The sequence below is a fragment of the Equus caballus genome, chromosome 1 (genome assembly GCF_041296265.1).
Source record: "Equus caballus isolate H_3958 breed thoroughbred chromosome 1, TB-T2T, whole genome shotgun sequence".
NCBI lineage: Eukaryota > Metazoa > Chordata > Mammalia > Perissodactyla > Equidae > Equus > Equus caballus.
This window is the reverse complement of record NC_091684.1, coordinates 140121827-140242008: the sequence shown is the minus strand read 5'-3', so window position 1 is coordinate 140242008 and position 120182 is coordinate 140121827. Positions and strand designations below refer to the sequence as shown.

The 120182-nt window shown below is 46.3% G+C and overlaps 2 protein-coding genes, 2 long non-coding RNA genes and 2 other non-coding genes across 10 annotated transcripts; 4 read left to right on the top strand and 2 right to left on the bottom strand.

Annotated features, from left to right (window-relative positions):
- Positions 1 to 12856: 12856 nt before the first annotated feature.
- On the bottom strand, positions 12857 to 26921 carry CILP (cartilage intermediate layer protein). Of its 2 annotated transcripts, XM_070234651.1 has the most exons (10): positions 26614 to 26809; positions 25884 to 25992; positions 24760 to 24930; positions 22776 to 22868; positions 21878 to 22147; positions 20436 to 20615; positions 19735 to 20049; positions 18837 to 18945; positions 17976 to 18133; positions 12857 to 15934 (listed from the first exon to the last, which is right to left on the bottom strand). In XM_070234651.1, exons 3-10 carry the CDS (start codon positions 24836 to 24838, stop codon positions 13566 to 13568), a joined length of 3573 nt encoding a protein of 1190 aa, XP_070090752.1. In that variant the 5' UTR covers positions 24839 to 24930; positions 25884 to 25992; positions 26614 to 26809; the 3' UTR covers positions 12857 to 13565. The 2 variants fall into 2 exon arrangements, with proteins under 2 accessions (XP_070090752.1, XP_001498218.2); XM_001498168.6 differs by lacking the exon at positions 25884 to 25992 and having other exon boundaries at positions 26614 to 26921.
- LOC111776189 (uncharacterized) lies at positions 26326 to 60994 on the top strand. Its single transcript, XR_002812157.2, has 4 exons — positions 26326 to 26447; positions 46355 to 46600; positions 56284 to 56455; positions 58286 to 60994. It is a non-coding gene; the product is annotated as an uncharacterized lncRNA (long non-coding RNA).
- Positions 60995 to 64172: 3178 nt separating this feature from the next.
- On the bottom strand, positions 64173 to 86504 carry PARP16 (poly(ADP-ribose) polymerase family member 16). 3 transcript variants are annotated; one of them, XM_001498063.7, is made up of 7 exons: positions 86443 to 86504; positions 85668 to 85959; positions 74008 to 74145; positions 71573 to 71779; positions 68315 to 68486; positions 66951 to 67092; positions 64173 to 65618 (listed from the first exon to the last, which is right to left on the bottom strand). In XM_001498063.7, exons 2-7 carry the CDS (start codon positions 85839 to 85841, stop codon positions 65483 to 65485), a joined length of 969 nt encoding a protein of 322 aa, XP_001498113.3. In that variant the 5' UTR covers positions 85842 to 85959; positions 86443 to 86504; the 3' UTR covers positions 64173 to 65482. The 3 variants fall into 3 exon arrangements, with proteins under 3 accessions (XP_001498113.3, XP_070090762.1, XP_070090768.1); XM_070234661.1 differs by having other exon boundaries at positions 74065 to 74145; positions 86443 to 86502; XM_070234667.1 differs by lacking the exon at positions 74008 to 74145 and having other exon boundaries at positions 86443 to 86502.
- Positions 86505 to 87677: 1173 nt separating this feature from the next.
- On the top strand, positions 87678 to 105409 carry LOC111776187 (uncharacterized). Of its 2 annotated transcripts, none has more exons than XR_002812156.2 (5): positions 87678 to 87810; positions 92352 to 92464; positions 93065 to 93121; positions 102889 to 103772; positions 104363 to 105409. It is a non-coding gene; the product is annotated as an uncharacterized lncRNA (long non-coding RNA). The 2 variants fall into 2 exon arrangements; XR_011425727.1 differs by having other exon boundaries at positions 92349 to 92464.
- LOC111769808 (U5 spliceosomal RNA) lies at positions 98742 to 98857 on the top strand. Its single transcript, XR_002802617.1, has one exon. It is a non-coding gene; the product is annotated as a U5 spliceosomal RNA (small nuclear RNA).
- A 1017-nt stretch (positions 105410 to 106426) lies between the features above and the next one.
- On the top strand, positions 106427 to 106542 carry LOC111769809 (U5 spliceosomal RNA). Its single transcript, XR_002802618.1, has one exon. It is a non-coding gene; the product is annotated as a U5 spliceosomal RNA (small nuclear RNA).
- The last annotated feature ends 13640 nt before the right edge of the window (positions 106543 to 120182 follow it).

Below are 120182 nucleotides of genomic sequence, written 5' to 3'. Positions count from 1 at the left end.
TGCCAGGTGAGCTTGGATGCCTTTAGTTCTGAGCTTGGATGGGGGTTTGAAGGGGAGAGGGAGGAGGGGGTCAAGCCACAGTCAAGACCGAGTCACCCAAGTTATTTAGCCCTCATCAATATTGGCTCAGAGAAATGTGTCTTCTGGCTCCCTGGATTTGGCCATGAGAAGAGTCACTGGCCTTGGCCCAGGCCACAGGTGTTTGTTTTTTTTCCCCTCACTCTCTGGACTCCTGGTACTCCCTCAGCTTGAAGTGGCAGAGACCAGAAGGGAGCCCAGGTCTTCCTCAGCTACCTCCATTAATAGAACTTTGAGATTGGAGAGACTCTAAAGTTCCCTCAATCGAGTGTTTTCAAACTGTTCTTAGAATCCCTCAGAAGCCATAGCTCTGTAGAGGGAGTAAGGGCACTGAGAGGTTGGCCCCCTGCATCTCCTCCTCCGGGCCACCCCAAAGTCAATCAGAGCAGCTCTGCTTTTATTTGTTTTACTTATTAGGGTTTTGTGTGAAAATAAAGTTCTGGGCTGGCCCGGTGGCATAGCGGTTAAGTGCGCACGTTCCACTTCGGCAGCCCGGGGTTTGCGGGTTCGATCCCGGGTGCGGACATGGCACCACTTGGCAAAAGCTGTGCGGTGGTAGGCGTTCCACATATAAAGTAGAGGAAGATGGGCACAGATGTTAGCTCAGGGCCAGTCTTCCTCGGCAAAAAGAGGAGGATTGGCAGCAGTTAGCTCAGGGCTAATCTTCCTCAAAAAAGAAAAAAAAGAAAAGAAAGTTCTGCTTTGAAACAATGTTTGAAAACCACTAATTCTAGAACAAACCTCTCGTTTTAACAATGAGCTAAGTGGGTCATATGGACCCTAACAACCAATTTAAATTCCTTTCATCCCACCCTACCTTCTATTTCAATTATATGCACATTTCCTTCTTATTATAGAAATAAAGAAGTTGTTTGCTAAAATCTACAGATTGCTATAAAGCAAGCTGAATAAAGCCGTAGTTAAGTCAAGGTTTATGTGGCGGCACTCCATGAAGCCTTCCTTTTCTCTGTCTATTCTAAGAACTTCTCATTCATTCAGTCAACAAATATTTATTGCGTCTATTACATGCCAGGCGCTGACGAAATAGTATTGAACCAAAAAAATGTTTCTTTCATGGAGCTTCTGTTTTAGTGGGGAAAGATAAGACTGTAAGTAAGTAAAACAAAAATATATGCTACTGGTATGATGACATAGAAATATCCTTATAATGTTGTGTAGTATATCCTTCTTCCCAGGATGATTGAGCATTTAATTTTATTTATGGGCTGATAATTTGTGTGTTTAGCCTGTATTCCCAACTGGATTATGAGCTCTTTGAAGGCAGCTATTTCATTATATACTTGGGCTGAATACACAGTAGAAATTCAGTAAATACTTGAGTAAGTACTTATCTTCCAACAATACTTTTGCTTAGCAGAAACCTGGGATGGTGTCTTCAGAAAATTTGACGTATAATCAGAACAAATTATAATTGACAAAGAGTTGAGTGTTAATAGACAGAAATTCTACAAATTTATACAATGGTTAATCCAACTGACTGAGTGTCCCAGAGGGAACTCTCAGGAGATGCCTGCTTAGTAGAGTGTAGACTTTGCCCTAGAAAGTACAAAACAAAGGGAGCTGTACACAACTCAGTTTAACTTTTGCTCAGCAATGTGAACAAGGGTCATGTGGCTTTGGCCTCAGACTGGTGACAGTTTCATCACAGGCAACGTGACTTTGGTAATTTCAATGCATCACCCCAAAATGAAGCTCTATGGGTCAGGATATACCTGGATTATTAGGATGATCACCCAGCAAGCGTGGATTGGGACACTAACTTTGTGCTAGGCTCTTTGATGGTATAAGTCTTATAGTGGTGTTCAAATTGAGGAACTTGTACCTTGGGGATATACCAAGACTTCCCATTTCATATTTGAGCACAAAGAGGTGTCAAGTTTAAATAAAATAACATCTGTGTTGGAAAAGGTTCAAACGTAAAGGATCATTCTTTAGGAACCACTTGGCTGTTTGACAAAAGAAACATGTTCCGTTTTACAGTGAGGTGTACATTCCCTGACCTGAAATTCACAGCTTGGAATAGCGTCCTTGCTCCAGGGTGTGGCCAGATAGCTGTGAGATAGAGCAGAGCTTGGTGTCTTGGCAAAGAAGGATGGAGTTCCAGAGGGACACTAGGACCCTTCTCTTCCCCTTGGCACTACATGGATAGCCTCTGGTCAGGTTCCTATCAGGCCATCCCCTTAAATTCTGGATTTGGAAGCGCAGAGCCATTTGAGATTATCCCTGTGATAAAATGGATCCTCTGGATCATCTATCAGGAGAGTGATAGCAAATACCTGTGGTCACATCTTATCAGCTCTTTGGAACAAAATACTTCCAGATCACTCCTAGTTTCAGCTCTTTTATGACTAGTTATTGATGCTTAAAAAAGGAAGTCAAGTGCAATTTTCCAGCTCAAATAGTTTCATTTGAGGAGCTGACTTCTTATTTACCTTTCGTGAACTACGTAGCTGAAGGCACATAACTTTTTATGTCTCCATTTTACATAAAACTCTTTTTTTTTCCTTTTATACTTGATTCTGCCTCCCAGGATTTTGAACATTGTGAGTTGATAAGTGAAAAATATTTTTATAGGTTAGAGTCAGTGAGTCATCCAATTTAGCACTGGATTTTTCAGATGAGGAAACAGACCAATAAAGAGGCAGGGACTTGACCAAGGTCACATAATGAGGCAAAAACAGAGAGAGAAATAGAGCCCAAGTTTCCTCATTTTAAAACTGTGGTTCTCAATCTTTTCTTTTTTAACCCAAGCCTCTTTTTGATAAACATAAAAATCTCACCTTCTCCTCCACTAGAGATTCTGGTGCAGCCTCCCAGAGAACCATCATTCTGTTGGGAATCACTGTCTCTTCTGAATAAAGACATTTCTTTTACGTGGCTGAACACTGACCCTTCAGCAGACATTGATCCTGCCAGGCACGTAACAGGAACTCAACATTTATATTTTAAAAGATAAGGACTAAAAAATAAAAAGTAAAAAAATAAGAGCCTGTGTCTGTAGGTGGTATGAGATTCAAAATAATTCTAACAATAGCTAATAGAACTTTACGAAGTACTTTCGCATCCACCTTCCCATCTGATTCTCACAGCAACCCAGTGGAGTATTGTTATCATCTGCATTCCAGTTTTGCAGCTGAGAAAATCAAGACACAGAGGGTTTAAGTGACTTGCCTAAGGTCACAGCAGAGCCAAGACTCACACCCTAATCTCCCCTACTGTTTCCATTACTTCCCTATATACTCCTCCAAAAGCTGGTAAGATTTTAGTAGTCTGCGGAATCTCTACTCCCTACTTAGAAGTCTCACATCAGGGACTAAAAAGCTGCCATTCCAGTAAGGCGCTGACCACCCCTCATCCTTCCTTCTCTTAAGAATGACCTGGGGTGTTTGTTAAAATACACCTAGGACCCTCCCCTAAAGGTTTTCATAAAATAGTAAAGAGTAGGGCTCAGGAATCTGTTTTTACTGCTAGAATACTAGAATCAAGAGATGCTAAGGTTTATTTGCAGAAATGAATAAGGCAAGTTTCCACTGTGGTAGTAAAAGTCTGTGCCTTTATTTCTCAGGCCTCTTCTTTAGGCTCCCTCCCATTGCCACCACTGTCTTCCTCATAACCTTGGTGTTGTAGGGAGACCAAGGGGTCTGTAGGAGGGTGCTCACCATCCTCCTGGGCCTGTCCTTGGGGGTTGGTGATGACTTCAGATAGCCTCTATTGTCCTCAATTAGAGGACAGTCCTTGCCCTTGAGGTTCAGGGAGATGGTCAGCAGATGGCACTAATTCATCACAGCTTTCCTCTTTGAATCTGTCGGGTAGAGAGGGGTGGGAGGGAAGTGTTCTCAAGGCTAACCCACCGGAACTTTTGGTGTACGGAATCTTGAAGACACTGCTAGGAAATGCTTGTTTAGTATTTTCTAAAGGGGACAGATGTCAGGGGTAGAAGGACTGGTGTGTGGATCCCAGCTGAGTCACCTACCAGCTGTGTGACTTCTGGCAAATTACTTCATAAGCCTCATTTTTCATCTGTAAAGTAGGGTGCTCTTGACCTCCTGGGGTTAATGTGAGGAATAAATGGGTTCTTTGACCCATAGCTTAATAAATAATAGGGATTTTTTTTTTACTGTACAATACTGTAATTTATGTCTTTTATGCCTGTAAAAACTTCCTTTTCAGTTCTACTTCCTAGCCAGCTTGTTGATGACCTCACCCTACTCCATTATTCTTTAGCATTGTAAGGAGTTCACTTGATTTCAAATGAAAAACTGAAAAAGAGAGACGAAAGAGAGAGAGTGTAGACCCTTGGTTTATAAGTCCTTTTCAATTTGCAATTAACTTGCATTAACCATAACATTAGATAATAAAAGTGATATTTACTTCAGTAACAATTGTAATAATTTATTACTTGCAAGTAATATTTATTTATTCACAAGCACCCACTGGGCTGTGTGTGTAAAGTAGTGCCCATTGGTAAAGTAGTCAATAACGAGGAAACGAGGAGAAAAGGCTTCTGAGTCACCAAAATAGATGTTGCAAAGTTGGCTCGTCAAAGTTCATGTCGTTTGCTCATACCTAGGCATTCTGAATCTCCGAGTCTATTTATTCATCTTAAGTATTGATTTGATCATATGGATCCCCATCCCACAAGGGAGTAAATTAGAAAGGAAAGAGGTGCTAGAAGCAGGCATATTAACCACAGCCAAAGGATTCTCTAAGAGCCTGACAAAAAGGGAGGAAATAGGAAAATGGATGCAAGAACTCAACAAGAAGTGTATATAGTCTGAAGTTATTTGGAATTGGTCAAATTTTTTTCTTACAGGGATTTTTTTCTGATTTTTGGTTTTTGTGGGGTTTTTTTGCTGAGAAAGATTCACCCTGAGCTAACATCTGTTGCTAATCTTCCTCTTTTTCTTTTTTCCCTCCCCAAAGTACCAGTACATAGTTGTATATCCTAGTTGTAAGTCATTCTAGTTCTTCTATGTGAGCCACCGCCACAGCATGGCAACTGACAGAGAGGGCTGGTGTGGTTCTGTGACCTGGAAGCAAACCTGGGCCACCAAAGCAGTGAGCACCAAACTTTAACCACTAGGCCATCAGGGCTGGCCCTCAAATTTCTTCTATCCTATCAGCCCTGGTTGCCATTTATTATACCACCATGATAATTGGTGTTCATAATTGTGTTCCTAATACATCAAGAAAAGATCTAATTATGTTATTTCTGGTTTTGTTTGTTTGTTTTGAGGAAGATTGGCCTTGAGCTAACATCTGTGCCAATCTTCCTCTATTTTATGTAGGATGCTGCCACAGCATGGCTTGACAAGCAGTGCTTGGTCTGCACCCAGGATCCGAAACTGTGCGCCCCTGGCCACTGAAGCAGAGCACACAAACTTAACCACTGTGCCACCAGTCCGTCCCCATGTTATTTCTGTTTTTAAAAAGGTAGAATATATACTTTATTATAAAGATTTCTACCCAAAACAGATCAAAATAAAAGTTTAAAGGTTTTAGAGCTTAGATAAAGAGAATAAAATTGAATTTTCTGGAGAGCTACCTCTGTAGAACAACTCAGTTTTGTATGATACCACAAAAATGAAGCATCACCTTGTTAAATCTACACAAATTACTTTTCTATTTCCAGCAGTGTGGCACAGAATAATAAGAGCAAACACATATAGTAGTTACTATATGCCACTAAGTAATACATATTGTGTTCCTATGTGTGTTTGACTAATCCTTGTAACAGTCCCATGAGGTACATATTGTTTTCTCAAGTTTATAGTTGAGGAAACTGAAGCACACAGAGGTTGAATAACTTCTCCAAGACTGCACTGCCAATAAGTAAAAGGACCAATATTTGAACCTAGATAGTCTGGTTCTAGAATCACACGTTTAACCACTGTGCTATACCCTGAAGGACTCACTATTAGATCCTCTTGGATGAAACACACTTTTTATTGCATTGTTAGGCTCACAAAAAGTAAGAAAATTCTCCAAGAACATGCATGCAAACTCTTATGTTACTGCATAGAGTAAAAATTTATCATATAAATGTTTTAAAGAATCAAAAATAAACTCAGGAATTGTTTTTAAAATGAGCAAGCAATTGGAGGTTATCAAAAGTGACTAGATACTTTTGAAAAAGAATAACAACAAAAACCTTTTGAAAATGAAAAATATAATTGTTAAGGGGTTGGCCTTGTGGCATAGTGGTTAGGTTCCTGCACTCTGCTTTGGCAGCCTGGCGTTTGCAGGTTCGGATCCTGGGCGTGGACCTAGCACCGCTTGTCAAGCCATGCTGTGGCGGCATCCCACATAAAATAGAGGAAGACTGGCACAGATGTTAGCTCGGGGAAACCTTCCTCACCAAAAAAAAAAATATATATATATATATATATATAATTATTAAAATTATATAAATAAGTTGATTTAGTATTTGTGTAGTGGCAAAGCTATCTTCAAGTGTTAGGAAAAAATAAAGACATTTTCAGATAATAAAAACTGACAGAACAAAGTTAGAAGACTCATGCTACCTGATTTCAAAACTTACTACAAAGCTACAGTGAACAAGACAGAGCGCTAGTCATAAGAATAGACATAAAGAGCAATAGAACAGAATTGAGAGTCCAGAAATAAACTCTCACTTTTACAGTCAATTGATTTTCAACAAGTGTGCCAAGCCCATTCAATGGGAAAGAAGAATCTTTTCACCAGATGGTGCTGGGTCAACTGGCTATCGGCATACAAATGAAGTTGGATCCCTATTTATATATATATACATAAATTAACTCAAGATGAATCAAAAACCTAAATGTAAATGCTAAACTATAAAACCCTCAGAAGAAAATATGGGTGTAAGTTCATGACCTAGGCAACAGTTTCTTAGATATAACACCAGAAGCATAAGCAACCAAAAATAAATTAGACTTCATCAAAATTGAAAACTTTTGTGCTTCAAAGGACACTATCAAGAAAGTGAAAGACAACCCATAGATGGAAAAAAGAATGTTTACAAATCAAGTATTGATAAAGGTCTAGAATTCAGAATATACAAAGAACTCTTACAACTCAACAGTAAAAAGACAAATAACGCAGGTTTTTAAGTGGGCACTACAGACTGAATGTGTCCCCCCAAATTCATATGTTGAAACCTAATCCCCAGTGTGATAGTATTAGGAGGTGGGGCCTTTGGGAGGTTATTAGATCATGAGGGTGGAGCCCTCATGAGTGGGAGTAGTGCCCTTATAAAAGAGGCCTCATAGAGCTCCCTTGCCCTTTCCACCATGTATCTGTGAACCAGGAAGCAGACTTTCACCAGACACCAAATCTCTCCACACCTATCTTGGACTTCCCAGCCTCCAGAACTGCAAGAAATACATTTATGTTGTTTATAAGCCACCCAGTCTTTGGTAATTTTGTTATAGCAGCTGGAATAGACTAAGACAATGGGCAAAGGATCTGCATAGACATTTCTCCAAAGCAGATATACAGATGACCAGTAAGTATATGAAAAGATGTTCAACATTACTAGCCATTAGGGAAATGCAAATCAAAACCACAATAAAATACCACTTCACACTGGCTAGATAGCTATAACTTAAAAAAGTAGAAAACATCAAATGTTGGCAAGGAGAAATTAGAACCCTCATACAGTGCTGGTGGCAATGTAAAACGGGGCAGCTGCTGTGGAAAACTATTTGACAATTCCTTAAAAGTTAAACATAGAGTTACTACATGACCTAGCAATTCTACTCCTGGGTACATACCTAAGAGAACTGAAAAGATATGTGCATACAAAAACTTGCACATGAATGTTCATACCAGGATTTTCAAAATAGGCTAAAAGTGGACACAACTCAAATGTTCATCAACTGATTATTAGACAACATGTGGTATGTCCATACAATGGACTACTATTCAGCCATAAGTAATGGAATATCAATACATGTTACAATATAGATGAACCTTGAAAACATTATGCTAAGTGGAAAAAGTCAGACAAAAAAGACCACACACTGTATGACTGCATTTCTATAAAATGTCCAGAATAAGCTAATCCATAAAGACAAAGTACTTGCCAGGGGCTTGGGGGAGAAGGGCTAGGCAGGGACTGCTAATGGGTATAGGGTTTCTGCCTGGGATGGCAATGTTCTGGAATTACAAAGAGATAGTAGTTTTTACAACTTCGTGAATATACTAAAAGCCATTAAATTGTACACTTTTTTTTTTTTTTTAAGGAAGATTAGCCCTGAGCTAACATCTGCCACCAATCCTCCTCTTTTTGCTTAGGAAGACTGGCCCTGAGCTAACATCCATGCCTATCTTCCTCTACTTTGTACGTGGGATGCCTACCACAGCATGGCTTGCAAAGTGTGCCATGTCCGCACCCAGGATCTAAACTGGCAAACCCCAGGCCGCTGAAGCAGAACGTAGGAATTTAAGCACTGCACCACCAGGCTGGCCCCAAAATGCATTCATACAGCTTTTTTTTTTTTTTTTTTGAGGAAGGTTAGCCCTGAGCTAACATCTGCCACCAATCCTCCTCTTTTTTGCTGAGGAAGACTGGCCCTGAGCTAACATCCATGCCCATCTTCCTCTACTTTATATCTTTATATGTGGGACACCTACCACAGCGTGGCTTGACAAGTGGTACATAAGTCCGAACTTGGCATCCGAACTGGTGCAGCTGGGGCCGCCAAAGCAGAACATGAAAACTTAACCGCTGCGCCACTGGGCTGGCCCCAAATTGTACACTTTAAAATGGTGAATTTTATGGAAGGTGAATTATATTTCAATTTTAAAAACCTGATAGTTCTACCAAAAACAGACCTTCACTAAAATAATTTCTAAAAGGTATTCTTCAGGAAGAAGAAAAATGACCTTAAAAGCAAGGTCTGAGGTGATAAACATGTAAATAAATCTAAACAAACATTGTATAAAATAATAATAAAATGTTTATTTTGAGGGGCAAAAAAAGAATTAAAATATTATTTGAGGGCTGAAGTTACCATTTCACTTTGATTTTGTTAAAATCAGTATGTGTAATAAAAATTCAAGAGAAAGCACTAAAAGAATAGAAAAAATATAAAGCTTCCAAATCACTATAAGAAAAACTAGAATAAGAAAAATATTACTCAACTGAAAGCTGACAATAAAAGAGAAAAAGAGATTTTTCTTACCCCACCAGGTAAGATGGTAAAAATAAGTCTAAATACAACTGTAATCTCCATATGTATTTCCTGGACTTGGTAGTTAAAAGACAGATTGTTACACTGGATAAAATAAACTAAAGTCCAGCTATAATGCTGTTTACAAGAAGCATCTTTAAAAAGACACATAAGGTTAAAAGTAAAAAGATATACTGAGTAAATACTAACCAAAAGAAAGTTGAGAGCTCTATTATTAGACAAAATGGGCTTTAAGATAAAAAACATTATAGGAAAAAAGAACATAACTACATAATGATAAAAGATTCAATGCACAAGAAGGCATGAAAATTTGTAATAGGCATCCATTAAAATAGCTTCAAAATACATAAAGCCAAAATTTAGGACTCACAGGGAGAAATTGACAAGCACATCAGCTCGTGGACGATTTTAACACATTCCCTATTAACTGAACTGAACAATTAACAAGTTTGAGTTAATGGTCCTATATAGAGCCCTGCACCCAATGATTAGAGAATACACTTTTTTTTTTTCAATGGCACATGGAAACTACAAAAACTAGGTACTAGGACATGAAGTAAGACAACAGATTTCAAAGAACAGGTACCACACATCTCATTGGATGTATTTATAATCCTCTGAGGTTTGGAAATGAAAAACTCTAAACTCCCAGTAAACCCGCAATGATCTGCTCACTGTCCTTTTGAAGTATTCACCTTTTGGGATGTCTCTCCAACTCTCCAGGGTTCCCTTTCTCTGAGAATTGCCTCCACCTCCTCAGCAAGCATGACTGTGTAATAGGGCTGCCCTTTATGCCCCATCCCCCACTGCGGCCACTGTTGGTTGGACTAGAGGTAGAGCCCCGATTCAAACTGAGCCAATCGGATTCTCTCTCCAAGGGATCTGGGTTCAGGAGAGGGCCCTTTGACTTGAGATGGCCACCTCTTCTGTGAACCCAGGGGAGCAGAAAAAGCTGATCTGCAAAGAAGAACTAAGGGTTCCTGCAGAGAGAGGAGACCACACAGTAAGAGGGAGAGACTGAGAAATAGACTGATCAGAAAGGACGACCTAGAAGGAGGAGAGAGAAACAGAGTCAGAGAGACAGTTTGAGAAAGAGCATGTAGAGCAAGACGGAGTCAGAGACTGAGAGAGACTAAAAACCACTGAGCATGAGAGAGAATCAAGAGCACAGAGAGTGATGGCCTGGACTCTGATGGCCTTGCCGTTCCCATTTCCAGTCCTTCCTGATGTCTGCTGGCACGCCTCTTACTTGTAACCAAAAGCCTTCCATTGTGCAGTCCTACCTCTACTCCTTGGCTCCAGCCAATCCCTTTGCCTGAAACTCCACCCGTCCCTGCACTGCCTCCAATTTGCCTCGCCTAAGTCCTCTCAATCTTTCAAGACTCTGCTCTTGTCCTGACATCTTGGTGACATTTTTTTTCTATGAACCCAGCTGCTAGAGCTCTCCAAACCATAGAGAGCGTTCTACCTGTAAAACTTCCTTGGTTGCAAGTAGAAGCAACCTGATTGGCCCCTCTACCTTCCTGCCTGTGCCCTTCCTCCCTGCCATCTGGTATCCATCCTCATGTAGTTACTCTCAGTAACCGGGTGATCAGCCCGCGTACAGCAGGCTGAGACTGAAACCCCAGGGCTTTTCTGAAACGAACGTTTTGTCCATCCACTGTGCAGAGGTGCAGAGTCTCCAAAAGGGAAGGGAACACCTGGTGAATTATCAGAGGTTTGGTGAAGCAAAGGCACCCTGGGAACTGTGCTCTTAGCCTCACTGAAAATCATGGAAAGGACTTGAGAGATGGTTTAGATTCTAATCTAGACCAACTTCTTCATTTAAAAAAAACCCCCAAACTTCTATTTATTTATTTCTGAGATATAATTAACATAACACTGTATGCATTTTAGAGTACAATCAACTCCTTCATTTATAGATGAGGAAAATGAGGTCCAGGGGTAACCAACTTGACCAAAGTCGCACAGTTAGCAGGGAGCACATCTGTCTCTGGAAGCAAGGTGCTTGAAAATTAGGTGTCATGAGCTCAATGTGTTTCTTTGTCTGAAAGAGAGGTATCTGCCATCCCCTTCCAGCCTCCACCCCTGGTTTTGCACAAGTTCTTTCTACTTGTACTCCTTGAAGCCACACCTTCAGCAAGCCAGCAACTAGCTATCATTCAGATCTCAAATTAGATGTCACCTCCTCCCAGAAGCCTCCTCTGACTACCACCCCCTCCAAGTCTGGTGCCACTACGTGTAGTATATTTTATATACTAATAAAGGCCTATCTACTTGCACACATGGCTTGGCATAGAGTAGGCACTCAATAAATGTTTGGTGAATGAAGAAAAGTCAGGTACCAGCTGCTGCCTGCTGCAGTCCATTTATTCGGGTCCCCAGTGGAGAACAGAAAGGGAAGGGCATGGGATTAGCCCAGTCACCTCACGTTTCCCAGCATCACTTCTCTGTACATTTGAAGGGACCCGGGTGATCAGGTTAAACCAGCATGCACTTGCTCCTGAAGCAGCGAGGCATGTGTGCTGCAGAAAGCTGAACGTTGATTCCTTGGCAGAGGCAGTCAAATACCCCCAAGCAGTCAGTGCAAGCCGCTTCCTGGGAAGCATAGTCTGGAAGCGGGTCAAGGAGGAATCTCAAGGCGACTCAGCCCCAGCCCTGCATATGCTCACTTTCTCAGAGGTCATGGGGATGGGGTGCTCAGCCGGAGAAATTTCTAATTGATTATGAACCAAACCCCTGGGAGCTGGAGAGATGCTGGTCTGAGAGTACTAATCCAGTTCAGGCCAGAGGTGGCCAAAACAAGATGCACTGGGCCAGCCAGGGGATCAAGGAAAGCTTTTTGTCCTGACTGTAAATGATGCCCTCTCCTCCCCAATCCCTTTGGCCATTTTCCTGACAGATTCTGGAGGGGTTGGGAATGGGGCAGTCAGTGCATCTTACCCAACCCTGCACCCCACCACCCTGACTATTGATGCCTCCAAGATCACTCTGGCACCATCCACTGACCTCTGATTTACTATTTTAAACCAAACACCTTTTCCCCAAAACAAAACTCTGTCCATTTGGACCAATTGTTTCACTTAGGGGACAGGGACTGTTACACACAACAGAGCTCTGGTGTCTGGAAAAGCCGGGCGTCTTTAGAAGAGCTTGGAATAAGAAAGAAAAAGCCCATCATTTCTGAGTGAGGTCAGCCAGCCCAGCTGGAGAAGGCGGCAGGCTGTGGGGGGTCGCTGAAGGACCATTTGGCCAGCTCGCCGGACCCTGGGCCAAGCCATTGTATAAGCTCCCAGTATTGGAAAGAAAGAAAGAAAAAATCGAGACATGTTTTTAGCTTTGCTCAGGAGCCCAGAACATGCTCACAACTTCAAGAATCTCTGCTGTTCTCTGCAAATGGAAAATATGATCCCTGAGAACAAACTTGACCACTAGAGTGTGTGCCTGGTTACCCAGCCCTGAAACTTAATCGAGGGCTGTGCCTCACACCACCTTGTGACCATTTTCCAGAGTACTCTCTGTTCCTCTGAGCAGCTGGCTCACGTTAATGGTTAAAAGATAGGACAGCGGACTCAAAATTAATTACAAAATGTGCATTTATTGACATCTGCTCTAGGCTACACTGGGCTTCCAGCAAGAACAAAGGCAAATGTAAAGGGGAACGTGCTAATATAACTGGCAACCTAGTGCCGCTGTGGGTACGAGGAGACATTCTTTCCAGACTTGGTAGAGAAACTATCATTACCCTATATTCAATAGCTTAACATCAAATGTGCACTAGAGTCCCAGATTCAGCAAAGAAATCAATGTTATTTACATTTCAAGTAAAAATATTGTAGTTTATTCCTTTATTTTACCACCATTTATATGTATGAACTCTGATGGAGGCCTTGCTTATGTCCTGTGGAGCAAGGTCAAGAAATATGCTTTATGTTGGTTATTTGATCTTCAACATCAGATTATCATTATGTAGAGGTGGGCAAAACCATGCAAAAAGAAAAGGAAGGACATTTCCATTGATGGCACTAAATGAAGATGGTCAAAGCCACAGGGTTTGCCAATGGCCAGTTTCTTGTGTTTCTTTTAAAGAACAGGACAAAGAGGCTTTATTTTGCCATTTTGTGGGCTACGTGCCAATCAGTTTCACAAGACAAAGACAGTAAAGGCATAAAGAAACAAACAAGCAAATTGCACCAGAACAGATGTGCTTAAATTAACCAAGTGACAATTTATGCGTCAGTCTCACAATGGCTGTCACGTGATGTGGGGGGAGAAGTATCACAAGACTTAGTTCTTCAGAGGCTGCTGAGCAGCCCCAGGAAACCTCAGAGAGGCCACCCCTCTGCGCTGGCGCTGGACAGCCCTGCTTGACCGCTGCTGCCTCCTTGAGGGCAGCCTTCCTCTGATAGTGCTCACAGTTGGGGGCCGGGTTGGGGTGCTTTGGAGATACTGGAAGGCACTCTGGCGACCCACCTGCCTCTCTATGCAGTTAAAGGTGAGGGCCACTCCCACGTTGCTCTTCATAACTCTGGAGGAGCCATCAGATGTGCCATCAAAGCACCGGCCAAGTGCAATCTCCTTGGCTGTGCGAGGGTCCTGGTCTGTGACAGTGTAGATGCCATAGTTGTGGCCCAGTGGATCCAGGGGTGCCAGCATGGTGTACTCACTGGTGTCGTTGTTGACTGCCAGTGGTAGGTGGTTGACCAGGTACTCGTGCAGCATGGAGTTTACACTAGCTCGATGGCAGCTGCCCTGGGGGATGATCTTCACCAGTGTGCGGTCCACACGGTCCTGATCATAGAGCATCCCACTGCACTTGAACTCCAAACAGGCAGCTGAGACATTGGGCTGGTCTCTGTCCCGTGTGCTCTTCACATCCCGGATTCCATACAGCTTCCCCACTGTCTGTCGGTGGGTGCCCCCCATGTTGCGAGATCGCACATTTACCTCCAATGGCCCTACAATTTTCACCTTGATGTAGCAGGCTCTGAACTCCATTGGCTTGGGCCACCATGCCAGGTAGTCCTCAGTCCAGCTCATGGGGTCATCTTCATTGAAGGGGACTGTGTTGTAGTCATACCGATCCCCCTCAATCTGGTAGAAACGGAAGTGGGCTGCACTGGGTGGTGCCTGCTCACATGCCCGGAGGTTCTCAAAGGCATAGATGGGCCCGTTGCTCTCCTCAGCTGAGTTGGGCCTTGGCTTGGCCATGCTGATCTGGAAAGCAGTCTTCTTAACCCGTGGGTCCTCATGGTCTGTCCGACGGTACTTGAGCTTGTTGAGGTAGGGCTGAGGGACGCCAATTGCATTTGGGTTGAATTTAGGAGAAGACTCCACTGCTTCCAGTTCTTCCCCAGCCAGGCTTGCCAAGACATAGGCAGAGTAGGCATCAGGGGACTGGTCATCACAGAAGGCAGGCACACAGGCCCCATTGGGGCCTGTGATGACACTGTCAAAGCGGCCCCAGGCCCTGGGGTTGGAGGAGAAGCCAGCCCTGGGCTCCAGGTTGATTGCAGACACCACGACCCCCTGGATCTGCTCACTGGGCAAGAACCTCTCACTCCGGTAAGCCCTCACCTTAATAAAGCACCTCCTGCTTTCAGGGACATCCAGGTTAAAGAGCCTCCTCTCACGGATCTCCATGTTGCCCACCAGAAAGGTTCTGTCTTCCCTTCTCTTTCGCCTTTGGCTTTCAAATTTGAAGTCATCTTCCTCCTCCCACAGTCCTGTGTCTGGGTTGAGTGACCAGAGTTTCATCGTGGGCACATGCTCTGGCATCTTGACTTGGGTCGAGTCGAGGTGGACCTTCACCTTGCCAGCATTAAGTGACTCTGAGGTGGCCTCATCTGTGAAGTCCACAGAAAACATGCCATATGTCCGAAGAGGGAAGGTGTCTCCTTCATCATTGATGAAGTTCAGGTCACTCTGAGCAGCTGTGGCTGTGGAAATATTGCGAGGATCCAGGAAGGTCACACTGGCCTTCACTTTTCCTGTGTAGGGCTCCCCATTCTGCCTGTAGAAACTCTTGGATGGGATCTCCAGCTCACCCATAGGGTCTTCACCATCCACCTCCCCCAGGGGGATAATGTTGGTCTCCATGGCGTCCAAGATGATGGGCTCTTTCCGTCGAAGCATCTTGATCTCATGGAACACTGCACTTCCCTTCTTGTTGAAGGGCAGCACTTTAGTGGTGTTGACAAACTTCTGCAGCCTGTCCACAAATGTGAGCACCAGCCTCTCAGTGTCCTGGGGGACGTGGAGGGTGAAAGTGCCCTTGTAGCCAGTCATGCTCACACGGTTGCTCCCCATGTACACATGGCCAAAGCGCATGGGTTCCCCATTGTCGGCGGCGCTGACACGGCCCCGCACGATACTCCGGGTCTCTGTACACCGCTGGCAGCTGCACTCTGTGGCCACCTTGGTGGGCAGTGTGTACCCACTGCACTGGATCTCCCTCTCCTCTGTTTTGGAGATGCCGCAGCAGTTCTCCACAGCATCCCGGCATCTGATCCCATTATCCTGCTGCCCTGCACAGGTCTTGACAGGGCAATGGCCCACATCATAGTAGAAGGAGTTGGTGGCATTCTGGAAGCAATCATGGGGCAGCCGGATAAGGTAGCTCTCAGGGGTTGGGTTGCAAGGAGTCTCATCAGGGCCTGTGGAGGGAAATGGTGTGGATATTAAATGTAAGTTCACATCCTACACCAAGGGCACCTTGACGTCACCTCTCTGCAGTGCTTGATGGTTTTGCATATCCGTGATCCCGATTCTCACAGAATTCCTCTGAGAAACACAACGGCTATTATTAAACCCACTTAATACATGTGGAAACAGAGTTGGTTACTGAGACCACTGGAGTAGTGGTTTTCATTGGAGGAATCTTGAATATTGTGGGCAGGGAGCGGGTATTGCTGCTCTGTGTCTTCAATGCCTGGCGCTGTTCTGCATAAAGAATTTTTCTCCGTCCTCTATGACTTTCACATATCCCACCAGCCATGCACGTAGGTAGAAAACCTGTTTAAAATTATCAGAGCCTAGGATTTTTTACATGGCTTTGAACATACATTGAATTTTTCAACAATGAAACTACCATATAAATCAAGCTAAGATTGTACTTTGTTTAGCTTGGAACAATACCGAGAGTTGTTCCTTATCTTAGAAAAACCACGTACCTACAACAACATTACCCAAGGAATGTAAACCACCAAAATGATACCCCTTATCCACCAGCAGTTGTAGCTGTCACATTCATGGTGACTGGATTTCAGTGCAGATGTCTGACCTCTTGGCTGGCATTCTTGTATTATTATGCCAAAGTGTTTACATATTGAAATACAGACTATTTTGTATTAAAATGATTTTTAAAAATTTCTCCTTTATGTTATAGTTAGGGCCATGAGCATATCTATTTGAAAACTATATAATTGTGTTATTACCTGTAAATTTAACATCAGAATAGTAAAAATATTTTTAAAATTTAAAGTATTAAAAATAACTGTGACAGGGGCTGGCCCAGTGCCATAGTGTCTAGGTTTGCATGCTCTGCTTCAGCAGCCCGAAGTTCACGGGCTCAGATCCTGAGCGCAGACCTACACGTTGTTCATCAAGCCAAGCTGTGGCAGCATCCCACGTACAAAATAGAGGAAGATTGACACAGATGTTAGCTCCGTGACAATCTTCCTCAAGCGAAAGGAGGAAGATTGGCAACAGATGTTAGCTCAGAGCCAATCTTCCTCACCAAAAAATAAAAAATAAAAATAACTGTGACAAACAGGGCGTGTAGGTAATATGGGTTGGGAACCACTGCTGACAGGGCTCCACATCTCCTCCACCAAAGTCCAAGTGTCCTGTGTCCTGTCTGTCCTGAGGTCTGTTGCTCAACTTCTTGGAGTCTGTGAAATATTCAAGAATCCTTCCAATAAATGTTCTCTTCCTCTGCCTTTTGTTTGGTTTTGTTTAGGCCAATTACTAAGATATCCTCCTTCCCCTTCACTTTGCAAGTACAGGTTCCTGATTGGCCTTGGCCGCCAATCTCTCCGCCACCATCCCACTCCTTGGAGCCAGCTCTAATCAGGTCACCCTTTCTTGTAAAGCCCCCTCAGCTTCCCACTTCTATACCTTTGCTCATGCTGGTGCCTTGATGTGGAATGCCCTCACCTCCATATACACAGTCCCTAGCCATTCTTTAAGACCAGGGGTTCGCAATGTTGCTTGCAAATTAGAATCACCTAAGGGAGCTTTCAAACTGTGCATGCCCAGGCCACATCCCAAAACAATGATGTCAAACTCTCTAGGGGTAAGACCATGGTGTAAAACTCAACATGTGACCCCAATGGGCTGCCAAGGCTGAGAACCCCTATTTAAGCCCACTGAAATGCTGCTCCCACAGGCAGCCATCCACAGTCACTAATGCGTGGGGTGTCTCTGTCTCTCCTCTATAGAGTCCACGGCCCCTTATCTCCTGTTTTAGCTGCATTTCTCTACTTTTACTTATTTGTCTCTTATCTGCATTTCTTCACCCCTCTGGAGTGGCAGCTCTGTGAAGGTAGGATTGGGGTCTATGCCATCTTTGTGTCCTGGAGGGCATAGCACTCTGTACGGCACAGAAAAGCCCAAGTTTTTACTACTCACTAATGCCCTCTGGGGTGCTCCCCAGCCCTGTTGGCAGGGGCCCTCTAGGGACCCTGACAGGCCTACCTATGACAGTCAGCTGGGCGACCTTGGACTTCACAGCCCCAGCGTCGCTCTGGGCCTTGCAGAAGTACTCCCCAGCCTGGTCCTGCTTCAGGTTCCTCAGCACCAGCTTGCTCTCGTGCTTGTAGCGAGAGGGATCCAGCAGCGTGCCATTGTGGTACCTGCAAGGGATGGAGAAGCACAGCCTGAGGGGGCAGTGGGAGGGCAGGAATCCTTGGGGACAGTACCAGGAGCAAGCAGCCAGGGAGACAGATAGTGGATGGGTCCCTGTAGATGCCGACACCACCTTTGACTCGGCCCATCCAAGGGCACTGACTGGCCTGGGAGTCAGGGGACTTGATTCTGAGTCTCAGCCCCAACGCTAACTGGCTATGGATCCTGGGACAAACCGTCTCACCTCTCTGAGCTTCAGCTTCCTGGCCTATAAAATGCAAGCAATGATTCCTAGCTGACTTCACAGAATTGTTGGGAGGGGTGAACAAGATAGTGGCTGTAAAATGTTTGTGAAGGGGAAAGGACCCACAGCCACTGGGGACTCTGGCTTTGTTTGCCTTTGTTGGGGGAAGCAGCACTGAAGAACCTTGTTCTGTGTCCCAAAGGATATGCGAGTCAGGACCCCAAGGCCAGAGCTGCTCTGTGGGGACCCCAGCTTCAAGAGGACAACGACAGGGCTTGCTGGTTGTCTAGGCAGCCTCAACCCTGCTGGCCCCCACTTGTAAGTGCCAACTTCCGGGCTCTACACCAGGGCCGTACTTGTAACTTTATTCTGTGGGTTATTGTTATGATTAATAAGTCCAGACCCAATGCAAGAAAGCTCTGGTTTCCAGGAGGAGACCTGGGCAAGGCAGCTCGCAGAATACTCACCAGAAGTACTTGTCTGGGCTGGGCTTCCCCGTGGCTTTACAGCACAGGGACACGCTCTGCCCAGCTCTCCGTGCTTTTGTCTCAGGGTTCATCACGATGTATGGAGTCTCTGGGACAGAAGATGAGAAGTGGTGTTTTAGTTTTTCTTTATGACAGATTCTTCAGAGCCATGTTCCCTGGGGTTGTCTGTTAAAATTCTAAGACTTCACACCTTGCCCCCTATCCCCTCTCCAATAATGAAGCTGGTCCAGAATGGAATCCACCCTCTTCACCCCCTCAGCCTGGAATCTACTCCCATGACCTTTCAAGCAGCATCTGGGTGGGGCAGTGGAGAACAAATGGGACCTTGTGCCAGCCAAGATTCCCAAGAACTGCTATTGGGACAAAGCTGGCTGTTTTGAATAGTGCAATATTTATGATCTGCTGCCTCCAGCAGAATCTCCTGGCCACTCTGTACCATTTCTGAATTCCCCCTGCCTCTCTCTCTATGACCTCCAAGCCTCACACTGTATTGTAATTGACTATTTCAGATAAGGTGGCCAAGGAAGAACTCATACATTTGAGGGAGCGAGCCATGCCAATATCTGGGGGATGAACACTCCAAGCAGAATAGATAGCAAGTACAAAGGCCCTGAGGCAGGAGTGTGCCTGTGTGTTGAGGAACAGTTAGGAGGCCATTGTGGCTGGAGTAGAGTGGCTCAGTGGAGGCAGAAGGGAAGGTAACATGAGAGGAGAGCGGAGAAGTAATGGGGGGCCAGATGATGTTGGGCCTCGTGGGCCATGGTAAGAATTTTGAGTTTTACTCTGGGCAAGCTGGGAAGCCAGCTCTTAGCACTGTAATCTCTTTATTTATAAGTCCAGCCTTCCTCCCCAGCCCTACCCCAGAGAACCGAAGTACCTGCCCTCTTGAACTCCGCATTGATGGTGACTGCCTTCAAGCGAGTCTTGGGCATTGTGAGCCTGATGGGGGCAAACTTGGCCTTTGTGATCTTCAGGATGCTTTTGCCATCAGGGCACAAGCCAGGGACTCGGAACCTCCCACTGCTGTCTGTCCGAGTCAGTGGCTTAGGCGTCTTGGTCAGCAGATAGACAGTGGCCCCTGAGGCTGGGGCACCTCCAGGGAGGGAGACAGCCCCACGCAGCACAAAGTCCTGGCACATGCAGGCATCACAGTCAGCATTCACCTGGCCCATGGAGCAGGTCATGTCACAGGCTGTAGAAGAAGGGGCCACATCAGGAGGGCTTATATGGATTCTGACCCTCCTTCAGCCACATCCCAGCTGGTGGACTCACATATGCTTCCCCTCTTCCTTAGGCCTTTGTTAACCTTCCTTATCAGCCTGCATGACTAATTCGTACTCATCCTTTAAGACTGAGCTCAGGACACCTCCTCTAGGAAGCCTTCCTTGATTCCCCTAAGCTATGATAATTGACCCTGCTCTGTGCTCCCACATTGTCCTCTATATCTCCCATCAGAGCACATAATAGATGCTCAGTTATTACTTGAATAAATGAATGAATCCTTCTCAGTCTAACCTATTCTAGGCTGCTTCAGCCTCAGCCCCATACCCTGCCCAGTACCAAGAGCAAAGGTAGTACCTGAACAGGCCTGGTCCATGCAGTGCCGGCCCTCCTCGGCGGCCTCATTGCACAGTGACACCGTCTCCGCCAAGCAGGTGCGTGTGCGGGTCTGGACCCCAGTGTGACCACAGGCGGCAGAACACTTGCTCCAGGGAGACCACGGGCTCCAAATGCGCTCTGTGTCTCGGCGCAGGGACCCTGCAAAGCAGGAGCAGCAGGTGGCCTGACTTCCCTCCCAAGGGGACTCTGTGGGGAAACTGACCCCTGAGGCTATTTTTTCTCACAGAGACAGGGTTTATGTCACAGATGTCATTGATATTTATAGTTACTGCAATGAGTTTTCCAATTGATGGAAGTCAAGAGTTTTGAGGAAGTGGTGTCTCTAATTTGCACAAAGGTACCATCTGGGCTAGGGATGATCCCGAGAGGGACTTGTTGGCCAATCACTGGGACTCTGGTGTGCTGTCCTGGGATGTGCAGGCATAGCACCATCTTCCCTCTCCTCCAGTGTGGGACCAGCCATGTGCTCCTGCAGAAGGGCTCCCTGAGAAGTCAGAGCCTGGGACCTCAGTGGCTCAGACATCATGCCCTCTTCTGCCAACCCTCCTCACCTCTGGGCTGAGGCCTCTGTGCAAGAATGGGGCCCTCAGACCTGGCCCAGGAGACCTTGCACAGCCTGAGCTCCCACTCCAGATGACACCACTGCCGCCTGGGCCTGCAGGATCAGGCCGTGTCCCTGGCGGAATTCCAAGAGGGGAGGGTGTCCATCCAAGAAGTGGGCAGCCTGCACCTGGCTCTGTCTTATCCAGTGTGGGCAGGAGGACATAAGAGCATGACCTCTTAGACTCTGCAAACACGGACTTGGCTTTAAATCTCAGCTCTCCACTTAGCAGCTGTGTAATCATGAGAAGTGACCTAACCTCTCTGAACCTGGCGTGACTTGTCAAAATAGAGACTCCTCCTGTAAGTTGTAAATGTTGAGTAATGTAGATAACTAGTACAGTGCTTGGCACATAGGAACTATAATGAAACTAACAGTTTCATTCACCTGGGTTAAGCCCTCTACATTTATTACCTCATCTAATCCTCATCAAGCCCCTATGACATTACCCCCATTCTACATGTGAGAAACCCGAGGCTCAGAGAGCTTCAAAAGTTTGCCTAAGGAACACAGTTCAGTTGGTAGGCCAGGGATTTGGACCACACAGCCCAACTCCAGAGCCTGTGGTCTTCACCACCAGGGCACACGCACTCAGCAAAGTCAATGGAATGGAGAGGGCCCATAAACACAGAACACTGTTGGGAAGATTACGGCTTTCATGACACGGTGGCTTATTATTAGCAAGTTGAAGCGTATCTACGTGTGTGATATCCAGAGTTCCTGTGGCCAGAGGCAGGTCCTGGCCTCTCCCTGTGCCGAGATTGGTGGGAAGCAGGGGGTGGGGGCTGTTCAGGCTCACCTGGCGGGCAGAGGAAGCGCACGGTGTAATTGGAGCAGTTCTGGCCGGGCCGCTGCTCCCTGTTGAGGCACCAGAAGCCCTCACGGGGACTGCCACGGACCACTTGGCCAGTCCTGCCCGCAGGCGTCCAGTTAGTAGTCCGAGCCTCCAACCGCAGGGGCCGAGCACACACACGGTCTCCATAGTAGAAGAGAATAGCATCCAGCCGCTCGATGTCACCCTCCCCACCTGGGTGATCGATGTTGAACCACGTCGTCCACTCGCCAGGAACTGAGAGATAGAGTCAGGGTGAGGAGGAGCCAGGCCCTGGAGCCCCAGGTGAGCTCTAGTTCCCCTTTCCTGCTCAGCTCCTGGGAGTCATCTCTCATACCTTTCACTTACCCTCCCATTGGTCTCAGGCCCCATTGCATCTCCCTCTCCAGCATCTCTCCCACCTCTTACCCTTCAGCACCTCGCGCTGCCAAGGGCTCCATCAGAGCTCTGAGCAACCTGGCTGTATCATATCAGTAAATTCCTGCCTGGTCTCTCTACCTCGAGGTTCCCCCTGGGCCCATCCCCACCCATCCCCAACATTGTCGGGGTGAGATTTCTCCATGTGGCTTGACCTCAACACTCCCAGCTTTAACTCCCTTAGCCAGGCATTCAGGGTGCTGGTGAGCTGGCTCCTGCTATCTCTCCATCCTCATCTCCCCTCCTCTCTCCCTACCAGCCTGTGCTCTGGTCCCAACAATTCCTGGGATATATCAGGCAGCTTCGGGATTCTGAGCTGTCCTATATACTAGGACCCTTTGCCTGGACATAGATGTAGGCCAAATGCCTTGAAAAAGTGGGTTTCCATGGAACCCCGACATTGTGCCAAGCTCAGTAAAGACCCCTCCCTGCTCCAGCCACAACTCACTTTCCGGGGAGTCAGCAGGCTTGGCAAAGATGCTGAGGGTCCTCTTCCCAGGCTGGACTCTTCTCACTGACTGGATGAGCATCGTCTGCCTCCCTGAGGGCCAGGAGGAGAAGTGAGAGGCCAGAACTTGTCCTGCTACCAGCCTTTCAAGATGCGAGGAAGCAGTGTGTTGTGGTAGATGGAGCATAAGCACTGGACATAGCTTCAAATCCCGACCCTGCCACTTATTGGCTGTGCAACCTCACAAAAGCTTTATTCCTCTAAATCTATTTCCCCGTAAAATAGGGCTGCATTTAATAATCACTGCACCATAGGGCCCTGGTGCATATTCAGGGTGCGGGGACCTGGCATGTAGTGCATGCTCAACAAATGGTAGTTCTCTTTTTGTTCTAGAAATGTATCATTAGACATTGCTGAGCAGCCAGTGGGCAGGGGCTCCTACGTTAGGGTCTGGACCTGTCCTTCTTGGCAGAATGCAGCCTTATTTTCCTCAGCTACAAAACGGAGATGTTAATTCCCACCTCAGAGTGTGGTCTGGTTGGCATGAGGACTCCATGAGGTAACACAAATAAACATCTCTGAAGTGTGCGGAGATGGAGAGCATGAGCTCTAGAGGCTGTCACTTCCTAACTGTGTGACCTGGGGCCAGATACTTTTCTGACCCCTATTCCCTCATCATAAAATGAGGATGATAGGAGTTCCTGCCATAGAGGATTGTGGGGATAACATAATGTCATTCATAAAATCCACTTAGCACAATCACTAGCACATAGTATTTGCTGCATATGTGGTAGCAACTCCTTTTAGCTCAATGCCTGGACAATAGATATCCATTTCCCTTCCCTTGGGCAAAGTTTGGCTCTGGGAGTCCACCCTCCTCTAAAGGTCTCATATGGCCTAATCGGGGTAGCAGTCCTCAATTTTCTGACCCTAGGGTGGCGGCAACTGCCTGAGGATGAATACAGGGTCCTCAGGCCACAGGCAGCTTCCAGCCCCACCTCTCCTGAGGCTGGGTTGGGGGGTTCCAGAACGGGAAAGAGAAAGGAGAGCAGAGGGCTGCAAAAGCTTTGAAAGGCAATTAACTCTCGCGTGAGGAGCCAAATCAGAATTCTCTATACTGCTTAATTGGGGTGATAGGAGCTCTTTTAATCAAACTAATCTGATTTCCCCTCAGATGGTTGAATGTTAATCATCTTCACAAACAGCAGCTGTCAGGATGGAAAGAGCAAAGCAGGAGGTGGGCACACACTGGGTTTGGCCAGAGGCTGAGACAGCCTTTGTTCCTGCGTCTGTGGTCACAAAGCCTGCAGTGCATGCTGTTTTAAGAGAGGGGTTTGAGAATTTTTTTTTTTAACCTGCGTATGTGGTTAGAAATCAGGAGAGGAAGGGGAGGTTGGGGAGAGTATACAGGGTGGTGCTGGGGCCTCGAATGCTCAGATACCTCAGGGAGCCCACCAGGCAAATTCTCTCTCTCCGTTCCTTTGAGGACTCAGCGTCCCCAGAGGATGGGGTCCAAGGACAAGGAGACCGGAAAAGGTTCTGGTGTCCGTGAAATTTGGCTGCAGGGTCTAAATGAAATTGAACTTTAGGCCAGAAGAATTTTCATGAAACTAAAACCAGACAAAACCCCAAACCTGCTTCTGAGGACTCAGTGACCCCTGTGATCCCCTTTTGCTTTGGTTCCCTTGAAGCTCAGAGCCAGATTTAGCACTCACAGGTAGTAACCCTTTTTTCCTCTCTCTGAATGACAGCTCATCCCTCTCCTTATTTAAAAGATTCTGATCTGTGAGTTTTAATATTGGGAACTATCTCAAATCCTTTGGGGAAAGAAGCAGGGTATAAATTATGAGTAAGTCTATAAACCAGCCTCAGGTCTTAAGGGCATTGCTGTGCTCAAGGCAGATGCGTAGGTGGGTCCCAGACCGGACATGACTTCACTATGGCAAGGTGGGGATTCGGGAGATAGCAAATACTTAGCCTGTACCCAACACAGAGGTGAACTCCAGGACCAGGAAGAAGAACACCCAGGCCTTGGTCCCCACCATCTTTCCCCCAGGCCCCATGGGGAACGTGACAAGAGATGGCTGAGGGTGCTTCAGAGAGTCGAGTCGTCCCTGGAATGTGGTACCCTGGGAAGTCTCTCAGATCCAATGGCCTACAAAGAAACAAAGTTCATCAGGTCCCACATTTCTAAGTCACCTCTTATGGCTTGAGCAGAACTATTTCTTGACCTGTCAAGGGTGGAAGGGTAGGGCCAGCCCCGGTGGCCTAGTGGTTAAATTCGGCATTCTCCACTTCAGCAGCCTAGGTTCTTTCCCAGATGTAGACCTATGCCACTCATCTGTCAGTGGCTATACTGTGGTGGCAGCTCACATACAAAAAGAGGAAGATTGGCAACAGATGTTAGCTCAGTTCAAACCTTCCTTAGCAAAACAAAAGAAAAGGCTGGGGGGAGTAGAAGGAAGAATGAAGTCTTGTGAGAGGTGACACCTGCCCATGTTGAGAATCCAGGCAGCTTGGGAGATGCAGAGGCTCAGAATCTGAGTTCAAATGAGGCAGGCCTGGATTCATACCCTGGGTCCAAGCACTAGAGCCCCACATCGAGATGGGGCACAAAGGAGAATAGGGGTGAGAAGATTCCTTGCCAGTGAGGAGGGGCCTGGGGTCACACCCAGCAGCCTCTGGGTGACTCATTAAACACTTCCCAGACCTGGGCTTGGGGGCATGCTTTGCTACCCCTTGGTGGGGCTCACACTCATGCACAAAAGGGCTACATATTAAGGCTGTGCAGCCCCAGCCATGACTACTGTGGCCCCTCACAGGGCAGGCAAGCTGGAGGATGCAGATGCTTCAGACACATCACCTCCATGAACACATTCCCAGATGTGCACGGGCTGCAGCTGGAACACATTTCTGGCCTGTTTGTTTGAGGCCTGGCCGGCGGTTACACAGCCAGGAGCCTGCTGAAGGAGAGCAGAGGGGACGCAGTGTGAGAGGCCAGGGGTCCCCAGTAACTGCTGACCGGGAGCAGTGAGAGGAAAGCAGGCCTGGCGGTAAGAACAAGGGCCCGTGGAGCCCAGCCCAGGCTCCTGCTCATTTTTCTCTCACCCCAGAGCTCTGGCCAACCCAGAATCTGAACAGTTCCTGGAGATTCAAAAGTGGTTCCCTTCAACCTCCAAAATCCAGGGTGTGGTGGGAAAGGGGAGCTTCTTCCTTTCTGGAAAAAAGATTCAAAATTACTTGGCTGTCCCAGAGGAAGAACAGACCAATCCCACTTTGCAGACCATCTATCTCTCAGCCCACGAACCCTGCCACCACCTGTCTCTCAGCCCAGGGAACAGAGACACAAGGGTTCCCAAGGTCTCCAGCTTCCCCAAGCTCTCGGGCTCTGAGCAGGGAGCTGAGTGCTCTGCAGGCCTGCACAGCATTCAGTCTGAGCCCGCTCCAGGACTGTCTGGGAGGCCGAGGAGGCCTGAGGCACCTTGTGGAAAAACCATTTCCCATCTGGCAGCCCACGGAAGTTTCCTCAGCATATGCTCTGCTGGTTAGTCTCCCCACCCCACGCCTCTCAGAACTCTTGGACAAAGCAGACTGGCTGACCGCAGGGAAGAAGCAGGGCGCCCAGAGGTACAGAGACCCTGACTGGGGCCGTTGGAGGGTCCCTGACATCAGGTGAGGGAGGGAAAAAACATGGGGCCAATGGGAGAAAAGAGAGAACTCCAAAGCAGAAAGGGGAGTCTTCTCTGGGGGAGATAAGGGGTGGTCAGGGGAGAACAGGAAGAGCTGGGTGGGCAGCAGGGTGCAGGGATGGGGTGAGGGGAATAGGAGTAGAGCTCACCCTGTCCTGAGTGGGACTCCTCAGCTGAGGGTCCAAGTCTTCGCCTCTTCTTCGTCTCTTCAGCGGTCCAGCCGCTGGGCCTTATATAGCACAGCTGGTGGCTCAGCCTGTGGCAGTGTGCCACGGGAAGCGGCAGAGAAACCAGATCTGAGCATGAGGAAGCTCAGCCTCCCGCTCCCCTCCCCACATCCCCTACAGCTCCCAGACACTGGGATTTCACTTCCAGATCCTCAGGGGGAGATGCCTCAGGGTCTGGTCATGGGCCAGGTGGGCAGCCGCCTGAGGCTCCACAGAGCAGAGAGATGGGTGGGGAGCTGAGATGGGCACTGGGAGCAGCGAAGGGAAGGGGCCCAGGGGAATTCTGCGTCCATCCGGGCAGCATTTCGTGGCTCAGGAGAGTGTGTGCTCTTGTCTTAAGCTGTGCTTGCCGATCCCCCACATTCCCCGGGCTCTCGCCCACCCATGCAGAGAAAGAACTTTGCTAGTTTTAGCACGTACTCCAAACTCTTAGGCACACGGGTCACCTGGTCTTTCAGCTGAGGGTGCCTGGTCTGAGTTGGACAACTACTCATCTTTTCTGGCCTCTGAGGGAGCACTCAGAACCTCAGAGGGGACAAGGAACAAAAGAATTGTAGGGCACAGGATGTCACCTGGTGAGAACAGTTCTTCCTTGACCCTACCTACTGCCATCTGAGTGCCTGTCTGCGCCCTTTGGACCACAGAACCCCTGCATGTGGACTCTCTGAGACCCTGCCAGTTGCTCATATATGTGCGTGAGTGGGAGTACGTGTCTGAATTCAGGTATGGGTGCCCACCAGCATATGAACAGCAGCCTCACCCATAGGTGGCATAAGCAGCTGCCTGTGCTTCAGAACTTCCCAGCACCGCCCCCCACCCCCAGCATCAGTTTGCCTGTTGTCTAAGGCAGTGGTTCTATAATTTCAGCATGCATTAGAATCCCATGGAGGACTTCTTAGAACACAGATTGCTGGGCCCCATACCCAGAGTTTCTGATTCAGCAGATCTGAGGTGAGGTCTGAGACTTCGCGTTTCTAACAAGCTCCTGGGTGATGTTGATGCTGCTGGTTTATGGACCACACAAGGACAGAGTCCCAGTTGGATGCAGAAGATGGGGAGGGGGTGTACTAGGCGAACCACAGCAGGAGCTGCCAGGGCCTGCGTCACGTCCCAGACTCTTCTGGCCTGGGCTGGGCTTCCTGCCTCATGCCAGGGTCTGGAGATGGAGGCCTGGTCCCTGTGGCACTCCATACTTGCTCACTCTTTCTACATACTCTCATCGAGCTCCTGTATGCGGCAGGCTCTAAGCTGGGCACTGGGAGCCCACAAAAGAAGAGACATGCCCTTGCACTCAGAGGAAAGAGCCTCACGCGGGAATGATCCCACAGTGCAGCAATGCAAACCCTCATCCAGAGAGCTGTGGGTGTGCTTGTGTGCATGTCTCTGCCTTTCTTGGTATGTATGTGTCTATGTATATGCTGTTATGTCTGTGTCTTTCTCTTTGTGTGTGAGTATATGTGCGTGTGTGTGTGTGTGTGTGCGTGTGTGTGTGTGTAAGCAGGGGTTTAGGAGCTCTGTTCCTCTGAGCATCGCTCTGGATAGGCGCTATTGGCAGAGCAGGTTGGGGTGGAGAATGGCTGTTGAGCAGCAACAGCCCCCACGTAGACCTGGGGCACAGCTCTGCTTTGCTTTCTCTCCAGGAGCCTGGTCTCCCTCCCCGCCCTGAGCCCTTGGCCCGTAGAGCCTTAGCCAGCCCCAGTCTGGTCCAGGTTGTTGTCAGAGCCAAGCCATGAAGCAGCTTCAGCCTTGACTTTGAAGGTGAAGTCTGAACTGAGTGAAGCCCATAAGAATTCTGCTGGTCCAAGAACAGATGAACAGACAGACAGAGGCTGAGCCGCGATAGCCAGATCAAAGAACAGGAGAAAAATAGGAACTTGGGAGTCAAAACCTTGGTCCTGGCTCTGCCACTGATTCTGATATGTGACCTTGGACAAGCAATGCCCCAAGTGACCTTGGGCCTCTGTGTCCCCACCAGTGCAACAGAAGTTTGTCTGAGTGAGCTCTGAGGCCCCCACTAGCTCTTGCAAGGTTTGATAAGACGCTGACAACAAACATTGCGGGAAGGAGAGACAGGAAGGAAGGACAGGTCCAAGGAGTCTGGCCAGGGGTCAGGAGGGAGGCCAGAGAAGCAATGGGATCACCAAGGCTGGATTAGGAGAGCAAGGTAAATGGGAGAGGAAGATGGGGAGAGGTAAACCAGAGGTCCAGAGGTAAATGTCAGGGTAATCAGCTGCTCTCCAGTCTATGAACCCCAGGGTGTAAGAGGACTACCCCCGCTTCCAATTGCACCTCTCTCTTCTCTTTATGTGGTGGGAGGCACAGTACCCCATGGGGTGAAGGTTTGGCAAAGTGGAGCCCTTTAAGCCATGATTCCTACCTGTGTCTCCTTGCTTGGCCCAGCAAGCACACAGAGGTCCCCCCACCATTTACCTAGCCCCAAGTGGCCAGCGGGTGTTGTCACGGTGGGCACGGGGTTGAGGGACTGTGAGCTAGAATCCCTGGGTTCCGATTCCAGCCCTGCCATTTGCGTCCCTCTAGCTGACCTCCCCCAACCCCATCAAAGAATCCTTTCCTGTCCCCAAGTGGGACTGAGCTGTCAGCTGCTCAGGGCTAGATTGGGTGAATCTGAGCCTATCCCCATTCCTCCTCCCAGGACTCCTTTGAGGGAGAGGCTGCTGCTCTCATCAGCCAGGACCCCAGAATAGACAGGGCTTGGGAGGCAGCCACAGATTCGGACAGTCCAGGGCCTGGCCTGGAGGGGTCAGCCCCAGCCATGAGTAGCCATTTGGGGCTTCTGCAGGCCAGGCTAGTCTGCAGCAGCTCCAAGCTCCTTCTTGGAACACACTAGAAACCCATAAATCACCCCCATCCCTGTCCAGGGGATTAGGGGTTTGGAGCCCAGTTTAGCCAGGCCATCTGTGACCCAAGCCTGGCCAGGGGTCCCCACCCTGCTGAGGGGAAAGGAGCTTAGGAACACTGGGAGGGGTCTGACCTGGTGCTGGTGGCTCCAGAGGAAGGTGCTTTGTCTCTGACACTCTGCCTGACCACCTCTCTCATGCTCCCATCATCACCCCACTGTGGCCTGAGAGCCTTTGCCAGCCTGGGTAGCGACAGGCAGCTGATGAGCCCCGGAGACTGGAGGACTTGACTGCAGCTCCGAGTGACCATCAGGGGCTGTTGACCCAGTACCTGGGAGCCCAGAGACCCAGAGTCCAGGGTAGTGGAAGGGCTCGCCCCCCACCTTGTTCTCCCTGTCCTGGGTACAGTCTGTCACTGTTCCACCTCTGTGCCTTTACAGTTTTATTCCTCAGCTTCTCATCCTGAAACACAGCCCTTCCTCCCCACCAGTGTGAATGTCCCCCATCTTTAAAAGCTCCATCTCAGTCTCCTCCCTCTTGCCCTCTCTGACCACCCAGGCCCACCTTGATTACCCCTTCTTGAGTCTCAGATAATAACGTTCAGTCACGTGTGGATGGCACTCTTTAATTTACAAAGCACATTCATGGTCATCATCTCATCTGCAGCCTCACAAGCCGAGCTGTGAGGCAGGAATGATCACACTCATTTTACAGAGGAAAAACTGAGGCTCAGAGAGGTGAAGTCACTCAGACGTCAACTCAAAGTTGCCCCTGGGAACCAGGGGGCTAGTGCAGACCTTGTCATAGGGCCCTCAGCTCAGAGGAGCCACCATGGAAGTCACATTTCCACTGTATGCTCCTCAGTAAGAACATGCCTAGAACAGTCTGGCTCTGCTTGACTGGCACACACACCCTGCTTCCTATACATACACTAAATCTAAAGATGCTCCCACCTAACACGATCCAGCTATCTGTCATGCTGTGGTGGATTAAATATGACCACAAATCCTTTGCAACTTTCCCATTATGAGGTAGAGTCTATTTATTCACTCCTTTGACCTGGGCTGGCCTCGTCACTTACTTTGAACAAAGGAATATGACAAAAGTGACACTGTACAAGTTCTGGAGTTTAGGTCTCAAGAGACCTTGCTACCTTAGCTTTGTTGGAACACTGTCCTGAGACCAAAATATAAGGAAGTCAGTCTATCCTACTGGAGGATGAGAGACCACATGGAGGAGACCTGAGGCCTCCAGCCAACAGCCAGACATGTGAATATCTTATCCTTTCTACCCCAGTTGCATGAGTGAGCCCAAGTAAGACCAGCAGAGGAACATCCCAGCGAAACCCACAGAATCATGAGAAATAAGAAATCACTGTTGTAAGTCACTGAGTTTTGGAACGGTTTATTATGTTGCAATAGACAACTGATACACACACTAAGAGTAAAAGCTCTTTCACTTGCAAGTGACAGAAGCATAATTCAGATTGGTTTAAGCAGAAAAGGCATCTGATGCCTCTCATAACTGAAATCTTGGGGAAAATTGGATCTAGATACTCAGAAAACATCATCAGGACTGTTTTCTTTCCATATCTCAACTACTGCCTCTGAGATGGTTTTATTCTCAGAAGGGCATAGCAGTCTGTGTTTTCCAAAGATGGCTGCAACAATAGCTCTCACTGCATGTTCTGGTACAATGTGACCATGCTAGTATACCATCAAGAGATAGAATCTAATTTCCCTCCCCTTGAATCTGAGTTGGCGTATGACTTGCTTGTTTCCAAGAATGAAGTGGACGTCTAAGGCTAGGTCCGAAGAGGTCAAACAGCTTCCACTTGAATCTCTTGGGACAATTGCTCTGGGGAAAGCCAGCTGCCAAGTGAGAAGTCTAACTACCCTGAGACCACCATACTGGAAAGGCCTGGTATAGGTGTTCTGGTCAGCAGTCCTGGCTGAGCCCGCCTGCCAGCCCTCACCACCAAGGCACCAAACAAGCGAGTGTAGCTGTCTTGGACCCTCCAGGCCAGACCAGCCCATCTACCAGATGAGTGCCACTGACTGGCTTCCATTCATGTCACAAAAAGCGGAATTGCCTACTCAAGTACTACATGAAATCCTGACCTATAGAGTCCATGAAATATAATAAAATGATTGTCATTTAAGCCACTAAGACTTGGGGTAGTTTGTAACACAGCAAAAGTAAGTGGACCAGAGGCTGTTCCCATGCAGTATCTTCCAGAAGCTTCAGGCACCCTCCTAGCACATCTCAAATCTCCATGGAAAGAGAGTGTCTCTTCCCCAATTGTTCTAGCAAAAGTCCTGGGGAAGGCTCTCAGGCCCATTCCTGATCCAGTCCTTGTAACCATGGGACGGAAAGCTCTGCTAAGCCCACTACTGGAGCCAGGAGTAGATCAGCCTCACTGGGATTACACGGACTGATTTTTCACAAAGGAAAATTGTGGTGCTGTCATCAGAAGAAGGAAAAATGGATCCCAGAAAGTAAAAAATGACATGTACCCACTAAAAACACAAGCACCCCTTTCCTAGTAGGAGTTGATCTGAAATGTCTTAACTATTGACCTTGACTTCAGGAATTGAGTCTTGATATCAAGAGGCCCCTGTCAACCTCAGAGTTTACCCTCCCTTTGTCCCTTTGTACCCACCCATGTATGATTACTCCCCACCCTGTAACCATATCAACACATCCCAGAACAGTTGTATAAAACTGAACAACTATAATAACAACTCCAGCTTAGAAAATGGAAGAAAAAGAAAGAAACCTTCAGGACCATGCACGCCACACTGGTTGCTGCATATACTGCACCTGCAGGTCAGCACCTGGTCACGTAAGGGTATGCTTATTCCACGCAGGTTGTAGGTAGGAGCAGATTCCCTGTGAATGGCAGATACCCCAAAATATGCCCTGTAGAGCCCTCTACCTTGCATAATATGCTTAGGTGATCATCACAGAATACTCCTCGAGCTTAAAAAAAAAGAGTCACCTCACTGTCCCTATAGTGTATTCAACATAGTCACAGCCTTATGCTCACACGCAGCATCTCTAGTGCTCACCATGCTTACCACAATGTGTTCACACCCACATGTCCCAGTGTTTTTGCCACTCACTATGGGATTCCTGCTGTGTCACCATGATGTTCACCTAGCTTGCCATGCCGTGCTCATAGCCACCAGAGAGTCTTCACCACACTTACAGTTTGCTCACACCCAGTGACATTGTAGTGTTTACTGCATAAACCAGGGAGTTCACATTCTATATGTGGACATCAGAGTGTCCCCACAGTGCCCCCTGTGTTTCTCAGGAATATCCACATTTACGATTTTGCATAGGATTAGGGGGTGCACACTTACCAGGATGTCATCTCAAGAGTGTTCACACTCTCTTCCCCGACTAGTCACACTCAACGTGATGCGTTTGTCCTGATTGGTCATCAAGCTCACCTTGGTGCATCTAACAGACTCTGCCACTTGCTTCCCATGACCCAAGCCCTCTTTTTATGACTCTCCCAGAGCCCCCAGGTGGTTCTGGGTGTGGTACAGCTTCAGTTCTGACCAAGATGCTGGCAGCCCAGAAAAACCCGCGGCACTGATGGGGGCAGCCTTGCTCAGGGATGAGGTGAGGCAGACGCGGGTAGATGTTCTCTCTGGCTGTATGTTCCCTGGACACATGGCTGTTTTATGGGCTAGAGCTGTGGAAATTTGAATGTGAGGAACCTCCCTCTTCCCAGGCAGAATCATTCGCCCACACAGCACCTGGGCTGTAAGGATTTAGAACTCCAGATGACCAGGGTGAGCAGGCAGGGAAGGGGAAATGGAGGTTAGAGAGGCCTTGGTGAGCAGGCTTAGCCAGACGGGGTGGGACAGAGGGAAAGCGTCAGACACGTGGGCCTGCAGAGACAGTTCTTAGTGGATTGGCCTTTTGTTCCCAGAAGCAAAGCAGTGTTCACGGTGGCTGAATCAGGGCATTTTTTTCCCAGGAGAACAAGAGCTTGGAAGACAGGATGTTGGGTAGTGACAGGGAAGGCAAAGAAAGGGAAAAAGGAATTTGAATCCCAACCCCATTTTTAAAAATTGAAGCATAATTTTCATACTATAAAATTCACCCTTTTGAGTGTACAGTTCTATGATTTTTGACAAATGCAAAGAATCATGTAATCACCATCACAATCAAGATATAAAAATATTTCCATCACCTCAGAAGTTCCCTTGGTAGTCAGCCCCTCCCTCCATCCCCAGCTGCTGGCAACCACTGACCTGTTTTCTTTCCCTGTAGTTCTGCCTTTTCAAGAAAGTCATAGAAATGGAATCCTTTGGTATGAGCCTTTTAAGTCTGCTTTCTTTCACTTAGTATAATCATCCACATTGTTGCATGAGTCAAGAGTTCATTCCTTTTTATTGCTGAGTAGTATTTCACGGTACAGCTATACCACAGTTTATTTATCCATTCACCAGTTGGAGGACAGATGGATCGTCTCCAGTTTTTAGCAATTACATTTTAGTTATAAATATTTGTGTACAGATTTTTGTGTAAACATGTTATTCATTTCTTTGGGATAAATACCTAGGAGTGGGATTGCTGGGTTATATGTTAAGTATGTGTTTAACTTTATAAGAAACTGTCAAACTGTTTTCCAGAGGGATTGTACCATTTCTATTCCTACCAGCAATGTATGAGAGTTCCAGTTGCTCAGCATCCTCATCAACACTTGATACTGTCAAAGCTTCATGTTCGATTGCTGGTTGGTTTTTAGCCCTTCTAGTGGAGGTGGCTGTGCTCTCCTTGTGGTTTTAATTTGCATTTCTATAGTGGACAATGATGTTGAACATCTTTTCATACCCTTATTTGCCATGCATATATTTACTTTGGTGAAGTGTCTGTTCAAATATTTTGCCCACTTAGTAATTGGATTGCTTTCTTATTATTGAGTTTTGCCTGTACTTTATATATTCTAGATACAAGTCCTTTATCAGATAAGTGTTTTGAAAATATTTTTCCCACTCTGTAGCTTGTCTTTTCATTTTCTTAAGTGTCTTTTGAAGAGCAGAAGTTCTTAATTTTTTTCTTGAGGAAGACTGGCCCTGAGTTAACATGCATGTCCATCTTCCTCTACTTTATATGTGGGACGCCTGCCATAGCATGGCTTGATAAGTGGTGCATAGGTCCGTGCCCAGGATCCAAAGTGGCAAACCCCAGGCCTCCAAAGTGGAGTGTGCGAACTCAACCACTACACCACAGGGTGGGCCCCCAGAAGTTCTTAATTTTGATGAAATCCAGTTTATCAATTTTTTAATTTTATGGATTGTGCTTTTGGTGTTGGATCTAAGAAATTTTGGCCTAACCCACGGTCATAAAAATTTTCTCCTATGTTTTCTCTAGGAGTTTTTTAGTCTTAGGTTTTGCCTTTAGGTCTATGATTTATTTTTAACTAGTTTTTGCATATGGTACAAAACATGGGTCAAGGTTTTTTTTTTGCATGTGGATGTCCAATTGTTCTGTCACTATTTGTTGACAAGACTATCCTTTCTCTGTTTAACTCCCCCCCACCTTTTTTTTTAAAGACTGTGGCTCTTTGAGGCATTGACTCTAGAGCTTTTGTGATGCACAAAGTCAGTAGCATAGCAGAAATGAATGTCTCTCTTACCTGACCCCAAACAGAACTGCTTATGCCCAAATAAGACACAGACTTTTGGAACAGCTCTTTTAGCTTTTCCTTACGGCCCCTCTGCTGTCCCCAGTACTCAGACAGGAGTCTGCTGAGACCTGCACCAGGAGACTGCCGTGACTGTCAAGTCACAGTCCTGGGTCCAGCACAGCCCCTCCTCTCCACTGACTCCCCTACCTCCCAGGAGGCTCCTCAGCCAGAGAGGCTTGGCATCCTCTACACCCAATCAACCAGCCTCCGTCCGACAGAGGGAGGAGAATGCCCTGGGAAGCATCAGCTGCTTCCACCTTTCTGGCTGCTTTCACCTGTCAAAGTTGCTCTTGATTTTCATTTTAGCCTGATCGTAATCAGCGAAGGAGAAAGGACACTGTGCAAGGTAAACGAGACTTCTGCCAAGACCAGGCACTTGCGGAAGCTTAGGGACTTGATTCAGGCTCGAACCCAGGCCAGGTCTCCTAATTTCCAGTCCTCTGATCTTTCCATTTTCTCACAGTGGCCTCTCATACAAGATAAAGCTGGTTGCTCTCTGGGACGCCAGGGAGATGAGGGGGCTCCTTAACTGGTTATGCATTTCAGAGAACAAAATGATAACTCTCAGGTCATTCTGAGAAAAAAAGAGGCTTGTTGTAAAGATAGACAAAGTCAGGAGCTGGGCTGGGCAACTCTGGGGCAGGCCTCTCTCACACAGGCTGCCTGGTATTTCTCCTATGTGTCTGCTTCTCTCTATGTGGCAATTTCCCTTGCCCCTCGCTCCTGACAGGTCCATCTCCTGCATTTTCTTAGTTCAAATCTCAGCGGGAACGGTTCTGATTGGCTCAGGTAGTTCCCACACCCACCCCTATTGGATGGAGCTTTTCTCATGAAGCCCTTCACAAGTCACCAGCTGGTGTATGGATGGGCTGGGTTTAGGTCAGGTACTCAGCCTGAGCCAATCAGTGGCCACTCCTGGCCAAACACCATGGTGGTACTGCTTCCCCGACTACTGGGCTGTGGGTGGGCAGTTTCAGCTAGAAGAGGCTCCACGGTCTGTGGCACCGTGAGGGTTACCAGCATGATTTGAGGGTTTATTCTCATACCTGAAACATTACACACATGCCCTGAACACTCCAGCCCACACCCCTCTCCTCCCTCTGAGCTGCCCCAGCCCCAGCCTCAGCATTTCCTACTTGGCCCCACTCTGAGTTGAAGAGCTCTTTGCTCCACTTGGGAATGCTGTCTTTCCTCACTTGAACTCATGAAGGGCAAGGACTATGTCTTACTTGTTTCTGTGTCCCCAGCACCTGGCTCAACGTCATAAATCCATAGACCTCAAAGAGGGGAAAGGGCTTACCCAAGGCCGTTCATGGAGGGAGGGGCAGAGCCAGGGAGGAGCCCAGGTCCCCTGTTCCACATCTGGGCTCCTCTCTGCACTCCAGTAGGCTCCCTGGCATCTCACTAAGATGTGAAGCTCGGGAACTTCAGTCCCACTTCTGAGACTGGTGAGGCCTCTGGCTCTGCCCTGAGACATCTTCCCTGGAGGATGTAGGCCCAGCCCTGACCCCTGGTGCTGGGGCAGCTCTGAGTCAGTTCTGGGGTAAACCTCCTGCCCTGCTTGAGGGAGTCTCCAGGGAATGCTTGGAGCAGACCTATAGACAGTATGACCCCAAGTTCCCGAATGCTCTACTTCCCACCATGGTCCTCGTGATCCATAAAGGCTGGAGCGGAGGTGGGAGTGGGCAGGCGGGCACGATCAGCTGCTCCAGCTTAAGGAGGCATCTGAGCAGCCTGAAGTGTAAATGACGGCAGCCCTGGGGCCAGTGCCTGTGTCTGTGGAGTGGAGTGTCTGTGTGCATAACTGTGTAGTGCAAGTGGCTATGTGGGAGCGTACAGGCCCGACTGGGCGTGTCCGGATGTGTAGATGCTCACACTCAGCTCTGATGCCCAGGTGCAGTGTGACTTTAGGCATTTCACTTTCCCTCTCTAGGCCTGTTTCCTCCACAGCAAAATGAGAGCATTAGAGGATTAAAGCTCCCGCCTCCTCTGCTTCCACCGCTGCTCCCTAGGCCTCCTCCAGACTCTTCTCCCTGTTCTCAGCAGGGCAGCTTTCCCAGCCTCTGAAGCCTGGCCCTGCAGATCCTCAGGCACCAGAGGCCTCATCGTCTACCCCATGTTCTTATTAAAACCTTTCTCTTCCAGGAGCAGCTCTCACTGAGAAGAATTCTGGTACATTCTCCACTACCTTGTACGTGTGTATGTGTTTATATGTAATTGTGACTACAAGTGTTTCTGAACCTTAGTGTGTTTGTGATGGGCAATGGGAAAGGGAGAGATGGCAGAGGGCTCCATGGGGAGAATGAGTCCATTTGCTTGTGCATCTGTAACTGTCTTTTTTTCCAAACACACAGAGATAGGTTTCTAAGGGCATCTACCCACACAGCGGCTTTGTGCACATTCTATCTATTCTATCTATTGTATTTATTTGTAATAAGACTCAGCCAGGTACCACCTCCTCCAGGAACCCTTCCTCATAGCCCAGGGCTGAGCTAACTGCCCCTCTTCTGTCTTCTTCAAGCCCTGTGCACTCCTCCAGGAGAGGAGTATCACATTCTGCTGACTTTGTTTTCTTGCCTGCCCATCTCCATGGTGAAACCCCCAGAGAACAGGGACCATGTCTCACTCTCTCCACATCCCAACACCCAGAACATTCAGAACCTGTAGGTGGCCTGGGCTGGCCTAGCCGCACGTGCTCCCAGTAAGGTATTCCACACTCAATGGCCCCACACCCCTGTGCCCACCATCCCATTTGGAGTGAGAAGTAAACCATACCTAATACACTGGTGTGGCTTTCCTCTCAGGGTCACCAGCACAGAACCTTCCTCTGGCCCAAGTGAGGCTTGCTCTAACCCTAAACATGGAAGCAGCCTGGGATACAGGGTGTGGGCAGCCTGGCTGATCCCGCCAGCCCCAGGGCCTCCACCGCAAGGAGCCTTTCTTCTCTTTTCTGGACTTTCTGGCCCTGGCGCGAACCTTGTTGGTGCCCATGGGCTTTTAATATTTTCCATTCCTGGCTATTATACAACACTTCACCTCAAAAAATGCTTCCTCTCCCTCACCAAAGGGCACGCCTTTCCAGCGAGAGGAACACAGGGCTGGGTGAGTGGAGGTGACCCCCCATGTTCTGGGGCTTGGAGGAGCCCCAGCCTAGCACTTTGGAGAAAGAGGTGCCAGAAATGTCTTCCTGACCAAAGGAGACAAGCTCTCAGGACAGCCTCATGATCCCACAGGAAGCCTGGATCCAAGGCAAGCAGGGAGCCACCTGCCTGGTTCCATCTGAGACTCCAGTTCCACCCCTTCCATGTGCCCTCTGACCTCTGCCAAGTGGCTTTACCTCTCTGAGCCCTGCCTGTACAGTGGGGATGGCAACAAGGCCTGTCTTTCAAGGTCCTTGTGAGGCTCGAATGCTGCACATTCGGGTCATCTGGGAGCTTTAGAACATGTCCCTGCCGGGCCTGCCCTCAGCGATGCTGATCTAATTGGTGTGGGTGCGGCCTGGATGTCGGTATTTTTAAAAGCTCTCAGGTGATTCTCACTTGCAGCCACAGCTGAGACCACTTGCTCTGACAGAAAAGCACTTTCTAAGGGGACTCTTTACAGGTGCCAGCTGCTGCTTTGATGAGCGAGGGCACCACACCACCCATTTTCCCGAAAATGTGATCCCACGGATGCCTGACAGGGGTGGAGGGAAAGCACTTTGAAAAGGCGGGTGAGGGGTCCTGCAGGGCGCTCTGTGACTTTCCAAGCCAGGCCCCGGACAGACAGATGCCTCTGAGCCCCCAGCCATTGGACCCAACCAACCTGCCCTGGTGACCCCTCTGCTGGGTGGGCCAGGTCCTCCCCAGAGGGACCCAGCCTTGTGGCTGAGCAACAGCTTCCCCTCCCCAGACACAGGCCCTGAGCCTGGAGAGTGGGACTAGGGGGTTGAGGTCACCCTGCTCCTGTCACCCCCATCTGCACATTGGGGTAAAGGGCAGCAGTCACTGGAGAATTAAACAAGGAGAGAGCCGGTTGCCCTGAGCCGGGGGAGGAGAGGATGTCTGGGGGCCTGGAGGGAGAGTGGCGTCTGCTTTCCTCATCCTGAGGAGAGAGGATCTGCAGAAGGTTCCACAGCCCAGAGGAAGAAAGCAGGAGAGTCAGGTGCCTCGGAAAGAGAGTGGAGAGCAAAGCTGCTTCTCACAGTGAGGAGAATGTCCCCCACCAGGGCCATATCCCAGAGTCGTCAAGGGCTCAGACAAAGGGGGAGAGAACAGTTCTCTCCAGCGGGTGGCGCAGCCCCTGCCTGGGGAGCTTCATCCAAAGTCCAGGTCCACAGCGGAGGCCGGAGCCCTCAGCCTCCCCAGGCCCGAGGTTCTTCACTGGGGCAGTGATGGGCTGCAGGGCTACAGCCCCCAGGGGAGATCTTGGCCAGGAGAAGAAGCGGCTGGTTTCCCTCAGGTGAGCTGTGGTTGAAAAACAGGCGCTGGCTGGAGACCCTGTTCTTCTGAGGTTTACTCACAGCCTGGGTCCCAGGCTCCCAGCCAGAGGTAGGAAAGGAGAGGGAGGGACGTACAGGGAGTGTGGTGTAGGGCCAGCACAGAAGGCAGGAAGGAGGAGGGGACAGCAGGGCTGCCAGACTGGGCCCCACCAGAGGGGAGTCCAGGAAGAGCGGAGGCCACAGCCCCCACCATGGGGAGCGCCATCTTGCCCAGGTTTGTTTTCCAACTGTGGGCACATTAAAAGGAGGGCGCATTAAGTGTGGGCACAGGGAGGCTCTGGGCCCCTTGGCTGGGCTCAGCAGGGCCAGAGGGAACAGGGAACTACTGAGCTGGACAAAACTTCCGTCTCAACAAGTCTGCCTCCACCCCCTGGTATCTAAGATGGAAAATGCATGGGTTTTGAGGCCAGAAAAACTGGATTAAAGCCTGCCTTCACCACAAATTACCCGTACTCAGGAATTCATCCTACAAATGTTTTTAGCTTCTACTATGTACCAAGCCCTGAGCTAGGTGCTGGGGGTACAGAAAAAAATGAAGCTCTATCCCTACGTTTGAGGAACTTACTCCCTAGAGGGGGAGATAGACCCGTAAACAGATCACTGTAAAACAGTGAGCTTGATGCACTGACCATAACATGCCTGGGTTAGTGTGGGCCACCTGTTCTTGGGGCCTCTCTAGGTCATCATCCTGAGGGTGGCTCTCAGGGAAAGCTTCCTGGAGGAGGTGTTGACAGAGCTGAGTTTAAAAATGAATGGCAGTTGGATGAAAAGGAAAAGGAAGGGCACTCTGGATAGAGAAGACAGCATGAGCAAACCCAGCATGGTGTGGAGAGAACAAAGAGGAATCAGGAGGCACCGGAAGATAAAGCACGTGGCAGTGTCTCTGTCTAGATTCTTAGCTGAGAGCAAGAGAAACTAACGCTGACTAGTTTAAACAGAAAAGGAATTTACTAAAAGAAAATTGGATCCCGCTCTCCTGGAAGCCCCAATTCAGGAATTCAAAACTAAACACCTCAAACCCACACAGAGCAGAGAACCTGGCAAAGTTAGCTATGGAGGGACCCTAGAGATCATTTTGTCTAGACTTCTTAATCTTGGTTCCATGGATGGCTTTGGGGGAGCAAAAAGAATTACACAACATTTTGAAAGTGTGTATGTGTGTTTTTCTGGGGACAAGGTCCATAACTTTCTTCAGCTTCTCAAGGGAATCCATGCTGTAGGTCAGGTTCTCTCAGAAGCAAACCCTGAGATAAAGATTCGTGCGTAAGTGATTTAGTGAAGAAACGTTCCCGGAGAATCCGGTGAAGGAGAAGGGGAAGCAGGATAGCAGAGGAAGGGAAGAAGCCGGGAAAGAGCAATTTTGTGTTAAACCCCATACTCAGCCTGATCCTGAGGGGAACTCAGGAGCATTAATTACACCTCTAAGTTTGTCCCTACTCAAGACAAAGTGGCTGGACATTTGCACTCCCACAGCAGTCAGTCCTTGGCCATCGGCCAGGTGACCTGCAGCTGAGCATGAGGCATAAACTGCCAGGCACTTCCAGCTCTAAGGGACAAGAAGCCTCCAGTGCCCCAGGACAGTCCTTGAACAAAGTTCAATGAAGGGATAGGTGCACACAGCTGGTGAAAGGAACCCAAGGGTCTCTGGACAGGACACCAAAGTTGCCAGTATAGTTTATGTTCCAAAAAAGTCAGGAATCACTGATCTAGTCCAATCACCTCATTTCATAGACTAGGAAGCTGGGAACACTTCCGGCGGTAAAGTGGTCCAGCTACTCTAACTAACCCTCCTTCTGAAAACAACACCAAATTCTGTATAAAACAAAAAAAATCTTCTTAAATGCGCTGATGAGCTGGTAATGAAGTAAGGAATACTCAGGCCAGAAAGAAACAAAAGCTAGAATTCAGAGGTCAATGAATTCAGAGCAAGGAAATAAGCCCTACTGGATCAGGCTGTTTGTGAGCCCCTAGGAGTGAGGGCTTGAGGGCTCTCAGAAATACGTGGGTGGGCTTTGCAGAGGCTGGAGGGGCTTCTCATCCACCTCAGCAGGTGGATGAAAAGAATAGGTGGAACTGGGGTGCTTATTGTTTCATTTTTATTCATGTAGCTCTATTTATCTTAAGGCTATTGAGGCCTGGGGAGACCAGGTTATAAAAAGACTGAAAAATCTCTCTTGGACTTGGTAATCAGTAGGTTCTTGGTGGTTTTAGAAATAGAAGTCTCAGTGGGGTGATGGGGTCTGAAGCCAGCCTGCAGAGGATGAGGAAGGAAGGATGGGAGATGAGGAAGTAGAGACAGTGTTACTTACTCTTCGGAGAAATCTGCATGGGGAGGGGACTGAAGTGGTTATGCGGTGGCCGGAAAGGGGAGAGAGGATCCTTTTTAGAATGGAAGAGACTTGAGTATGTTGTTGGGTGAGTAGGAGCCAAGAAAGTGAGGGTTTATAGATATGGGGGTGAGCAGGACTGATGGAGCAAGATCCCAGAATTAGTGGGGGGAATGGGATCCAGGAACCAGGAGAATTTGTGGAGATGGGCAGCTTTCTCCAGTAGGTCTCAGCAGGCCAACCAGTCTCAGGAACAGAAAAGGCAGACTTTGGGCGTCATGCAGGGATAAGCTGAGCCCAGGAGGATAGGGTGCAAGGGAATGACGGGTGTTAGGGAGGGAGGGATTCAAATGACCCTCCAGGGGTCCAGGATGGGGAAGAAGGAAGCGTGATGGGAGTGGGCAAAAAGACTGGGACTAGAAGTCTCCCGGAAGTTAAAGGAGTCAAGGAGGAGGTGTAGGTGGATTAAGGTTTTCCATGAGTAAGAAGGTTGAAGGCTGTGTTAGGGAATGAGATTTGACATGTAAGATTTCTTCTTCTTCTTTTTGCTGAGGAGGATTCTCCCTGAGCTAACGTCTATGCCAGTCTTCCTCCATTTTGTAAGTGGAAAGCTGCCACAGCATGGCTGCCGATGAGTCGTATAGGTCCGTGCCTGAGAACCAAACTTGGGCTGCTGAAGCAGAGTGTGCCAAACTCAACCACTAGGCCACGAGGCTGGCCCTGACATGTAAGATTTCTGAGGAAGAGCGTCTTATCCAAGTTATTTAACCTCTCCAAGCCTCAGCCTCCTAATTTGTAAATGGGACTAACATTCCTACCTATAAAAGTCAGAGCACTTTTTTCTCTCTAAAGATTAAATGACGACACATATAAGTGTGGTATCTGGGACATGGCAGGCACTCAACGTTTGTGAAAGGATGAAGGAAGGTGTGTCACTTCCCCTCTGTGGACCTCATTTTCCTAATCCTTACTGACTGTTGACTTGATCTGTCACTTACTGAGAGAGGTGTGTTTACACCTCCCACTGTATTGTGAATTTGTCTATTTTTATTTTGCTTTCTTTGCTTTATCTATTTTGAAGTTATATTATTAGGTGTATATAAATTTAAGATTATTCTATCTTTCCGATGAATTGGACCTTTTATCATTATGAAATGACTGTTTTGTCTCTCATAATGCTTTTTGTCTTAAAGTCTATTTTGATTAAAATTAATATAGTTATATCAGCTTCCTTTGGTTAGTATTTGACAGATTTTTCTATCCTTTTACTTTCAACCTTTCTGTGTTACGTTTTAGATATGTCTCTTATGAACGGCTTATACCTAGATTCATTTGCTTCATCTAGTCTGGCAATCTTTTTCTCTTAACAGAAGCATTTGGTCCATTTACATTTATTAAAATACTGATACATACATACACATTTATGTATCTATTTATTTATGAGTGTATGTATATATGGATGCATTTCTACTACCCTGTTATTTTGTATTTCCCCCCACCTTTTCTAGGTTTCTTTTTCTATTCTTTCTTGTTTTCTTGATTATTTTTTCTTATTTCATTTTTCTCTTTTACTAGTTTGCAAATTATACCTTTTTTGCTATTTTTAGTGGTTACACTAGAAATTTTAATATGCATATTTTATTTGTCTAAGTTAATATCTTTAATTTTTCTTAAATAAAACAAGAACCTTAGAACTAACTCTAATCTCCCCTCTCCTAGCTTATATATTATTGTTTTTATGTATCTGAATTTTAGCTTGTTTTTTTAAGCCTACAAGACATTGTTATTATGGTTTATACAATATTTGTTTAGATTTACTCATATATGTACCACTTTCTTTGGTCTACAGTCCTTGTCTTTCATTCCTTCCATCTGGGATCACTTTCTTTCTGCCTACTGGTGGCAAATATAGTTTTTGTTCGTCTCATCATGTCATTATTTTTTCTTATTCTTAAAATATCTTTTCACTGATATTAGAATTTTTGATCAACAGTCATTTTCTCCTAGCACGTTTAAGGTATACTTCCACTTCTTCCAGCTATTGAGAAATCAGTCATTTTAGTCTAATTGTCATTACTTTGAAAACAATCAGTCCTTAATACTTTCTTTGGTATTTGCTATTCTGCATTTTCACTATGATGTGTCTATTTGTGGATTTCTTTTAATTTATTCCTTTTGGGATTTCCTGAGATTCTTGAATGTATGGATCGATGGATTTCTGGATAAATCTCAGACACTAGCTATTCAAATATTGCTTATGACCCCTAATCTCTCTCCTCTCCTTCTGGAACCTCTGATTACATGTATCTTGGACTTTCTTGCTCTACCCTCTGTGTCATTTAACCATTTTTTCGTATTTTCCATCTTTTTTATTTCTGCAGCATTTTAGAGAATTTCTTCAGGTCTATCCTCCAGTTCTAATTTTGTTGTGTCTGATATATTCAATTGTGTGTAATCTTCTATTAAATACAATCATTGAATTTATAGATTTGGTTATGATATTTTAAATTTCGAGAGAGACGTTCTATTTATTTCTTGTTCAAATATACTTGGTCCTTCTTCAGAGTCTCTTGTTCCCTGCTCAAATTTTCAAGCTTCTCTTTTACACTTTCAGCACTTTGAACATAGTTATTTTACATTATTTGTCAGATAATTCCAACATCTGAAGTCTATGCAGATTTGTTTCCACAGTCTGTCATTTCCCTGAATGTTTTGTGATTTTCACCTAGTAGCTAATTCTTTTTTTGGAACTTTGTCGGCGGGAATTCTTGGGGCTTGGGATGAAGGTGGGTTTTCCCAGGAGGGTTTGCATTTGATTTGCCAGATGCTTATGGTATTACCAGACTGGGCCCACTTTGCTTATTTATTTATTTTTCTTTTAAGATTTTATTTTTCCTTTTTCTCCCCAAAGCCCCCTGGTACATAGTTGTGTATTTTTAGTTGTGGGTCCTTCTAGTTGTGGCATGTGGGATGCCGCCTCAGCATGGCTTGATGAGCGGTGCCATGTCCATGCCCAGGATTCGAACTGGTGAAACTCTGGGCCGCTGAAGCAGAGCGCATGAACTTAACCACTCAGCCATGGGTCTGGCCCCAGGGCCCACTTTAAATTAAATGCTTGACTTAAACTTTTCACACCACCTACATAGTGCGAATTTGGGCTTCAAATCCACGTAGGTATGGCTCATGGTTATAAATTTGCAGGGGATATTTTCTTTTCTTCTGAGAACAGGGAAATTAAGAAAAGTATTCTTCTTTCTAGTCTGTTGGGAGGTGATAGTGCTTATATCTAGTTCATTCATTCACTGAAGTCCCAATCTTGGGTGGGGTAGGTTTTTGTTAGACTTCCCACCTTAGAAGGGCCTTGAATTTCTCTCAGTAATGTGCTGAAATTGGCTCCTACCAGCTCAGAAGAACCAAATATCCATGAATTTTTCATGCCAGTTCTTAGTACCTTGATAGCTTGAAATTGGCCATAGTGGGAGTATTTACACCATGGAAATCAGCAAACAGGAAAAGCAGGATGCTTTGTTTTGTTGGAGAACAAGTTACTAGCACACCACTGGTTTCTCTCAATTCACTCCACCCCTACAAGACCATGAAAATTCAAGTACAAGTTTACTGAGTTAAAAAATAAAAATGATAAAGTTCCCGTTGTGCAAGATGAAAGAGTTCTAGAGATCTGCTGTATAACGTTGTGCTTATAGTTGCCAATACTGTACTGCACACTTAAAAACCTGTTAAGCGGGTAGATCTCATGTTATATGTTTTTTACAAGTGAATAAATAAATAAGATTGGAATGTCCTCACAGCAAAATTCAGTCTCATTGCTCAGCTTACTTCTCTGGATTCTTGAATTTTTTGGCCTGAGTATTCCTCACTTTCTTGCCATGGGTGCGTTAAAAAAATATTGTTTTTTCTTTTAACCAGAATTGTTTTCAAAAGGAAGCTTATTTGGGGGTACCTAGCCTACCTTATTGCCAGAAAATGAAGGGTCCTCAGTTTCTTAACCTAGAAATCGAGCTAGTTGGACTAGACCAATAGTTCTTAACACTTTTGGGACATAGACCTTTTAAGAATCTTATAAAAATTAGAGCCTAGAGATCCTTTCCCCAGGAAAATACACATACACAGAGAAAATGTATGCTTTTGCTCCCCTGAGACCATGCCCAAGATTAAGAACCCCGAATGATGTGAATGCTCTCTGAGCTTCCTGCCAGAGCTCACTTTTTTTTTTTTAATGTTTTTTTTTTTTTTAAAGATTTTACTTTTCTCCTCTCTCTCCCCAAAGCCCCCCGGTACACAGCTGTATATTTCGTTGTGGGTCCTTCCAGCTGTGGCATGTGGGACGCCGCCCCAGCATGGTCCGACGAGCAGTGCCATGTCCGCGCCCAGGATTCGAACCAACGAAACACTGGGCTGCCCGCAGCGGAGCGCGCGAACCCAACCACTCGGCCATGGGGCCAGCCCCCAGAGCTCACTTTTGATGGCCACGTCGTGTTTGCCTTGAGCAGAGAGTTTCCACCAGTCTCCTTGGGTGAGTATGAGAAGTACAGACCTTTGAGTTTCTGAATTGGGGCTTCCAGGATTTCTGGGACCTCTTAGAAAAGGAGAAACTGAGAGTTGTCAACCACAGCTTGTATAGAGCTAAAGCACAGACAGTATTCCTTCAACCAGACCTCTCTCCATTTATTCCTTCAATAAGTGTTTATTGGACTCTGTTCCAGCTATCTACCACTAGAACCATCTCCACGCTTAGTGTTTTATATAGTAATAACAATCATTTATTTTTCTCTCTCATGGTTCTAGGAGTAACTGGGCTCAGCTAGGCAATTCTCACTCAGGGTCTGTCATGTGGTTGTAGTCAGAAGGCAGCTGAGGCTGGAATTATCTAAAGCCTTGCTCAGTTCCTGTCTGATAGTTGATGCTGGTTGTAAGCAAGGTTTTTAGTGGGGCTTTTGGCTGAAACACACACATGTGGCCTCTCTATGTGACCTGGGCCTCCTCACAGCATATCAGCTGGGTTCTGAAAGGGAGTATCCAAAAAGAGAGCAGGCCAGGAGGAAGCCATATTGTCTTTTATGGCCTAGCCTTAGATGACACACAGCATCACTTCTGCCACCTTCTGTGAATTAGACACAAGTTATTAGACCAGCACATATTTAAAGGGAGTTCAATTGATACTAACCCTGATATCAGTTTCCCTACATTAAACCCAGCATATATGGGGTTAAAACCACAGCACTCATTCCCTTCTTACTCTCTGGCTTCCTGGCTCTAGAATCCACTATCCTCCATGGAGATAGACACCGCCAAGGACAAGCACCTGGATTCATTATCTCCTCCCCACAAAGAGATACAGGCTGGTGGGAAAGCTGCTGGCCAGCAAGGTCACGGGCTCCCCCATCTCTGCAAGTAGTCTCAAGGCCAAAGACAGGCTGGTAGGAAAGCTCCGACCAGCAAGGCCATATGCTCCCCCTCCCCTACCTAAAACCCCAAATAAAAATCCTTCCTTTTAGCTTTTGGGGGAGTTTGGGATTTCAGCGTTATCTGCCCTCTCTCCTTGCCCAGCACTGTGCAATGATCAAATTCCTACTTTCTTTCACTACACCCAGTGTCAGAGATTGGCTTGCTGTGCAATTGGTGAACAAACTCACTTCAGGTTCAATATCACAATTAGACTCTATCTCTTTATGAGAAGAATGTTAAAAAATTTGCAGACGTGTTTTAAATTGCTGCATACCCCTTCTGTGTGCCTAGCACTGGACAAGGCTCTTGGGACAGAGTGGTGAGTCATACAAACCCTGCCCTCATCGCAGTTACAGTCTAGTGGTGGAGATAAAGACTAAAATAATATTACAGATAGCTACACAATTGTAAAGTTTGATAGTGCTATGAAAGGTGAGTACAGGGAGCCATGAGAAATTGTATCACATATTTGTGTGACCTGGACCAGGGACCCAAGGAGAATTCCCTGAAGAAGAGACATCTGGGTTGAGCTGAAGCATTAGTGGATGCTACCTCTGTGAAAGATTGAAGAAGAGCCTTCCAGGCAGAGTGAACAATGGCCATGGCCCTACGGCAGGAGGAAGGTGGCCTGAGAAGCCTCCAGTGTGTCTGGAGGCAGATACCAGGGGAGGGCTGTGGGAGACGAGCCTGCAGAGGTGGGTTGGGGCCAGGCCCCCAGGCTCTGTAGGCCAGGAGAGGATATTGGTACCTGGCTTAAAAGCTGTGGGAAGCTACTGAAGCATCACTCACTGGAGAGTGACATGAACAGATCTGCATTCTGAAGATCACTTTGGCTGCTGTGTGGATGGCCCCCACCAGCTGCTGAATCAGGACTGGGAGGGCTGGGAGACTCCTGTCTGCAGTACTTCCCCCTTCATGAGACTCTCCCACACACACGCTCAAACCTGCAGCAGCCTGGATCCTATACCTCCTCAGTTCTCCTCCCAAGCACAGGAAGTCCTGCCATCTTGCATTACTCAAGTAGTCACTACTTTAGTCTGTCAGTCAGTTAGTGCAGTGGGTTGAATAGAGGCCCCCAAAAAGATATGTCCACATCCTAATCTCCAGAACCTGTGAATGTTACCTTATTTGAAAAAAAGATACTTGTGAGTGTAATTAAGCTAAAGATCTCAAGACCAGCAGATCATCCCAGATTATCCGGGGGGACCCTAAATCCTATGACAAATGTCCTTATAAGAGTAAGGCAAAAGGAGATATGACTTGAACAGAAGAGGAGGAAGTAATGTGACCATGGAGTTGGAGATTGGAATGATGTGGCCACAAGTCAAGGAATGCCAACAGCTGGAAGAGTCAGGGAACAGAATGTCCCCTAGAGCCTCCAGAAGGAGTGCGGCCCTGTTGACACCTTGAGTTCAGCCCAGTGATCTGATTTTGAACTTCTGACCTCCGGTGAAAGAATAAACTTCTGGTTGTTTTAAGCCACTCCATTTGTGGTAATTGGTTACAGCAGCCCTAGGAAATTACTACAGTTGGGTACTTCTCCAGTTCCTTCCTGATGAGCTTCACCGGCTCCTTCAGGGCCTCCAAGTGTTGGAATGCCCCAGGCTCAATTCTCAGACTTCTTCGTCTAGTCTCTCTATGTGATCTCATCCATTCATTTGGCTTTAAAATGCCATTTCTTTGCCAATACCTCCCAAATTTTATCTCCACCCAGACCCTTCTCATGAAACTCAGCCATCTTCACAGGTGGATGAAAACAGAACTCTTGTTCCACTCCGACCATCACCCACAAATCTTCCAGGCCAGGCATCCCCAGCCAGCCAGCACTCAAGTGGGAAACAGCCATCCTTCCCTCATGCCTTATATACAACTGCTAGCAAGCCTTGTGGTTCAATTCTCAAAATATTTCTTGAATCTGTCCACTGCCCTCCATTCCCACCGTCTCCACAGCCAGCGGCATCTCTCACTCAGATACTGTACCAGCCTCCTGATGACTCCCAGCTTCTCCTGGTGCCCCGCCCCCAGGCACTTCTCACAGCAACCTGAGTAAATTTTTTTAAAAAGCAAATTAGATCAGGTTACAGATTTTTGAACGATTTTATTGAGCTATAATTGACATACAATTAACTGCACACTTAAAGTGTACAATTAGATAAGTTTTAGAATATGTATACACCCATGAAATCATCAATACAATAAAGATAAGGAACATATCTATGACCCCAAAACGTTTCCTTGTGCTGCATTGAAATCCAGCCCTCCCTCTCCCACCTCCCATCCTCAGGCAACCACTGATCTGCTTTCCATCCCTATAGACTAGTTTGCATTTTCAGAATTTTATATAAATGGAATAATATAGTATATACTCTTTTTTTATATGGCTTAATGATTTTGAGATTCATCCATGTTATTCACTGTATCAATAATTCATTTCTTTTTATTGTTGAGTAGTATTCCATTGTATGGGTGTACCACAATTTGTTTAACCGTTCACCTGACGATGCACATTTGGGTTGTTTCCAGTTTTTAGGTACTGTCTATAAAGCTGCTATAAACATTCATGTGTAGGTCTTTGTGTGGACTTATGCTGTCATTTCTCTTGGATAAATACCTAGGATAGGAATGACTGGGTCATATGGTAGGTATGTGTTTAACTTTTTGAGAAATTGCCAAACTGTTTTCCAAAGTGTTTAAGCTATTTTACATTCCCACCAGCAGTGTAGAAGAGTTATAGTTGTTCCACGTGCTTGCCGACACTTGGTATGGTCAGTCTTTTAATTTTAGTTTTTCTAGTCGGTGTGTAGTGGTGTCTCATTATGCTTTAATTTACATTTCTCTGATAACAAAGGAGCATCTTTTTATGTGCTTATTCGCCATTTGTATCTTCTTTGGAGAAGTTCAAACTTTTGGCTCATTCAAAAAATTTTTCATTTTTTGTCTTCTTATTGAGCTGAAGATACTTTTTAAACATATCCTAAATACAAATCCTTTGTTCTTTATATATTCTAGGTATATAAAGAGGTTTTTAAAAAATTTATTCTAGATACAAGTCCTTTGTTGGATATAGGTTTTGCAAATATTTTCTCCCACTGATGACCAACTTTTCATTTTCCTAGTGGTATCTTTCGGACAACAAAAGTTTTAAATTTAATGAGGTCTAGTTTACCAACTTTTTCTCTTATTGATAGCACTTTTTGTGTCATATCTAAGAACTCTGCCCAACCCAAGGTTATGAAGAGTTCCTCCCAGATGTTTTACGTTTTTGCTCTCACATTTAGGTTTGTGATCCATTTTGAATTAATTTTTGTGTATAGCATGAGATAAGGGCAATGGTTCACTTTTTTTCCACACAGATTTCCAGTTGTTCCAGCACCATTTGTTGAAAAGATTATCTTTTCCTCAAAGATGATTTAGCACTCTTATCAAAAATCAATTGGCAATATGTGTGGAGCTTTATTTCTGGACTGTCTTTTTTGTTCCATTCATCTATATGCATATCTTTTTTTAAAATTTTTTTATTTTAGAGACAGTCTGAGTCTGTGTTAAACTGTCCCTCACTCTTTTTGTTTTTTTGAGGAAGATTAGCCCTGAGCTAACATCTGCTGCCAATGCTTCTCTTTTTGCTGAGGAAGACTGGCCCTGAGCTAACATCTGTGCCCATCTTCCTCTACTTTATATGTGGGACGCCTACCACAGCATGGCTTGCCAAGCTGTGCCATGTCTGCACCCGGGATCCGAACTGGCGAACCCCAGGCCACCAAAGCGGAACGTGTGCGCTTAACCGCTGTGCCACCGGGCCAGCCCTATATGCATATCTTTACATCAATACCATACTGTCTTGATTATTGTAGCTTTATAATAAGTCCTGAAATCAAGTAGGGACACTTCTCCAACTTTATAATTCTTTTAGAAGTTGTTTTGGCTATCCAAGGTCCTTTGCATTTCCATATACATTTTAGAGTCAGTTGATTGATTTCTACAAAAAACCCTGTTGAGCATTTTTTTTTTTTTGAGGAAGATTAGACCTGAGCTAACTACTGCCAGTCCTCCTCTTTTTGCTGAGGAAGACTGGCCCTGAGCTAACATCCATGCCCATCTTCCTCTACTTTATACGTGGGACACCTACCACAGAATGGCTTGCCAAGCAGTGCTGTGTCCGCACCCGGGATCCGAACTGGCAAACTCCGGGTGACCAAGAAGCAGAACATGCGAACTTAACCGCTGCACCACCGGGCCGGCCCCCTTGTTGAGCTTTTGATGGGTATTATTTTGAATCTAAATGTATCAATTTGGGGAGAATTGCCATCTTAAAAATATTGAGTCTTCTGAACCATAAACACAGTACCTCTTTCCATTTATTTAGGTCTTCTTTCATTTCTCCCAGCACTGTTTTGTAGTTTTCAGTGTACAAATCTTCACAGCTTTTGTCAGATCTATCTCTAAGTATTTCATATTATTGACAGTATTATAAATGGTATTGTTTTTACAATGCAATTTCCAAGCATTCATTGCTCATATACAATTGATTTTCATGTATTGATCTGGTTCCTGCAACTTTGCTAAACTCGCTTGTTAACTTTGGTCACTTTTCCTAAGTAGATCACTTAGGATGTTCTGTGTATATGATCGTGTCATTTGTAAGTGAAGACAGTTTTACTTCTTCCTTTCCAACCCGCATGCTTCTTGTTTCTTTTTCTTGCTGTATTGTACTGGCTAGGACCTCTAGTACAATGTTGAGTAGAAGTGGTAACAGACATTTTTGCCTCATTCCCAATCTTAGACGGAAAGATTCAATGTTGAACCACTAATTATGATGTTAGCCTTAGGTTTTTCACAGATGCCAGGTTGAAGGACTGCCCTTCTTTTCCTACTTAGCTGAGGGTGTTTATCAAGAATGAAGGTTGGATTTTGTGGAATCAATTTCCTGAATCTATTGAGGTGATTGCATGTTTTTTTTTCTTTTTTAGTTTGTTAATATGGTGAATTACATTAATTGATTTTCGAACATTTCAAACCTGGCATTTCTCAGTAAACCCACTTGGTCATGATGAGTTATCCTTTTATGTATGTTGGATTTACTTTGCTAGAATTTTGATTAATTTTTTTGTATTTAAGTTCATAAAGGATATTAGTCTGTCATTTTCTTTCCTTGGAATGTTTTTGTCTGGTTTTGGTATCAAGTAATGCTAGCCTCATAGAATGAGTTGGGAAGTATTCCTTCCTTTTCGAATTTCTGAAAATTTTGTATAAAATTGGTATTTTTTTTCTCCCTTAAACGTTTGGTATAATTCACCAGTAGAGGCATGTATGTCTGGAATTTTCTTTATGGGAAGATTTTTTAACTATAAATTAAATTTCTTTAGTGGATATAGGGCTATTCAGGTTATCTATTTCTTCTTGAAGGTGTCATACTTTTGCTTAAAGCCCACAGGGTCTTGCCCTCACATCCACCTAAGTCCTTACTGTGCTTTACAAGGCCCCATATGGTCTGCTCCTGCCCTCCTCTCCAACCTCATCTACATGCCAGCTTCCCCTTGCTCACCATGTTTTAGTCACATCGGTCTTCTGGATATTCCAAGATTTTGCCAAGCTCTGTCCCAACTCAAGGCCTTGACATTGCTTTTCCCTCTATCTGGAACGCTTTTCCACATGCTCTTTGCATGGGTTTTTTTCTCGTTCTCATCGCCTAGGTCTCAGATAATGTGTCAGGGAGGTCTTCCCTGACCATTATATCCATGTAGGGCCTGCTAGGTACTCTCTCCCACAGAATCCTGTTTACTTCCTTCATAATCTATATATCACACTCTGTCATTGTTTTATTTGCTTACTGTCAGCTCCCTGAGATCAGGGATCTTGTCTGTCTCATTCACTGCTATATTCCCTGCACTCAGAAAAGGAACTGGCACAAATGAGGTGTTCAAACATTTTTTTTTAATAAAGAGACTAAATTAGTGGGTTGGCCTATTGGTCAGGCTGTACATGAGGCAGGCAGCGAGTCTTCTGTGAGCCTGCCGGTCAGTCTGAGGTTTTCAGTCAGCCTGGAATAGGTCAGATGGGCATTGAGTGGGCTGGTTGCAATGTGGGATGGGTGTGTGTGACTGATGAGCCCCCTGTGAAATCAGTCCAGGATTCTGGGGGATACAAAGAAGTGACAGGCCAAGGCCCAGTTCCAAGAAGCTTCTGGGCCGCTTGTCAACTTGGAGGCTCACTGCTCCCCTTTGCCCGGCCAAGAGGTGAAGTGGGCATGGCACAGGGTGAATAGGCGAAGGCTGCACAGCCTGGCCCTAAGTCTGGCAGCTGCTCTTCAAAAACTCTACTGCAGGGCTTTCAAACCCCATAAAAGCCTCACCTGGCGACTGCTGTGCTCAAGACGAGCCTGTGCAGGAGACACAGAGAAGGCTTTGTGGCTTCTTCCCCACCCCACCTGCCAACCTCCCCTGACCTGGGCTCTCTGTTCATGGAAACTCCCCCACTGGACCTGGCTGCCTGGCCCCAGGAGACAGGTTATGGTGCACGTTGCCACTGCCTGCTCTCCGCAGGGGCAGGACATGGGCCTGGTGTACCTCCAGGGGCCACTCCTTACAACTGAACCCATCCTAGGTGCCCCTCTCCACAGACCAGAAAAAGCCTAGCTCTTTGGTTGAGGAAGAGGCCTTGCGTGAAAGCTGGGAACTTCACGGTTAATCTCATTTTCCCAGGAATGCCCTGGCTGTGGGGTCATGGATGTGGCTGGAGTCCCATCATAGATGAGTATGTGTAAGAGGGTGTCAGAGCTGCCTGTGTGGGAGCAGCTGTTTGCAATAACTGGCCAGCAGCACCCAGGCTGCCTGCGTCCTGCTCACTGACAAACTCCATGACCAGGAGGTCCTGCTCTGGTGACATCATCCCCTCTCACACTGCTGAGGGAAATGAGCTCAGGGCCGCCATCGGAGGCGGTGTGTTTACTTCCAGAGACCCTGGCCGTCAGCAGCTCTTTGCCCAGACATTCCCTGTCCCAGCCAACATGAAGCAGAAATTTCCTTAAACACTTTGCTTTGGCCTCAACCCACTGCTTGCTCCCTTGCTTTCAATTTTTTTTCAAGAGGAAAATTCCCAGTTCTGGCCCCAAATATAGCAGCCCAGAGAAGGTGGAGGGAAATCACAATGACCCCCAGAGAGCCTTTCGCAGGTTAAGTTGTTCCCACCTCCCCGGTAACCCCTGGAGCTGGGAGATCATCAAACCACATCCCAGTCACCCACGGGGAGGGGGGCAGTGGCCAGAGGGATGGCCAGCCTGGCTTCAAGGGCAGACCCTCTCCTTGAGGGCCTCCCTCAGCCCCTTGGCCACCCTGAGGTCATATTCAGAGCATTTCCCAACTCAGCAACCCTGGCTAGGCCCTAGACCCCTCCCTCATTCCCCTTGGGTCAGGGATATTTCAGGAGAGCCCAAGAGACGCCAGTTTTCACAGGCTCCAGGGGATTCCCGACATGATCATCCCCCACCAGCTCTGGCCATGAGGCGCTGTCACCTGCCCTTCCCCAACTCTCTTCGTGTTGCTCCTGCTGGAACTCAGCCATTCTAGAGGCCTTGAGGGGACAGGGGTCATGGAGGTCTCATCCGTCTCCCCAGTGCTCCAGGATCCTAAGGCCACCTCTGCCAGGAGCAGAGCAATGCCCTCCCAGGAGTATCAATCATAGGAGACAGGTGCCGTCCGCCTGGCTGGATGGGCCCAGTAGTGGGGCTGGTCAGGCAGGCCCAGACATGTTGAGGAGCCTGAGGCCTTACCTGACCCAGCTCTGCCCTGTGGCCTGATCCTGCTTAGCTCAGCAAACTGCGAGGGGCAGGATCAGGTCAGAAGAGGGAGTCAAACCTGTGTTTCACGGTGCTTTACGCAAGACAGAAAATTTAAGGGTCCACATCCAAGATGAGATGCAGGGAGCGGCTCACACACAGATCTGAACTGGCAGCTTTTTAAAAGGCATTGAAGAAAGGGCCAGATTTTCTCACCCAATTGTCCGCACCCCCCAAACAACAGAGGGCCAGAACTCCCTACACATGTGGTTCCAGTGATTTCAATTAGTCAGTGTGTCTACCGAACCCAGAATTTGTAAGGTATGAAAGTTGGAAAGATCCTAGATAAGGACAGAAGCTAATATTTATTGAACTTCTGAGAGCTTGGCAGGGTACTCACATTATCTTATTTAATCCTCACAGCTCTGAAGGAGATTAAGTAACTCTAAAGGAAACACAGTTTGTATATAGCAGAGATGGGATTCGAATCCAGTTCTGTCTGAACCCAGAGCTTCTACAATTAGGCATCCCTCAATTTGACTTCCAGAAAGTAACTAAGTCAGGAAATCAATCATACTCCTTCTGTAAAAAAAGCAAGGCCTGTGAGTTAAAGACATGACAAGCCAGCCCCTCCATCCTAGAGATGAGGAAACCGAGGCCAGATCACAGAGTGAGTCTAAACTGCTCATAGGACAGTGGTTCAGATTCAGATCAGTGTCCCTACCACCACCCCAGCCCGTCTCATAGTCCTAAGCCAACCCAGGGGAGGGAAGGCTGGGAGAAAAACTGTAAGCTTTGCCTTCTAGGAAACAAGGCAGACAAAGATGAACAAACAGAGAAACCCACACATAGACACATATAGATATCCACATGGGCAGACAGGCAGAGACATGGATACACAGGCAGAGAGACACACACAGGCACTTACACCCATGTGTTATATTGCTCTCATCTCTCTACCTGCTGTGCTTCCTTTCCAGATGGCAAGTTCCATGAGGAAACAGGCAAAAAGGGCCCTTACCCCAGGCCCAGCCTTTAGATGGCCACACTCTGGCTCTACTCTGACCACACTCCACCCTACACAGTGAGAAGTCCCTGGGACTGAGAATGGGTCCACTGGGAGCCCAAGACCCCTCCTGGACTACAACTCAGGTACATGGGTCCCCATTATTTCCCACTCAGAGCCATTATTCACAGTTACCAATGGTGGCCAAGGGGCAGCTGTTTGTGAGGTGCAGTCATGGAGTTTGGACACATATGAGGAGGAACACATGCTGCCTGTGAGGGCCTTCAGGTACAGGACAGAGCCAGGATGGGGAAAGAGGCTGGGGCCGCTCGCTCCGTGTGGCTGAGTTCCAGCACAGAACTCAGAGGAGCTGGAAATTCAAAATCAAACCCAGCCTTCCAGGTTATGAGGATTGAGTATTTTATTTAGAAGTTTGTTGTTTTGACTTATGACATTTACATATTTAGACATACGAATATAAGCCTTCATTTGGACTCTTGCCCTGGGTCTTATGAATGTTAGGAGCTGCCCTGGACACCTCTCTAACCTCCAGTGCCCAGTGTGGGGCCAGTCACAGAGCAAGTGCTTTAAAGATGTCTCTTAGTAAATGAGCAAATCACTGTATGAATGAATCCATGAATGAGTGAATGAAAGCTCCTCACAAATGTAAATAGACAGGCATACGTGCTCTCAGAGACTCACCAACATCTTATTGACAAATATGTGCCCATGTTCCCAGAGACACAACATGTCTAAACTTACAGCTAGAAAAACAGGTACATGTTTACACCAAAACAACCTACACGCTCACATGCCCAAGGACCCACGTAGGCAGGCGTATTCCCACTCATCTATGCAAAGACCTAGAGGCCCACACTATGCCTTGAAGTTACCCACATACTCAGCTTACACAGAGATGTGGACACACATACGCAGGCAGACACCTAAGTACACCCTTTCCAACTGAGGAATCCAGCTCCAACCAGAAATGCAGCCGCCTACACATGCAAACACGAAGCAGTTACACAAATCCACACTGACACACGCAGCTGGACAAAGACGAAGCTGTAGGCCGAGACAGACTGGGACAGACAAACTTGAGACACCTGTCCACAGAGACCCCAGGGCCACCCTGGGCTCCCACACTGTCTGCCTCCCTCCCGCTCCTGTCTGCAGCCAGAGGGGGCTCCTAGAGGAATTCCTTCTGCAGGCTGGCTGAGAAAGGCTGCGCTCTCCTCCCCCGCAGTCCCAGGCTAGAGTGTTAGTACAGAGAAGCACATGGTGTGTGCTGGGCGGGCTCCCCCTTCCCAAGCATTCTGCCCTCTGTCCTCTGCCGCCTCCCATAACCTGGCCAAGCCCAGGCTGGGCACTGGACCCTGGATGGTGGCAGAGCCACACTCAGGTCCCGCTGCCCCAGCTCTAATCCCGACAGGATGATTTAGGAGGGGGTGGTGAACAGTGCTTTTCCAGAAGCCTTGCTTCCTCAGGAAATGGCTTGGCTGCAAGCCTGATCTCCAAAACAGGCGTAGGATGAAAACACCTCTGCTCCTCTCCAAAAGCATGGGCCACCCCTCTCAGCCCCTCCCATCATTCTAGCCACAGCATCCCCAGTGTCCCAAGGCAGTGGATCACAAGGAAAGGCCCAGCGGCTAGTCTTGCTTCTGCCGCTGACTTGCTGCGTCCACCTCTGTAAAATGAGCCATTTGGGTGTGATGACTTCAGATCTAGCTAGAATGATGTAGGAGTCTCAAATTCCCCCAGCAGCCCCTGGGCAAGGGTGAAGGGACTCCGATTCCAGGGACAGTGGCCTGGTGTGGGCCTCCCCCGACGTCACAGAGTCATTATTACAAACACAGAGCTTGGTCCAGGAGTGGCTTGAGTGGCGTGGGGGTGAAGTGGGGTCTCAGGCGAGGGAATGTCCTGTGCAGTCTGGAGACAGCAGGCGACCTCTCCTCTCCCTTCCACCCACTCGCCAGGTCCCCCAGGCCTCTGCTGGAGGTGGACAAAGGACAGCAGCCCCACCCAGCCGGGCGGGGCTGAGAGACAGGAATGCTGCTTGGCACAGCTGGCCGAACAGGGGAGACTGTTTATCCTCTGACGTCGGGAACATCTCAGACCATCAGGGGGATTTGGCTGCAGGCAGCCCCTGGATGCAAGGTCTCGAAGAAGGCATTTTCTTTTTTTTTTTTTTTTTTGAGGAAGATTAGCCCTGAGCTAACTACTGCCAATCCTCCTCTTTTTGCTGAGGAAGACTGGCCCTGAGCTAATATCCATGCCCATCTTCCTCTACTTTATATGTGGGATGCCTACCACAGCATGGCTTTTTGCCAAGCGGTGCTATGTCCGCACCTGGGATCCAAACCAGCGAACCCCAGGCCGCAGAGAAGAGGAACGTGTGCGCTTAACCGCTGCACCACCGGGCCGGCCCCTCGAAGAAGGCAATTTAATCAGAGCAGGCTCCCCGAGCTCTGAGCAGGCAGCGGGGATGGAAGGGAGGGGTTGCCCTCCCTGCCCCACATTCAGTGCCATATGTGCCTCTGAGTCCACCTCCTGGGTCTCCAGTGATGATGACAGTGCTGGAGAGGTGAATGGAGCTGAGCCCAGAGCTCTCGTTAATAGCGTGGGCATCAGGGGAGCCTTCCTGTGGTCCCACTGCCAGCATCCCAGGTGCCCAGCGCTTATGAGACATAGCAGAGCTAACAAACGATCTTTGCCTGGGAAGAGAGCTCATTTTGCTTCCCCTGGGCCTGGTGTTGCCCACTCCAGCCTCCCTATACCACCAGCCCAGATCCTTTTTGTGAGGATTAAATAAGATAATTCTTTCAATGCAAGAAAGAATTATTCTTTCAATAAGTCTTTTCAATACAAGTGCAGGATGGACTTGATAAATGATAGTGCCTTTCTCTCTCATTTCTTCTATTGGTGCAGACCCAATCTCTGGTCTTCCTGAGGGCCAGGCCCCTCCAATGTAGCTTATAACCCCACCCTGGTCACATCTACCCATTGCTGCTTGCAGACCTCAGCATGCCCTGGGGTTTCCTAGGCTAGAAGCCTTTCTGGAGAAGAGTCCAAGTTGACCCAAGGAGGCAACTTGATGCTCAGGCTACAGAAGGTCCCAGAACATAATGTCTTTTGTGTGTGTGTTTTGCCCATCTCTCATTTTGCACAGGTTTGAGTGCTCTGTGGGGATAGTCCAAGGGTCACGGCAAACTTCATCAGGCCTGACTCACTCATTTGGAATTCACATCTCTATATTTAATAAAGGGTTTACACAAAAAACAATGAAATTCCAGGATGGCAGATCCCTCCCCACTTTATTCCCGACAAGATCCGATTCAAACTCTGTTAAGTAAAAAGGAATTTATTGGTCACATAAGTGAAAAGTCTGGCGTTAGGCACAACTGGACTCAGTACTCGAATAACATCATCAGGACTCAGTTTCTCTTCCTTTCTTGGCTGTTTCCACTCTGTTGGTGTCAGTCTGAGGCTTCGCATGGCAGCGAGACGGCAGTAGAGCCAGCCTCTCATATTGAGTTCCAGTGGGAATGCAAGCTCTCTTTCCCCAGCCGCCCGTCAGCAAAAATCTCCTTGTAGACTCTGATCAGGTCACATGCCCATATCTGAACCAATCACTGAGGCCAGGGAAATGCAACTTGCTGATTGGCTGGGGCCTGAGCCACTGCTCCGCCCCGAGAGTGCGTGGGTAGAAGGGGCAATGAGCTTTACCAAGATGCAGTGCGAGTGGAAAAGGGGTTGGTTCTCCAGAGTGAATCTGGGGTAGGGTACCAGGAGGGTGAAAGAACCGTGGGTGACGAGAACAACAGATGTCATCCAAAGGAAATTAATGGTCAAAGAACTAAGAAGACAAATACTCTTCAAGCACTCTCAAGCCCTCTAAAAATATAACTGATGTGCTAGTTTTAAATCCCTACAGACTCCTCATAGACAACGTCATAGGCCTGTTCAGGATAGCCGGTACTTGTTTAAGAACACTAAAACAACATCTGCAAGCCAGTCTGCCACCCATACTTCCCAGGAATTCCAACTGGCCTTGTCTCCTTCCTACCCAACTCGTGGCCAGTTTGACTGAACTGACCAAGGGTATCAGGGCTGGAAGGGCCTGCAGGCACCACATACTGTCTTCACTGGAGTCTTCCCTTGGCCAAATGGCCACTGAGAGAAGTTTGACTCCAGTAGCCCAGCATTCCCTTTCTCCCCACACCCCTTCACACAAAGCTCCTCTTGCCCTTGAATCTCCAGTGATTTCTTTCTGTAGCACTGCCACTCCCACCAACTCATTACTAAAACCCATTCTTAGTAAAGGCTTTGTCGTCAGTCATTTACACATGTGTATGAATAAGCATCAAATCAATAGTTTACCTTTTCTCGCATTTTAACTCTGAGCTTTTTCGGTGAAACAAAAGGCTCTGTCCTGCCTCCTCCCCACTATGCCCAAAAGGTACTTCTGGTGACAGAGAGCAAATGGCATTCTCTGAAATGCAACAAATGTCCACAATCTTATCTGAAACCCTCACCCAGCCAGCCACACTGCTTTGCCAGTGCATTTTTTCTCAAGTCTAACTTCAGTGACCTTGGCTGACATTCAATCATTACCCTCTCCACTGGCAGGGAAGTTTCTTGCATTCTTTCATCCATTTATTCACTCAATAAACTTTTCTTGAGTATCTGCCATATCTTAGACACTTGGGTATGCCAAAACAACCTGGGCCCTGCCCTCAAGCAGCTTGCAGTTGGATTTTAATGCTGGAAACATCAACTTCACCACCAGATTTTTAACACAAGCAAAGCCTAGCCCAATGGCTGGTATACAGTAGGTATTTAATAAACGCTGCTTCCCCTTCTCAGGGCTGCACTATATGAACACTATGGTGGAACACTGGAAATTTCCTAAAAACCCTTTCCAGGTGGACAAGAGTGCCAGCAGGAATGGGTGGAGATGATGGTTTCTATCTTGCTTCAGAATATCGTGAATTGTTTTGGATGTTCCAAATGTCAGGTTGGAGATGCATGCAAAGGAGAGGGGCTTATTCTAACCAGATCAGGGCTAGAGGCAGCCCAGGACACTGTCTCCATGGTGCACAGCCCCAGACAGTTTGGAAACAAACAGAAACCCATCCAGAGGGGGAGACTGACAAAAGCAAAAACAAAGGCCAAGAGCTGGAAAACTCATGAGGTGGGGCAGAGTGGAGAGGAGGGGGGTGGGCAGAGGGATGGGTTGGGCTGTGGAGGGGGTTTAGGGAGGGGCATGGCCTTGGGTCTTTTGTGAGGAGCTGAATGCAGCACCACCCAGCCCTAAGAATCACCATGGCAACAGGCAGGGTGATTGCGCTGACTGCAAGCCAACACAAACCTCCTGGGTTTAGCAGCGAGTTGGGCTCAGATGCATGGAGCCACTTTCTAAAGAAAACATCTGAATTGGGCTCTTTAAATCACAAACTGCCCACCCACTCCTTGTTTTGCAGGCCATCAGTGTCTAATGAAATGAATTAATCAGAAACGATGGTGCACCACATCCCTACTCATCTCCCTCACACGTACACATGTATGCTTATCCCAAAGTCCACAGAGTAAAACCCTTTCCCTTTGTGGTGGAAGCTGACAGCTCAGGGAATTCTTGGCACTTCCCAGAAGCAGATACCTAACCTTGGGAGTCCACTGGCCACCTCTCCCAAAACTGTCCCCCTGACAGTGGCATTGGTGACAGAGGGCGGATGAGTTGCTTTCGCAAGACCAAGGCAGCTGGGACTCCGATGTGAAGTGGCTCCAGCTGAACCACATCTAGTCTCGTCTGCCATCAGCTGCTGGCGAAGCTCTTGGCCCAGAGGGGTTTGTCAGCAAGGAGCCTGCTTCTTCCTCCTCCGTGAAAAAGTCTCTGCAGCAGGAGCCCCCTGAGCTCTCAATCTCCAGCACCCAAATTTGCCCCTTCCTGGAGCTGGTTGGCCGTGGGGTCTGCCATAGATGTTGGGTTGGTGCTAAACAGAACTGGGAGTCTCTAGGGTGTGTCTCCTTCCTGCCTCTCCATTCCCAGGTACCCAGAGATCTCACACTAACCCCCATCACCCTAGTGCAGGGCTGACTCATCCATTAGGCACAGGGCTTAAAGTCCACATTACAAAAATGTCTTAATTTCCTTTATAATCAGAAGAAAAATAAGTGAGCTTTTAAGTGGAAGAAAATATTTCAGTATAATATATTCATCTTTATACCCACGCAGTCATAAAATATAATTTTAAACATTTTTTTATTGAGGAAGGGGCCCAGAAGGGCAAAGGTGCCAGGGCCTACGAAAGCCATGATGTGGCCCTGCCCTAGTCTTCCCTCCTGCCCGTGCTAACCCTCTAGACTCCAAAGATTTCCTTTCCCTCTATCAAAATGTACCTGAACGATAGCCCCCCACTGGCCTGGGAGCTCCTGGAGGACAGGACCATTCTCCATCCATCCTCATGTCCCCACCATAAGCTCAGTGCCTGCCCCACAGTCACATGAGCTATCGTGTTCCCTCTTTTGGCAGAGGGCCCAGGAAGAAACCTCAGGAAAAAAGGGCTAGGTTTTAAATAAATGTTGCCTGAGAAGACCTGGAAACTGTGCAGATTTCCCATCTGTGCGGTAGGACTTAGTCCACACGCCCTGTGCTGAGCTCTACTGACACTCCTCCCACCAAGTTCACCAATGATCTCCAACGTGTAAATCCAAGAGGGACTGCCCAGGCAGAGTCCTGACTGCACAGCGCATCCGACACTGCTCATCAAGACGTCCTTTCTGGCTTCCATGACACTTTTTCCTCCAATCTCCCTGGACAGTGCTGCTCTGTCTTCTTTGCATGCTCATCTTCTCTGCTGGGCCATTAAAAACAAAGAATAATGATACTAATAATAATAGCAGGTGAAACATATCGGCTACTTGCTCTGTGCTGGGCACTGTTGTGTCATTTCTTTTAATTCTCAAAATAATCCTAAATCTACTTTCCAACCACTAGTGAGAGTGATTTTTCTGAAAACTCAATCTGATATCACTTCCTTGAGTCAAACCTGCTAAAGGCTTTCCCTGGCCCACAGTTTTTAAGGTCTTTTGGGATCTGACCCCTGCCCACCTCTCCAGCCCTCTCCTTCCCTACCCCATCCCCTACAATGTTTCTCACCATAACCTCTTCCTTTGTGACCCTCCTGCCTTGAGTTTCTCCAGGGAGAACTCTAGGTCTTTGCATGTGCTGTTCCCACTGCCTGAAACACTCTTCCTCCACTTTTTGGCCCAACACCAATGGCTCTTTCAGGGTTCAGCTGAACATCACCTTTTCCAGGAGCCCAGGAGGGCTGTATAGCATGGTGGTTAGGAAACCAATCTGCCAGGTTCAAATCCCAACTGTGCCACTTCCTAGCCATATAACCTTGGGCAAACTATTCAACTCACTAGGACTTCAATTTCTTACGTCATGAGGATTAAAGAAACCAGTACATGCAAGGTGCCTACATGTGTTACTTCCATATTTCCTGACCTTAGACCTTGTTAAGACTCCTTGCCAAGTATTTTCCAAAACTCCTTTATAATATCACATGATGCCAACCTCACTCCTGAGGATGTCTGTCCATCTGCCCACCTTGCCAGACCGTCAGCTCCGTGAGGGCAGCGGCATTTTGACTTTGGTCCTGCTCCTATTTCTAGTGCCCGGCACACAGGAGGTGCTCATATTTGGTATATCAATGACCAGAAATCCAACACCTACTGGATATCCTCGTGATACATGCTCTCCAGCAAACAGCCACCTCGAACAAGGAAGGAGAGGACAAGATTTTTAGCAACGGCAGACACACACTGAGGTCGAAAGCAGTCACGAAAGCGACTTGGTAATTAGGAAAATACATTTATTATTTCTGAAATGTTCCAACATTCAATGCAAAAACCATGATCGTGGCTTTTTTACAACTTCACAAATTATAGAAAAATGACTTTCCCCCTTCTTTACAGAAATCTCCCTTCCCAGATCAGACAGGGCTCCGTTATGGCTGAAAGGGGGCAGGAAGGAGGGGCAGAGAACACAGCCAGTAGAACAGCCGCTCTCTGGGCAGCCAGAGGCTCTTCCTGCACAGTTAAAGCCCAGGCTGAGTCCTAAAGACCCGACCCCTCTGTGGGAGGCTCGGTCCACGCACATCCGTGGCACACTGAGGCAGGCTTCTGTCTCCAAGGCCGGCTGGCAGCCCACAGACGGCCTACGGCGTGGCGCTTGTGGCTGGCAGGCCACGGTCAAGGCAGCTTCATGAGAACAGGAACAGGAGGCAGACCTGCAGCTTAAACCCCTTTCTCTAAATCATGGCCAGGAGAGAGGCTGTGGACACTGCCCAAGTGGTGCTCTAGGTTTAGAAATTTCCCCTTTTACTCAGCTCACAAAGATGCATTTGTCAAATAGCTATTTTTTTTTAAAAATCAGAAAATAAACATTTGGTTCCATTTCAGCTGTAATCAGCAGTTGGTAATTTTTAGAAAAAGCCAACTTGAGTCGCTCATTGTTAAGTTCATATTTTTCCTCAGGTCTCTGACTCCCTCCTTTCTCATCCGTGGTTGGGCGGGGGGGTGCTACGGCTGTAGCAGGAGGCTGTTTGTTGACTTAAGAAAACCGTGAAAATGTTTTGCACTCACATACAAAGGCTGATGGAATTCAAAAACGATCCCACCGATTTTTATGAGAAACATGACTGCTCCTCTTGGGTGTCTCAAGTCAAAACAAGGCAATCGTCAGTGATTTATAGTCCCCACTACACATTTTCCGCCTTCCAGAAAGCATTAGAGAAAGGGCCAACATCTGCCAGGAGCGATTGTAAACACAGCACTGACGGCCTGGACACTTTGTTTTTAAATGCAGCAGGACTTTTTCCTTTGGCCCTGGCAGAAAAGCCAACTCCTTAGGACCGTTTAGGGAGGAGCAGACAGGAGGGCGCCCCCAAAACCTAAAAGTGAGAGACCAGGGGTCTCTGTTGACCGGAGTGTGGCCAGGAGCATCATCAAAGGCAATCGATACATTATGGCATGTGAAAATTGTCCTGTGGTCCCCAACTGGCCCCCAGGTTCAACCTGGCTGGATGTGGGGCACAGGAGGTACAGAACAAGTTATCATAAGGCACATGGTCGAGGTGGCCCCCACACCGGGCCCAGAAAGACCCCTATCTCTTCACACGATTCCAAAAGTGTTGGAAAGCTGAGGAGTTGATGACACTCACTAGGAGCAGCAGCAGCAGATACAGGGATATCATGACTGTAAACCAATGGCTGGAAACCCAGGAGAGCTGGCTTGAAGCTCTGCTTAAGGGGGAAAAAAGAATGACATTAGCAAAAAAGAGAAAAACATTTTTTTAAAGTATATGCAACAACTTCTGGCTCAAAGAAGATGAAATGATGAATTTCATCCTCTGAGCGAGCCATGAAATGAAGCTTCGTGCGTGCTCCTTTGCTTAAAAAATCTGGGGCTGTTTGCTCTGGCACCGACATGCCTTTCACCAGAACATTTTCTAAATGTAAAAAGACAGCTATGCAATGAGCTCATCCTGATCCTCTCTTTTACAGCTCCTCATGCACCTTTTATAACCCATCTTTTCTTAAGTAGGATTTTGGTATCTAGAAGAATGACCTTGCTTAAGGTGTCTATCCAGATGGCAGCAGGTGGCGGGTTATTTAGCAGAAGTCGTTTCAGTTTTAGACATGCACACATAGCAATCTGAGCGGGGGAAATCCTCTTAGTCCGCTGAGAGATGATCTAAACCGTCCAAGTGTGCACGAAAGAGACACTCCAGGGAGAAGTGGGAAGGAACGGAATTTTCAAGTAGAAAAAGCCAGATGATTTTAAACCAAAGGATAATGTTCCCCAGACTCAGGAACCCTACTTCCCAAATTTTGGGGCGAAGGGGTAGATTTTACCAGTTTATGAAATCCTAAGTGTGGAACCCACTGGTATGTACAAGCAGAAGTGGGGAGTATTAAAGTGGCCCCCTTTCCTGTCTTATGTGCTGCTCACCCCCAGGAGAAGCTCTACCATGAGCCCCAACAATGATAAGATCTCAAAGTGACCCCCAGCCCTGGAGAACCCTGCAGACAACCCCCACATCCACTCCGCTGAGATGGGAGGAGGCATCCACCCTGGCTCTTAGGAGCCCAAAGGCCTTGTCGGCTGTTGGTTTTAACACCCTCATTTTAGAGATAAAGATGAAGCATCTCTGCTCCCGAGAGGGGCAGGCAGTGGTTCAGCAAACGCTGTGGGAAGTGACAGAGCTGGGTGGCACACAATTCCAGCCTCTGAGCTTAACCTAATCAGTGGCTTTCAGACTGCAGTCTGGAGCCTTGGTGGCTAAGGGGCCTCACGGTCTAAAGCAGCCAATCTGGCTTCAGTCAGTCCCTCGTGTTATTTGTGTTTACGAATCTCTATCTTCTTTGCTAGAGTACACAGTCCTCTTAGGGCCAGGACTACATCTTATTGGACCTCTATTCCTCCCCTCACAGTGTCTAGCATAGTGCTTTATATACCTGATACACAGCCGAGGTCTAAGGCTGGAGGAAAGGGGGTGCTATACTAAGAACCCAGTACTGTGCAGCCTTGAGTGGTTCTCCTGGGCCTCACATGGGGACCGTCCTTCTCACCTCTTGGGCTGCTTCTGCGAGTACACCAGCAGGTACTTCACACGCAGGAGCTGGTTATTGGTGACCACAAAGTACTTTGGAGGGATGTCTCCCCCTTCACTGTGCTTGATTCTCGCTCTCCTGCGGTCTAGCTCCTTGGAATCTGAATGAGGAGAGTAGAGGGTGGGGGAAATACAATAATAAAAGCAGCAAATTATGAATAGAAACAGGTCAAGCCTCCTGGTCTTTAGGGTGGAGAAGCCCCACCAGGCTGAGGAATGGCCTGTTTGTGTATGTGAGGCAGCACTAAAAAAACAGGAGAAGCCAACAGACAGACAAACAGGAGGTGGAAAAAATGAATAGGAAAATAAGAGGGATACAAGGGGAAAAAACCGAGTGGGGAAAGCAGAGGTAAGCAGCAGATTGATGGCCATAACAAAACAAGAATCTGGGACCGGGAACTGGGAACAGGACTGGATGGGAAACAAGTCTCTTAGCAGGCATTCTAGATGAACCATTCTGGATTCGAGCTTTGTAGAACACTTATCTTCTACCCTTTGTACCAAGACTCGTTTAAAAAACAAAAACTTTTAATAACACGAAAAAGCTTTACAAAAAAAAAGCTGCGTGCCAGCAGGTGTTGCAAGGTTTTGTTTTGATGTCTAATGTCACGGTTTGCAAACTTCCTAACAATTATAAATGCAAATATTCACGCTGTCTGGTTTGAGAGGGTGGCGTCAGGCCTGGGCCGGTTCCTCGGGATTCCAGTTGTTTTATATTAGAGGCCAAGAACAGACAGTGTTCTTAATTCTCCTTGTCCCTGTGGAACCAACAGGCCAGTTCTGGAGACGAGAATGACAGTTCTGTGACTCTTCTGTCTCCAAAGGCAAAACCGCAGGGGGCAGAGAGCAAAGAATCTAAGGAACCTCAGAGGAGTGGACTGAGGCGGCCAGCTAGTCATTGACTCCCGGGAGAGCCTGGGGTTTACTCCCCACGGGGGCCTGAGTTGCCCCTCACAGCCTCTGGGGGCCCCGGAACACACCAGAGTAGCCTGGAGGGACAGGATCTGGATACACATCTTTAGCTTCAGTTTAGTAAATATTTATTGAATGTCAAGTACGTACCAGGCTCGCTGCTGACATTAGGCACCCAAGAGTGAATGAGACCCAGTTCCCGGCACTCCCTACCCAGCACCTTGTAGTAAGTGAGATCTTTTCCATCGTGTGTTCAACCCCTAAGGAGACTGCTCACCCCTTGAAGGCAGTCCCTGTCATACGTTGGTTTGGACCCAGCCCAGCTTTTGGTATGCAATGGGCACCCCACTGAACAGCTGGGCCAACGGCAAGAGTATGCACAGCCCAGGTCTGGGCCAAGTGCTCACTCACCCTTCTTCTTTGTTTGGCATTTGACATCTGGATGGTCAATGACCTCACACACGGCCACACAGCTGAGGATGGGGCCAAGGAGGCTGCGCTGCCACCCATGGCCGTGGGGGCTATAAATGAGGGCCAGGCTCAAGTCACTGGTGAGGTAGGTCCCTTCCCCGAACAAGGATGTCTGGAATGGCAGAGGTCAAGTGAAAACAGACAGGGCCTGTGAATGCAGGGTTGGCACAGCAAGACAACACAGATCTTTCTTCAACAGAGTTGTATAAAGAAAATTTTCCAGTCTCTTTTTTTCCCCAGCAAAAGGTACAAGGCCACATAATATTATCACATCATCCTAGGGTTATTACTAACCACATTCCTATCTGATGGCAGTTTAATTGATTGTGGATGTGGCTAACTAGCCTGGCAAACTTGTAGTTCCTGCGGTCAAGGGTGAGTCAGAAAACCATAGGTATAAGAGTCCCAACAGACCTGAGTTTGAATCCTGCCTATTCCTCCAACAAGCTGGCAAGTTATCTAAACTCTCTGGGTCTTAGTTTCTACATGCGAAAAATGGTGATACGAGTATCTCCTTCAGAAGGTCGTGGATGAAGATTCGATGAGAGAATGTGCAGAAAGCATCTAGCAGGACACCTGGCACATGAGAGGGGTGGACACTCCATCACAGGCTCTTATGTCATAGCATATGTGGTAATTCCTGTTATATGAATGTGTTAAACATGGTTACACTGATGGGCTTGCAGAAGCAAAGTCACACCTTTATATACAGGGAGGGAGGTCACACCTGAGAGGGGAAGTAATCTGAGTCATTTCTTTTTTTTTTAAAGATTGGCACCTGAGCTAACAACTGTTGCCAATCTTTTTTTTTTTTCTGCTTTTTCTCCCCAAATCCCCCCAGTACATAGTTGTATATTTTAGTTGTGGGTCTTCTAGTTGTGGCATGTGGGACGCCACCTCAGCATGGCCTAATGAGCAGCGCCACATCTGTGTCCAGGATCTGAACCAGTGAAATCCTGAGCTGCCGAAGTGGAGAACCCGAACTTAACCACTCGGCCATGAGGCCCACCCCTGAGTCATAGGAAAGAAATGAATCTCCCAGACCAGAAACTATAACCCAAACAGGAAGGCCTCTATGAGGGGCAAGGTAAGTTTTACTCTGTGTTGGTGTTGACCAAGAAAATGTCCAAAACTCTGGGAGGCAGTTCCCTGGTGGCAGGTGCTAACTTGGTGCCCTCCGTTAGGAAGTATGCCAGATGACAGAGAAGAATCTCAGGTGCAATACCTGCAGGCTGAGGCTTTGGCAGGCATAGCAAACACATCCTTTGCCCATGGTAAACATCAATAATCAACCATGATGGCCAACACAAAAATATCAATCATGGCATTCATTCACACTGACTCAGAATCCTTCTTAACATTCCAGGTAGCTGCTACCAATGAATGGAATTTGACATTCAAGTTGAAATTCAATTGCTATTCTTGGGCCACAGTATCAGTATCTAAGAGATGAGCGGACTTAGCTCACTGAATATCCTATGCTTGGAAATTGAGAAATAAGCTACTTAGTTGCACCAGGCTTCCACAATTCTAGTTGGTTAAGTGAAGCTTAGGGGAAATGAAACAAGCCTTTGCTTGGTCTTTGGGAAGCCCCTTGCCAGGTTAGGCAGTGTCCTCATCTCTCAAAAGCTGACAGAGACGTTTTCCAAGGACGCTGGGTGTCCTCTGACGCCCACATCCATTTTCCACTTATGCCTGCCACGTATATACCCTTCCCTAGGCTCGAGAGCCTTGTGCAAGGATGCCATGAACAGAGGTGCACAAGAGTGGGAAACTTGGGGTATCTCTACCACAAAAACAGTCTCACAGCTTCAAGTGGCAGGTGGGCTCCCTCAAACAAGCCCCTCACTGAAAACTCAGACAGAGGAGGCCAGAAGAGCATCCCCTTTACCAAAGGACTCTTGTGAGATGCTTCTAAGCAGCAAACCGCTGGGGCAGTGAAGTAAGGGTTTGGTGTACAAGACTGCAGTCCGCAGGCAACTTCTCCAGGCTGGCTCCGGTGTGAAGCGGAGGCCCCTGGATTCCAGTAGCCTGGCCATAATAGTAAGTTGAGAGCCAGTGTAAACAAGCCGGTCATCCTCAGCAAAAACCAACTGCACTAATCAGACGCAGCAGCGTTGGGAAAGTCTTCCTAGCCTTCGGGCTGCATCAGCCACAGCTGAGCCCGTGGCTCATGGAGCCAGCCCCTCAGACAAGGCAGATGCTGCCAGGCCTGGGGAAAGGCTGCAGCCCCCTAACTCCACCAGATTCCCTCTCCATCAGCCTATAAAAGCAGCTACTGTGGCCTTGGTGCCTAAAACAGGAAGAGCCCTTTGCATCCATGAACTGGTTCAATCATCTCAGCACACCAGCAGGTGGGTAATGGCGTCTTATTTACGGATGAGAACACTGAGGCTCAGAGAGGCTACGTAAATTTGCCCAGGGCCACAGAGCTGCCAAGGTGGTCTTTTTGGCTCCTGTCTATACTCTTTCTCTTACACCTCACTGAGAGACAAAATAAGTGCCAGCTGTTGACTCTAAAAAATGGTAGGAATGAAGCTCAAGGATGGAAGGAAAGGACCGCTCCTCAGCACAAGTCTCAATTTCTCTAAGGGCCAACTCTGTTGGAGTGTCCCCTAGGGAACTGTTTCTTAAATGTCAACGTGCACATGAATCACCCGGGGAGCTTGTTAAAGTGTGTTTTCTGAGGAGGTGGTCTGGGATGGGCCTGAGGCTCCACATTTCCAACACGCTCCCAGGTGATGCAGATGCCACTGGCCCAAGGACCACGCTGAGTAATGAGGGTTGCCACACCTGGGATCACCTGGTGAGCTTTTAAAGCATGCTGCTGCCTGGGCCACTTCCAGAGACTCTTGTTTAATTGGTCTGGGATGCAGCTGGGCATTCGGATTTTTAAAGCTCCCCAAGTGATTCCGAATGTGCAGCCAAGGTTGGGAACCATCTTTAAATCCATGCTTCTCAAAGTGTAATCAGCATAGGAATCTCCTGGAGGTTTTGCTAAAATGCAGGTTCTGATGCAGAAGGTCTAGGGTGGGCCCAGGATCCTGCATTTTCACAGGCTCCCAGGGGCTGCTGCTGCTGGGGCTGGTCAGCAGACCGCACTTTGAGTGGTAAGGCCTTAGTGAAATGACCCCCCAACCCCCACCAGCAAACTCCCCAGGGTTCTGACCCCCCCATGTCAGCAGGCTTAGGCCCCACCTTGTTCAGGTGGCAATGCAGGCCATTGTGGATGATGGAATGGAAGTTTTCTAGGCGGCTCCCGTGGAAGGCGTAGATTAGGTCTCGTTCTCCTTTGGTCTCGTAAAATTTGGCGTTCGCTGGGTCGGAGTACTCGATTTCAAACAGGAAGTCCGGCACGGGGACAGGCATGTGAGAGGTACCAGTCAGCTTTTGGATCTTTTCAAACTTGAAAACATGTAGGGAGTCGCAATTTTATTTGGGAAGCTGGTAAAATATGCTACGAAAATGGCCTCCTAAAGCATTGAGTTTAACTCCTAGGGGATCTGCTCATGAGGAAAACTGGTTTCATGAGAATAAAGTCATCAATTTGTAAACAGGCTCAGAGCTTCTAGCTCAAGACTGCTTCCCTCTAATAACCTTTTCCCTACAGTAGGCTAACTGAGAAGCATGAATTGCTCCTTCTAACTAAAGATCACTTCTAATTTTCATACCACTTTCACATCTATTTCCTGTATTCCATCTTTACAATAATCTCGGGGGTAGAAAGGTGTGATCAATTGCAAAAATGGCCACAGACTTTTCCTCCCATGCCCCTTGAATCTGGGCTTGGCCGTGTGACTTACCTTCATCAATGGGACTTTAGTAAATATATGGCAAACAGACACTTGAAAAGGGCTTGCCCTTCCTTGTCTGCTGCTGGGAACACTTCCCTCTTCACTGCCATGTGAGCAAGCCCTGCTAGTCTTCAATAGGATGAAAACCTCATGGAGGAAGGCCCCAACTACAGCAGCCATCCCAGCTGAAGCCCCAAACATGTGAGGCCACCCTAGATCATCCAGCCCCAGGCAAGCCAGCCCCAGCCAGAAGAACCACCCAAGCAACCCATGGAATTGTGAAAAGCAATCAATGGTGTTTTAAGCCACTACGTTTGGGGGATAGTTTGTTATGCACCAAAAGCTGATTGATACAGAAAGGTGAGCTCCTTACTAAAGGGCAACAATCCTCTTCAGGACAGAGACCACATCATTTCAGCGATTTCCAAACAGTAAGTCACAGATTAAAGCCAGTCTATCATGAAGTTTTCTCTGGGTTATGATTAAAGGAGAAGAATAAGGGCAATAGAACAGATACGTTAATACTGACGTAAGGTTGCCACAAGCCTTTCTTTGGAAGAACTCTCCTTTATTCTGAGATCAGGACTATCCTCCTTTTTTGTGTGAAAACATCCTCTTATAAAATGATGATACATGGTGGGCTAATGTCCTTACTTGGGCACAATAAAAAGCTGATAATCCTGGGTGCCAAGACTCCATGTTTTAATGGAATTTAACTGGTTAATAATCAAAAGTCAAGGAGCCAAAAAAATAAAATAAAATAAAAAAAAAGTCAAGGAGCCATTGCCTTATCTACTTTATCTAGTAGGCACTTGATGCCCATATGAGGTATGAATGAATGAATGAATCTCAATTTAACAGATGACAAAAGTGAAACCCAGAGATCACCCAGGAGTGAGCGGCCCAGCCTCGACCTGAGTACGGGTCTCCTAACTCCCACTCCACAGCTCTTTGTTATTTTACCATCCAACACAGACGGCTGTCCCTACACCCCAGAATCCCAGATACCAAATTCTACACCACCTAAGGAGGACTTCTGTCTTTAGCAGGAGACCGTAAAATTGAATGCTCTTGAATTAAAATTGATTAATTAAGTGGAGAACAGTACAGATGCCACTCAGAGGAGAGAGCACCAGACCAGCGATCTGCCAGTCCTACCCTCTGGTCCTTGTCATGCCAGCCTGTCCCTGGAAGATCCCAGCCAGGCAAGGGAAACCAAATTATGGAGTGTCTGGTCTGTGCCAGAAACCGTATTGGGGGTGACATTCTATCACAGCTCCCTTCTCAGGTAACTATTAATATTCTCAATTTACAAATGGGGAAAAGGCGATTCAGTAATGGATGGAAGTAGGAATCGAACCCAGAGCCTAAGGTTTTCCACTATTTCGGGTTCTACCTCTGTTTCCTGATGACTGGACTAGGCCAGAGTTTCTTAAGGTATGGTCAAGGGTCCACTCTTATGGGAATTACCTGGGGTGCTTGTGACACCCAAGATTTACTGAGCCCTGAGGCATTGTTCTAAGTGCAAACATTCATTCAATTCTCACACCCAGTTCCCTGATGGAAGCATAATTATCATCCCCACTTTACAGATGAGGAAACCGAGGTACTGAAATGTACCCAGTCACCTGCTCAAGGTCATGCAGCTAGGAAGAGGGAGAAGGCAGCTTTGCACTGCCAGTGTGCAAATTCCCGGGCCGCACTCCAGACACAGAATCAGAATCTCTGGGGTCTGGGAGTCTGCACTTTCAGCAAGCTGCCCTGGTTATTCTGGTGCACAAGGAGGTCCCAGAGCCCTTCAGCCCTAGGAATCTGTGATCCTGCAGACCAAAGGCTCACCTCCGACTTCCCTGCACTGTGGATTGTCAGGACCTTTGAGGATAAAATCCAGCTCACCAGGTCCCAGGCCCGTTTCTCTCTGTCTCCAGAGGACTGGAGAAGTTCTTTCAGGTTGGGTAACTTGCTGGCATCTGCAAGCTGAAGTGAGGAAAAACCTCCATTAGCAAGGATCCTGGACAAAATGATAACCAGGGGCCCTCTAGTGGTAAGGCAGGCGACTTGCATGTCTTTCATGACATTTCCTGAGAAACGCACAGGTCAACAATCCCCTTTCCAAATACTCCTCAATGCCAAAAGCTCCCAACACTGAAAGGCTGTTTTGTAGCTCATCTGGCACAAAACCCGACCTGAGCTGATGTGAGGTTCATTTAACCTTTATTTCTCCCACTTTGTGTTACTATCGGTGCACTTCGTTGTAGGAATATGAATGTCTGACTCAGGGCTCACTCGATGAAGGTGTCAGAAAACACACAGAACATGCACGTGTGGGTAAAGGGTTAACAAAGCTTTGTCCCTTCAGCACGAGAAAACGACCTTCATTAACCTGTTAACTGCTCCCCTAGAGACGGGATAAGGCAGCAAGGCAACTACATACATAACAGGCCACACTTATGGGACAAACGACCCAGAATGGAAAACTGCATGTGGACTAGAAGAAGCTATGAGTGGGGAGCCAGCTGCTAATTTGGGGTTTCCTGAGTGTGGTGACTTTTTGTGAGGACTCTGGCAGCCATGCCTATGGCATTTTTACAAGAGACACCTGCCTTGCAAGAGAGAACATGGGGCTTCATTAGGCCAGAGAAACGCCTGCACCCGCCTGACGGGAATCTCATCTCCTCACAGCTGAGCTGTCACTTTTGGGGGGCAAAGACTAGCTCCGGGACCTCTGCTGGACTGTGCAAGGACTTCCCCAGAAATGAAACACCAGACCCCGCCCTGCTGTGCATGTGATCTGTCCGAGAGCGTTCCCAACTGGTTCCCGGTGTGGCCTGAGACAGGCGTCTGAGTCGGTCACTTGGTCGTGTCCTTGGAGCATATTATTACTTTCATAAAGTCAGGCAGAATCTGAATTCTGAAACATACTTGGTGCCAGGATTTCTGATAAGAGACTGGGGACCTGGGCTAACAGATAGCTACTAGGTATCTGTAGTTTGTGCTCAGAAGTTATCACTGACTAGAAACCAAATCTCTCCAGGATGGCACTTAAGACACTGCAGACTGGCGTCGTCTGTGAATATGCCTTGGGTTGTACCACCTCCAAGCTTTGCTCACAGTCCCCTGGAATGCCCCTTCCTCCACCTCTACGAAACCAGGCACCCTTCTCTCTTAACCTCTAAAAGACTCAGCCCCTGTACTCTCTCCTCAGATGGCCAGGACGCCTGGAGGCCAAAGACTGCCTTGTGTGTTTTTAATTCTCCTCATTCCTGGATGTAGTGGACAGAGCAGACAGATATTAATTTGAATCCTGCTCCTGAGGCAAGGCACTGGACCTGGTCCACTATCTCCACATTGGGTTGTTGGGAAGATTAAAGGTAGTAGAATCTCAGAGCCTGGTAGAGCCTGGTCTATACATGTCCATTATCTTTTTTTTTTTTTTTTTTGAGGAAGATTAGCTGTGAGCTAAAATCAGCCACCAATACTCCCCTTTTTGCTGAGGAAGACTGGCCCTGAGCTAACATCCGTGCCCATCTTCCTCTACTTTATATGTGGGATGCCTGCCAAGGCATGGCTTGACAAGTGGTGTGTAGGTCCGCACCAGGGATCCGAACCGGAACGTGAAAACTTAACTGCTGCGCCACCAGGCCAGCCCCTATACATGTCCATTTCTTCTCTTGCTTATAGTTCTCCCTGGACAACACAGACACACACCCCCTTTGCTAGGGATGCACTTGGTACTTTATGAATACTAGTGGGTTTTTTTCCATTTCTCTAGAAAGTTGACTGTTGCTGACCTTGGGGGTTTCATTTCTCAACTCTGTAGTTGAAAATCAGAAAAATTTCAGGACCACTTTATTCCTGTCTCTATTTCCAAAGATTCAATCAGTAGCCTCAGACTTCTAATAAAACTATCTCTAGGGGCTGGCCCGTGGCCGAGTGGTTAAGTTCGCGCGCTCCGCTGCAGGCGGCCCAGTGTTTCATTGGTTCAAATCCTGGGCGCGGACATGGCACTGCTCATCAAACCACGCTGAGGCAGCATCCCACATGCCACAACTAGAAGAACCCACAACGAAGAATATACAACTATGTACTGGGGGGCTTTGGGGAGAAAAAGGAAAAATAAAATCTTTAAAAAAAACCAAAACTATCTCTACATGCCTCATGGAGCATCAGTGAGGATCCAATTTAAAAAAAACACGGACGTGTGGATGTGCAAATGCTCCATAAGTGTTGGTGCTACACGGCGGGGAGGCAGAAAGGTAAATAATTATGATTTAAACCTATTCATTGTCACAACAAAGATGGATACAAACTACTAAGGGGAAATTCGGGACTCCTGTTGGTTAGGGGCTGGGGGACGGGCTTGGTCAGGACCTGGCAGAGGAGGTGCTGTGTGACCTGGGTTTGACATGCAAAGGCACAGAAGCATGAAAGTGCGGCGTGTAGTCAAAGAAGTGGGTGGTGACGTGGTTGATCTCCTCCTAGGCAGCCTGGGCCCAGACCTGGGCTCACATCCCCCAGTCACGGTGTGACCCGGGTGGGTTGTATGACCTCCTGTGTCTCAGTTTGCTCAAATACATAACTGGGGTCATATGAGCAGCCACTTCACGGGATCCCTGCGCAGGTTAATTAAGTCACACAGTCCAGAGCTTACAGCACCAGCAAGGCACTAAGTCCTGTACTGCAGTGTTAGTGCAACGCCGCAATTGTTGTCGTCATTAACTGCAGGTCGTTCTGTGACACCAGAGTCTAGAGTGTAGGGGAGCGGTTGCCAGGAGCAGGAGTGCAAAGGCGACTTGAGATCAGCCTGTGAAGGGCCTTGTACCTGCCTTGGGGACGCTGGGCTTTCTTCTGTGGGCAGCATAAGGGAGCCACTGTGGGCACCTGAAGATGCGTTCCAAACGGTTTACCCTCAGGGGGCCGCCCGCATGGCCTGAAGTGTAGTCCAAACTACACGCCCAGCATTCTGCGGCTCATCTTGGCCTCCCCTTTCCTTCTTTTCTACTCCTGGTCCACACCTGTCATCCCAGAACCGGAGCTGCATCTTCTCTCCCATGATTACTGTTCCCATGACTCCTGTTCTCAAATCTACCTGTGAGCAGCCACGCTTGCCAGCAGTCCAGACCTGGGCACAGGGAGCCCCACAAGAGGCCAGTCAGCTAAGCCAGTTCCCTTTCAGGGGCTCAGTCTGGGGAAGTGGGAGAGACCCCTCCCAGATCCGAGCCGGACCCCAGCTCTCGCCTGGGCTGCCTTGGGGCCAGCCCTCTTCCAGGGCTCGGGCCCTCCCACTGCTGCCTGACCTCGCAGAGCCCCTGGGTGTCCTGCCGGGCTGCCCTCTTTGTCCCTACTTTTTAACCCCTCAACTGACCTCCTGTATGTCCCATTTCACTTTTCAAGCTACTCTGAAAAATAAATCTGCTCCAAGTTAATAGGATTCTTCCTCTTGTGACCAAAATCTGTCTGCATTTTAGGAGGGCCTTTTGGGGACCAGACATACAAGTTGGGTTGCCAGATAAAATGCAGTCTGCCCAGTTAAATTTTAATTTCGCATAAACAAACAAAATAAATGTTTTTAGTATAAGTATAACCCAAGCAAGATTTGGGGCATACTTTAAAAATTATTTGTTGCTTATTGGAAATTCAAATTTAACTAAGTGGCCTATATTTTTATTTGCTAAATCTAGCTACCCTCCCTTAACAAGGCCCTTCAGAATCTGGTTTGGCTCCTCCCACAGCACCTCCTGCCACAAACTTCCCATTGGTTCCCCCCATGCTGTTCCTCAACTGCACCATTCTCTCCTCCTCTGTGCTTCTGCAGCTGCCAGGCATGACATTCCACTCAGTCTTCAAGGCCAGCCTAAAGTCACCTCCCCTGTCCCTGACACACCACCACCTCTGTGCTCCTCTGTGCTCTAGGCAGAATCCCATGTTGATACTTCACTCTCTGGGGCCACCTCAGATGCAGTTGGGACAAACACTTCCTGAGGGCCAACCACATCTTATGAATCCTGGAGCCCCAGCAGCCAGCCTAGAACCTGGCCTGAAGTTCAGAACGAGGCAGTAACTACCATTTATTGAGGCCTGATCACGTGCCACACACTGGGCTCAATGCTGTGCACGCGTCATCTCGTTTTATCCTCACAACAGCACATTTTAAAGGGGAGGAAACTGAGGCTTGGGGAGGTTAAGCACCTTGCCTAGGGTCGCACAGCTATTCAGTGGCAGGGACATGCAGCCAGGTGGGCGGACTCCAGAGTCCATTCTCTGTGATTCTTTCCTATCAAATCAATGAAGAAATTTATAATGGGATAAATATTTTAACCCAAGAAGCAATTCTAGCAGAACTTTAAGAGGCTGCTGGGGAAGCTTCAGGTATGTTTCTGGAGTCTCCTATCCCAGAATAATATATACAACCAATATATACAACCAAGAGAGCTACTGGCTGTGCCTAAGCCCTGTCAAAGGAGGGGAGAGAGATGCACGTAACACTTAGTATGGACTAGGGTCAGGAGACAGAAAACCTCCATCTAGACAAGTTATGAACCACGGTTCATGACAGCGGAAGGCACTTACCAGCAACTGAAGAAGCGTTCAGGAGGAAGGCAGGCATTTCTGGGGTTGGCGGTGGGGGGAAGCAGAGGGAAAGGTTTACAGAACAGGTAGGATGGAGTGGGACCTGGAGTGATGAGGAGGACTTTAAGAGGCAGAGAAAGCACTCTCAGTGGGAAAGAGCATGGCGGAGGAGCAGAGAAGTGAACAGTGCCTGTTCTAAAAGGTGGTCCCAGGCTCAAATGCCCCCAGGGCCAGAGAGGGGAGAAAAATGAGTAAGCGGGGAGTCAAGGAAAGAGTGGTAAGGACTGTGTTGAACTGGAGACCCCAGGCCTAGCAAAGGGCCCAGCCACCAATCCCCCAGTTGCAGATCCAGCTCGTTTCTACCCAAGGGTGACCTCCATCCAGGCTGCAGAGCCTCAGATGTTTTTCTTGTTTTAAAAAGAAATCAGTAAGCCGGGGGTATTTTGGTTTTGTTTTGTTTTTTAATTTCCCAATTTCTAAAAGGCCTGTCAGACCACACTTTTGCAGCCTCCGCTCTGGGGAGCAAGAAAAGATTCAGCCAGAGAAGCGGGTGGGCAGCCTGGGTGAGGCCCGAATGATGGGCAGTGCTGGGCAGCCAAGGGGCTTGAGAAAGAAAGTCTCTGGGAAAGAGGTGGTTTGAGTGACTGAGAGACCAAGGGGGAGGGAACCAGCAGGGGGCAAGCAGAGGACAGAGAGGACCAATGACCCCGGAAGGGGACAACTCAACCTCCTTGCTTTGAGTCAGGAGGTGACAGGACAGCCCAGTGGATAGATTCCAACCACCCAGATCATAATCTCCTGAGGCGGCCGAGGAATTTATGTTTACAGCAGTTGCCACTTGTTGATTCTTATCACCAGGAAAAGATGGGGATATTCAGGCTTAGATATGAAGCACTGTTGTCCTAGAAGGGCTGGCAGCAGGCAAGAGAGAACATCTGAAAGAAGTCCTTGTCTAGGAAGACTCCAGAGGTCACAATTACTAGATGTGGGTGGAGGTGCTAGAAGGAAATGAACCAAAGGTACAGCCAAGATAACCAGCCTCGGGGACCAGACAGAGTGACACCTGAAACAGTGGGGTGGGTGGGATGGGTGGAACCAATGGGCTGCTGAGATGAAGGCAAGAAAGGTGACACCACAGTTACATACAGGTACACCTTGCTGTGCACAAGTCTAAAGGATGGAAATCCAGATTTACTAAAACAGATTGGGGGTGAGAGTCTACTTTACAAGCGTTCTCATCACAAAAAGAGTCATCATGGGGACCTTAGAAAGGAGTGGCCTCCACCCTGGCTACACGCTGGCATCACCTGGTGGTCTGCCACCAGCACATCTACTGATGAGCTGATGATGACAGAGACAGTAATAGAACCTATGTTGCTGAGCCGTTAGGAAGATTAAATGAGTTACATGTAGAGCCGGCTCAGAAGAGTGCCAGGAAGTGCGATTAGAAGTGTAAGTGTTAGGGACCGCATTATTATTATTAATCAAATCTCCCCCTCTACTGCTCCCCAATCTGAGGAGAGGCCTGCATTTCTGGGATGGTTGGGAAGGGAGGAGGTGGCTTGTACTAGAAGGATGATCCCACCCCTGGTCCTCCACATCACCGTCCCACAGGCTGAGATTTTTCTAGCCACATACCCACCAAGAGCCACATTACCTTATATGTATGTCTGTGTCCATATCTTTTTATATCTGTATGCTTCCCCCGCCCCCCTCATTTTTTAGATACCGTCTTTGAGAGCAGGGAAATAAAAAGGCAATCTGAGGGGCTGGCCCCATGGCTGAGTGGTTGAGTTCACGTGCTCAGCTTCAGCGGCCCAGGGTTTTGCCGGCTTGGATCCTGGGCACCGAGGACATGGCACCGCTCGTCAGGCCATGTTGAGGCAGCATCCCACACACCACAACCAGAACGACCTACAGCTGGAATATACAACAATGTACTGGGGGGATTTGGGGAGAAAAAGCAAAAAAAAAGAAGACTGGCAACAGTTGTTAGCTCAGGTGCCAATCTTTAAAAAAAGGTAACCTGAGAGACTATGAATTTTACCTCAAGATATCAAGTATATACCTACATGGACACTTATTGACTAGACTGAATCTAATTGTTATCATTTCCTCACCACCCAGCAGCTGGATGCTCAGGAAAATGATGAATTAATAGGAAAATTTTAAAACTACATATTCTCTGCAAATGAACAAAAATCCCATCGCCCAGGCTCCAACTCAAACCAATTAAATCAAAATCTCTAGAGGGGGCCCAGACATCAGTAGTTCTTAAAGCTCCCCAGGTGATTCCAAGGCAAGCCAAGGTTGAGAGCCTTGTAAATTCGAAGGATCTCTGGGGCTGGCCCTGTGGTGCAGCGGTTAAGTGCACACGTTCCACTTCAGCCGCCCCGGGTTCACCGGTTTAGATCCCGGGTGCAGACATGGCACCACTTGGCAAGCCATGCTGTGGTAGGCGTCCCACATATAAAGTGGAGGAAGGTGGGCATGGATGTTAGCTGAGGGCCAGTCTTCCTCAGCAAAAAGAGGAGGATTGGCAGTAGTTAGCTCAGGGCTAAACTTCCTCAAAAAAGAGAGAAAGAAAAAGAACGATCTCTGTTCTCCCCCAGGAAATGTCAATACCCAATTTCTAATCTGGAAATAAGCATACAAAGCCTTCCTTAGATTTGTTAGACTTCGAGCCAGCAATTTCACCTTTTGGAATTTATCTCAAGAAAATAACTAGAGATATAAACCACAATTAACATAGAAGGATGTTTATCGTAGCATTATTTATAAGAGCAAATTTGTTAAAATGTGAAAGAACCCAGAGGAAGGACTCCTAACTGCTTGGGGAGGGGGCACAGAATAAGATGAAGTTCCAGCCGGGTCTCAAAGGATGAGAAGCGTTTGCCTGGACAAAGAGGGGGATGGCATGGAGAGGGCAGGCACACCCTGGGGTCAGGACAGAGAGATGCTCATTCACGTTTTTAACCCAGACACTGAGAAGTCAGCTTGTCTAGACAGTACAAGCCAGAGACCAGAACCAGAGAGTCAATTAGAGCAGTCTGGCCCCCAAAATAGTGAATGGGAACAGGGTTGGCTAGATGCAGTGCTTCTCAGACTTCACTATGCACACAAGTGCCTGGGGACCTTGTTAAAATGCAAATCTTGGGCCTGCCCAGTGGCATCATAGTTAAGTTCTCACACTCTGTTTCAGTGGCCCTGGGTTTGCAGGTTTGGATCCCAGGTGGGGACCTACGCACCGCTCATCAAGCCATGCTGTGGCGGCTTCCCACATACAAAATAGAGGGAGACTGGCATGAATGTTAGCTCAGGGACAATCTTTCTCAAGCAAAAAGAGGAAGATTGGCAATAGATGTTAGCTCAGGGCCAATCTTCCTCACCAAAAAAAACAAACAAACAAAAGCAAATCTTGATTGGGTAGGTCTGGGATGGGGCCTGACATTCTGCATTTCTAACAAGCTCCTAGGTGATGCTGATATTGCTGGTCCTCAAGCACACTGGGTGGCAAGGGGTTGAATTAACACAAAGAAGCCATTCCCGCCCACCTCCCACCCCAGAAAGGGTCTACAGACTAATGGAGAATCAGAGCATGATGTTTTCTAGGAGAAAAACAAAACAAAAATTTTACAGCTGTGATGTCAATGATAAGATTCTGTGTCAAGACTCAGGGATGTCAACTGTGCACAGGATAGCTCAACCTGAAGTTTGGGGGCCAATGGTCAGGGCTATCAGACATCCCAAGAATGCTACAGATTCTCTGATCTGATAGGAACTTAGCCAATCCTTGTCCCAAGGAACAGAGTCAGAAACTCTCATCTCAGCCTGGGCAATCAGCACATACCCAACTGATTCCTCAAACATCCAATAAGCACCTTCCTGGCACCGGGAATACAAAGAACTTCCAGTGTAAAATCGAAGAGCTGACTCAGAATAGAAATGTCCTCAAAACAAGGCACCTGGGAGATGATTTGGGACTTTGGGGGCTGTGAAAGAATAAGGCCAGAACCGTACCTAAAACCCAGAGCTTGGTTCAGCAGGGGGCATTCTCAGGAAACAACTGTTAAAGTGATTCAGGCCAGAGCTCTAATTTTTGGAAACTACAACACCTGTGTTACAGGTGTGTCATGACATCTCATAGTACGGAGGAAATTAATTAAAAATGGCTGAAAATGACACAATGTTTCACAATTACTTCCAAGTGCTGTTAGCCAAACAAACGAAACGAAAAACTTTTTAACAGCTCCATACCTTCCTTCTTCAGGTAACCACAAAATGATCAAGAAGGGCAAGTCCAGACCGGATTCCCTTTTAAAAGTTAACGTCTGAGTCAGATACAGGTCCAGATGCCAAGTTCTCCGCATCTTTTCTGTAACTCATGTGACACATAGCAAAACGAAACCTAACGTGTGTTTATCTAAGAATGTGTGCATGCCTCCCGAGGCCCTGCCTGGTGAGCGCCTTCTCGTTAAAGCCATGCCTCCAGACCGCCAGAATCTGTGCAGCCTGAGCTGGCTTCCCTCACAATGGCGCCCAAGAAGGAATATGGCAACAGAACAGCGTAGTAAGAATCTGCCTGTGCTTCTCCAGTGGCCCTTAAGAGAAAGTGTGCACTGCCTAGCACTGGCACAATGAGCCCTAGGTGAAGGACAGTCTGTCCCCAAAGAGGAGGTGGCTATTTGGGGCTACCTGAATTGCTGATGCTCTCCCAAGTGATTACAGGTATGGAAGAAAGGGTGTGCCCCAAAGTGAGAGCCCTGATATCTATAGGGAGACATGTGGCACATGGTGAGTTCTATCAGGGGACACTTTTACTTTTATGGTATCATTTGAAATTCTCATAACAAGAATATATTCAAACATTACTTGCATAATTAAAAATAAATTTTAAAAAAGCATGATAAAAACAATTCCAAACTCCCTTTACCTTTATCCCATAGTCATCAAACAAACCCGATTCTGTTTGCCAAAAAGACCTTCCAGTAGAAAGCAAACTCATTGAGCATTCTAGTCCACTTGAATGTTTCTTGGCAAAAAATAATAAAGTGCATCGTGGGGCACCACCTCTGGTGAGTTTAGTCCCTCCTCCTCTGACTGTTCCTCCTGGACAGATCCCTCTCTCACCATGCCACCACAGGGCTCTTTCAGAAATGCATCCTAGACCTCACCAACACCCTCCCCTGCCCAAGCATAAAACCCACACATCTTGGCAGGACATGTCCAACCCTGTGAGCTTCAGTTGGCTTCACCTCTTCCTGCTCCCCATGACAGCCACCTACAGTACAGACTTGTCCTTCTTGGCGAGCTCCTGGCTTTCTGCCCATCCTGCTACTCCTCCTGGAATACCACTTTCCTCCTCTCTGCTCTTCAAAATCCTCCACATCCCTAGGGAGTTGGCATGACATCAGTCACTGCCCCTGGTTAGTGCTCCCTGACCTCAGCCCACTGCCAACAGCTGGGGTCCCTGCTCTGGGCTTCCATGTTGTATGTCTAGGGCTTACCCCACAGTATAGCTGAGCACACTGTTAACCTCTCCTTGGGTCTGTAATTCTGTACCCTCAGCACCTAGACCACAGCAGGAGCTCCATAAATATCTTTGACAAAACTGAAGGAAGTTTCATCCCCAAGGCTCTGATATCAAGAACTTACAAAACTGAATATCTGAATTTGCATAACAAGCCATGGGTTTGCCTCTTTCTCCAATCTCCCACTCCCTGTACCCTGAAACATCTGTGTACCACAGTCAAGGCCTGAGGTGCCCTCAACACATCCCTAACCTGGGCTGCAATGGACAGGGTGGGCTCAGGAGGCTGGGCCTTGGTACCTTTACCTCCTGGGAAAGATAGCAACACGGGAACCCAACAGTGACCACCTCATCGGAGATCATTCTAAACATCTCTTGATTCTAAATATCTCCTTTAATCTGTTAACATGGTTTATAACATTAATTGATTTTCTAATGTTGAACTAATTTTGCATTCCTGAGATAAACCCACCTGTTAATGAGGAATTATTCTTTTTATACATTGCTAGATTCAGGATCCTAATATTTTATAAAGGATTTCTACATTTATACTCATGAGTGACATTGGTCTATAATTTTCTTTTCTTGTATCATCCTTATCAGATTTAGTATCAAAGTTATACCAGCCTCTTTTTCAATACTCTGGAAGAATTTATTTGAAACTGAAATTACGTATTCCCTCAGTGATTGGTAGAACTCACCAATGAAACCAGCTAGGCCCAGAGTTTTCTTTGAGGGAAAATCTTTGGCTACTAATTCAATGTCTTTAATGATTACAGGCTGTTTCACTTTTTTGTTTCTTACAAAATCAATTTTGGTAAGCTATATTTTCCTAGGCAATTCCAAATATTTGGATTACATAAAAAGATAACTGATATCTGACCGGAATGCTGACCCTGAGGTGAACGAACCCTGCAAGAAATTAAGTGCCTTGGGAATCATCAGAGAAATAACAGCTCACATGTGTACTGTATGTTACAATTTATAAAAGTACTACCCATATGTTACCTTATCTGAAGATGGAGCTGTGGGTGGCTTTGGTGACTTGTGTTGTCTAATTATTTGCCAAGGGATGGATAACTTCCTATTTAGCAGACTCAGCTGATTTCGATCAACATCTTATGGCTGGTCAAGCTGGGAAATTATGTGGTGGCCTATGCAACTACTGAAGTCCTCACTTCAGTCCTATGAGTCACCTGTCATTAACAAGAGGAAGCAGCCACCAAGTGCCTTGGGAGTGTCAACATTAGGGCGTCGGGAGTGTTCTCAGCTCATGGAAACCGTCCCCAAGGCCAGGCTGGGAATGGAAAGCGTGGGGGCTGGCAAGTTTACTAACACGGGTTCCCCAGGCCACGTGTCCTGGGACGGAGTGGGCAGCTCCAGGGAAAAGCGCACTCACCAGGGCCTCAAAGTCCTTGCAGTCGTGGCGGGCATAGAACGCGGGGAAGGGCCGCAGCACCGAGTCGCGCTTGTAGCTCTGCAGGGCCGAGGCGAAGAGGCTGCACCGGAGGTCGGCGGCCAGCACGTCGCGGCCCGCCGCCTCTCGGACGGCCGCCCTGCCCGCGGGCTGCATCCCGGGTCTCCGCGCGTTGCCGGGGAACACGCGCCGGTCAGGGTGAGGGCGGTGGGCGCGGGGCTGGCCCCTGGGACAATGGGCCAAAGGGGACCGGATTCCCAGGCCTGGGGTGGAGCTAGGCAGAGGGATGAGATGACAGGGATGAGAAGGTGTTGACTAGTGTCTTCTGCGGGCGTCCGGGCCGGGGCCCTCGCTGCTCGGGGAGACCGGTCGATGGGGGCGAAGGAACTGGACAGGACCGCGGGTCAGCGCGGGGGGCTGGGCCTGGCGATAATGGGGCCGGGGGATCCCAGGCCTGGAAGGGGGCTGTGACATGGGATGAGATGACAAGGGCGGGAACGTGCTGACACGTATCCTCTGCACTGGCCCGGGGCGGGGGACGCCCCCGGGAGGAACCGCGGGCAGACCTCCCTCCCCGCGCCCGGCGAGGCTGCGGCGCCGCCCGTGCCTTCCTGTCCCGCCCTCGGCCGCGGCCGCCGAAGCCCCGGCGCTCGCCCGACTGCCCTCGGCGCTGCCTGCGTGCCGCCCGCAGCCACGTCGGCTCACGGTGCCCGGCCCGCCGGCCACCTCCTGCGCCCCGCCGCGCGCCCCGGCCTACCTCCCTCCCGGCCGCCGCGCTGCCGACGCCGCTCCGCGCTCCGCCCAGCCCGGCCGAGGGCCCGCCCCTCCCCGCTCCCGCCCCCTCCCCGCTGCGGCTTGTGCAGGCCCAGCCGGGTCCGCAGGGTCCCCCTCCCCCCCGCCCCATGCGAGGTGTGCGCCCAGGCGCGGTCACCCACGCCACTGCGTGGCACCCCCCCACCGTAAAAACTGACCCAGGCGCCCTTTTGACCCGCCCTTGAACTTGCCTTTGTCCCAGCTCCGCGGAGCAGTAGTTCTTGCTGCTACCTACTGCCTTCCTCTTGAACGGTTTCCCTCCAAAACTGGCTGTTCAGGAGCCATTTAACACCCAGGGAAACTGAGGTTTAGAGTGCTGTAATGCTTGCCCAAGGTCCCACAGCCAAACGGGGTGACTCTGGGATTCATACCCAGATCTGAAAGCCAAAAGACATTTCCTCTGCCTTTCAGCCTCTGGAATTTTTTGCATTGCTAAAGTCTCCGGCCTCTCAGACGAGATGTCCCAAGATCCTCCTTTGGGGCCTTCTCTGAGAGGGAGCCAGGAGAGACAAGTAATGGGGGAAGGCAGAGAGGAGCTTTAACGTAACTGTGCAGGAGGGAAGGAACTAGACTCCCATCGTCTCTCCCTACTCTGAGCCCCATTAGAGAAAACCCCGCAGTTTGGCCTCATGGTCACATGGAAATCTAAGCACAGGTCATTGCTAAATTCCGAGACCAGGAAGCCACCTGACTCCGGGGCCGCACCCCCACACCTCAGGATCGTCTAAGGGAGGAACTTCCCCTCCTTCCATATCCAGGCTGAGCTCAGCCCTGGGCTCAGAGGAGAGGTGGTCCATGCCAGTGGATGATATGTATGACTTTGGGAGGAAGAGCAAGACTGGACCCCCAGACAGCACAGAGCTTCCCAGGCCAGGCAGTAAGTGCATGCTGCTCCCAGAAGTCCACATCAAACCTCTGGTTGCTGTGAGGCCTGGACTGATCCAGAAGCACCAAAAGGCCACAAGGCTCTTGGACAAGGCTCCTAGTTCCCCTAAAGTTTTGGGGGCCTCATGGGACCCAGGAACTGGAACATGGCTACTGAAGCTCAGGCCCAGAAAGGCAGAGCTCACAACAGTGGGGCAGAAGATAGGAACCAACCCTCATTCCATCTCTTCTCCGCTGTGGGCCCTTCGACACGGCTACCTCCTTAGCCTCCAGTATTGTTTGTTGGATGAATGCATGAAATTTGCTTCTCTGAATATGTTTTCTCACACGTGAAAGAAGAATCATAGTGAAAATATTCACATCCCAGAGGGCATGGAAAGGCCTCCGAGGATGCAACCCTCAGGGTCCAGGAGTTCTAGAGAGCAAGGTGGGTTATCTAGTTCCATGTCACTGTGTTGATTTCCTTTTTTTATTTTTTAAAAATAGCTTTATTGAGATATAATCTACAGCCCTTGCAATTCACCCATTTAAAGCATACAACTCAATAGTTTTCAGTGTATTCAGAGATATGTGCAACCATCACTGCAGTCAGCCTGTTTTGTTTTGTTTTTGAAGGAAGATTAGCCCTGAGCTAACATCTGCTGCCAATCCTCCTCGTTTTTTTGCTTAGGAAGATTGGCCCAGAGCTAACATCCGTGCCCATCTTCCTCTACTTTATATGTGGGACGCCTACCACAGCATGGCTTGCCAAGTGGTGCCATGTCCGCACCCAGGATCCGAACCAATGAACCCCAGACCACCAAAGCGGAATGCGCAAACTTAACCCCTGCGCCACAGGGCCAGCCCCATGCAGTCAGTTTTAAAACATTTTCATCACAGCAAAAAGCCCTGTACACTTAGGTTATCACTATCCTATATTCCCATTTACCCCAGCCCTAAGCAACTACTAATCTGCTTTCTGTCTCTTTGCCTACTCTGGACATTTCATATAAGTGGAATTATACAATATGTGGTCTTTTGTGACTTGTTCTTTCACTTAGTATAGTGTTTTCAAGGTCCATGTCATGTTGTAGCATGCATCAGAACTTCATTCCTTTTTGTGGGTGAATAATATTCCATTATATGGTTGTACCACATTTTCTTTATCCGTTCATCAGTGAATGGCCATTTGGGTTGTTTCTACCTTTTGGTTATTATGAGTAATGCTGCTGTAAACATTTGTGTACAAATTTTTGTGTGGACATATGTTTTCATTTCTCTTGAGTATATACTTAGGAGTGGAATTGCTCAGTCTTATGATAACTCTGTTTAATTGAATGAGAAACTGCAAACTACTTCCAAAAGTGACTGCACTGTTCTACATTCCCACCAGCAATGAATGAGGCTTCCAATTTCTCCACATACTCACCAACACTTGTTACTATCTCACTTTTTAGTTCTAGTCATGCTCGTGGTTGTGAAGTGGTATCTCAGTGTTTCGATTTGCAATTCCCTGATGACTAATGACATCGAGCACCTTTTTATGTGCTCATCGGCCATTTGTATTTCTTCCTTAGAGAAATATCTATTTAGATCCTGGGCCCATTTTTTTAGTTGGGTTATTTGTCTTCTATAGAGTTGTGAGAGTTCTTTATATATTTCAGATACAGGTCCCTTATCAGATATATGATTTGCAAATATTATCTCACATTCTGTGGGTTGTCTTTCACATTCTTGATAGTGTCGTTGAAGCACAAATGTTTTTGATTTTGATGAAGTCCAATTTATTTTTTCTTTTGTTGCTCATGCTTTTGATGTCATATCTAAGAATCCATTGCCAAATACAAAATCAGGAAGATTTGCCTGTGTGTTTTCTTCTAAGACTTATATAATTTTAGCTCTTACCTTTAGATCTTTGGTCCATTTTGAGTTGCTTTTTGCATATTGTGTGAGGTAAACGTCCAACTTCATTCTTTTAAATGTGGGCATCCTGTTGTCCCAGCACCATTTGTTGAAAAGACTATTCTTTCCCCACTGAATGGTCTCAGCTCTCTTGTTGGAAATCTGTTGACCATAGACACATGGCTTTATTTCTAGACTCAGTTCTGTTCCATTGATCTGTATGTCTGCCTTTATGCCAGTACCACACTAGCTTGATTACCATTGCTTTGTAGTAAGTTTTGAAGTCAAGAAATGAGTTGTACTTCGTTCTTTTTCTAGATTGTTTTGGCTATTGTGGGTCTCTTGCAATTCCATGTGAATCTTAGAATCAGCTTATCAATTTCTACAAAGAAGTCAGCTAAGATTCTGGTTGTGTTGAAACTGTAGATCAATTTGGGAAGTGTTGCCATCTTAACAATAATAAGTCTTCCAATCATACACATGGGATGTTTTTCCATTTATTTACATCTTTAATTTTTTCAGTAATGTTTTATAGTTTTCTGAGTATGTTTTGCACTTTTTTAGTTAAATTTTTTCCAAAATGTTTCATTCTTTTTCATGCTATTGTAAGTGGAATCATTTTCTTTTTTTAAAAAAAAAAAATATTTTATTGAGGTCGTATTGGCTTATAACAATGTGTAAATTTCAGGTGTATGTTATTATATTTCACTTTCTGTGTAGACTGCATTGTGTTCACCACCAATAATCTAGTTTTTATCTGTCACCGTACATAAATGCCCCTTTACCCCTTTTGCCCTCTCCCCACTCCCTTCCCCTCTGGTGACCACCAATCTGTTCTCCGTATCTACGTATTTGTTTGTTTATCTTCCGCATATGAGTGAAGTCATATGGTATTTGTCTTCCTCTGTCGGACTTATTTTGCTTAGCATAATACCCTTAATGGTCATCCATGTTGTCACAGATGGCACGATTTTGTCTTTTTTATGGCTGAGTGGTATTTCTTTGTATATATATACCTCATCTTCTTTATGCATTCACCTATTGATGGGCAGTTGGGTTGCTTCCATATCTTGGCTTTTGTGAATAATGCTGTGACGAACATAGGGGTGCATGTATCTTTTTGAATTATTGATTTCATGTTCTTTGGATAAATACCCAGTAGTGGAATAGCTGGATCATATGGTATTTCTATTTTCAATTTTTTGAGAAATCTCCATACTGTTTTTCATAGTGGCTGCACAAGTTTGCACTCCCACCAGCAGTGTATGAGGGTTCCCTTTTCTCCACATCCTCTCCAACACTTGTTATTTCTTGTCTTATAAATTACAGCTATTCTGATGGATGTGAGGTGATATCTCATTGTAGTTTTGATTTGCATTTCCCTAATAACTAGTGATGTTGGATATCTTTTCATGTGTCTATTGGCCATCTGTATATCTTCTTTGGAAAAATGTCTGTTCATATCCTCTGAACATTTTTTGATTAGATTGTTCATTTTTTTGTTGTAAGTCATTTTCTTAATTTTATTTTCAGATTGTTCATTGCAAGCGTATAGAAATACAATTGATTTTTGTATACTGATCTTTTATCCTGCAAACTTACCGAACTTGTTTACTAGTTTGAATAGTTCTTTGCAGATTTTTTTTAGAATTTCCTATATATTAGATCATGTCATGTGTGAACAGAGATGGTTTTACTTCTTTCTTTCCAATCTAGATATTTTTTATTTATTTTTCTTGCCTCATTGCCCTGGCTGGAACCCCCAGAACAATGAAGAATAGAAGTAGTGACAGCAGACATCTTGTCTTGTTCCTGTTCTTGCCATGAAAGCATGGATACTTTTTTTCAGTATGATGTTAATGGTGGGTTTTTCAGATACACCATTTGTCAGGATGAGGAAGTTCCCTTCTGTTCCTAGTTTGTTGAGCGCTTTTATCATGCAAGAGTGTTGGATTTGAGGGCCAGCCCCAGTGGCCTAGTGGTTAAGTTCAGCTTGCTCCACTTCAGTGGCCCAGGCCCAGTTCCCAGATGTGGACCTTCGTTGCTCTGTTAGCAGCCATATTGTGCTGCTGGCCCATATACTAAAAAGTAGAGGAAGATTGGCACAGATGTTAGCTCAGGGGGAATCTTCCTCAGCAAAAAAAAAAAGAAAAAGAAAAAAAGTGTTGGATTTGACAAATACTTTTTCTGCGTCTTTTGGCATGATCTTTTATATGTTGCTGGATTTGGTTTGCTAGTATTTCGTTGAGGATTTTTGCATCCATATTCATAAAGATATTGGTCTGTAGTTTTCTTTTCTTGTGAGGTCTTTGTCTGGTTTTGATATCAGAGTAATACTGGCCTCATAGAATGAGTTGGGACGTGTACACTTCTCTTCTATTTTTTGGAAGAGTTAGTGAAGAATTGGTATTAATTCTTCTTTAAATGTTTGGTAAAATCCAGGGGTGAAGCCAGGTGAGCCTGGGCTTTTCTTTGTGGGTAGTTTTTTTTTATTGTTAGTGTTACTAATTAAATCTCTTTACTTGGGGCCGGCCCCGTGGCCAGGTGATTAAATTCGCACACTCCACTTTGTCGGCCCAGGGTTTCACCAGTTTGGATCCTGGGCTCAGACATGGCACCGCTCATCAAGCCATGCTGAGGCAGCATCCTACATAGAAACCAGAGACACTCAACAACTAGAATATACAACTATGTACTAGGGGACTTTGGGGAAAAGAAGAATAAGAAAAAAAAAATGAAGATTAGTAACAGATGTTACCTCAGGTGCCAATGTTTAAAAAAAAAAACACTCTTCATTTGTTATAGTTCTATTAAGACTGGTTTTTTTTTGAGTCGTTTTTGATAGCTTGAGTCTTTAGGAATTTGTCTATTTTGCCTAAGTTAGCTAATTTATTGAAATACAGTTGTTTATAGAATTCCTTTAAAATTCTTGTTATTTCTGTAAGGTAGGTAGTAATGTCATTTCTCTCATTTCTGATTCTAGATATTTGAGTCTTCTTTTTTCTTGGTCAGTCTAGCTTAAAGTTTGTCAATTTGGGGGCCAGCCCCACGGCTGAATGGTTAAGTTCATGCACTCTATTTCAGCAGCCCAGGGTTTCACCAGTTTGGATCCTGGCACAGACCTAGCACTGCTCATCAGGCCATGCTGAAGCAGCATCCCACATGGCACAACTAGAAGGACCTACGACTAGAATATACAAGTATGTATCCGGGGGGGTTGGGGGAGAAAGGAAAAAAAGAGAGGAAAAAGAAGGTTGGCAACAGATGTTAGCTCAGGTGCCAATCTATATTAAAAAAAAAAAGTTTGTCAATTTTGTTGATGTTTTCAAAGAACTAGCTTTTGGTTTCATTGTTTGCTCTACTATTTTCTATTCTCTATTTCATTAAGTCCTGCTCCAATCTTTTTTGTTGCCTTCCTTGCTTCAGGTTTAGTTTGCTCTTCTTTTTCAAGTGTCTTAAGGTGAAAGGTTTAGTTTATTGTTTTGAGATCTTTCTTCTTTTGTAATGTACACATTTGCACCTATAAATTTTCCTCGAAGCACTACTTTAGCTGCATCACATGAGTTTTGATATTTTGTATCTTCATTCTCATTCATCTAAAAGTATTTCCTAATTTTTCTTTTGATTACTTTTTTGACACATTGGTTAGGTAGGAGTGTGTTATTTAATTTCTACCTATTTGTGAGTTTCTCAAATTTCTTTCTGTTGTTGATTTCTAATTTCATTTCATTGTGGTCAGAAGACATACTTTGTATTACTTCTATCCTGTTAAATTTATCGAGGTTTGTTTTATGGCCTAGCATATGCCTATCCTGGAGGATGCACTTGAGAAGAATGTATATTCTGCTGTTATTGAGGTGAGTATTCTATGGATGTCCCTTAGGTCCGGTTGGTGTATAGTATTTTCAGTTCTTATATTGTTGGTTGTCTGTCTACTTGTTCTGTCCATTATTGAAAGTGGGGTACTGAAATCTCTAACTGTTATGGTTGAATTGTCTATTTCCCCATGCATTTCTGTTAGTTTTTGCTTCATGTATTTTGGTGCTTTCTTATTAGGTGCATACATATTTAAAACTATTTTATCTTCCTAATGGATTGGCCTTTTAAAAATTATAAAATGTCCCTCTTACCTTTGGTAAAATTTTTTGTTTTAATGCATATTTTGTCTCCTATTAGTATAGTCATTCCAGCTTTCTTGAGTTTGCTGTTTGCATGATAAATCTCTTTCCATCCTTTTACTTTCAATATATTTGTATCTTTGAATCTAGCATGCCTCCTGTAGACAGCATTTAGTGGATCTTGTTAACTTTTTTTAATCAAGTCTGACAATCTCTGTCTTTTGATTGAATTGTTTACTCCATCCACATTTAATGTTACCATTGATATACTTGATATATGTGCCATTTTACTTGTTGTTTTCTATATGTTTCATATCTTTTATGTTCCTCTATTCCTCCTTTACTGCTTTCTTTTGCATTAAATGAATATTTTATAATGTAGCATTTTAACTTCTTTAATAATTTTTTAAAATAATTTCCTCAGTTATTGGTCTAGGGCTAACCACATACACCTTAACTTATCAGAATCAACTTCAAATTTATACTAACAATTTCTATGAGATATAGAAATGTTACTCCTATATAGTTATATTTCCTTGCCACTTTTTGTAGTATTATTGTCAGATAGATTACATCTTTAAATGTTACAAACCCAAAAATATAGTGTTATAATTACTACTTTATACAATTTTATGTCTTTTTAAAGGAGATGAGAGAAGAAAGAAAGTATATATTTATCACTTTTGTTATATTTCTTTTCTTATTTATCATTTCTAGTTCTCCATATTTATTTTTGCAGATTTGAGTTATCATCTGGAGACATTTCTTTAACCCAATACAGCTTTGCACCCACACAAACTCTATGTGCTGTTATTGACAAACATATTACATTTCTACCTGATAGGCCCAACAATACATTAGATACAAATTGTATTATACAATTGCTTTTTAAATCAGTTAAGAGAAAAAAGGATAACAAATATGCATTTATTCTTTCTTTTTTAATTACATAATCCTCTGGTAATTACATATTCACTGGTTCTCTTTGTTTTTTTGTGTGGACTCAAATTACCATCTAAGGTTACTTACTTTCAGCCTGATAAACTTCCTTTAGTATTTCTCATAAGGCAGGTTTGCTAGCAACAAATTCTCTGTTTTTGTTTATCTGGGAATTTGTTATCATTTTTGAAAGATGGCTTAGCTGGATATAGGATTCTGGTTGGCAGTTTTTTTCTTTGAGCATTTTGAATATGTCATCCCACTGCCTTCTGGCCTCCATCATTTCTGCTGCAAAGTCAGCTATTAATTTTATTTGCATTCCCTTGTAAGTGACAAATTGTTTTTCTCTTACTGCTTTCAAGATTCCCTGCTTGTCTTTGGCGTTCAGCAGTTTTACTGTGATGTGTCTATTTGTGGATCTCTTTGAATGTATTCCACTTGGAGTCCAATGGGCTTCCTGGATGTGTTGATGATCGTTTTTCTATAATTTAGGAAGTTTTCAGCTATTATTTCTCCAAATATTTTTCCTGCTCCTTTCTCTCTTCCCTCCTTCTGGTACTCCCATTACACGTATGTTGATGTGTTTAGCGTTGTCCCATATTACTCTAAGGCTCTGTTAATTTTTCTTCACTGTTTTCCTCTCTGTTCTTTGGATTACATAATCTCTATCAATCAAGCTTCAAGTTTGCTAGTTCTTTCTTCTGCTAGTTTATATCTACTGTTGAGCCTCTCCAGTGAATTTTTCATTTCAGTTATTGTACTTTCCAACTCCAGCATTTCCAAGTTTCTTTTTAAATAATTTCTATGTCTTTATTGATATTCTCCATTTGAGGTACCATTGTCCTCATATCTTCCTTTACTTCTGGTTTTTTTTTTTTTTTAGGAAGATTAGCCTTGAGCTAACTACTGCCAATCCTCCTCTTTTTCCTGAGGAAGACTGGCCCTGAGCTAACATCCATGCCCATCTTCCTCCACTTTATACGTGAGACACCTACCACAGCATGGCTTTTGCCAAGTGGTGCCATGTCCACACCCAGGATCTGAACCAGCAAACCCCGGGCCACCAAAAAGTGGAACATGCAAACTTACCACTGCACCACCAGGCCGGCCCCCTTCCTTTACTTCTTTAATCATTGTTACTTTAGTTTCTTGAACATACTTATAATGTCTACTTTTTAAGCTTTGTCAAATTCAACATCTGGTTACTTTCACAGGTAGTTTCTGTTGTCTGCTTTTTTCCCAGTGTATGGGTCATACTTTCCTGTTTATTTGTATGTCTCATAATTTTTTTGTTGCAATTGCAAGTCCAGGTTGTCACCTGTGCTTCTGACCAACTGACTATAAATCAGAGCTTCCCACAACCCCCTCCTCAGATTTGATTAATTTGCCAGAACAGCTCACAGAACTCAGGAAAGCAGTTTACTTACTAGATTACGAGTTTATTATAAAAGGATATAACTCAGGAACAGCCAGATGGAAGAGATGCACAGGGCAAGATATGCAGAAAGCGGTGCAGAGCTTCCATGCTCTCTCTGGTGCAGCACACTCCCCACATCTCCACATGTTTACCAACCCTTCAGCTCTCTGAACCCAATGCTTTTTGAGTTTTTATGGAGGCTTCATTAGTTAGGTATCATTGATTGAGTCATTGGTCATTGGTGATTGACTCAACTTCCAACCTGTCTCCCCTCTCTGGAGGTGATCACGACCATCATATCAGTAGTGATAAATCATGTTGATGGTACGTACCCTTGAAGTGAGGTGATGACAACGGCAGTATACCTATGTGATCTTCCTCTCAAAAACACATTACCCCTGTCTAATCATGAGAGAAACATCAGACAAATCCCAATAGAGGGTCATTCTACAAACCAATCTGATCACTATGCCTCCAAACTGTCAAGGTCATCAAAACAAGGAAAATCTAAGAAACTCACAACCTACTTAGAGGAACCCAAGGAGACATGACAACTAAAGATAATGTAGTATCCTGGATAGGCTCCTTGAACAGAAAAAAGATATTAGATAAAAACTAAGGATATCTGAATAAACTATGGGCTATTGATTCCTTAATTACAGCACATGTACCATACTAACAATAACATGTTAATGATAAGGGCAACTGGATGTGGGGTATATGGGAACTCTGCACTATCTTTACAATTTTTCTGTAAATTTACAACTTTTCTAAAAAATAAAGTATATTCAAAAATACATCATTGCCCAATTGAGTTTAGGCTATGAATGCAGGGATGATTTATCATAGAAAATCAATGAATGTAACTTTCCACATTAATAGATTAAAACAGAATATTTATTATCTTCTCAATACCCACCCATCCTGTAAGAAAAAAAATCACAGCAAACTAGGAACAGAATGGAACTAGCTTAATCAAAAGAGTTTCTACCAGAAACCCTTCAAGGCCCAGTGCAAAATGAAAATGCAAAGCCTTTGTGCAAAAATTATTAAGAATTTCATGAAGGTGTAGGAGAGGAAGACATTTCCTCTTCCCAAATGGGGGTTCGTCTAGCTGGAGAATGAATTAAATTCACATGAGACAGAATAGCAAGAGAAAATTAAACAAAGCTTTATGAGAACCATGGCCCGGGGCCTTTCTTCCCGAAGGAAGAAAGGGCACCGAAGAAGTGGGGTGCACATAGTGGTTATATACCCCCAAACAGGGTGTTTCACATGTGATTGAAATGTCCCTCCCACAATAGTCACAAGATTGCCCTGTCGGCACAGTGCTTGATGGACACAGCAGGTAGTGGTCGGCTATCTCAGAGGGCTATCTCAGAGGGCGTAGCTGGAGGCAAGTCTATTGTCTTGAGCTGGGTGGTCACAGGTGAGTGCAGCAGTCAGTTCCTAGCCTAAGGAAAGATGCTTAATCCTTAAAGAAATGTCAAAGTTGGGAGGGGGAGGGAAGTCAGTTACAGGAGGTTACCAGGCAAGCACAATAAAATGCAGATTTAAGTCCTTGTCTTTGGCATTCATTAAGAGTTTCTAGAGAGAAGGTCATCTCCCTTCTTCTTCCAGGTACAGAGAGGGAGGCACCTTTTACAGACAGATTTACCTTACAAATGTAAATGTCTCCTAACAAAGGGCGAGTTCCATTCCTCAGAGCCTCCTTCCCTGTCCCAGTTTATCAAAAGCAATCAGCCTCAAATAATCCTGATGCCAAAGAGACATATCTTGGGGGGCCAATTTCAGGTCCCTACAAAGGCAGCAGTAGAACCGGGGCCTTATGAGCACTGGGCCTTATGCACCTGAACGGACTGCTTGCCCCTGAAGCCCTCCCTGTCTGCAGCAAATTTTGTACGTCATGGTGATCCAATGGAAGCTATGATCAAAATAAGAAGAAAATATCCACTGTCATAGCTGCAGTTCAACATCTCTATCAGAGTTCCCAACCAGTTAGGTAAAACAAGAAAAAGAAATAATAAAAAGTATAAGACTTGGAAAAGAAAAAGCAAGGTTGTCACTTTCAGATGATATGCTTGTCTACATACAACATCTAATAGAATCTACAATCTGTTAGAAACAAAGAGTTTAAGGTTGCTGAATGCAAGAGCAATAAGTAAAATTCAACTGCATTACTATATACCAGCAATAAGCAATTATAAATTGTAGTTTAAAAAATCTGTACTAGCCACAAAAACTACAAGATATTAGGAGTATGGTAAATCTAACAAAAAACCTTTATGGTAAAATTATAAAACTATATTGAAAGACATTAAAGTAGACCTCAATGAAGAGGAAGATTTACAATCTTCATGAGTATGATATATATTATATATGAATATAATTAAAAAGTAACAAAATGAAATGCTGATGCCTCCCTCCCAGTTTAAGAAAAAAGATATTGCCAACACCTTTGAGACCCTCTGCGTGCCTTTCCCCAGTCACATCCCTCACTCCCCACTGCCGGTAACTACTGTCCTGAATTTTGTATTAACCATTACCTTTCTATCCTCGCAGCCTGCCCCCACCCCAGCTATCAGAAAAGTCTCTTATTTAAAAAAAAAAAAAAAAAACATACTCAAAGTCCCAAAGTATAAATAGATAAAATCAGAATGTCTGTACTTGATCAGGTCACAGTTTAGATCCCAGACAGCCAAGCCTCAGCTTCGTCCCTCACAGGTGGCTGCAGACCAGGATTTGAATGCTATTTCCGGAGTCCAAAGGACGATTATTCAGGTCTCATTTGCATACCCATAATACACCATAATACACTGCAAACAGTATAATTGTTTTCAAGTAAAAAAAATTCTTTTTTACTCGACTTTTCTAAGTATGAGAATGTTGTTTTCAGAGTATTTAAATAAACTTCTGTCGGTATTAATGCTTGTGATAAATAACCACCATCAATGTACTAGGAGTTGTAGTTACCTGAAAAATGAATTTGGGGTCCCATGCAGCATACTCTGGTTTCTCTTCAGATCGCATAAATCTTTCGCCTTTTACTAAAGATTTCCGTGGAGAGGAACAATTCTGAGTTTCAAACCAATTTTTTGAGGCCTTGTTCTAACAAGGCTACTTATTTTGGTTTAAGAAAAGGTGGTTTACTTAACTGTGATTAGTGTTGGTTTTCTCTCATGCTCTGTGTTTACATTACTCATTTGTTCTGATACTGATTTGTGTCCACTTACACACTGAAAAACTTCACTTTTAAAGGATGTTCTCCCATAGTAGCAGTGTCTGTACAAATACACCAAACTGACTCTTTTCACCCCGAATTCTGCACAGCTGTATCGGCATTCAGTTTTTTGAAAGTGATACCTTATGTCCAACACAAGTTTTTGGTGCCTTGTAGTTTTACTTGGCTGGTTTTTGATGCAGCACTCTCCAGTAGAAATATATAAATTTTAGAAATGTATAGAATGTATTCTGTATACAGAATAATATATATTAAGATTGGCACCTGAGCTAACATTTGTTGCCAATCTTTTTTTTCCTTCTCCCCAAAGCCCCTAGCACATAGTTGTATATTCTAGTTGTAGGTCCTTCTGGTTGTGCTGTGTGGGACACCGCCTCAGCATGGCTTGATGAGCGGGTGCCATGTCCATGCCCAGTATCCAGGCCGGTGAAACCCTGGGCTGGGCCCGCTGAGCACTTGAACTTAACTACTCGGCCACAAGCCGGCCTGTCCAGTAGAAATATAATGGGAGGTACGGGTAGAATTTTGAATTTTATAGAAGTCCCTTTAAATAAGTAAGAGAAACAGGTGAACTTGATTTTAACAATATACTTTATTTAATCCAATAGATCCAAAATGTTATAATTTCTAGATGTAATTAATATAAATAATTATTGAGATGTTTCACATTATTTCCCCCCATACTTTATGATGAGGATTTTAGGCTGGTTAATTTTAAAACTGCAGATGAGAAGCAGGCTCCGAGGAGTGGAATTTGCTTGCCCTTTGATCAGAGACAATTGCATTTGTGAAGGAAATCTCCATGCCTCCCTCTCTGCGCCAGGAGGAAGGGGGGATGGCCTTATCTCTGGAAACTCTTAATGGGGAAGGCAAGAACTTAAGTTGTTTACTGTCTGGCAACCTCATGTAACTGACCCCCCTACCTTGTCAGCACGCTCTCCCTTGCTCCTTCCTCACTGCAACCCCTTCTCCAGCCCCTGGAGCCAGGCACTAACCTGACTTTCCCTGGTAGTCATTTTCTTGCTTTTCTTTCCTCTTTTCTTCTTACTTCCTCAGAGAATATAACAGGAGGACCACTGTATTAGGGTTCTCCAGAGAAACAGAACCAATAGGGTATATATAGATAAACAGAAAGAGATTTATTATGAGGGATTGGTTACACAGTCATAGAGGCTGAGAGGCCCCATGATCTGTTGTCTGCAAGTTGGAGGCCCAGGAAAGCCCGTGGTGTAGTTCCAGTCCAAACCCGAAGACATGAGAACCGCGGGAGCCAGAGTGGAAGTCCTGGTCGAAGGCCCAAGGCCCAAGACCCAGGAGTGCCAAAGTCCAAGGAGAGGAGGAGATGGATGTTCCAGCTCAAGCAGAGAAAGTAAATTCACCCTTCTGCCCTTTGGTTCTTTTCGGGCCCTCTGTAGACTGGATGATGCCCACTGCAATGGGAGGGTGATCTTTACTCACTCTACTGATTCAAATGCTAATCTCTTCCAGAAGCACTCCGACAGACACACCCAGAAATAGTGTTTTACCAGTTATCTGGGGATCCCTCAGCCCAGTCAAGTTGACACATAAAATTACCCACCCGAGCCTCCTTTATCTCACCTTTACTACTTTATCATCCTCATAACCACCCCTTGGGAAGCCACTCTATGTGTTCTCTTTACCATTCATGGACCCAGAGCACCCTGGACCGTGTTTGTCCCACCTGTAGGCTCAGATTGCTTGTAGCTCCTTGGACAATAATTCCTGCCCCCTGTCTCCTTTTTACGTTGTTTTCCTCCAAGGCTGACAGCCAGGACAAAAGGATTCATGTAAACCCAGGGAAAATAGATGCTTGGGGAGGTGCAAGTCACAAGGTCGGAGGGGTGGATCTGGGACTACCATCCATGCTGCCTTTCAGCCCCAAGAATTCTTCACCTTGCTTTAGGATTTTGCTCTCAGATGTCTCAAGATTTGCCTTTTGGGGCCCTCTGTACTGGAGTATGGAGCAGGGGAAGGTGGTGAGGGTGGAGGCTATGGAGGAGGAATGCTTTGAGCCAACTGCAGAAAAGAAGGGACTAGACTCCCATCTCCTCTCCTCGGCGAGAGAAAACCCAACACTCCAGTCCCTTGGTCAAGTGTAAAACCAAGTCCAAGACATTGCTGAGTCCTTAGCTCTGCACTGTCCAATATGGCAACCACCAGCCACTATTTACACTTAATTAATTAAATTAAATGAAAAATTCATGGGCCGGCCCAGTGGCGCAGCAGTTAAGTTCACGTGTTCCGCTTCCCCGTGGCCCGGGGTTCACCGGTTCGGATCCTGGGTGCAGACATGGCACCTCTTGGCAAAAAGCCATGCTGTGGTAGGCATCCCACATATAAAGTAGAGGAAAATGGGCACAGATGTTAGCTCAGGGCCAGTCTTCCTCAGCAAAAAGAGGAAGATTGGCAGTAGTTAGCTCAGGGCTAATCTTCCTCAAAAATAAATAAATAAATAAAAATAAAATTTCCATTTCTCAGATGCACTAATCATATTTCAAGTGCTCAAAAGTCACATGTGAGTAGTGGCTGCCATTTTGGACAGCACAGAACACATCATTTCCATCGTTGTTACTCTTGGCCAAGAAGTCCCCAACATCCCCCACAGCAAAGCACGAATCACGGAACCACCTCAGTTCCACAGGGAGGCTGGGCTGGGCCCGGGCATGGAGGGGAGGTGGCCGGGGTGAGCTGGACTTTGGGAGATCTACTGAGGACTGCTTTCCTGCCTCCCTTTTGCTGATTGCCTTTCTCCCGCTTCACAAAATAAGTTTTGCTGTCTTCCATCCTAAACCTTACCCAAGTGCTAGTCTGGAGGATGTAAAAACCTCAGGCCTCCCCACAAATGTCAATTTAAAATATGTGCATCCATTTTGAGAAAGTGAATGAGTCTGGACAACAAATTTTTGTAAATTAAAATTTCCAAATCTTTTCTTTCAACAGAATTTAAGGAGGGCTTAATCCAGTTGTCACCTGATAGTTCATTACGTGGTAGTGAGTGACATTGTTGAAACTCCTTCCATCTACTGATTCATGGGAACAAGATTTCTTAGGTTACAGCTATACAAGTGAAAAAGAAAAAAGCATTGGAACTAAACCCTATCTCCTGTAGTAAAAAGTAAGATGCATCCGTCTAATTAAGAGATGCAGTTCCAATAAAATGACACTTTTAGCTTAATAATTATCAAAATATGTAATATATTCATGTTGTATTGATCGTGTCTACTAGTAATAAGTGTAATGACAAGTCAATCCAGAAGAAAAATATTAATGCATAGAATTTTAAATTCAAAGGATGTGGAGAAGTTTTGAAATTCAACAAATACACTTATTTTATCAGAAAAATATAATTCAGTAATCAAAACACATCCAGGTATAAAAATATTATATTTGTTTTAAATTCTTGAAGAAATGGAATGGAAAAACAAGTTCAAGAAAAAAAGGAATTAGGGGCCAGCCCGGCGGCATAGTGATTAAGTTCACAGTGCTCCACTTTGGTGGCCTGGGGTTCACAGGTTTGGATCCCAGGCACGGACCTAGCACAGCTCATCAAGCCACATTGTGGCAGCCTCCCACATAAAATAGAGGAAGATTGGCAACAGTTGTTAGTTTAGGGCCAATGTAACTCACAAACACACAAAAAGGAATTATGCAAAATTTTTTAACTTTTTAGAAAATGATGAGAGTGGGTATCAGATCTCTTGGGTATTTAGCTTCCACTGATTACATTTTAAAGTGATATAACAGCTTGGAGTATCAATATTTACAACACACAAAGTAGTCATCCATTGCATCTATTTAAACATATGATGTTGTAAGCTACCTTATGAACACCATACATATGATCTTTAAAATGTGGAAGAGGAACATAAATTTTCAAAATTCTTTTAGGAGGTACGAGAGCAAAACGTTGGACTCCCTGACCTCAACAGTTGGGCCTCGAGCTGGAACTGAGCACTAAGGGGAAGCAGCACCGCCCTGTGGCCAGCGTAGAGGCTGCAGCAGAAACGAGCCCAGAGTCCCAGGAAGAAGATAAACCTGGAGGAGCTGAGACCCGGAGGTCCGATGCGCCTTCTCCACAGGGACAGTGTCTCTCCACTTCAAAATTTGAAAGCATTAGGTATTCCTGTGCCCAGACCTGTCTTTTGTAGCTGTGGCCCCAGGGATCTGGCCACAACAAATAGAAACCAGAAGACAATCTCCAGGAAGAGGCAAGGATGATTCAGCATTAATCTCCTAATGTAGATCTCCACTGGAAGAGATTAGAGAAAAGCCATTTGATAATAATCCTGTGAATGCAGAAAAGGCATTTGATGAACTCAAATACTCACTCGATATTTATCTACCTATCTTATTATACTAGAAATAGAGGGGAATCTGCCTAATCTAATGAAGAATACCAACCAAAAACCTCTAGCACACACCACATGTAACAGAAAGTAACTTTCTCTTTAGAGAGAAAAAGACAAGAACAACCAGTAAGTATCAACACTTCCACTGGGTTTTGTACTGCAGGTCCTTGCCAGCACAGTAAAACAGGAAAAGAGAAAAAAAAGGTACAAGGGCTGGAAAAAGAAAAACAGAATTATCATTATTCTCAGTCAATACGATTATCTTCATAGAAGATCCTAAAGGATCCAGAACTGCGCTGTCCCATATGGTAGGCACCGGCCACATGTGGCTATTGGGCACTTGAAGTGTGGCCAGTCTGAATTGAGATGCACTGTGGTATAAAATACATGCTGGATTTGAAGATATGTATAAAAAATTAAAAGGTAAAAATCTCATTTAAAATTTTTATATTGATTATATATTTATATAATATGTTGGGTATATGGGATTAAATACAATATATTACTTAAATAAAATAGAATTAATTTTACCTGTTTATTTTTATTTTATTAATGTGGCTACTAGGAAATTTAAAGTTCCATGTGTGGCTCATGTATTTCCACTGGACAGTACTAATTTAAATAATCCTTTAGAATTAAAGCTATATTTCAGCAAGGCTGTTGGATAGAGGACTGATAACACAAAAATAAACAGCGTTTTTAGGCAACTAGTAAATTGTTTGGATTATAACAATCAATTAAAATTTTTATTTCAAATATCTATCATTTATAATAGCAAAAAATACTCCTAGGGTATTAGATGTAAATAATTGTTTAAAAAGACCACTCCAGAGTCAGTTATGTAGCTTTATAGAAGGAGGTAAAGAAATGAAAAATATAAATGGAGCTCATAGAATGGTAGACTCAATGTCATAAAGGTGGGAAATTCTTCCTAATTTAATCTATAAATTCAAAGCCATGTGAATCAAAAATCCCAACAAAGGTTTTTATGTTTTGTATTTTTTGTTTTTTAGGTTATTTCCTGTATTAAATATCAGTGTGAATTATTGCCAGAAATGGACGTGTCAGCTAGACCATAATCAATGAAACTGCATGGGCCTCTCCAACCCCACATTTACAATCAGGGACAAGTCCATGCTTTCACTTCAGACGTCTTGGAAACTCCATGAATCTGTGGAGGCTGAAAACAAAAGTTGACCTTCCTCGTGGTTCTTTAACCAGTGAAAGCTGCCCAAGACCCTTCCAGAGTGGAGCAAAGTCCAGAAGATGAATGCCTCCTACCACCTAGGAGCAGGGAAACACTCTCTCCCGAGTTACAACCTGGAAAGAGCTCAAAGTGTTCGGAGCGGCTCCTTTCCTGGCCCTTCCCTCAGCTGCTGGCTAAGTTGGAGTGGTGTAGCTGTGACCACAGGGTCGGAACTTTGTATCTTCCCGGGTCTCTAACTTCCCATTACAGTGAAATAGAGCAAGAATGCCAGAGTACTGAAACGAATGAATGTGTGGGTGAATCTCACAAGCATGCTAAGAAGCGAGCCACAGGGGCTGGCCCCGTGGCCGAGTGGTTAAGTTCGCGCGCTCACCTGCAGGCGGCCCAGTGTTTCGTTAGTTCGACTCCTGGGCGCGGACATGGCACTGCTCATCTGACCACACTGAGGCGGCGTCCCACATGTTACAACTGGAAGAACCCACAACGAAGAATACACAACTATGTACCGGGGGGGCTTTGGGGAGAAAAAGGAAAAAATAAAATCTTTAAAAAAAAAAAAAAAAAGAAGCCAGCCACAAAAGGTTGTATGCTTCCGTTTATATGAAATGTCCAGAATAGGCACTTTAGGGACAGAAACTGGGGGAGTGGTTGGCAGAAGCTGGGGGATAGGGGGATGGGGAGTAACTGCTAAGGGGTACAGTTCCTTTTTGGGGTGACGAAAATGTTCTAAAATTAGATTGTGGTGATGATTACACAACTCTGTGAATATACTAAAACCATTGAATTGTACACTTTAAATGGCTGAATTGTAGGGCAAGTGAATTATGTCTAATAAAGCTGTTTCTAAAATGTATCAGACAAATTTAAACGAAGTATATGTCAAATACGATTGACTTGTTAGCAAAAGAACCAGCAAAATGAAAAATGAATGTGCCAGTTCAGAGAAGCTGTCAAAGTTTGGAAGTGGAATGTTTACACGAGCAGCTAGAAAACACAAAAACAAAAAAAGGTGTAGTTTCCTTTCCCAAGGTTGTTGGGTTACCACGATTGTTAGGGAGGAGTCCGTGTGGGCTGGTCAGAGAACAGCACATTTTAAAAGCATGGGATAAGGAGACGTGAGAGCTGAAACTGGAATGCAAGATTGCATGCCCAACAGCAGCGTCAGGTGGGGCGGGAAACCTGAAACGGAGCGCGCAAGTCCCAAGTTTAAACAGACATTGCCAGGAATTTTTCTCAGACAAAAATGCAGAATGTTCAAGAGTGTATATCCCGAAGGTACACGGTTAAAAAACAAACAAAAACACAGCAAACAAACAAAACACGGGTGCGGCCACTACGTAGCTGAAGAAAAAGGAAATTGTCAAGCTTTTTAAACCCCTGTGTGCCTTTCCCCAGACACAGCCCTCATTCCCCACCGAAGGGAGGAACCACCGCCCTGAATCTTGCGGCAATCACCTGTTTGGTAGTTTTTTCGTTTTCAGTTTAATAGCAAAGTCTTTATTTAAAAGAAATCAAACTCAAATGTACAAACACAGAAAACATCCCGATCGGGACGGCGTTTCGCTCCCAGACAGCCAATCCTGCGCTTCGCCACCTAACGGTGACGCAGAGGCACCCTGTGAATACTAAGATATTTCCCCAATCGGCAGGGTGGTGACTCGCTTTATTTGCATACCCACAGTGCACTGCGCACAGCTTAAAGAGGCAGAATTTTAAAATTTCTTCCACTTATATTTGCTGAAATTTAAATTTTTATTTTTAAGGTAGTCTGAAAAATTTTATTCAGACACTGGAGCTTGGTGTTAACTAGCCACCATCAGTGTAATAGGACGTTTTTTTACTCGCGCCATCAGCTACAAAGTTGCAAGTTATACTCTAGTTTCTCTTCAGATCGTATAAATCTTTCGCCTTTTACTAAAGATTTCCGTGGAGAGGAACAACTCTGAGTCTTAAACCAATTTTTTGAGGCCTTGTTTCGGCAAGGCTACTTATGTTGTGTTAAAAAGAAGAATTTGTTTGTGTTAGTACTTGCTTTTTCTGTACAGCACCGATGTTGTCGTACGACTGGGGTTGTACATGTCATGAACGAAGGTGGGTTATTTTTCTCTTGGTTTAGGCTGTATGTACACATGTGCGCGCGTATGTTGAATGCGTATGTTTGGGGTGCTCTGTTTGTCTTTTCTTGCTCTAGTGGTTCAAAGCTATTTTGAAAGCTCAGCGTTTTGCTGCCTGTGCTTGCAGTTTTTCTGTTCAGTGTAGCACTAAGTAGAGACAGATGGAATTTTTATTTTTTAGAAGCCAATTAAGTAAAAAGGAAAGCGTGTGAAATTGATTTTAATGTCTTTAATCCAATAGAGCAAAAATACTTTCATTTTAGTATGCAATCAGTAAAAAACATTATTAAGATGTTTTGCATTATCTTCTTTGGTACTAAATCATCTAAATCCAGTGTGTATCTTACACAGCACATTTCAGTTGGGACTAGCTGCATTTCAAGCACTCAACAGGCATTTGTGGCTAATGACAGCATCTGACAGTGCAGCTTTGCAGCATTACAATGTGTGAACAGACCACGGTTTATGGATCCATTCTCCCTTCATAGAGATTTAGATTTTTCCCGATTTTTCTTATGAGAATGATGTTACTCTTAGTGAGCATGTGCAAGACTCTGTCCCTGAAGTGTGGCATGGAATTGCAGAGTCTTAGGACAGGTAGGTACAGTAATTTTTCCTCAAAGTGAGTGTACCCATTTACACTTCCACTAATGGCCTGTACGTGTCCCCATTGCTTCTCATCCTTACTGGCCCTTGGTATGCTCAGACTTTAATTTTTGCCCATCTGGTAGTCATGAAGTAATATCTTACAATACATAAATATCTTAATGTACATTTCTCTAATGACTAATAAGGTTGAACGTCTTTTCAAAGATTTTTTTGGCCATTCATGGTTTCTCTTCTGTGAAATGCCTGTATTTGTCTTTTGCCCATTTTTCTCTTAGATTGTGAATCATTTTCTTAGTGATTATGGAAGTTTTTTACACAGCCTCTAGACTCTAGAGACTTTAAATAGTAATCTTTTGTTGGTTATATGGTACAATTACTTTATTCCAGTTTATGGCTTGTCTTTCCACTCTTCTTATAGTCTCTCTTGATGAACTGGTCTTAACTTTAATGTTGTCAGATTGATTTTCTTTTCATTATGATTTGTGCTTTTTTGTGTTTTGTTTAATAAATAATTCACTACCTAAAGTTATTAAAGAAATTTTATATCTTTTTTAAGCTATGTCTTTCATATTTAAGTCTTTGATTCATCTGGAATTGAATTTTCGTATGAAGTGTGGATCCATTTTTATTTTCCCACCAAATGATTGACAATCGTCCAGCCTATTTATTGACTATTTATTGACTTGTGTCTCCTTTCCCCACTACTCTGAGATGACAACTCTGGCATACACCAGCTTTCCTCGTAACCATGGGGATGCTCCTGGGTGCTCTCGCTTTTTTTACACTGCTCTGCTGATGTCTGATGGACATACAAAAAGCTGTACATCTTTAATGGACACAACTTGATGAATTTGGAGATAAGTATACACCTGTGAAACCGTCACCACAGTCGATCCCATGTTTTTTCTGGGCTCTCTATTCTGTTAGATAGGTCTAATTTATCTCTCTCTGAGCTAATATCACACATCCTAATTACTATGGGTTTATAATAAAACTTGAAATCTGGTACGCTTAGTCCCTCTCATTGGTTTTCTTTTCAGGAGTCACTTGGCTCTTCTTTGTTCTTCCCAAAAATGTTTAAAATTGCCTTGTTGATTTCCATGAAAATCCATGTTGGATTTGAGTTTAAGTATGTAGCTTAATTAGGGAGAATTGAATCTTCATCTTATTCATGGACGTGGTTGTCTCTCCATATGTTTAGGTATTCTTTATTATCTTTCAATAAAGTGTTAAAATTTTCTACTATAGATGTTACACCTTTGTTAGTTTTAAAATTGCATTTCCTAACTGTAACATTGCTATTGTATAGAAATGCAATTGACTCTTGTCTAGGATCTTATATCTGACAATCTTACTTGACTCTCTTATTAACTCTAATAATTTGTGTATAGATTATTTTGAGTTTTCTATCTGCACAATCGTATTATTGGGAATTTTTTTCATTTCCTTTCTAATATTTATATTTATTTTTTCTTATATTATTGAGCAGTTAGCATACACAACATTGATGTTACATAATATTAAGTAGAAACAACAGTGGACCTCTTTTTCTTATGCCTGATTTTAAAAGAAATGCTTCTCCATTGAGTCTGATGTTTCTTCTAAGTATTGAATACCTTTTACGGGTAAAGAATGTTTGCTTATATTCTCAGTTTACTAAGAGTTCTACTGTGTCTATTAAGATGATCCTATGGCTTTTCTCTTAGTTTGTTAATATGGTGAATGGCATTGATTGATTTCCAGATGTTGAGCCAATCCTGCATTTCTAGAATAATCTTGCCTTAGTTAGCTCAGGCTGCTACAACAAAATACCATGAATTGGGTGGTTTCAACAACAGAAATTTATTTCTCACGGTTCTGGAGGCTGGAAGTCTGAGATCAGGCGCCAGCATGGTTGGGTTCTGGTGATGGCCCTCCTCCAGGTCGCTGATGGCTGACCGCCTGTGTCCTCACACTGCGGAAAAGGAAAACCCAAGCGCTCTGGCCTCTTCCTATAAGGGCGCTAATCCCATTCATGAGGGCTCCACCCTCGTGCCCTGATTACCTCCCAAAGGCCCCCACCTCCTAATACCACCACATTGGAACAAGGGTTTTAACAAATGAATTCGAGAAAGAAGGTCACAAACATTCAATCCATTGCAAAACTCAACTTGATCATATTACAATTTTAAACATTGTTGGACTCAGTTTGCTAATATTGTGATTAGACTTTTATATTTAAATTCTCTAGTGGGATTGGCCTGTAAAAATATTGCTTCATTGTACTGTCCTTGTCTTGTTTTATTATCAAGGATGTAAAATCTCATAACATGGGCTGGGAAGTATTTCCTCGTTGTTTTAACCTCTGAAAGAGATTTTGTAACTGATGGAGTGATCTGTTCCTTGAATGCTTGCCAGTGATGCCCTCTAGGCCTAGAGATCCGTGTCTTCCTTAGTCATAGGACATTCAGGTGTCCTATTTCTTCCTGAGTCACTTTTCTAAGTTACATGTACAGTTGGAATATGTACATTTTCTGCAGTTTTAAAATTTATTGGCACACAGTTGTTCATTATTTTCTCTATCCTTTAAGTCTCAGCAGTATCTGTAGTTATGTCCCTTTTTTCATTCCCAATATTATTTGTTTTTGCCTTCGTTTTTTTTTAATCTGATAAATCTTGCCAGAAATTGTCAGTGTTATTAGTGTTCTTTTTCAAAAAGCCAAATTTGAACTTTGATGATCTTTTCTAGCATATCTTTTTTTTCCACACTAATTTCTGCTTATATCTTCAATTATATTCTTCTGCTTACTTTCTTTGTAGTTTTTCTGTTGTTTCAAGGGGAATTTTTGTGGCATTCAACAAGCTGATATTAAAATTCATTTGGAGGGGCCGGCCCCATGGCCGAGTGGTTAAGTTCGTGCACTGGGCTTCAGTGGCCCAGGGTTTCACTGGTTCAGATCCTGGGCATGGACATGGCACCGCTCATCGGGCCATGCTGAGGTGGCGTCCCACATAGTAGAACCAGAAGGACCTACAACTAGAATATACAAGTAGGTACTGGGGGGCTTCGGGGAGAAGAAGAAGAAAAAAGAAGATTGGCAACAGATGTTAGCTCAGGGCCAATCCTTAAAATAAAATAAGTCATTTGGAAAAGGAAAAGATGTAGACTGGCCTTTCCTAAACCCCCACCGCAGTGATATTTCAGTCTCCCCACCCAGGTTCTCATGTTCTGCTGGATGTCTTCCTTGTCCTTCTGTGTTGGCTTTCCCTCCACACTAGAAGCTCCTCCCGACAGCCTCAGTCTTGTCCTTCCTGTAGCCCCTGGCCCGGGCCGTGGAAACACTAGGTCTCAGGAAATGCGGAAGGGAGCTGCAGAGGAAGGCAACGTCCCATTGAGCGTCCTCAAGAGGAGCCAGTCGTCTGTGAGAAAATGGAGGCAAGTGTCCCCCCGCCTGCCTCACGGGGGGTGGTGAGAGGCAGATATACAAACTAAAACATGGCTCTAATGTTCCCGAACTAGGCAGCAACGCAGTGGCGCCCTGCAGGGCCCTCCCTGCATCTTCAGTAACAGGTGTGATCTGCTCCACACAGGCGGAGGCAAAGGAGACAAGAACCCAGCTCAGACACACGCAGACACACACGCACGTGCACACTCGCCACATTTGCTCCACACGCTGGAGGTTTGAGGCGACTTGTGCCTGCCACACCAAAGCCCCGCTGTCCAGCCAGGGCCTGCAGGCAGAACTGTGGATGCTGCTCTCACATGTTGACGTTGCCCGCGCCACTTCCCTGTGCAAGCAGCACCTCTAGGACACTAAGGACAGGGACCTCAGTGACAGCACCTCACTTTGGGTGTCTTGGGGGGTGAAGGGTGAAGGGGTCCCTCCCTGGTGCTCCGTGTGGGCAGAGCTGAGAAGGCAGCCCCAGATGCTTGCTTCCCTCTGTTTCCTCAGAGCCCAAATCAGCACTGTGTGGGGGCCATGTCACCACATAGCCAGAATCACTGCCGCCCCCAGCCCTTGGCCCCCCACCCCAGGATCCCACACCAGCAAGGCCCAGCTGCCTCTCCTTTCTGAGGCCCCTCCCAAGATCCCTTTCTACGGGCAGCCCTGGGATGGTCTCCAGAACACATAGGAATTCTAGTTACGCCCCCTTTCCAGAACAACTGGGTTGTTGTCTAGGAAGCCTCCTCCCTGTCACGGAGAAGCCTCTTGATTCCCTCAAAGGTAGTTTTCCTCCTGAGGTGACACAGGGGACTTCTGACCCTTCCTCTTGATGACGAGACCAAAAACCGCTCAGGTTCAGTCTCCCAGGACTCCTGTTATCCTGTCATCCTTCCCCTTCATTCCGCAAACCTTCCCAAGACTCTCATCGAAGGCACAGTTTACTATTTCTTCTCCTGAACACCACATACTGAGTGAGTTTTGCCACTGTGTTTATCAAGCAAGAATTTAGTCATTTCCCATTTGTAATGAATCAAGAGCATATTTGCCCACCAACTGGAGTTCTGATCAGCATGAGGAGACCAAAGCTGTCTCCCAGGACTGGGCTAACGCCGGCCCAAGGGGAGGGGGTCAAGGCCCAGCCGTGGGTGGACTGAAGCAGTTCCTGCCTCCGGGACCACCCTCCCCAGTGCTGAGTGTCCTCAGCCCCAGCCTGGGGACTGTTGGTCTATGATCTGCAGACTGTGAGGCAGACAAAAGTGTGGGCAGTGGGGTTGTGGCAAGAGCATGATAGCGGGTGGAGAGATGTGGGTTCTCGCCCTGGCTCTGCCGCTAATGGGCTGGGTGACCTCCTCCAGTCAACTGCCCTCTCTGGGCTTGGCCTCCCCATTTGTCAGGGGAGGGGTGAATTAGATAATGTCCAAATTTCCCTCCAGGCCCTGGCATTTTGTGATGCTACGCTCTGGGCTCAGGGGAGTGGAGATAAGAGTGTGACAGAAGCCGACGGGCGCTGACTGTGATCAGAACTGCCCCTGCCTCCAGCCGCACAGCTGCTCCCACTAGGGCCCATTGAGACACTGCTCCCTGTGGGGATGAGAGACACGGCAGGGCCAAAGCAGGGCTGCGTGGTCACACCAAGACAGCCAAGCCAGACATGCTGGCACACGCCCACACACATTCACAAGCACACCGGCGCACACTCACACATGCATGCACAAGCACCGTCACACACACATGCATGCACATGTGCACTCATACTCACACATGAATGCACACACCCACATACACTAACACACTTATCCCAAGTGCTGTGTGCTACTTGGCTTCACCAAGTCTGGGGATCTGCCCACTTCTGTGCCCTGAGTCGCCAACTGCCATTTCTTGGGGTGTGTCTGTGAGGCTGGGCACAGGGCATCCTGCTGGCCCAGGTGTGTCAGCCTCTCTGGGCGGGCTGAGCCCACAGAACCGCAGCCTGGTTTTCAAGAGCAGCCAGCAGGCACTGGATGCCAACTTTCCTGTGCAGATGTCTGCTCTGGGTCCCCACTGCCGGCTCCCACTCACTAATATTTCATGAGTCTTAATCGTTCTCCAGTATCTCCCACAGAGTAATGGCACTTGTCGCTGACTGGGAAGGGGGAGGGAGAGCAGGAGTGACACGGGTGGACAACTGGCAGCAGGCAGATGACAGGAGCTGACTGGCTATTGGCCCTCCCCGGGGAGAACCCCAGCATCCACATCTGTATCCCCAGCATTTGCCCCAGAGCCTGGCACCTCCTGGGCTCAAGAAATGTTTCTTGATATAAACCAATGTTACAGAAATGAAAAATTAATTAATTAATTAGTAAAGAAAATGTTTCTTGAAGGGATGAATGGATGTCTGACTAGAAGAAGGAGATAAGGAAAGAAAGACAGGAAGAGGAGGGAAGAAGGTGGGGGAGGGGAGATGAATAAAGGGAGGTGAGTGGGGACAGGCTTAGGGAGCTTTTCTTTTTACATCTTAATTTAAAAGGGGTCAGACCGATACTGTAGAGTCTGGTAAGAGCATTGAACTGTGGGCATGGCTCTTCTTTTCCTTCCCATTTCCTCTTGAGATGAAATGTGTCCATCCTGTGCTGTGACGCTGAGCGATCTCTCTCTGAGCCTCAGTTTTCCCATCTCTACGTTGGGTCTTCCCTTCCCTCACAGAATCATCAAGAGATAAAAGTGAAATAACAGAAAAGGAATAGTGTTTTGGGAAACAAGCGTGTGTGCCTAATGGCGGGGTTGGTACGCCCACAGTAAAGCTGAAAGGCAGTGTGTTCAGTGGTTACCACTCAGGCCCTGGAGCCACACTTCCTGGCTTCTGATCCCAGCTCTTCCACTTCACTTCCTAGCTGTGTGACCTAGAGCAAGTTACTTAACTTCTCTGTGCCTCGGGTACTTCATCTGTGAAGCGGGCATGATGATAATAGTATAGGTTTAGTATTAAGTGTATTGAAATGGGTGCTTGGCCCCTAGTCTGTGCTGTAGAAGGGAGCTAATATACATTACTAAAATCAGGCACTGGCCCACTCTGTAGATCTGAATCAAAACAAAAGGAAAAAAGAGGGTCTCAGTTAAGAGAGTTGCAGGAAGGTGGAAAGAGACATGTTTTATTTTTAATTTAAAAATTTCCCATGCTAAGTATTTCTGTACATGTGTTTTATTTTTATTACACGACCATTTCATTATGGTGGTGTTACTTGTTGCTTTGTGATTTAGATCTTTTAAACAGTTAGTTAATGTTCTTGAATGAATAATGCATGCACGGGGCACAGTTGGCAAGGTCGCTGTGACCTGCGCTGGCTGCAGCGGCGGCGTTCCCGGGAGGGCCGCGCTCCCCAGCACACCTGCGACCTGTCCCGCTTTGGGCCGGAGCAGAGGGCGGGCGCTTGAGTGGGAAGTTGGCCCTGGCGGGCGCTGCACGTTCACCCCCAGCGCTGGCTCCCGGGGCCACTGTCCAGCCTGGCTGTGGAGAACCGGAGAGGCAGGTGGGTGGGCAAGAGGATCCGGGAGATGGCCAGGGACTGGGGACAGGGAGAAGAAGGGACCCAGAGAAACTGGATCAAGATCAAGCTGAGATCGATGGATGGGGCTAGCTGGGATCGAACTGGGTGTTTATTGATGGGCAAAGCTCCCGGATTCTCTCTTTGATCCTCAGAGCAGCCTTGGAAGAGAAGGAAGCTGCCCCTGCAAGACAAAAACAGCCCCCGTCCTCTCAGAGACTGCTGGCGGAGAGGGGGCCCCCGGTCACGCAGGGGGGTCGCTGGGCGGTGCGGTTAGATTCCCCACGCACGTGCCCCAGGACCGGCAAATGCCCTCGGTCCTACTCTACAGAAATACAAGCCAACGAGCACGGGGAGACCGGGCAAGGATGTCCACTGCAGCACTGGAAATCGGAAACTTTTTTTTTTTAAGATTTTTTTTTTATTTTCTCCTTTTTCTCCCCAAAGCCCTCCGGTACATAGTTGCATATTCTTCGTTGTGGGTCCTTCTAGTTGTGGCATGTGGGACGCTGCCTCAGCGTGGTCTGATGAGCAGTGCCATGTCCACGCCCAGGATTCGAACCAACGAGACACTGGACCGCCTGCAGCTGAGCGCGCGAACTTAACCACTCGGCCACAGGGCCAGCTCCGCAGGGGGCATTTTGAAAATATAAGTGGCATTATTTAGTCTACCTTATATTTGACTTAGGTGCTTATGGAAGTCCATAATTACATAGAAAAAGGCCTGGAAGGATACCCTAAGCTGCTAACAATTATTACCCCTGGGAAGGGTCTCCCTTGGGAGGGTTGAGTGGGGACTTACAAAACACTTTTACTTTTTTTTTCAAGTGAGAATGTTTTTTGGTGTTTTTTTTTTTTTTTGAGATTAGCCCTGAGCTAACATCTGCTGCCTAATCCTACTCTTTTTGCTGAGGAAGCCTGGCCCTGAGCTGACATCCGTGCCCATCTTCCTCTACTTTATATGTGGGACGCCTACCACAGCATGACTTAGCCAAGCGGTGCCACGTCCGCACCCAGGATCCGAACCAGTGAACCCTGGGCTGTCGAAGCAGAATGTGTGCACTTAACCGCTGCGCCACCAGGCCGGCCCCTAAAGGGGAATGTTTTTGTGTATAGTTTGTTTGACTTAATAAAAAAAAATGTTTAAGGCGCAGAGCTACTTGAAGAACCAAACTGATTCAGAGGGAGAAGGGATTTGGGCAAGAATGAATGAAAATCCACTATAGACTGGAGTTGGGGAAAGAAAAAAGAGTTTTGGAGGTGAAGGAGGAGCCGTGAAATGATAGGGAGAAAGATGGGCAAAGAGACTATGTATACCTCTGGAGTGTATGACATGTGATATAATTCATCCTCCACACCTCTCCCAGGCTGTTCAGCAAAGACTCAAACAGCTTTGCAATTCGGATGTTGGACTTTTCTTTCACGTGTAAAACTGAGACTGACCAAGAGGCAGACTGGTTTTATTTGAGTTCAACTTATTTGGCAAATATGGATAGAGAACCTTCTATGGTGGGCACTGGGCTGGGCCCTGGACACACGGGGACAGTAAGAGTTCCACAGTGACCTCTACTACATTGAGACAAATCATGCAACGAGGCAGAAACACAGGTTTGTGGAAGCAGAGGCGGGATCAGGGATTCTGCCTGAGAGTCACGAAGGCCCGGCAGAGGTGGGGACATGGGGGTTGGGCCTTGATGCAAACATCAGGATGCTCCAGCCAGAAGAACTGGGGAAAGGCATCGCCGGCTGGGTTGAGCGGACCTGCTCCCAAGGTTCTAGGCTGCAATCTGTGGGGTTGGAAGAGTCCCAGAACGCATGCTCCTCCTGTAGCTAATGCTAAGGGCGCCCCCAGGGAGAACCATTTGCATGCCTTCCCTCCATGCAGGAAACCTCTGGGAGGCGGCGGACAAGCGCCAGCCTTTGAGCTGAAAATCCGGGATCCCTCCCCAAAAACAGCTGGCATCATGGGCCTCCAGATGTGATGCCCTACAAAGGACACAGCATCACGTGGGAACTGTTTATGGCAAAAATATTATCTGACTCTCTAACTAGTCAGGAGGAAACATGAGACAAATCCACGCTGTGGGTCACTCTGCAGGACAACTGACCTTGTCCCTTCAGAAATGTCAATGTCAGCAAAATCAAGGATGTCTGGGGCTCAGGGGAGAGGAAAGGGACATGACAGCCAAGAGAGGGGGCGAGTCTTGGTTGGACCCTGGACAGTGTTGAGAGCTGACTGAGCGCACACAGGAGAAGCGGGGCCAGTGGTTAACACATTTGAGCCAGCATGGAAGCTTAATGGGGACCTGGAAGCATCTGCAGAGCCGATCCCTTGGGGATCCCTTCCCCCTTGGGTGGGAGAGGTACCCTCAGGGGTCTGCAACCCTTTTCTTCCCTCCGCACCCCCACCCCTACCCCATTTCCCAGCCAGCCCCAGAATAGGTGCTCCCAGCAAGATTTTTTTAACCGCTGGGTACAGCCTGGAAACATGGCTTAGATCCCCTTTGTTGGTTTCCAGCAAATTAAAATTTATCTCTCAGGGAGGAAATGAGGGAGTTGGGTTTTTTTCCTTCCTCTTAATGGGCCCTGATGAAGGAAATGAATGCGGGGAAGGGATCAGAAATATGATCCACCACTCACAGGCTCAGAAAGGTCTGGGGGCTCTCTGTGGCCTTCGAGGGGGCAGCTGGGCACAGTGTGTTTTATTATATAATTAACCTTGACCCTTCTGGGTTCAAAGAGAGAGGTTAGTTGGAAATAAATCAGTAGTCTGGTCTGGTCACTTCAAAGGCTTCAGAACCCGCTGGAAAATTCCATGTTTGTTCAGTGTGTAAATTGGAATAGGGTGTGCAATTCTTTTTGAAAGGTGGGGGAGTTAAGTCTAAAATTGAAATTAATTGTGTATCCGCTTCCTTTAATCAAGCAATCAGGAGTCTTTATTGTGTATCTTGTTGGGGGGGGTGAATGAGAAGCCCTGGGGGGTACTGTGTGACCTCTATGAGACCACTGGGCTTGGTTCTAGGACAATAGGCATCTCTCCAAGCTCAGGAAGCACCTCCCCTCCCAGCAGTGTGCAGCCCTTTATTCGGACATGTCTGAAATTCTTAGAAGCACCGAACCATCACCATCATAATACACGGCATTTATTGAGTGCTTACTATGGACCAGGTGCCGAGGATTTTCCAGCTATTTTCTTATTTGAACCTCATAACAACCCTATTAGACAAGTACCATTATTATCTCTATTACAGATGAGGAAATAGAGTAGGGGCCTAAATAGCAAGTCCAGGGCCACTTTGAGGTTTCCAAAGTGTGTTTCAATGCCACGGCTCAAGGAATGCAAATAAAAGCCAAGGAAGAGACGAATTACCCAGTCTCCAGTCTCCGTGTTCTTTTCCTGAAGTTGCTAGAAGGTAAGTGGAGCCGGGCTGGTTTCTCTTAAAGTCTCTTTTGGCCTCATCTCTAGTTCACCGCTCATCCTTCTCCTCTTTCTCTTCATCTTTTCTTTCTGCCTCCTTCCCTCCCTCCCTCCATCTTCTTTCTCTGCTCTCTTGCTTTCTTTCTGCAAACGTTTGAGTATTCAGAGCTCCTCATGGCAGCGGTTGGCGGGCCATAAAGAGAGAAGATGCCATGGCTGTCCGTAGGAAACTCACACCCCACTCCAAGCAGGGACAACAGGTGTACGTCTTGTGCGTATTATGCTGCAGAAGGAAATAGTTCTGTAAGAGAAGGTTAAGCCAGGTGCAGAGGAAGGGCAAAGGCCAGGGAAGCAGTTCTAGCTGGAGAGGACCGGGGAAGACATCAGGAGGAGGCAATGTTTGGAAGGATCTGGAAAGAAGGGACGGTGGAGGAGTATTATTCCAGGCTGATGCAACAGTGTGCAGAAGGGCCTGGAGGCACCACTGTGCATGGTACGTTCCGGAGAAGCCAGAATCCCAAGTTGGAAGATTGGAGATGATGACAGAAGTAAAAGGTTAGGTTCTGCTTTGATTAATAGTAATAATAGCAAGCAAGGGGGGGACCAACCTGGTGGCATAGTGATTAAGTTTGCATTCCGCTTGGGCAACCTAGGTTCATGGTTCAGATCCCAGGTGCAGACCTACACACCATTCATCAAGCCATGCTGTGATGGCGTACAAAGTAGAGGAAGATTGGCACAGATGTTAGCTCAGGGCCAATCTTCCTAAGAAAAAAATAAATAAAATACTAGCAACCAAAGTCCTAAGTACTTTACATAACTGACTTGTTTACTGCTCACAACAACCTCTGAGGTAGGTGCCATCCTTATCCATAGTTCATAGAGGAAGAAACGATGGCACCAGAAGTTAAGGGACATCCACTAGGTCACACAGCCAGACAGTGGTTGAGCGGGGATTACAAACCTGAGCCTATGCTCTTAACCACTGGCCTATGCTGCCTCTTGTGAGGGGCCTTCAATGCTGGGCTAAAGGCACTGGACTGCTCTGGGAGCAGTGGGGAGGTATGGCAGGTTCCTGATCTAACCTGCATTTTAGGACATGCCCAACCTTCTACTCCGGGGTCTGACATTCCTGGGTCTTTCCTCAATATTCAAAAAGAAATTCTCAGCCAATTTAGACCCCCCTCCCCAAGTCCTCCTGCCCTCTTCTCCTCCATACACAGACAACGAGTCAGCAGACAGCATGGGCTTAGCACGAGGAGGCCAGCTCCACCATGTCACTTCTCTGGGCTTCGGTTTTCTCATCTGTTCAATGGGAGGATGAGAGTAAGTCCGTCCCTGCCCACTAGAAGGCAGGGAGAAGATTCAGATGAGGTAATGTGGAGGTGCTCTATAAAACGCCACAAGAGGTAATGACTGAGCTATCATCATTATCACTGGGGCCCTAAGGAATCCATAGGGGCTCTTTCCCCTTCCTTGAGGAAGCTACAGACTATTTGACCCTCTCACTGGTTCCCTTTACACCTAGAAAGTCATGTAAGGCTTTCTCCAGACATATCAACCATGCAAAAAGCGTGTGCTCTGGAAATCTGGTAATCATTCACTTATACACATTTATCGAGCATCTACTAAGTGCCAGGCCCCATGCAGCAAATGACAGCCTCCTGGCTGTTCAGTGGTCTCACCATGCACTTTCACACCTCCAAGCATTTGCCCATGCTGTGCCTTTGGCCTTGGATGCCCTTTCCCCTTCTCCACTCCTCTTCAAAGCCTTCTTAATCTCAGACTTCAATGGATCCCATTTTCTTCTGTTTCCCCATCTCGTTGCTGGTACCCATCCAAGGACGTATTTGGACAAATTGCCATTATTTTTATTCAAGCCTATACTTTCAGCTCATTGAGGGCTGTGTCTGTCTCTCTCCTGTATGGAGCTGAGCATGTCTTAACTGCTAGCTCCACTCAGAGGTGGGTAGGGATGAGGCCTTAATCCCCATAGCTGTAATTCTTGCTGATTCCACAGGGTGGCAGCAAAACCCTCCAGTCACAACCCTTCTCGCAGGAGCCAGAGCTTCTAGGCTGGGAGGCTGCATCGGGACGCTCCCTCCTCTCCAGGGAGGCCAGGCCAGGCGCAGAGGTCGCTTCCAGCTCGCTTTCTTCTTTATCCCGCCCCCACCCTCCACTTTGGGTCACTTTGCCCTGCCTACCCCAGTTTCTCTGCCTGTAACAATGGGATGGTTTGGACACTTAAACGGAGCGTGTCACTTATTATGAACTCATCGAGTCCTCTCGGCAACTTTTTTTTAAATCACAGCCTTACCAAGATGTAATCTGCATACCACACAATTCACCCATTAAGATGTGCAATTCAGTAGTTCTTAGTATATCCACGGGGTTGTGCAACCATCACCAAAGTCAATTTTAGAACATTGTCATCATCCCAAAAAGAAACCCTGTGCCCGTTAACAGTCACTCCTCATTCCCCTCCAACCCCCAGCCCTAGGCAACCACCTACCTACTTTCTGTCTCTACAGATTTGCCT

Coding starts and splice junctions, on each gene's coding strand:
- PARP16 (XM_001498063.7), bottom strand. CDS start 85,841: ATGCAGCCCGCGGGCAGGGCGGCCGTCCGAGAGGCGGCGGGCCGCGAC. Junction 68,487..71,572: donor TGCATTGCCACCTGAACAAG/GTGGGGCCTAAG, acceptor CTGCCATTCCAG/ACATCCTTGTTCGGGGAAGG. Junction 67,093..68,314: donor ATGCCAAACAAAGAAGAAGG/GTGAGTGAGCAC, acceptor CTCCTCATTCAG/ATTCCAAGGAGCTAGACCGC.
- CILP (XM_001498168.6), bottom strand. CDS start 24,838: ATGGGGCCTGGGGGAAAGATGGTGGGGACCAAGGCCTGGGTGTTCTTC. Junction 22,869..24,759: donor GGAGTTCACCTCTGTGTTGG/GTACAGGCTAAG, acceptor CCTGGCCCTCAG/GGAGGCAGACGATGCTCATC. Junction 18,134..18,836: donor AGCCCAGACAAGTACTTCTG/GTGAGTATTCTG, acceptor CATCCCTTGCAG/GTACCACAATGGCACGCTGC.